We start from the raw sequence: 143,855 nt of genomic DNA, 5'->3' as shown, positions 1-143,855 counted from the left end.
TTTCTCCTGTTCAGCTTGATTGCTTTCCATTACTCTGTCTTCCAGGTCACTGATCCATTCTTATGCTTCCTCTAGCCTAACTTAATTTTAGTTATTGAGTTCTTCATCTCTAATTTTTAAAAAAATGTTTTCTATTTCTTTGTTCGGGATCTCACTGAAATCCTTCACTCTTTTCTCAAGTCCAGTGAGTATCTGTATGATCATTACTTAAAATTCTCTATCAGGCATATTACTTATCTCTGTTTTATTTAGCTCTCTTGCTGTGATTTTGTCTTGGTCTTTCATTTGGGACATAGTCCTCTGTCCCCTCATTTGTCTAACTCTGTGTCTGTTTCTGTGTATTAGGAAAGTCAGCTACATCTCCTGCTCTTGAAAGTGGTGGCCTTATAAAGAAGAGGTCCTGCAGTGCCTGAAGTGCAATGTCCCCTGTTCACTAGACCCTGGTGCTCCAGGCATGTCTCCTAGTTGTGTTATGTGCACCCTACCTTTGTGGCTGAGCCACATTTGCCTTCAGTCCAGTCACCTGCAGTGGTTCTCTTTGCCTGCTTTGGACAGGGTTTGGTCCCCATGTTGTTAATAGGCCAGTCTGGGTCTGCCTTGAGCATCTGTTGGGTCAGAACAGGCATTTGCCAGAGCTGGGTGGCATCAAACTGCAAGGCACTCTCCCTTTGTTGTCCCTGAGAAGCTTTCAAAGGTTTATCTATTTATTTGAGAGAGAGAGAGAGAGAGAGCAAGAGATCATGTGCTTGTGCCTGTGGGGGGCAGGCAGAGGGAGAGAGAACCTCAAGCAGACTCTGTTCTGAGTGCAAAGCCTGATGTGGGCCTCCGTCCCATGACCCTGAGATCATGACCTGAGCCAAAATCAACAGCTGGATGCCAAACTGACTGAGCCACCCAGGTGTCCCATCCCCTGAGAAGTTTTCATTGGTGAGTGGGGCCTGTAGTCAGACCAGATGTTCATGATCCAGTGTTGATAGGTGTGTATTTTTAGGAATTTGTCCATTTCCTCTAGGTTAACCAATTTGTTGATGTACAATTGTTCACAATATTCTCTTACAATAGTTTTTATGTCTGTAAAATCAGTTTAAGGTCTCCTCTTCCATTTCTGATTTTAGTTGAGTCTTTTCTCTTTTTTTCTTAGTTAATCCAGCTAAGTGTTTGTCAACTTTATCTTTTCAAAAACCACTTTTAATTTTGTTGATTTTTTTTCTATTGTTTTTTTTCTATTCTCTATTTTGTTTATCTCTGCTCTAATCTTATTATTTCCTTCCTATGCTAGCTTGGTTTTAGTTCGTTCTTCTTTTTCTAGTTCCTTGAGGTATGAAGTTAGGTTGTTGATTTGAGACCTTTCTTTTCTTTTCTTTTCTTTTCCTTTTAATATAAGCATTTACAGCTATAAGGATCCCCCTGCTTTCACTGAATCTCATAAGATTTGGTATGCTGTGTTTTCGTTTTCATTTGTCTTAAGGTATTTTCTAATTTCCCTTGTAATTTATTCTTTGGCCCATAGGTGATTTTATGGCCATGTTCTTTAATTTCCATGAATTTGTGGATTTTCATTTTCCTTCTGCTATTGATTTCTAGTGCCTTCCTTTGTTATTGGGAAAAGATACCGTCTATGACTTCAGTCATTTAAATTTGTTAAGACTTGTTTTGTGGCCTAAAATGTGGTATATCTTAGAGAATGTTTTGTATGCACTTGAGAAGAATATACATTCTGTCGTTGTTGGGTGTTCTGCATATATCTGTTAGGTCCAGTAGTTTGTAGTATCATTCAGGTCATGCATTTACTTATTGATCTTCTGTCTGGTTATTCTATTTCTTTCCTTTAAAAATTATACCATCTATTGAAAGTAATACATTCACATGGTTCAGAATTTTAAAAGTACATGAGGTCCTTCCATTTTTGTCTCCCACTCTCCAGTTCTCTTCTCCAGAGGCACCCAGTGTTATCAGTTTCTTGGCTCTTTTGGAAGCTTTGAAACAAAATACATATTTCTGGGGCTCTTCCTAGAGTTTTTGATATAGTAGATCTGGGTAGGGTTCTGAAAACTGTACTTTTAGTAAGCCTCCACACAAGGTGATTCTGTTGCTCCTGATTTGAGGATTACAGCTCTAATCATCTTTTACATAAATGAACATGTGGCTCAGGCATTTTATTGAAAAGGACTAAGGCACTGAGTGGGATAGGGTACTCAGGGTAGATAATTGAGGAACAAAAATTTTCAAAGAATGAAAGGCCATCAAAAAGAGCATTTTGCAGCTGGGCAGTGGTGTGGAGAAAAGGCTGGTCTGGAATTAGGAGTCCGGGGTTCTCGTCCCAGATTTGCCACCAGTTTTGGGGGATGTTGGACACTAGTCAGTGCCCTTCTCTGTCCTAGGTTTCCTACCCATGAAGTGAAGAGACTGGACAAGATAGTCTCCAGAGCCACCTTCCCTGCAGCTCTTAAATTAGGGGATTCCAAGCCTCTGCTTTCCCATAACCCATCCATGTGCTTGTCAGTGTTTCAGAATGTTTGCATCCATATTCATCATTCCCTCCCTCCCTCCTCAGATGCGTACTGAGCTTGAAGTGAGAGTTGTATTTTCTGCGAAGAGCATCTGGAAAGGGGATCCCAGGCAGAGGATTAGTGTGTTGCATGAATACATGGAGGCAAGAATAGCATGGCCTCTCTTTGTAGGGGAGGGGCTGTAACTGGCTCAGCATAAGTAGGATGGGGAGATTAGGGAATGTACCCTGGGCACCGATGGGAAGTTAGGGTCCAGGCATTAAGGGCCTTGTGAGCCAGTCTAAGGATTAGGGCTCTGCTCCAGAGGCAATGAGGAGGCATTGAAGATTTTCTATGGGAGAGTGATTCCCTCTAATTTAATCTTAGGAAGAATACTCTAGCAGAAATATGGAAGGTAAACTGGAGGAAGGCAATCCAAGCATAAGGGAGACCAGGTAGGAGGCAATGGCCTAAGTCTGACCAAGAAATCCTGACAACATAAATTTAAATGGTGAACTTGAGGGTCACCTGGGAGGCTCAGTCAGTCGAGTGTCCGACTTTGATTTCAGTTCAGGTCATGATCTTGGGGTCCTGGGGCTGAGTCCCATGTAGGCTCCATGCTCAGTGTGGAGCTCTCTTTCTGCCCCTCCCCCTACTCTTGTTCTCTTTCTCTAAAGTAAATGGATAAATCTTCATAAATAAATAACCAGTGAACTTGAAAGAGTAGATGGATTCAAGAGACAGTAAAAAGAAAGGATTGATGGGATCGGTAACTGATTGGTCAAGGTGAAAGAGATTTTAGTGATGCTCATCTTCTCTGAGTCTTTATGCCAGTGAAATCATCCTAACTATTAAAAAGCCTTTGTGCAAAAAAAAGATGTTGATTCCACTGTTATTTTTGATAGGAGATTAGAAGCATTCTGAGTTGCTTTTGAGGTGTGTTCCCCCTTATGCAGCCTGTGGGATTGACTTAGCTTGGAGGGGGAACAAAGCAAGGAGGCCCCCATTGCTGACTTCTAAGGGGGAAGAGAGCTTGAGGAAGATGGTACAGGGCCACCTAAGATCTTTGAGGGTCAGAAACATGCCACCCCAGGTCACATGAAATATAATAAAATGCACCTGCGCCCACACTTCAATATCCCTTAAATCTAACTACATGAGAGTCGCATTACACTTGCCTGTTTGACAAAGGTTACATTTTGCAGGCAAACATTTATTGTGATCGTGCTATTTTTAGTCTTTGGAGTCAATCTCTTTTGTTTGCTCGTTGGTCGCTTTGTAGCTTGCAAACATTTTGCTCAGCCTCAGCACTGTGTGAAGTGACCTGGGGTGTGCTGAGGCCAGGGGGTGGCAGTTTCGGGGAGCCCCACTGCATCCAGAGAAGGAACTTTCTACCCACGAGAGAGCTGCTCCACCAGAAGAGCTTCCTGTTCCTGGACATAATTTTATTTCAGGCCAACTAACATTCATTTAGCACCCGGTATATGCCGGGCACTGTCCCGCCATCGGACCTGCGGCAGGAAGGATTTCTGGCCTTAGTGGGAAACAGGAAAGCATGGTCTCTGGGGTCCCTCCGTGTTTAATGATTTCATGGCCATGAAGGCTCTGTCCAGAGGCCTGCCACTCGCAGTGTGATTCCTGGCCCAGCAGCACTGGCTGGGAACTTGTTAGAAATGGCGGATCTCAGGCTCCGCCCCCCCCACCCCCCAGCCCTAGGAATCAGAATTTGCATTCTCACAAGCTCCCAGGTGATTCACGTACACAGAACAGCTTGAGAAGTGCTGTCCTTGTGCCCTGACGGCCTCCATTGCTCTCACCAGCAGTGGCCTGCCCTGAGCTGACCACAGCTCTCAGCTTAAGGGCTTATTTCTGACGTAGGCTCATCATTAGCTGATGACCGCACATGCATCCCCAGCAAGCAACTCTGGGCCCCCGTGGGGCCGGCTAGAGGCTGTGGGTTGTACAGAAGCTCATGGGGTACTCTCAGGCAGGGGGACCACGGTCTGGGTGAGGAAGGGGCCTGCTGAGGACTCCCTGACACCCTCAGAGCACCCTCCTCTATCCGCAGAAGCCCATTCTGTCTTGCACCATGAGTCTCCTTGGCGGACCTGGGATTGGCATGCAGCAGCATGGGGCTTTCTTCAACGTGCAGGCCGAGGACGCTGCTGCTATGAGGGGTCTGTCTTTGGGGAGGGCAGAGCGGCGTCTGCAGGGACCCTGGGCAGGTTGTAATTTTGATTTTCTGTCCTGCCACCTGGGGGTTGGGATGCCACTCAGTCACTTACTCCCTAAGCATTCGCTAAGCACCCACTGTGTGCCAGGTACTTTGCCAACATCTGATTAATCCGTGCCCCAATATCTCCCAAGGAGTGGTTGGGAGCCGAGGCTCAGCCTTGTGAGGTGACTGGGCCAGGCTGCCGGGTGCGCTCCCCTTCAGGCGGGCCCTGAGAAAGCCAAGGGCGTGGGGCCCGGCGGCCGTGGGGTGGGCGGGGCAAGCAACCAGGGAGTTACTGGTCCCCCCAAAGACTGAAGCAGGTGAGCCAGCGCCCGCCCTCACGGGGTTTGCAGCCCTGGGAGTGTTGGACAAATGCCGACATGGCTCTGAGGCAGGGTGGAGGATCCCAGAAGGTGGGGCCCTAGCTGCTAGATGACCACAAAATGCCAAGGGCCTGGGGCCTCTCTCCCTGGAAGCCTGTGGGATGCTCGGCCAGGGTCTCCTCCCTGCAGGCCCTGCCTGGGGACTCACCACTGGTCCGCTTTCTCGTGGTTTCTTTTCCAGCTGTCTGGCTACTGATTTCTAATATCCTAGCTCATTTTTTTTTATTTGAATGAATATCTATTTTATTATTTGGACTTGTATTGCTCCCAATTATTTTTCCCTTTTCTTTATTTATTTTTTAAAGATTTTATTTATTTATTTGAGAGAGAGAATGGTAGAGAGAGAGCACGAGAGGGAAGAGGGTCAGAGGGAGAAGCAGACTCCCTGCTGAGCAGGGAGCCCGATGCGGGACTCGATCCCGGGACTCCAGGATCATGACCTGAGCCGAAGGCAGTCGCTTAACCAACTGAGCCACCCAGGCGCCCTATTTTTCCCTTTTAAATGGCCTCATTTTTACCTTCTGTCCTTTCCAACCTTTTAAGCCTTCTGGTTGAGCTCCTCTTTAATTATCTGTTTTTATTGTGGTATTTCCCTCCGATTTAAAAAATCGTATTTTTCTGACCCAATTTCTCAATTTCTGAGAAATTGAATTTATTGCTAAATGTTTGGAAAATATAGGAAAAGGGTATAAAGAAGAAAATTAAACTACCCCATTAAGCTCTCCTCTAGGGATAAGCACTGTGGCTTTCTTCTAGTCTCTTCAACTACTTTTTGTATTCACACACATTTACAGATACGTGCTGTAACCCTTTGTCCGCCACTTGTGTTGTAAATATTTGATGTTTGTTGAGAAAACATCTCTATGTCCTCGTAGCGAAAGGTGCCTTTACTTGCTCTAACCCCAGCAACACGAATGATCTACAGCAAACAGCGCAGGCGCCCGGTCCTCCACACCCGCACGCCGCGCCTCGGAAGACCAACCCAACGTCATGACTAGCTGTTCGACATACATCCCTCTAGAATTTCAAAATGCATTTTTATGTATGTTTTAAGCAAGAATTGTATTAGACACGTGGTTCTAACAGCGTGATGGGTGTCTTTCCACGTGAGCCCCGAGTGGGGTGGAGGTGGGGTTGTGAAGGCCCCACAGGTAAGGTGGGGTTCGTGGCCCTGAGCCGGGGAACCCCGGAAGGCTGCTCTTGTCCACGGATCACCGGAGAGGTTCCCAAAGGGAGCTCATGTATGTGGCTCAGCAGCCAGATGGGGATCAAAGCACCATTCATTTCATTACTGGCTGAGCAAATGCCTGAAACTGGAGAGGCCTGGGTTTGAAAATCGGCACACAACGTGCATCCTGGTGCTTCCATCTTAGAGCAGGTCCGTGTTCCTGCAATTAGTGAGCAGGAGGCCAGTTAGCCAACATTGCTCGGCAGCCACAGGCTGGAGGTGTGGGAGGTGGCTTCTCCAGTTTCCTGGTTCCCTCTCAGAAGAGGTGCTAGGTAGCCAGCTGTCAAGGCTGGAGCTCTGCCTGAGCAGGGGTTTTTCGGAGTCTCTTGGATTCCATTGTAATGATGATAGCAACTCACAGAGTTAGTCTGCGCCAGGCACAGCTCTGAGCCTGCTTCTTATATACTAACTCTTAATCCTCCCGAGAGCTCTGGAAAGCAAACATGACATGATAGTATTTTAGGATGATAATGTTTTCCAGAGAAGAAAACTGAGGAACAGAGTGGTTAAGTAACTCATCAACGGTCACACAGCTGGCTAGATGTAGAATCTGGATTTGAACGTGGTCAGTCTCAAACCTGTGTTCCTAACTGTGATGCTGTTCTAGTTCTAGTTCTAGTTCTGTGATGCTACCAGCCCACGAGGGTGAGCACAGAGGGCAGTCTAGGGAAGAGCATGCATGGCCGTGTCCATTTAACACAGTAACGTCACCCCTGCTAGACAGGGTCTGATCAAAGCCTAACAACTCCTCCTCCAGGCTTGGGGTGTGTGGAGAGGAAGTGGCAGAGCAATCTGCCCTGCATGGAAAACCACCCGCAGAGCTGACACATTCTTTTTAACCACCACAAATCATGTCGTCAAAAGGCTTAATCTATTCACGAACATTTAGATGCTCGCTCCCTCTCTAAACATAAACAAAGCTTAGTGAATAAATCCCACTCCTTCTACTGAGCTTTCATTTTCCCTGAGCTGCTTTTATGTCCTCCAGTAAAGTTGTGTAGTTTTTGTCACATAGGAATTTCACATTTCTTGTTAAGTTTATTCCTAGGTATTTTACAGCTGTTATTATTTTGAACTTAGGGTGTTTTAAAGCATATACATACATGTGTGTATATATATATATATATATATATATATAGTGCTTGTATATTTTTATATTGTCAAATCTGCCCTTTTCCTCAACACCTGCCAACTTTGATACTAGCCTAGAAAGGTCTTCTCCACTCCAAGATTATGGAGCCATTTGCTTAGATTTTCTTCTAAAATTTTCATGTTTTTACTTCGTATGATTAAAAGTGTTTTGTCTGCACTTAAGTTAACGTGGGGGTTTATTTAGCATCTGGTATGAGGACTCAACTTTATCTTCCAAATTGTTAGCCAGTTGAACGAATGTAATGTATTGAGTTACCCATCTTTTCCCCACTGATTCAACATTGTACCTTTATCACACATCAAATTCTTATATCTAGTGAATCTCCTCCTCAGTTTTGTGTTCTGTTCTATTGATCTGTTAGTTTATTCCTGGGCTGATACTACAAAATGCCTTTATTTCTTATTAGAAAAGCAATAAAGGCTTATTACAGAAAGATTAGAAAATACACAGACAGAAACAAAAAACACTCATGATTGTATCCCGGGATAACTACCATTTTACTATTGTGTCTATCATTCCAGATCATTTCATTTATATAAACATGTGTAAATATATATTCATATAGTAAAATTAGGACGATGCTGTATAGTTTTGAAAACTTTTTTCACTGTCTGATACTTCAAGAATGTTTCCTTGCTAATAAATACTTTTTTTTTTTTGAGAGAGAGAGTGTGCAAGCGGCAGGGAGGAACAGAGGGAGAGGGAGAGAAGAGAATCTCAAGCAGACTCTGTGCTGAGCGTGGAGCCTGATGTGGGGCTTGATCTCACCACCCTGAGATCATGACCTGAGCCGAAATCCAGAGTTGGACGCTTAACTGACTGAGCCACCCAGATGCCCCCTAATAAATACTCTTTTTAAAACATTTTTATTGAAAAGTATAACATGCATGCAGAAAAGTACACAAAACACACACATTTAACTCAGTGATTTATCACAAAGTGAACACCCATGTAACCACAACTCAAGCCGGGAAATACCATTTGTCAGGACCCCGGAAGCCCATCTTACATGATGTCATTTCCCTACTTCTTCCCACAAGGAGAGCTTCCTTGATTTTCTTTTTTTTTTTTTTTAAAGATTTTTTATTTATTTATTTGAGAGAGAGAGAATGAGAGATAGAGAGTATGAGAGGGAAGAGGGTCAGAGGGAGAAGCAGACTCCCTGCTGAGCAGGAAGCCCGATGTGGGACTCGATCCCGGGACTCCAGGACCATGACCTGAGCCGAAGGCAGTCGCTTAACCAACTGAGCCACCCAGGCACCCCGCTTCCTTGATTTTCTTTTGGAATTTTACCACCTGAGCTTTTATCCCTAAACAATATAATTAATTTATCCCTAAACAATATAATTAATCTCAAAATAATTAATTTTTGAACTCTGGAGAGATTGAATTACTCCCTGAGTTTTTTCTGCGACTGGCTTCTTTCACTCAGCATTATATTTACAACAACCTTCCATGTTGGTGTAGCAAAGGTTCTTTCACTTTAATGGCTGCCTTATTCGAGGACTACACCACAACTTATTTACAATTCTTTTTTTTTTTAAGATTTTATTTATTCATTTGACAGAGAGAGACAGAGACACGGTGAGAGAGGGAACACAAGCAGGGGGAGTGGGAGAGGGAGAAGCAGGCTTCCAGCAGAGCAGGGAGCCCGATGCAGGGCTCGATCCCAGGACCCCGGGATCATGACCTGAGCCAAAGGCAGACGCTCAACCCACTGAGCCACCCAGGCGCCCCTATTTATAATTCTACTTTCTATGCACATTTGGATTGTTTCCAGGCTTTTTAAAAAAGGTGTTTTATTTTTTAAAAATTATTTTATTTATTTTGAGAGGGGTGGGGAGAGGAGCAGAGGGAGAGAGAATCCTAACCAGACTCCACTCTGAGCACTGAGCCCGACATAGGGCTCCCTCTCACAACCTTGAGATCATGACCTGAACCAAAGTCAAGAGTTGGACGCTTAACAAACTGAGCCATCCAGGTGCCTCAAGATTTTTTATTTTTAAGTAATCTCTACACCCAACATGGGACTTGAACTCACAACCCTGAGGTCAAGAGTCACATGCCCTTCTGACTGAGCCAGCCAGGTGCCCCTCTCTGCTTCTACTAATTTGACTATTTTAGATTCCACAAATATGTCAGATCATGCAGTATTTCTCTTTCTATGTCTGGCTTATTTCACTTAGCATAATATCCTACAAATTCATTCATATTGTAGCAAATGGCAGATTTCCTTCTTTTTTGAGACTGAATAATATTGTAATATATTATATTCTAATATATCACATTTTCTTTATCCATTCATCTGTTGACAGATATTTAGATTGTCTTCATTCTTTGGCAATTGTGAATATTGCTTTAAGGAACGTGGAAGTGAAGTTACCTCCTTGAGATACTGATTTCATTTCTTTTGGATATGCCTCCAGAAGTGGGATTGCTGCATCATAGGTAGTGTTAGTTTTTTTTTTTGAGAAACTGCCATACTGTTTCCATAGTGGCTGCACCAATTTATATTCCACTAACAGTTTATAAGAGTTCCCTTTTCTCCGCATCCTTGCCAGCACATCTTTTGTCTTTTTGACTTCAGCCATTCTAACAGATATGAAGGGATATCTCATTGTGGTTTTGATTTGCGTTTCCCTGATGATGAGTAACATTGAGAAGCTGTATGTATACCAGTTGGCCAATTAGTTTGCTAGTATTTTATTAAAAAAAAAAAAAAAACTTAGGGGGCGCCCGGGTGGCTCAGTCTATAAGCGTCTGCCTTCGGCTCAGGTCATGATCCCAGGGTCCTGGGATCGAGCCCCACATCGGGCTCCCTGCTCCGAGGGAAGCCTGCTTCTCCCTCTCCCACTCCCCCTGCTTGTGTTCCCTCTCTTGCAGTGTCTCTCTCTGTCAAATAAAAAATAAAATCTTTCAAAAAATAAAAAATTTTAAAAACTTAGAATTTTGCATTTATAATCACGAGAAAGATTTATCTGTAATTTTTCTTTCTGGTAGTGTCCTTTTGGTATCAAGGTTATGTAGACTTCATAAAGTGGGTTATAAAAGTGTTCTTTTCTTTTTTTTTAAGATTTTTATTTATTATTTGTCAGAGAGAGAGAGAGAGCACAAGCAGGGGGAGCAGTAGAGGGAGAGGGAGAAGCAGGCTCCTCACTGAGCAAGGAGCCCGATGTGGGACTCGATCCCAGGACCCTGGGATCATGACCTGAGCCGAAGGCAGACGCTTAACGACTAAGCCACCCAGGCGTCCCCAAAAGTATTCTTTTCTTTTCTATTCTCTGAAAAAGTTTGTGTAAGATTAGAATTAGTTTTCCAATAAGTATTTGGAAGCATAGGAGATCAGATTCAATTCCTAGCTAGTTATAAGACTATTCAGATTTTCTATTTCTTATATCTCTTTTTGGTAAAATGCTTTTCTAGGAATTAGTTCAGTTTTGGATTTGTTGGCATGGTGTTCCATAGTTTCCTCTTACTATCTTCTTGAAGTCTGTTGATACTATAATGATATTCTCTTTCCAAATTCTGATACCGGTTATTTGCATTCTCTTTCTCTCTGGAACAAAGCTCATACATTTTATTATTTTTCCCAAAGAAAACAAAATTTGTCTTTTATTTTATTAGTTTTTGCTCTTTATCCTTTTTTCTCCTTTCTTTGAGTTTTATTTGCTGTTCTTTTCTAGCTTTTTAAGGAAAGATACTTAGATAATGGATTTATTTTCTTTTCTAGCACCTGCAATCAAAGCCATAAATTGCACTCTATTCATAGTTTTTGCTGCATCTCACAATTTTGATGCATATTTTTATTATCCTTCACTTCAAAAGATTTTTTTTTATTTTGCTTTGTGATTTCATCTTTGACTCCTGGGTTACTTAGAAGTATATTGCTTAATTTCTGCACATTTGTGCCTTTTCTAGCGACCTTGTGTAACTGATTTCTAGCTTAATTCCACTGCAGTCAGAACATATATGATCTCAGTACTTTGAAATATGTTAAGACTTGCTTTATGGCCCAGTTTGTCACTGATTTTAGTAAACCTTTAATTTGCACTTGTAAATAATACAGATTCTGTGGTCATTGGGTGCAGTGTCCTATATATGTCAGTTAAGTCAGGTTTGCTAATAATGTCCTAATCTTCTGAATTTTTATGGATTTTTAATCATTTTCAGTTACAGATGAGAGGCATCAGAGTATGCCACTCCAAAATATGCCACTCCAGCATAAGGATGATTTTGAGCTAAAGGCAATTGAGAAGAAGCAAACACAAGAAAAACTCTTCCCCCAGTCACTTCCACCAGGAAGGACAAAATGATTGGTAACCAACACAAACAACTCTAGAGTCTTCTCAGTCTGGAGATGGGGCCAGAGGAGTCTACATAACAAATCTTACTCCCCTATATGCTTACTTTCCCATAATTTGCTGTTCTAGAGCTCAAAGTCCCTTTCTTTTGTTTTGTCACTTCTGTATAATTTTTCGCTCTTTTGTAGAGATGCTTTGGGAGCCCACGTTCTAACCAGCCCTTTGAGTTATTCATTGTTAAGACCTATATGTATGTGTGATACAGGTGTTAACCAACTTCTGTCTGTTTTCCTCTTGTTTTTTTTTTTTAAAAATATTTTATTTGTTTATTTTTAGAGAGAGAGAGCACATGTGTGAGCGGAGGAGGAGGGACATGGGCAGAGGGGGAGAGAGAGAGAATCTTTTTTTTGAAAATTTTTTATTTATTTATTTGAATGAGTGAGAGAGAGAGAGAACAAGGGGAGTGGGGAGGGAGGGACTGAGGGAGACGGAGAAGCAGACTCCCCGCTGCGCAGGGAGCCGAATGCAGGGCTCAATCCTGGGACCCTGGGATCATGACCTGAGCCGAAAGTAGATGCTTAAATGACTGAGCCACCCAGGCGCCCTTGTTTCCTCTTGTTAATTTGTTGTTGCTGTTGTTGTTGTTTATTCAGTCTCATTTTCAGGGTCCCAACCAGTGAACCTAAGATGGGTAGAGGAAAAACTTTCTTCCTCTCCTATAGTTTTGGCAACTGTGAAGGGCCAGTAAAAGCCTGGGATGCCCCACTGGCTCTGGAACCTACAGATGAAATCCTGGAACACTGGATAAAAGCTGGCAAGAAGTTAAGAATTCGTTTGTCATGTCAACTTCCTGGATGTCTGTTTGTGGTGGCTGGTTGAGAGAAGAAGGTAAGAATTCCTCCTTGTCCTTCCCCCACCCAAAATTTAGATTAATAGGAGAAAATATTTGTGTGAGATAGTTCTTTGGGTTTGTGCTGTTTTTGCTATTTGTTATTGATCTGATTCTCTCCCAAGGGCAGACATAATTTTTCTTTGTCTTTGTCTTTTGTGTCATTTGTCATAGCGGGGAGAAGCATAAGATAAAACATAAATATAGGTCCTGTAAGCCCCTTGTTTGAGTTGGCCTCACAGGTTGGTGAGTTGACTTCTCCCCGGACTGATATCTATTTGGACAAACTTTGCTGTGGGTCACCAATAAAAAAAAACAAAAACAAAAACAAACAAACAAACAAACAAAAAACCCAGATGAAATTCTCTTTCTGTCTCACTTCATGTCTTGAGAGTTTGGCTTGGATCCCATGAAAGTGTATTTTCCTTGTTTTCTCTGCCTCCCCAGGCATGCAGATTGTTGGGGTCTGCATCCATAGGTGATGAGCTATCAGGCTGGGAATCTGAGACCCTTCCTCACCAACTGTGCCAGCAATCAGGGGAATCTGTCTGGGGTCCCAGCCCATAAGAAGCCTTTGTTGTCTTTAACCCTCGCTGCCTGGGCAGTGCTGGGAAAATCCCATCCTCACGTTGCCTCCCTGGTACTGCAGATTAGTGTGTCTGCATTTAAGGACATCTAACTTTTGTTGGACACTGGTGTTTCCATACTGCATGTGACAACAAAGTTCTTTGCTTTCTTTGACAATCTCTGGGAGTGACCCTTTCGGATCACGGGGGCTACATCGTCTGTACCTGCTCTGGGGACACTGCCTGCATCCATGGTAAAAATTTACTCTAGTCCTAGAAAGTTGTTTCTGGGTCTTCCCTTAAAAAGGTTTTCTGGGCACCTGGCTCAGTCAGCGGAGTGTGTGACTCCTGATCTTGGGATTGTGAGTTCGAGCCCCATGTTGGGTATAGAGATTACTTAAAAGTAAAATCTTAAAAAAAAAAAAAAAGGTTTTCTTGTTTGTGCTGTGTTTGGAATGAGTATGCCTTTGGGAGAGCCTATGTATTGATGTTCAGGCAATAGATCTTTTGATTTGAAAACATTTTTATACATAAATGGATTTTTAGAAAGCTCTCATTCAAAACAAATATCATATTGGTACCTATGGAAAGATCACATTATAAGGAGGACACATGACACAAAGCATTACCATTAGCCTAAGGGACTCCCTTAAATTAGAAGGTAAAAGACATTAAAAGTCAAAGACAGAGAGAGAATTTGGAAATCAGAAGAGGAAAGTGACCTGTCACATACAAGGGAGTCCCCCTGGGTTCTAGTACCCAAGATCATGTGGTATTGGTGAATATATATCAATGGAATAGAATAGAGAGCCCATAAACAGATCCACATAAATCTAGTCAACTGATCTTTGACAAAGGAATAAAGATGATGCAATGGAGGAAGATGTGCTGGAACAACTGGACATGTACATGCAAAAAAGTGAATCTAGACCCAGACTTTATGTCTTCCATAAAAATTAACTCAAATTGATCATGGACCTAAGTGTAAAACACAAAACTATATAAAATGACTCTGTGAAAGACAATGTCAAGAGAATGAGAAGACAAGCCACAGACTGGGAGACAGTATTTTTGAAAGCACATCTGATAAAAGACCATTGTCCAAAATATACAAAGAGCTCTTAAAACTCAGTGATAAGGAAACAAACAACCCGATTTAAAAATAGGTCCAAAACCTTAACAGGCACTTCAGCAAAGAAGATATACAGATAGAAAAAAAGCCCATGAAAAGATTCTCGTCATCAAGGAAATGTCTTACCTTGGTAAGATAACAATGAGGTACTGCTACACACATCTGTTAGAACGACCAAAATCCATAATAGCCACAACACCAAATGCTGTGGAGCAACAGGAATTCTCATTATTGCTGGTGAGAATGCAACATAGTGCACTCCCTTTGGAAGATAGCTGGCAATTTCTTACAAAAATAAAAATACTCTCATCGTATGACCCAGTAATTGTGCTCTTTGGTCTTGCCCCGAAAGAGTTGAAAACTTAGTCCTCAAAACTCTGAAGCAAGGATGTCTATAGCAGCTTTGTTCATAATTGCCAAAACCTGGAAGCAACCAAGATGTCCTTCACTGGGTGAACGGATAAATAAACTACGGTAGATCCAGATAATGGGATATTATTCAACACTAAAAAGGAATGAGCTATCCAGTCATGAGAAGACATGGAAGGAACTTAAATGTGTTTGGGGTTCAGGATACGCTCTCCCAAAAATATGGCACACCTTGGGATGTTGAATATTTTAAGCTGAAGGAGTTTGAGAAAATGGCAGAAACAAGAAAAGTCTCTGTGACCTCCACAGTCCCTTGCTCTTCTTCCTTGAAACACATCATAAAACAGTCATGTGAGAGGTGCCCTCCCTATACCTGGAGGGAAGGAGCATCCTTATCTCTGAAGACAAAGGGTGCCAAGAAGTATCCTAACAAACAGGACCTGCAGAGTTCCCCCAGTTTACTACAATTAGCTTATACTCCTAACCTAGCATACTTCACTGCCTACTTTTCGTCAAACCTAGCATAGGAACACACAAGTTTTCATCTCCTTGTGAAGGCTCATATGTCAGGTAACACTCACCTTAAATCAATTTGTTTACCTTTCTCCTGTTAACCTGTCTTTGTCAGTGCAATTGTCAGACCCAGTCAGGGACCCTAAAGGGGGTCAAGGAATAACTTTTTCTTCCCCTACAAATGAATATTACCAAGTGAAACAAGTCAATCTGAAAAGGCTATATTTTGTAGGATTCCAACTATGTGACATTTTGGAAAAGGAAAAACGATAGAGACAGTGAAAACAATCAATGGTTATCAGGGGTTTGGAGGGAGGGATAAATAATGAATGGCACAGAGGATTTTTAGGGCAGTGAAACTATTCTGTATGATACTGTAATGGGGGGTGCATGTCATCATACATTTATTTGTCCACACCCACAGAATGTACACCACCAAAGGGAACTCTAGTGTAAACCATGGACTTGGGTGATGATGATATGTCCATGTAGGCTCATCAGTTGTCACAAATGTACCCTCTGGTGGGGGGTGTGGATAATGGCAGAGGCTGTGCATGTGTGGGGACAGAGGTTACATGAGAAATTACCTGCCTTAATTTGGCTGTGAATCTAAAACTATTCTAAAAAAAAACTGTATTAAAAAAATTTTTTTTAAATGACTCAAAGCCTCCTCACCAACTGCAGGAGCTTTCTTATTTATCTCAAGACACTGCAGATACTAGAAAAAGCCATGACATTGGAAAAACAATTGTCCTACAGGTAAGAATACAAGGGAGGGGATTAAGTAGTAATGGTCCTAGATTTTTTTTTTAATTCTTTTTTTAAAAATATTTTATTTACTTATTCATGAGAGACAGAGGAGAGAGAGAGAGAGAAGCAGAGGGAGAAGCAGGCTCCCAAGGAGCAGAGAACCCGATGCGGGAATCAATCCCAGGACCCTGGGATCATGACCTGAACCAAAGGCAGACGCTTAACGACTGAGCCACCCAGGCGCCCGGTCCTAGATTTCTGATACTAGATAAATAGGCCTCCTGAATTCCTTCTGAGAGAAAACCTACATCCTTTCTCTGTCCCTTTGAGATGTAAATCTTACTATACCTTTGAAATATGAACATCCAAGGAGATAACCTGGCTCTGCAGCCCCCTGAGCTGGAAGGAAATAAACATGGGGAAAAAAGAAGCTTTTTTGGAAATAAACCGCCACTTGGTGTTTCCAAAAGGGCCCCTGGCCCAAAATGTAGTCCACACTCTCCATAATACTGCATGTCAGGGCAAATAAAAATCCTAAAATTCTCCACAGGTATTGGTAAAAAGTTTCAGCCCTCATTGAGCAGGTAACCTTAACTTGTTCCGTCTGCCAGAAACATAATTCCTATTAAAACCAAAATAAGACTAGGATGAGAATCAACTCATAAAAATTAGTGAAATTTATGTTTCTATAAATACCAAACTCATAGCAAAAATTTAGAATAAAAGCTGTAAGATCTCTATTTGCATTTGTATGCTTAGGTATTTATGTTGTAGACATGTGATATTATTCTAAGTCCAGATGATATTGCCCAAATTAATATGTAAGAAAGCTCTATTAATTGACTTTTTTTAAAGTTGTATTTATTTATTTTAGAGAGAGAGAGAGAGCACGCGTGAGAGTGGGGGGGTGGGGCAGAGGAAGAAAATCTTCACAAGAGCTCCTACACGGGACTGCATTTCAGAATCCACGAGATCATGACCTGAGTCTGAACCAAGAGTTGGAGGCTTAAGTGACTGCACTACCCCGGAGTCATCGAGTTTATTTTATTTATTTATTTTTTTTTTTAAAGATTTTATTTATTTGAGAGAGAGAGAGAATGAGAGATAGAGAGCACGAGAGGGAAGAGGGTCAGAGGGAGAAGCAGACTCCCCGCTGAGCTGGGAGCCCGATGTGGGACTCGATCCCGGGACTCCAGGATCATGACCTGAGGGGAAGGCAGTCGCTTAACCAACTGCGCCACCCAGGCGCCCTCTAGTCATCGAGTTTAAAAAGTAAATGCTTGGGGGCGCCCGGCTGGCTCAGTCGGTGGAGTGCGGGACTCTTGATCTCGGGATTGTGAGTTCAAGCCCCATGTGGGGTGTAGAGATTACTTAAAAATAAAAAAATCTTAAAAAAAGTAAGTGCCCGTATAAATTAAGTTTGTTTTTTTAAAATAAGATCTGATTTATTTACTTGACAGAGAGAGTGCGCACAAGCAGGGGGAGGGGAGGGAGGGAAGCAGGCTCCGGCTGAGCAGGGAGCCCGATGCCAGCTCGATCCCAGGACCCTGGGCCACCCAGGCACCCCTAAATTAAGTCTTTCTAACACTTTAAAAGAAAATAAAAACTAACCTCAATGTTTTTCAAGTTCACATGATGTGGGATAATCTTTGTTAAGTAAGGTTAGTTTACGATTATTTGTTAAATAAAAGTAAGTATGTCTTCAGAATTGGCAGCACTAGACAGAATGTAGATATACAATTTTATTCTGCCTGGGTTTACTAGTCAAATAAGCTTCTCCTAGATGTCTAAGATTATAAAATTATAAATTCAACCTAAGAACAAAAGATACAATAAAGATGAAGTGCTTGATGTATGTCAAACATGGCAGTAAAAATAAAAACGGGAGAAGGGAGAGACATATGTTTAACTTTTAGGCTTTTTGCTTCTGTGATTTTTTTTTTTTTTGGATACTTGCCTGATTTGTCAACAAAAACAAAAAAATCAGGATGACGGTTAGCTTTATTTAATGTCTCATGATGTTTTCATGAGCAATCTAAACGTCATTGTTAAGGCAAGCAAATTAAATAAATGTAAGTGGGAAAACGTTTATAAATGAACTTTTTTTAAAAAAAGTTTATTTCTTTAAAGCAATCTCTGCACCCAACGTGGGGCTCCGACTTACAACCCCGATATCAAGAATCGCATGCTCCTCCCACTGAGCCCCTGCGAATGAACTTTTTAACAATAATTATGTTTTATAATATATCTACTTAAAAATAGTTTCCAAAATCTTTTTGGTAACTTGAAACCTTTAAGTTATACTAAGTTTAGTTAAATGATAGATATTCAGTGACTATCTAGATCACTTCCAAAAAAGATAAAATACTGAAACATTAATTGCTAAACATAAATATAAGTTTATCTACTTTGGCTTCTCAATTTTTATAGAGCGGCAAAAGATACTTGGATCTGTTAATAAGCATGTCTTTCTTGCCACACTGAAAAATTATACTATGAAAAATTATGTAGAAATTATGAAATGGCATATTAATACATTTACTAATCTGAAGAATGCTGATATATGATAGTTCACAATTGCATGATCCCCAGTCTTCTCTGGAAATTAAGGTCAGTAAGACTTAAGAATTCTAATCAATATATGTAAATGAGTACAAGGATACTATGGGTAAAGGAGAAAACCCCGCATGCAGAGCATGCAAGGAAAGTGAGACAGGTTTTTAAGGAAAGATGTAAGGAATGACAGGGGCGAATTTTTTTCTTTTTTTTTTTTTAGATTTTCTTTTTTTTATTTTTTTAAAAGATTTTATTTATTTATTTGAGAGAGCGAGAATGAGAGAGAGAGAGAGTACATGAGAAGGGGGAGGGTCAGAGGGAGAAGCAGACTCCCTGCTGAGCAGGGAGCCCGATGCGGGACTCGATCCCGGGACTCCAGGTTCATGACCTGAGCCGAAGGCAGTCGCTTAACCAACTGAGCCACCCAGGCGCCCTAGATTTTATTTTAAAAGTCATCTCTGCACCCAACATGGGGCTCGAACTCACAACCCTGAGATCAAGAGTTACACGCTCCACCCACTGAGCCAGCCAGGCACCCCATGACGGGTACATTTTTGTTAAGGGAAAAGGAGAGTAATTTTGTCCTCGTTTAGAGGTTATTTAAGGTTGTTTCAGAATGAGAAAGAGGAAAATAAAGGGCAAAATCCTAAAGGGTATAGAAAGTTAAAAAAAGAGACAGAGAATATCTTACCTTGTGGTATCAAGCCAGCTAAAGTTGCATGGATTTATTATAAGGATATAAAGAAGCTTTAATATCAATAGAATACCAATGCAAAAGTAGAACTTGATTTTCTTTCTGTGTTAAAAAGATAAAGTTTCCTGGGACTATTGGTCTTTTTTTTTTTTTTGATTTTATTTATTTATTTGACAGAGAGAGACAGCGAGAGAGGGAACACAAGCAGGGGGAGTGGGAGAGGGAGAAGCAGGCTTCCTGCCGAGCAGGGAGCCCGATGCGGGGGGGCTCCATCCCAGGACCCTGGGATCATGACCTGAGCCGAAGGCCGCTTAACGACTGAGCCCACCCAGGAGCCCCTATTGGTTTGTTCTTAAGAGAAAATTGTAAAAGGTGTTTGTCTTTTAATCTACTGAGTAATATGGCTTGGAAGCAAAGACTGCTTTATCAAAATAATTTCCCACACTTCATGTTATCTCTATCAAGTCTTCGATTAGTTAAGAAAATGAAGTCTTCTCAATATTTTTTTTAAGATTTTATTTATTTATTTGACACACAGAGAGAGAGACAGTGAGAGAGGGAACACAAGCAGGGGGAGTGGGAGAGGGAGGAGCAGGCTTCCCGTCGAGCAGGGAGCCCGATGCGGGGCTCGATCCCAGGATCCTGGGATCATGACCTGAGCCGAAGGCAGCCACTTAACTGACTGAGCCACCCAGGCACCCCACAAAGTCTTCTCAATATTAACACAGCTAAGTTTTTTTTTGTTTTTCTTTTCCGCTCAGCTATGTTACTTCCTACATTTGTTTTTGAAATCTTTCATTGCTCAGTAATGAATAAGTAAGCATTGCTTCGTAGTGATCTGTAATCCTATTTACAGATCTTCCTCCATTTACGATGGGGTTATGTCCTGATCAATCTACTGTAAGTGGAAAATCATAAGCTGAACATGCATTTAATGCACCGAACCTACTGAACATCATAGCTTAGCCTCGCCTACCTTAAATGTGCTCAGAACACTTACATTAGCCTACAGCTAGGGAAGATCATCTAACACAAAGCCTCTTTTTATAATGAAGTGCAAATTCAATTTATTGAATACCGCACTGAAAGTGAAAAACAGAATGGCTGTGTGGATAGAGAATGGTTGTCAGTGTGTCTGTCAGTGTTCACACTCGTGACCGAGTGGCTGAGGGAAGCCGTGGCTTGCTGTCGCTGCCCAGCATCGTGAGAGATTACTGTGCCGCACGCATATTACTAGCCCTGGGAAAAGATAAAAATTCATGATTTGAAGTATAGTGTCTATGGAATACGTATTGCTCCTGCACCATTGTAAAGTTGAAAAAATCCTAAGTCAAACCATTTTTTAAGTAGGGACCCATCTGCAATCAAGTGCTTAAAACTTTGGGTGTTCTCCACAGCCTTTACAAAACCAAATTCTAAATAAAGTCTTTGACTTCAAACTAACTTTGAGTTTTGTTTTGTTTTTTTAATGAGGTCCTTGGGAAATCTCCAAGGATTTGTCCTCTCACCTGGTAAAAACAGAGATGTTAAGCCGATTTGGTTTATTTTATGTGTTAAATTACACAGGAAGCATGTCAAATAAAACGTGGCTTAACTTTCTTTAGGTTGTAATTTTATGGACATATGTTATTAATATAAGTGTTTTAGCAATTGCATGAAATTCCCAGAATTGTGTGAATGTTCTTATTATCCATGTACTCAGTCGTAATTTCAATTAAAATCTTGTATGCCACAGAAGTAACAAAGTTTCCTTGTCAATTGCATTACAGTGAACTCTCATCAGATATTTCACTGCGGTATTTTAAATCTTTTGTCATTCATCAGCAATTATTGTTTTACTCTGATACTTCCCTGAAATCTCTTATAATCAGATGCAATCCAAAAGTACTTAATCCTCAAAGAAGTTCATGGAGAAGCCGCTGACAAATACTCTGGAGTACAGTTTTCTGATAATTTGGAAAGCATACCACTTGACTGGGTAAGAATTTCCAGAACTCTAATAAGGAAATGGAAGACTAGATAAAACTGCTGACTCATGATCAGGTAGAACACCATTATCTACAAAGGCCAAATTATGGAAGCAGCCCAGTGTCCACTGATAGACAAGGAATGGATAAACAAGATGTTATTACAATATTACTCAGCCACAAAAAAGAATGAAATCTTGCCATTTGCAATGACATGGATGGAGCTAGAGAGTATAATGCTAAGCGAAATAAGTCATATGTGGAATTTAAGAAACAAAACAAATGAGCAAAGGGGGGAAAAGAGAGAGAGAGAGACAAACCAAGAAACAGACTCATAACCATGGAGAACGAACTGCTGGCGACCAGAGGGGTGGGGGGGGGAAAAGGTGATGGCGGATGAAGGAGGGCACTTGTCGTGATGAGCACCTGGTGATGGATGGAAGTGTTGAAATCACTATATTGTACACTTGAAACTAATGTAATGCTGTACGTTAACTAACTGGTATTAAAATAAAAACTTAAAAAAAGAAAGATCAGGCAGAACAAGAAGTAATTACATAGGACTAAATAAGCTGATGAAGATGATTATACATTTTTTATGGCCTTTTTGTTTAAATTTTTGCTGGCTCTTTAATGTTCTTATTTTCTGAATATAGGAAACACTTTTTCTCTTTGCTCATAAGCTATTTGCAACTTATGGTGATGCATAAATTATATCTTTGGAAACAGAAATAAGACATTAATTTTTCTCTCAACCTGAGAGCCTGGGATTACCAGTGGGCTGGTATGTGGGGGTGGGTCCTTGGGAGGTGATCAGGTCATGAGGGTGGAGGCCTCATGAATAAAAGTAGTGCCAGAGACCCCAGAGAGCTCCCTCACTCCTTCTCCCATGCGTGGACACAATGAGAAGACCTGCCTATGAACGAGGAAGGAGCTTCTCCCCCACATGCTGAACCTGCTGGCAGCTTGAGCTTGGACTTCCCAGCTTTCAGAAGTGTGAGAAATAAATTTCTGTTGTCTGTAAACCGCCTAGTCCATAGGGTTCTGTTACAGCAGTCTGAATGGACAAAGCCACCGCCTGATCCCTCCAGAATTCAGAAATTCTTTTTTTTTTAAGATTTTATTTATTCATTTGACAGAGAGACATAACGAGCGAGGGAACACAAGCAGGGGGAGCAGCAGAGGCAGAGGGAGAAGCAGACTCCCCGCCGAGCAGGGAGCCTGATGCGGGGCTCAATCCCAAGACCCTGGGATCCTGACCCAAGCTGAAGGCAGACACTTAACCAACTGAGCCACCCAGGCATCCCCAGAATTCAGAAATGCTTATTGAGCCTTGTAACCAATATACCGTGGCAACAATGGAGCTGCAGGGTTTCCAAGGCTGGGTCAGAAGCAGCTTTGCAGTTCCTGCCTTGTTCCATCTCAGCACTCTCTGTTGGAGCCCTGAGCTGCTGTGAGAGAAATCTGGCTACCCTGCTTGGGAAGACTGTGTGGAGGGACCCTGGGACTACAATTGAGAGGGAGAAGGGCCAAACGGAGCCGATATTTTCAGCTATTCTCCCCAAAGCACTAGGCATGAAAAGGAAGCCTTCTTGGACCTTCGGGCCCAGGCCAGCTGCCAGATGAAGACCATCCAGCAATGCTTGTCAACTCCATGTGGAAGCTGAAGAATCAGCCTTGCTCAAATTCCTGACCCCCAAAATTGTGAGATATTTAAAGGGCGGGTTTTTTAAATCTTTTTTTTTTAAATCGCTAAGCTTCAGGGTAGTTTGTTATGCGGCAATAGCTAGCAGGAACAATAGTAATACATGTTAAATAACTTCATTCTATTTATTTATCTGTTTTATTCCAGGTGCACAAAATTCAGAGTTTCTTCCTCATTGGTTTGTGCAAATTCTCTTTTATTTTATGATTTTTTTCTTCTATTCTTCTTTCCTTGTAGGAATTTAATATAGGTATTTAACATATGGTTTTCCAATCTACCACCTCTGTTTATTTCGATATATGTCTCTTCTTAAAAATATAGCATGTCCCATTTTTTGTACTTTTATTTTTGGACCTTTTATTTTTTGTTGTTTTTGTACTTTTGTACCTTTATTGTACTTTATTTTTTTTTTTAAAAGATTTTATTTTTCAGAGAGAGAGAGAGAGAGAGCACACACAAGCAGGGGGAGCAACAGCTGAAGGAGCCCTATGCAGAACTCGATCCCAGGACTCTGGGATCTTGACCTGAGCCAAAGGCAGACGCTTAACCAACTGAGCCACCCAGGCAGCCATTTTGTAGATACCTTTAAAGTTACAGAATTGGTATTGGGATGCCCGGGTTAAGCGTTTGCCTTCAGCTCAGGGCATGATCCCAGGGTCCTGGGATCGAGCCCCGCATCAGGCTCCCTGTTCAGTGGGAAGCCTGCTTCTCCCTCTCCCACTCCCCCTGCTTGTGTTCCCTCTCTCACTGCCTCTCTCTGTCAAATAAATAAACTTAAAAAAATAAAGTTACAGAATTGGTATTGTACTATCAATCATGTTCTGTTTTTTACTTCTTTTTTTGCACCAATTTGTAAGTTTCTGAGATCTCAAAGTATTGTTTCATGGAATCCAGGTTGCTTTTCCTGAGTGCTGCATAACATTCCACGGAAAACACACTCTGTCTTTTCCTCATCCATCCTGCTGGTATCGGAACCAGCAATTTGTTATGACACATGTTGTGTTGTTGTAAAGGTGACAAACTTTTGCAAGACAGTGTTTTGAGAGGTAAGGAGGGGGAGCGATTGCTGTGTTGTAGGGAGTTGTGTGTTCTTTATTTCACTAAGTACTGTGGTACAGCTCGCCAGACAGCTGCATTGCTTTAGAGTCATATCAGCAAGACCCAAGGGCCTTTCATTCCCCCCACCTTCTCCAGAACTTGATAACATCTCACTTCCTGATTTTAGTGCAGTGGTATCTGTTGTTTTGATTTGCATTGTTCTCATTACTGGTAAGATCAAATGCTTACCGGCCGCATGAGTCTCCCTTTCAGTGAGTTATCTGTCAAATCCTTTGCCCATTAAAAAAATTGGGTTTCTTGTAAAAAAAAAGAAAGAAAGAACGAAAGAAAGAAGAACGAAAGAAAGAAAGAAAGAAAGAAAGAAAGAAAGAAAGAAAGAAAGAAAGAAAGAAAGAAAGAAAGAAAGGAAGAAATAAAGAAAGAAAGAAAAAGAACTGGGTTTCTTGTCTTTTTCTTGCTGATCGGCAATTCTTGAATGTTCTAGCTATGACTTTGTTCTTGGTTGGCTTTGTACAGATTTCTCTCAGGCTGTCATAAGTCTGCTCCCTTGTCGATGGGGCGCTCTACTAAACTCAAATCTTTAAGTGGTCAAATCCATTGATATTTTTTTTTCTTTATGTAATTTAAAAACTTTGTTTAAAAGATCTTGCATCCCTCCCCATCCAGGGTAATAAAGCTGTTTTTCTGTTTTCCCCTGAGAGATTTTATTCCTGAGCCTGCCACCATACCATCTGAGACACAAGGCCACTTCCCAGCAAATTCTCCTGCATCTTCAACCTTTTCTCTGAAGGCTGCCTTCACCCTCACCTTCTTGCTCTGGAAGAATCCTGGCTTTCCCCGGGGAATCCTACTGAACTCAGGATCACGGGCTCGACTGTAGAGTGCTTTAGCGTAAGTTAGAAAAAGGCAGCCCCTCTGCGTGGCAGAGCCCCCAGGAACAGGGGTGGTGAGGGGAGTGTGGGCTGGGTCTCCTCCCCTGCTGGCCTTCTCCCTGCACACCCCCTGTAGGGCACACTCCTGGCTGAAGCGTGGTTTTATCCTTATGCTCATCATCTTCCACCTCATAACGCTGAACTCTTGGGGTGCCTGGCTGGCTCAGTTGGGAGAGCATGTGACTTCCTCTCGGGGTTATAAGTTCGAGCTCCACATTGGGTGTAGAGATTACTTAACAATAAAATCTTGACCCAAAAAAAGCTCAATTCTTAAGCACTGTCCTCTCTGCCCACCTCCTCCCATATTCCTGTTCCATCAATGCCCCAACCCTGTGGGAGCCTCCAATACACGGATGACCACTTTCTCAGGGTGACCCACCATTCCCTTTCTGGGCCCCTCCCTCCCAACTACCCTGTGATACAGTTTAGATCCAACCATCACATCATTATAACCATGCCCTTGTACCCCAACTTGTCTGGAAAAACTCTGCCCCAACTTACCACCCACCTTCCACTAACTCTGACGGCACATGAACTAACTGCTGAAAAGTGACGGTCATGCTGAATCATCTCACTTTTAATTAATGACCAAACATCTCCATGTCTTATTGACTGTTCCTTCTACAAGGAATGGTCCTCCACCAGAGGCTGAATGGGTCACTCCATTATTTAACTTAGGTCTTTGCTCAGATCACCTCTTTGGAAAGGCCCTTCTCATATGATCTAGAATTCCCCTCCCCCAGGACTATCTAGTTCCAGTGACATGGCTTTATTTTTCTTCATAGCATATATCATCTCCTAACATAATATTTAATTCTGCGCTTATTGTTTATTTTCTCCTTACCCCACTTGAATGGAAGCTCAGTAAAAGCCACTTGCCTATTCTGTTCCACGCTATATCCCTAACCTAAAACCCATAGGAGGCATTTAGTAAATATTTTTGAAATGAATGAATGATGGCTGGCTCCAGGATGGATGTCTCCAAAGTCTTAAAAACATTGATATATTATCTGACATATTTGATAGACTTGAGAGGAGTTTTGGAGTTCTGGTAGAGAATTTGGGTATGCATTAGTGATAGGCACATAGAAAAGCAAGCAAATTTAAAAATGAAGCAATTACTAATTCCAGGGGGGTTAAAACAACAAAAGGTTGTTTCCAGAAAAGAAATATGTTTATTTGGTCATAGTAAGGTAAGCGTGGAAAAATAATTTAACCCAAAACTGTGACATACCTATTTTGGCTCAATGGTGAGGAGGGACAGGGGTCTCTATGTCCATAGGGTGGGGGTAGGTGGCTGGGATTTGTATGTGTGCATGGTAGCTAATCCTAATCTTCTGTAGTGGGAAGTCAAATGATAAATTCCCAAACTGAAAAATCACAAAACAGTTGTTTATGCATCCTATTTACAAGAAGAAAGTGTAGGGGAGGGAAAAGCTTTCCTTGACCCTCTTAGAGTCTCTGGTTCGGTCTGAATATTAAGCTGGCAAAGACAGATTAAGAGGAGAAAAGCCTACACATTTTACCAAATTTTGACATGTACAAGGGAGCCTTCAGAAGACAATGAAGGCCCAAAATAGTGATCAGAGCATGAAGCTTTCATACCTTTTAGACAACGAAACAATGAATTTGTGAAGAATTAACAAAACAAAGGGGTAGTATATAATGAAGAGATAACTAGGAAGGGCGCCTGGGTGGCTCAGTCGGTTAAGCGGCTGCCTTCAGCTCAGGTCATGATCCCAGGGTCCTGGGATCGAGCCCCGCATCAGGCTTTCTGCTCAGCGGGGAGTCTGCTTCTCCCTCTCCCTCTGCTGCTGCCCGCCCCCCGCTTATGCTTGCTCTCAAATAAGTAAATAAAATCTTTAAAATTTTTTTAAAATGAAACAGAATAACAATTAAGTTCTGTTATAATCCAATTGTGCCTTAAGTAAATTGGTCCCCATCAAACTCAAATGGTTTTTGTTTTGTTTTGTTTTGTTTTAAGTGGGCTCCACGCTGGCGGTGGAGCCCAACACGGGGCTTGAACTCACAGCCCTGAGATCAAGACCTGAGCTGAGATTAAGAGTCAGATTCTTAATGAGTGAACTACCCAGGTGCTCCTCAAATGGTATTTTTCTATAGACCTATAGAAATTTTCTACTTAAACTTTCTGGGTAAAGTTATTAAAATATAATATTTCTCTAGTTATTATTGACAGTATATTAATATAGTATGCTTATATTCACTTAATTTTATTTTTTGACAATCTTGTTTTGGGGATTTCAGACAAAAAATAATACTGACTTTAAAATTATCTCAGTCTGGGCTTCCTGGCTGGCTCAGTCAGAGGAGCGTGTGACTCTTGATCTCAGGGTCATGAGTTCGAGGCCCACGTTGGACGTGGAGCTTACTTAAAAATAAAATCTTAAAAAAATAAAATAAAATAATCTCAGTTTATCCAAAGACTTGTGAATAGTTGGTAACAAAATATTGCCTGTGACAAAAGATAAATAATGTCATAAATAAATTAAGTGTATACACTAAATTTTTAAAATGAGTCAGTATTGGGGTGCCTGGGTGGCTCAGTTGTTAAGCATCTACCTTCGGCTCAGGTCATGATCCCAGGGTCCTGGGATCGAGCCCCGCATCGGGCTCCCTGCTCCGCGGGAAGCCTGCTTCTCCCTCTCCCACTCCCCCTGCTTGTGTTCCCTCTCTCACTGTGTCTTTCTCTGTCAAATAAATAAATAAAATCTTAAAAAAAAAGAGTCAGTATTTACCTATACAACATAAAAAGCAAAAGGAGAATTTTGCTTATACCTCAAAAGTGTGTATTTCTCTATATTCCAACTTTTATTACTCTTATTAAACTCTATCAACAAATAGGTATTTTCCCTAATATGTCCCTTAGGGTAGATTAAAACTTTTTTAAAAATAACTGGTGTTGTGTTCACAATGGTGCTGATCATGAAAATCATCTGGATCTATATACTCGAAATCAGTACAAATATATTTGGCCCTAAAAGGAAAGGAAAAAGGATTCACGGCCACAGCACTATCCCTACATGAGATCTAACTCAGCATTTTTTTTTTTAAGATTTCATTTATTTATTTGAGAGGGAGAGCACATGAGAGGGGAGAGGGTCAGAGGGAGAGGCAGATTCCCTGCCGAGCAGGGAGCCCGATGCGGGACTCGATCCCGGGACTCCAGGATCATTACCTGAGCCAAAGGCAGTCGCTTAACCAACTGAGCCACCCAGGCGCCCCTCTAACTCAGCATTTTTGTCTAATTTTAAAATAAACAGGTTCTTCCTAAACCCAAAATGTTATTAGCTGCTTATGAGTAAAAATTAATGTGTTACAGGTTTGACACTATAATTTTACCATTTAAAATTTAATTATGTTTTAAAATCACGATTTTTAAAGCTCTAAGATAATAATTCAATATAGTTTGCTACAACAATCTCTCTCATACATATGTATATTTATATGTGTGGGATATATATAGAGAGAAAGAGAATAAACTTACTTTGCATTTATTTCTTCCCATTTCCTGAACTATTAATTTTTTAAAATTTCTTTCATAAACCCACATTTATTTACAAAGATTAATATACTATATTTTTTATGTATGATTGTATACAAATATATGTGAATCAGGACTAAAAGAAACAACAAACAGACAAAGAACCCCAGTAGTTCAGAATGGGAGGTGTGGCAGTGGAGATAAATGTAAAGTTTGCTTCTTTTTTTTTTAAGGTTTTTTTCATTTATTTGTCAGAGAGACAACATGGGTGAGTGCACGGAGCAGGGGGAGCGGCAGGCAGAGGGAGAAGCAGGCTCCCCCCTGAGCAGGGAGCCCGATGCGGGGCTTGATCCTAGGACCCTGGGATCATGACCTGAGCTGAAGACAGACCCTTAACCAACTGAGCCACCCAGGTGTCCCTAAAGTTTGCTTTTATAAACAGTAGATAAATGGAGATGATCTCACAAGAATTCTTTATTTAAAAAAAAAAAGACTTTTACTTATCTATTTGAGAGAGCGAAAGAGGAGGAGCTTGGGGGAGGAGCAGAGGAAGAGGGAGAAGCAGGTTCCCCATTGAGTAAGGAGCCAGATGTGGGACCAATCCCAGGACCCCAGAATCATGACCCGAGTTGAAGGCAGAGGTTTAATCGACTGAGCCACCCAGACAACCTCACAAGAATTCTTTTTTTCTTTTAAGATTTTATTTATTTATTTGACAGAGAGAGACACAGCAGGAGAGGGAACACAAGCAGGGGGAGCGGGAGAGGGAGAAGCAGGCTTCCCGCGGAGCAGGGAGCCCGATGCGGGGCTCGATCCCAGGACCCTGGGATCATGACCTGAGCTGAAGGCAGACGCTTAACAACTGAGCCACCCAGGTGCCCCCCTCACAAGAATTCTTATGTAGGAACTTTGCACTTGTAACCAGCACTGAACCAGAGACAGACCCATCCAAGTTCTCGTACATGATGGTGGCCCACATTTTCCATCCATTTCTTTTCATGTTAGCAACTAAACACATCTGCCAAGTAAGAAGTATAAATTGTAACTTACTAGAGCACGATCACCTTTAATTTGAAAATGAATGTAAACAATTGGATCAAGCTATGCAAGTGTTTATACTATCACAGCTGAATCAGGAATTATTACCAATACCCATCACCAGATCGATAGATTCACCATATGGCTACCAAGGACAGCTATAATATTAAATTTCATACGCATGCACTAGTTATATGATCAGTACTGGGATTATATTTCATCTCAGGATAAAACAAACAAGCAATTATAGTTTTCATCAAGAGTTTTAATTAAGGCTTACTACTTTATAAAAGGAAAAGGGTAATAAATTTGAACACTGACAACAAAAGGCTTTTGAAAGAGCCCATCCCCCAGTGAGAACACCCTTGTTCATCGACAGTATCAGGGTCACAAACCTTACTGGCCAAATTATGAAGGGAGTCTGCATCACTCGGAATTAGGTAGAATTTGGGAATACAAAATAGGATTTAAAAAAATAAATGGGACACATTTTGCACAGAAACCTAACTCAGATGGCCAGATGCTTTTTCACTATACAGTCAACAAAAAGTTGAAAGTCCCCCCCCGCCCCCCGGCAGAGTTAGGATAAGCCCCTTTGATATTCTCTGCAGATATTTATCAAAGGTAACCATATTCATTGATCTATTGAACACACTCTTGCATGTGTTTTTGAACACACTAAAACGTTTTTGTTGGGATGGATTGATTATATTTGAGCATGACTGTATGCGAAAGAACCTTAAACTACCCCATGAGTGCCCCCATCTGAGAAACATAACATTCTTTAAAACAACACTACAAATATATTCCCTATGCATGTATTTGCCAAAACATGGAATAGATAAGCCACTTTAGATTTTATTTATTTATTTGTCAGAGACAGAGAGCACAAGCAAGGGGAGTAGAGGCAGAGGGAGAAGCAGGCTCCCTGTTCGGCAGGGAGCCTGATGTGGGACTCGATCCCAGGACCCTGGGATCATGACCTGAACTGAAGGCAGACGCTTAACCAACTGAGCCTCCCAGGCATCCTTAGAAAAGCCACTTTAAATAAATAAAATGATTACCTACAGGAGAGGAAGGAGGCAAGATGGGTAGAAGACGCGCTTCTCTGAACCTACCTCGTTTTTTTTTTTGTAGATTTGACTAGAATTATGTGAATGTTTGGCATAAGGGTAAAACAAACTTACATCAAAATGTATTGGCAATTTGTGTCTTCCCTTCTTTTTTCTTGATCACTCTGTCTCGAGGTGGATCAATTTTATTGATCTTTTCAGAGAACCAGCTTTTGGCCTCATTGATTTTCTCTAATGTTCTCTAATGTATTGATTTTTGCTCTTATCTTATTTCTTTCCCTCTACTTCCTTTGAGTTTAATTTGCCGTTCTTCTAGAAATTTCTTCTTTTTGAATACACATACTTGCACAGCTATAAATTTCCCTCTAAGAACGTGGCATGTGTGTGAAGACGTTGTTTTTAAATTACAAATCCAATTTCTTTGACAGATACAGGGATATTCCGATTGTCTATTTCTCCTTATTCCAGTTTTGGCAATTTGTGAGTTTTTTTCAGGGACTTTTCAAGGAATACCCGGGCTGTTCAACATGGCCCCTCCACTCAGCCCCGCTGGAACTAAACATCTCCGTGCCCTGAATGGATGTGGGCATGGTTTGGCTTACAGATCTTGGACAGCTGTCCGCTGTGTGCCCTGCAGATATGGACACTAGGTGTGCCCATACCTTTTGGGGAGTCACTTCTCCCAGGTCCTCTCAGCAGACAGGGCTAGGGACTATGTGTAAGTGTATGTCTATACACAAACATACCTATGTCTATTTCTTTTCTTTTTTTCTTTAAAGATTTTATTTATTTATTTGAGAGAGAAAGAGAGAACACAAGCAGGGACGGGGACAGAGGGGAAGGGAGAAGCAGACTCTCCGCGGAGCAGGGAGCCCCATGCTGGATCCTAGGACCTAGGGATCATGACCCCAATGGAAGGCAGACGCTTAACTGACTGAGCCACCCAGGTGCCCCAGGGCCTGCCTTTATGTACTTAGTTTTAATAATATAGTGAGTACTCATTTATCCATAGCCTAAAAGGAAAGCAAGAACTGTGACAGTATTTTATATCTAACCGTATGTCCCCGCCATACCTCTCTTCCAGACTTCTCCCAAGATGAGTATTATCTGTCTCACTATAGATCAATCATCTGACTGCTATAGATACTTGATTTGTATGACTTCACCAGATTTAATTCGTCTACGCCTCTATTGATGGGCATCTAGATTATTTCCAGGTTTTGTTTGCTTGCTTTACAATTTTTCTCTTTTTCTTGGAATTTGGAAGCTCCTTCAGGATGTGACAGTGTGTGAATCTTTTTTCACAAATTGTCCCAGCACGTGGAAGATTCTTTCAAGCTTGACCCCTTTTATCTTTTTCAGTGTACAGACCCTGTCATGATTATTTGGAAGTTTTTGATATTTTCAATAATGCTGCTATAAACATTTTTTATGTGTTTCTCTGGATGGGCGTGTGTCAGAGTTTCTCTAGAATATTTATCTAAGAGCAGACAGTATAATAACTCTTTTGTTTTCTAAAGTGGTTGCATCCATTTACATTCCCACCAGCAATGTTTAAGAGATATTAGAGATTCACATCTTTTCTAATGCTTGACGGTGTCAAACTTTCAAATTTTTGCCAATCAGATCTTTGTAAAATAGCCTCTTCTTTGTGGTCTTGAGTTGCATTTACCAGATCAGTTTTAAATATCTCTTCATAGATTTATTGATATATATGGTTCCCTTTCTATAAAATGCCTGTTCACATCTTTTACCTATTTTTCTATTGGACTGATTGTCCTTTTTATATTAATTAATGAAAGTTCTTTGTCCATTTTTGAGCTGAATTCTTTGTCAGGGTGTGAATTTTGTTTTCTTTAGGTTTTCCTTTGAGATAAAAAATCTTAACTTCAATGTAGCTGATTTGTTGATCATATTTTATTGTCAGTGTTTCTTGTAGCTTGCTTGAGAAATTTTTCTGTACTCCATGGTCCAAAGGGCAGACCTCCATGTTCTCTGTTCAGTTTTTTCCAGTTTTGTTTTGAAATCGCAATTCTTAAATGTTCTGGAATTGATTTTTGTGTATGATGTGAAGTAAGGATTTTTTTCTCTAATTTTTTCCTACATAGATAATAATTTTTCTCCTTTCTCACCGATCTGACACACTGTCATTTGTGTACTGTGCATTGATAGAAAACTATTTTAATTATAATAAGTTCGTATTAAACCCTGATATCTGGTAGGGAAAATCTTACTCTCACCTCTTTGTCTTTAGAAATGTCCTGCCTAGCTTCAGCTTTTTATTTTTCCATGTACATTTTGGAATAATCTTAACAAGTTTCATGGCAAACTCTATTGAAGTATTGATTGAACATGCATTGAATATACAGATCAGTCTGGGGGAAGATTGATATCTTTATAATAATACATTTTCCCACCCAGGAACATGATACATCTCTATATCTATTTAGGTCATCTTTTTTTTTTTAAGATTTTTTATTTATTTACTTGAGAGAGAGAATGAGATAGAGAGAGCATGAGAGGGGGGAGGGTCAGAGGGAGAAGCAGACTCCCCGCCGAGCAGGGAGCCCGACGCAGGACTCGATCCCGGGACTCCAGGATCATGACCTGAGCCGAAGGCAGTCGCTTAACCAACTGAGCCACCCAGGCGCCCCTAGGACATCTTTAATGTGTCTTAATTGAGATTTATTATTTTCCTTAGAGGTCTCGAATATCTTCTCTTGAATTACATTTTCTTTTTTTTTTTTAAGATTTTATTTATTACTTATCTTTTATTTTTTTTAAATTTTTTTGAATTACATTTTCTAGTAGTTTGCTGTTGGGGTATAAAAATGCAACTGACTTTTGTATATTAGTCTTATATCCTTCCATTTGGTTAAAATCTCTTCTTGTTTCTGATACTTACCTGTATATTCTTTTGGGTTTTCTGTGTTAATAGTATTATCTACAAATAATGAAAGCTTTGTTTTTTCTCAATCATTATGCCTCTAATTAATGTTTCTCAGATTGTTGTATTGGCTAAGATCTCATATACAGTGTTAAATGGAAGTGATGATAGTGGACATTCGTATCACATGTCTGAGTTTAAAGGGAATATTTTTAAAACATCCCCTTTAGAATCATGTTTGCTCTGGTTTTTCTGATTTAAGAAGTTCTTTCTGTTTCTAATTTACTAAGACTTTTTAAAAAATTCCACATGGGTGTTGAATTTTTGCAAATACTTTTTCTGTATCGAGTGTTTACGTGGATTTCTCTCTAATAATCTTTTAATATGGTAAATTACATTTGTAGATTTTCTAATCATCCTTTGATTCCTGGGACAAACCTACCTTGGTCATTGTGTATTGTCTTTTTTTATACACTTTGGATTTGGTCTGATAATATTTTGTTTAGAATTTTTGCATCTATATTTAGGTAATTGTCCTTTCTCATAATCTTTGTCTGGTTTTAGCTTCAAGATTATGTTGGCGCTGTAGAATGAGTGTACTAAATTGGTTTGGTCTGTTCCTTGAAGGTTTGGTAGATCTCTTTAAAGTTTACAGGCCCAGGGATGCCTGGCTGTCTCAGTCGGTGGAGCATGTGACTCTTGATCTTGAGGTCGTAAGTTTGAGCCCTATGTCAGACATCGAACTTACTTAAAAAAAATTGTGGGCCTAGTCTTTCCTTTGTGGAAAGATTTTCAGGCACTGATTAACTTCTTAAAATAGTTACAGGACCATTCAAGCTTTTTATTTCTTTTGGGTTAATTATGATTAGTTCTATTTTTCTAAAAATCTGAATATTTTGTCCAAGTTCTCAAAATTGTTAATTGTTGTCTCTTCTCTTCTTCCTCTGTACTTTATGTGTAATTATATCTCTATTTTCATTCATAGTATCTTTTTTTTAAAAGATTTTATTTATTTACTTATTTGACAGAGAGAGACACACACACAGCGAGAGAGGGAACACAAGCAGGGGGGAGCAGGGGAGGGAGAGGCAGGCTTCCCACGAAGCAGGGCCGGGGCTCGATCCCAGGACCCTGGGGATCATGGCCTGAGCTGAAGGCAAACGCTTAACGACTGAGCCACCCAGGCACCCCTTCATTCATAGTATCTTGTGTCTTATCTCTTTTCTCTTGACCAATGTTGCTAGAAGTTTGTCAATTTTATTTGTTCTTTTTCAGAGAAACAATGTTTACTTTTTGAACAACTCTTGAATCTTTGCTTTCTGTTTTTATCATCTTTGTCTCTCTAGTCCATTGTTCTTTTTCTAACTTCTTAAGGTGTTCATTTAGTTCAGTAAATTTTAAGGCCTTCCTCTCTTTAATATTTAAGTAATTTGAAGTGAAGATTTGCTGTGCCCTGCACAATCTGAGGTACATTTTCATGTTACTGTGTTTTAGTTATTTAAAAATGTCATGATGACCTCTTTTACCCATGAGTTATTTAGCAATATGTTTTATAGTTTCCAAATATGTAGGGACTTTTTACTTACCTTTCCGTAATTAATTTCTGTGAGATGGTAGAAAATATATATTGGTCTCCGCCCCCAGTTCCTGTCACAGAGCTCCTAAAACTTGTAATTTCTGAAGTGACAAGAACACTAGGAGCATCTCTTGCTCTAAGATTGGTCTTTGACCTCTGCTCCTGACAATGGGCTTCTGAAACCTTTGTGATTTCCTGGGTGAAAGGACTGTCTTATTCTATTGAGGTGACTCTGGCTGGATTCCTGAATGGGGGCTGGTCACCAGAAAGACCGCGCCATGACTAGAAGCTTGGAATTCTCATGTTTCATGTTCTCTTGGGAGGGGGAAGGGCTGAAAATAGAGCTAATGATCAATCATGACCAGGAGGTGAAGCCTCCATAAAAATCCAAAGTAGGAGGTTGGAGAACTTCCAGGTAGGAGAATGTGTGTGGGTGCTGGGAGAGGGGTGTCTACAGACAGGTAATGGAAGCTCCGTGTCCCCTTCTCTATATCTCGCCCTGTACATCTCTTCCATCTGTTGTTCATCTGTATCATTTATCATATCGTTTTATAATAAACTGTAAATGTAAGTAACTGTTTCCCTGAGTTCTGAGCCACTCTAGCCAATTAATTGAACCCACGGAGGTGGGGTGGTTGGAACCTCCAATCTATAGCAGGTTGCTCAGAAGCACAGGGGACAAGCTGGACATGCAGCTGACATTTGGAGTGCGTGGCATGGCAGGGGTGGGGGCCGTCTTGGGGGCAGAGCCATTAACCTGTGGGATGTGTTGCTGTCTCCAGGTAGACAGTGTCAGAACTGAGTTAAATTATAGGACGTTTGTCTCGTGTCACAGAGCATTGAATTGTTTGGTGTGGTATGGTAAAGATATAAAGGTATGGTGTGTCTTTACCTATGCATTGAAAAATATGTTGAGGTTTCTAGATCAGTTTTTGTTAGTATTTCATGTGTAATTGAGAAACAAGAATTGAATTGTACTCTTTCCCGGTTGGATGCAGAACTCTCTCTAGACTCATTAGATCGAATCTGTTCACTGTGTTGTTCAGACCTTTAATATCTTTGCTGAGTGTTTTTCTGCTTGACCCTCTCAATAGTCAAGAGAGATGTGATGAAATCTCCCACTCGGATGGAGGTACATTTAAGAATTTCTCTCTAGGATGGCTCAGTTGATTGGGTGCCCGACTCTTGGTTTTGGTGGGGGCCATGATCTCATGGGTGGTGAGATCTAGCTCTGCATCTGGCTCCCCCCTCAGTGGAGAGTCCGCTTGAAGAGTCTCTCCCTCTGCCCCTCCCCCCACTCACATAGGCGTGCTCTCTCTCTGAAACAAATCTTTAAAAAAAGAATTTCTCTTTATAGCTTCACCAGTGTTTGATTTATATATTTTATTAGGTGCATACACATTTTAAATTGCTATGACTTCTTGGAGAATTATGTCATTTATCTTAAAACAGTGACCTTCTTCACCTCTGATAATGCCCTTTGCCTTAAAGCCTATTTTATCTAATATTAATATGATTATTGCTGCCTTTTAGTTTGCATTTGCCTGATAAGCCTTTTCCCATCCTTTACCTTCAATGTTTGTGCATCCTTATGTTTTTAGGTCACATTTTATATAAATAGCATATAACTGCTAAGTTTTAAAAATCCAATATTTACCTCTTTATCTTTTAAAATTATTTTAATTATTAATATAATTGGATGTGGTCCTGACAACTTACTATTTTAATTTTTCTGTTTCTTTTTATTTTTTTGTTTTTTTTCAAAAATTGATGCCTACATCTCCCTCCCTAGTAAGACAAAAGCTCCATAATATTAATATTATAGGTATGTTTACCTTTTAGTTTCATCTTAAAATTTTTTTAAGACAAGCTTGATCAAGGGCACCTGGGTGGCTCAGTTGGTTAAGCATCCAACTCTTGGGCTCAGCTCAGATCTTTTTTTTTTTTTTAAAGTAATCTCTACACCCAATGTGGGGCTCTAACTTACAAGCCCAAGATCAAGAGTGACACGCTCTATTGACTGAGCCAGCCAGGTGCCCCTCAGCTCAGGTCTTGATCTCAGGGTCGTGAGTTCAAGCCATGCATTGGGCTCCATGCTGGGTGTGGAGCCTGCTTGAATAATAATAATAATAAAAAAAGACAGGCTTAATCACTTTCAGTTCTTATATCTCTTGCAGCATCCATTAGATTTGTCTCTGCTATTATTCGAATACTTTACGCAAAAGTATTTCTTTTTTTTAAGATTTTATTTATTTATTTGACAGAGATAGATAGTGACACAGGAACACCAAGCAGGGGGGAGTGGGAGAGGGAGAAGCAGAGGCTTCCTGCCAAGCAGGGAGTCTGACGTGGGACTCGATCTCAGGACCCTGGGATCCATGACCTGAGCTGAGGGCAGAGGTTTAATGACTGAGCCACCCATGCAAATGTATTTCTAGTGTGAATCTTGCTGTGGCAAATCTTCTCAGGCCTGGTATACCTCATGATATTTTTTTATCATGCCCTTCTATTTGAATGAAACTTTGGATGTAAAATTTTACGTTTCTAATCCTTTTCCTTCAATCGTTTGAAAAGAAGCCTCTTTTGCCATTTTGCGTCCAGTACTGATATTGAAAAGTTGATGTAAATCTGATCTCAGTTTCTGTGATAATATCTGTTCTTTTTCCTGTAAATTTTCAAGTTTCCCTCTATCTTTGACGTTCTTAAATCTCATTATGATTTCTCTAGGTGTGGTATTTCCTTATCTCTCTTCTGGGGCCCCCCGTGGCCCATTTCGATCTGAAATCCTTCTTCTTGGGTAATTCTAGTGAATTTGTCTTTATTATTTTTCAATTATTTAGTTTTTCCCCCTTTCCAGAGTTTCACCACCTATTTTTTCTGTTTAAACTATGTTTTTCTGTTTGCTATACTTTTTGCTGTGGGCAGAATAATATCCTCCCAAAGGCATCCACCCCTTAATCCCCAGAATCTGTGATTTGCGGTACATTACTTGGCAGAGGGGAGTTAAGGCTACAGATGGATTCAGGTGACTAATCACCTGACCTTGGAATAGGGAGATTATCCTGGATTATCCAGGTGGGGCCCAACATAATAAATGTGGGCCCCTAAGTGTGAAAGAAGGAAGCAGGAGAGTTGTGTTGGAGTGATGAGATGTGGACAGACTCAACCATGCTGACGTGCAAGATGGAGGAAGGGCCACAAGCCCAGGAACGTCGGGGGGCCTCTGGAGGCTGGAAAAGGCAAGACAACGGATTCTGTTCTAGAGTCTCCAGCGGAGAATGCAGCTCCGCCAGTGAGATCCATTTTTGGACTTTTAAAGTTCTGGAATTGTAAGCTAACGAATTTCTGTTGTTTTAAGACACTAAATTTGTGATGATGTGTGATAATAGCAATCGGAAACTAATACACTTAAAAAAAAAAACCAATACACTTAAACATGTTTTTCTTGTTTCCTTTTTCTTCTCTTAGGAAGCCATTTTTTAAATTTATTATATATTTTGTATTTTAAAAAAAATTTTTTAGGGAGAAGATCTTTTTTTTTAAGATTTTATTTATTTATTTTACAGACAGAGACACAGCGCGAGAGGGAACACAAGCAGGGGGAGTGGGAGAGGGAGAAGCAGGCTTCCCACGGAGCAGGGAGCCCAATGTGGGGCTCGATCCCAGGACCCTGGGACCATGACCTGAGGCCGAAGGCAGACGCTTAACAACTCAGCCACCCAGGTGCCCCTATTTTTTTATTTTTTTAAGTAAGCTCTACACGCAATGTGGGGCTTGAACTCATAACCCCGAGATCAAGAGTCTCACGCTCTACCAACTGGAGCCAGCCAGGCTCCCTCTTGTTTCTTTATTTACCATTTGTTGGCTTGATTGCATTTTATTTTTTCCAGTTTTTTTTTTTTTTTTTACAGATGGTTTGAAAGATCTATTTTCTATTTTTGTAATTCTGGTGGTTAGCCTTAACGTGTTCATCTTTTTGGCAGTGTTGTGTATGTGCTCAGTGTCAGAGTCCAATCACTGTACAAGTTTTGTTATAAAAATAGTCTCGCCCTTCCTCCCCCCTACCATATCCTCCTCACCAGCGGAAACCACTTTCACTCCTCTAGCTGATTCTTCACATATTTACTTCTTTATCTCTAAACCTGCTCCTTCTTGATTTTTCAGTTTTCGTCATCATCTGTTGACTTTCCACCGGAGAGGATGAAGAGGGAACAGTTCCATCAGCACACCGCGCCATCCCTCTTCCCAATCCTCCCGAGCTGGTAGGAGGTAGGAGAAGGAAAGAATAGACTTTGGGTGTTCACAAAGCTGTGGAAATGAATGAAGCGTAGCTCCAGGCAACAACAGGCATGAATCTCGACAGTCTAATGATGAGAGGAAAAGCACATCTCAGACGACCACACAGAATGACATTCTTTTTTTTTTTTTTTTGGTAAGATTCTAAACCAAGTAAAACAAAACCATCCATTGTTCAGGCACCCATGTATGTGATAAAACCATTTTTAAAAAGCAAAGAATGATAAACACAAATTTCAGGATGGTGGCTACCTCTCACTTGGGGGGTGCTGGGGGATGGGAAAAACAGGAGGCGGCAGAGAGTTGTTGGCTAGTTGGCTGGTGGGTTTATGGGAGTTCATTATGTAAACAGATGCACACTGCATACCATAAATGCAAGTCTAAGGGAATCAAATGAGAGAACATGCTTGAGCTACGCAATGATAGCATGTTCTCGGCTCTTGTAAAAGTGTTCGCAGCAGCACTGCGCTTCACGGCAACAATTCTGGAACATTTCATCAATTACATTGTTTTGTAAAGAATTTCCGCTCCTCCATTTTCCTGGTTTTCTCTGTCCGGGCTAATATTGGACCATTGGATCTCCTGGATGGATCCCCTATTTTCTATCTTCTGTCTCTTTGTCTCTTGCTTTATTTGCTGGGGAGATTTCTTCACCTTAATTTCCAACTCTCTACTTCAACTGTTACGTCTTAATTTCCGGAAGCTTATTTTTTATTCCCAAAATGTTCCTTTTCTATACTATCCTTCTTTTTTAGTTTCTAGTGGATTCGTTTTTCCTCTCTTAAGGATTTCTTTTTTTATCCTTGGTGTCGTGAAATACCACACTGTGTCTAGGTGTAGATCATTTTTTTTCCCCTTCCCTCTTGATTGGTCTATCTTTCTGCTCTAGGCTTCACATTTCAAGTGTGTCAATTCTGACTTTGAATTTGTTTTTTTTAATATCCAACTTAACTTTTTTCCAGAATCTCTAATTATTATTATTTTTGAATGCCAACTTCTCTTTTATCTATCTGAGGTTATTATATATAAGTAATCTAATGTCTTATTGTTTTCTTCTGCTTGTTGAGTTTGGGATCTCTGTTTCAAGGTGTTGTTAATTCTCAGTGTTTTTTTGACTCTTGGATGTGTGATTGTCTCTGTGTTCAAGTGCTCCTATTAGCTTCTCCAGAAGACTCTGGCAATGGGCTACAAAGAGCTGTTCCTCACTTCTTGCTTCCTGACAGAACCCCGATTGTTTTGGGGCAGTCATATACCCAACCAGCTCAAGTGACAGATCCTGATTGTACTTAAATCAATTCTAATTCCAGTGCCTCTTTTTTCCAGCCTCCCTGCAGCTTAGTCTGGCATGTACAAACTGCTAGCCAATGAGATATAAGTGGAAACCTAGTGAGAAATTTCTGGGAAATTTCTTTTACTTTATTGTAAAAGGAACATTTGTATGGAGGGAAAAGTCACGGTACTGCCTCTTTTTCTTTCTTCCTTCTTTTGACATAGCTGTAATGCCTGGAACACAGCAGCCATTAGGTGACCATGAGGCAGCCACACACTAAGGATGTTGAAGTGGAGAGTATGAAATCGATTTGTGGATAGCTTTAATTGGATCAGAGCTGCCAAACCTGAAACCACCTCTAGACATCCTGTGATGTGATTTAATGAAATGTCTTTTTTTGCTTGAGCCATTATTAGTTGTATTTGTTATTACTTGTTAAAGATTTCTGACAAATGTGGCCAGTGTGTGAACACTGTTAACTGTTTCCCACATCCTGAATCCGGGGATTATGGTGGAGGAATGGAAGATTCTACCGGGTGAGGTGAACAAGAAGCTTATGTCTTTGACCAAAGAAGCTCCTTGCTCCTAAGTGTTGATGGCCTGCCTGGGCACTGCCATTATTTTTCAGCTCAAGTGCTCCCCCTTACTACTGACTGCAGGCAGATGCTTCTCTTGTCCTCTTCTTGGCACAATAAGGGGAGGAAAACAGAGAGCCAGCGTCCTGTTCCTACGTTAAGGCCTCAAAAAACCACCTTCAAGTAGCCAGAGAGCTTGCTTTCTGCTTCCCGTATCTGCCATTTCTGAGCTTAGAGCCTCTCAGCTGCTCTTGGCTTCTATAAGCAGTTTTCTCTTGCATGTGGTTTCTGCTGTGGTTTCCTCCTTCAGTCTAGCCTCATTCTCCTTCTGACTTTTAAGAGTTCCTGAGCACTTCTGGTCTACTGAGAACACTTGTATTCCAGTGTCGCCATAGGATGCACACATACGCACACGAGCATGTACCTGTGTCTGCCTACCTCACCTTCGATCCGATAGCTGGGACATACGTTCACACACAAAAAAATCGCCGAGCTTTTAAATATCTAAACCCTCTTCTAAAGAGTCTATTTGAAGAAATAGTAGAATTGTAGTCAAGGTTTTCTATTCAAAGTTTTTCTTTTCAGCAGCATTGATAAAATTAAGGGGACTAATAGCTCAGAAAGTATTAGAATCTTTCCAGGAACATGACTTTCTTTCGGTTTGACTGGAAGCATCTACCTGCCTGAAGAGGAGGGGTGGGAAGGAGAAATATTAAGGCTTACTATAATTCATCATTTCTAAGACTTACATTTCTTTGAAATTGGGTGTGTCTTGTAATCAATGTTGGCTGACAGTAGCTGTTGGCTTGGCAACGGTCGGGACATGGTTGTCATTGTCGGCATATATGCAAACTTGGTCTGAAAACCTTCTATTAACACCTTCCTTAAGGCTTTTAAAAGGCTGGGGAGGGGCAGCATGAAAACTGGCAGGATGGATGCCAGCGGTTTGGAAGAAAATTCCGGAGGCAGAGGCAGATCTTTTACTTAGTCTCTGGGTTAAGAGATCCTGCGTAGACAACACTCTGGAAGCACAGACAACTCTGAGTTGAAAATGGATTCAGAAGAATCCTCTGCATCAGTCTCTTCTGCAAAGAAGTTTTAGATACTTCCAATTTATTTCACTGCTGTTTTCTTTTTTTACCGATGCACAGGGGTGATAATGTGATAAAAATGTATGTCTAAATAAGTCCAAAAAGAGCTTTTTGCATTAAGTATAAACCGAAATCTGAATTATAAGAAAGCATCACTCATAACTTAATTGGCAGCTTGTTTTTCTTTCTTGGGAGTACCTAAAATAACAGTGCATCTTACAACCGATGGCATTCATTTCAGTGAAATGCAAAATTACAGAAAGAATGAAGAGAGAAAGAAGGAATTAATATCTAGCTTCTGACATTCAGAATAGAATTATGCAGCACGACATTAGCCTTGCAAAACGGGTGTCCTGTCTTAAAAGAAGATCTTCTAAATTATTTCCTTCTGATCCTAGGTACCCCCCGCATCCCCCCTTTTCCTGCAGCATTTCAACAGCCGAGCTCAGAGAACTCAGCCTGTGGGGTCCTCCCTAAGTGGAGGAGAATAATCCTTCCAGCTCGGGAAGGCAGGCGGGGAGGCTTGCTACTCTACAACGGCAGGGACGGGAGGCAGAGCCCGGCGGAAGCCCGCCCGTGTAAAGGCCTGGGGAAAAGCAGGAAGATGAAAAGCGATGGAGGAGGGGGCGGAGGGAGGAGAGCACGTCAGGCAGAATGGGATGGGAGATAGAGAAGTCAGTAACTCCCTGACACCCGTGATGGGGGGGGGGCGGGGGCTTTGCCTCTCTTCCTGCTTGGAGCCCCTGGAAGCGGTGACCTCCCAGAAAGTCCGGTAACTAGTCCAGGCGCAGTTCCAGGGGGAGGGTCCCTGCAGGCTGGCTCACCGCAGGCCTCTGTACTGCCTCCACATGGAGATCCAGACGGAGCTGAGAGGGAGCTGTCACGTTGCTGGAGAGGACCACTGTGATGTGACATCACCAGGGACTCAGAGGCACCTGAGGAACCCCACGGCCAAGGAACCCCTGCCTTCCCTTCCAGCCCTGCCTCTGGGATCCCAGAAGCCATACTCCTTCCCCTGTTTCCCAGTCCTCCATCTCGGCAATAGTGGAAGACCGGCCATTTTTCTTAGAGAGGCTGAGCCTCACATAATAGGGATTATTGACTAGGACCAATATTTGGAAGGTAATTTTTTTTCCCCCCAGACTAGCCCAGAGAATAGGATATGGGGGAGACCAGAAAAAATGAAAGAGCTACATTTTTGTCTTCACCTCCCAGAGATAGTTGCATTTCAAGACCCTGCTACATTTATAAAAGTGAAAGCTGGAAACAATTTTGATGTACTGCAATAGGAGGATGGTTTAGCCGGTTATTATGCGTGCATCAAATATAACTTTAGCACAGTTATCAAAATGATCTTTATGGACGGTTTTAATTATCCAATAAGTGGCAATCAGGAAGTAAATGTGTATATACTGAGTGAAAGACCTCAGTTAGATATAAGAAACAGACTGGAGGAAATTCACTAAAATGTTAACAGTGGTTACTCTGAACAGAGAAGTATGGGTAATTTTAATTCCTTATACTTCTCTGTAGTTTCCAAATTTTCTACAATGAGTATGTAGAGCCAAAAAAAATAATAAGACATTTAGACACAAAATATTATATAGCAAATGTCACAAATGGGTTTCTGAAACCCCTCACTCTTCTCAAACATAACCTACCTGCAAGGGGATGTGGGCGACTTGGCTGAGGGAGCGATTGTGGGAAATGATCCCTTTTTCCCTGTTCCCTAACACCCAGCCCAAGTATGACAGTTTTGGGGGAAAAACTGACAGGATATTTCTACAACACTAGCCCTCAAAGCAGAAATAGAGCAGTGGTTTCTCCAAGATGTCCCCAAGCCCTACCACACACAACACTACCCATTTTTTTTTTTATGAAAACGTCAGTGACGAATCTCCCATTCACACTGGCCTCCGCGCTAGCAGCTCTCGGAGGACCCCTGAGTCTGGCATTCTAATCCCCAGCAGTAATGTACTTCTCCAGAGGCACCTAAGACAAATAAGGATGTAAATACAAATAAAATGTGACCAGACGAAGATAGCCTCTCTGATCAGGCAGAACAGTGTCCAGCAGTCAGAGCAGGGGAGCGTGGCCAGAGGCCCCTGAGGGGACACTCACCCAAATCATCCTGGCCTATCCTGCCTCTCTGCTCTGTCAGACAGTTTCCCTTACAGGCAGCATGACAACTTTGAACATGAGGACATTCATTTTCCAAAACTCAGCATCTTGCAAATAGCACCAAGGATAAAAAACACCTCACACCATGTCGGGAGTCCTCCAACACCACAGCTCCCCTGGGCAGACCTGTGCCCGGTGTGAGGGCTTCTAGTCTAGGGAAGAAGTAAATTTAATCCCTTCCTCAAAACAGGCAAGTTTCAGGGGCTCTGGGCAAATCAGTCACACCTGGGTGAGCAGCAGTGGACCATCAGTTGGAAAGAGGACACTCTTCAGCGTTCTGGAATGTGAGTCTGGCAATAAATGGAATCCCCTTAAGCATACCTTGCTTCAAAGGTTGGGGGACAGCTCCCATCACGCAGACTGTGCCTTAGCAATGGAGATTTCTGCTGGGCAGAGGGAGACCTGCCCGGGAGCCCAGCACCACCATGCCCTAAGCTTTGAAGTTCAAGTATCACCCCAGGGGCTCTCAAAGTCTGGAATAGATTGATAAACCTAGGAAAATAGGTAGAGGAGGAGAATTCAAGGTCAAATAGAGTAGAGTTACAAAGACGAACTTGCCTTATCGGTTATTGGAATAGCTCCTAGAACTACAAAAATAAAAATGGTGTGGTACTACACAGTTCAGTGGGTCAGAATAAGAAGACAAGAAATATTTGCAAGTAGAGAAAAAAAGAAAAGGAAAAAAAAGATGACATTTCAAGTAGGGATGTATTTAGTTCTGAATGTAATGACAAATTGGGGGTAAGGGGGATATCAGGAGCTGCTATAGATGGAGAAAAATTGGTTCATATTTAGTAACTATGAAGGCCGTGGCTCACATACATGCTTTCTAACACCCTCCTTGCTTTGGGCTTCTATTCCAGTTTCTTTATTTTGGGTCTTGATTTTTACATTTTTACTTCTGTTGATTTTTCTTTTAACATGGGTAAGTGCTTTTCTTTTTTTTTTTTTTTATCATTTTTCTTTTCTCTTATTTTTTCATCATGGTAAGTATATTCTTTAATCCCCAGCCCCTATTTCCCCCACCCTCACCCACCTCTCTTCTGGGAACCGTCAATTTGTTCGCTAGTTAAGAGTCTGTTTCTCAAAAAGAAGAAGATAACAGGAGAGGAAGAAAAGGGGAGTATGTCAGAGGGGGAGAGGAACCATGAGAGATGATGGACTCTGAAAAACAAACTGAGGGTTCTAGAGGGGAGGGGGTAGGGGATGGGTTAGCCTGGTGATGGGCATTGAGGAGGGCACGTTCTGCGTGGAGCACTGGGTGTTATGAACAAACAATGAATCATGGAACACTGCACCAAAAACTAATGATGTAATATATGGTGATTAACATAACAATAAAAAAATCAAGTAGAAAAAAAAAAAAGAGTCTGTTTCTCAGTTTGTCTCTTTTTCCCCTTTGTTGTTTTGTTTCTTAAATTACACATATGAGTGAAATCATATGGTATTTGTACTTCTCTGACTGACTTATTTCACTTAGCATTATACTCTCTAGCTCCCTCCACGTTGTTGCAAATGGCAAGATTTCATTCTCTTCTATGGCTGAGTAATATTCCCTTGTGTATATCCCCACATCTTCCTTATCCATCCATCAGTCGATGGACACTTGGGCTGCTTCCACAGTTTGACTTGTAGATAATGCTGTAATAAACATAAGGGTGCATGTACCCCTTTGAATTAGTATTTTTTGTATGTTTTGGTGAATACCTAGGAGCGCAATTCCTGGATCATAAGATAGTTCTATTTAAACTTTTTGAGTACCCTCCATAGTGTTCTCCAGAGTGGCTGCACCAATTTACATTCCCACCAACAGTGCACGAGGGTTCCGCGTCCTCTCCAACACCTGTTGTTTCTTGTGTTGTTGATTTTAGCCATTCTGACAGGTGTGAGGTGGTATCTCCTCGTGGTTTTGATTTGCCTTTCCCTGAGGATGAGTGATGTTGAGCATCTTTTCATCTGTCTGTTGACCATCTTATATGTCTTATTTGGAGAAATGTCTCTTCATGTCTTTTGCCCACCTTTAAATTAGGTTATTTGTTTTTTGAGTATTGAGGGTTTTTCCTTTTTTAAGATTTTATTTATTTATTTGATAGAGAGAGAGAGCACAAGCAGGCGAGAGGAGCAGAGGGAGAGGGAGAAGCAGGCTCCCCGCTGAGCAGGGAGCCCGACATGGGGCTCGATCCCAGGCCCCTGGGATCATGACCTGAGCTGAAGGCAGCCATTTAACCGGCTGAGCCACTCAGGCGCCCCAAGGAGTATTGAGTTTTATAAGTTCTTTATATATTTTGGATACAACCCTTTTAATAGGATATGTCATTTGCAAGTATCTTCCCCCATTCATTAGGTTGCCTTTTAGTTTTGTCGATTGTTTCCTTCACTGTGCAGAAACATTTTATTTTGCTGAAGTCCCTATAGTTTATTTATTTATTTTTAGATTTTGTTTTTAAGTAATCTCTACAACCCAGTGTGGGGCTTGAATTTACAACCCCGAGATTAAGAGTCCCGTCCTCCACTGACCGAGCCAGCTAAGTATCCCAGTTTGTCTTTGCTTTTGGTTTCCTTTGCCTCGGGAGACATATTTAGAAAGAACTTGCTATGGCTGATGTCAAAGAAGCTATTACATGTGCTCTCTTCTAGGATTTTTATGGTTTCAGGTCTCATGTTTAAGTCTTTAATGCATTTTGAGTTTTTGTGTATTGTGAAAGAAAGTGGGCCAGTTTCATTCTTCTGCATGTAGCCTGTCCAGTTTTCCCAACACCATTTGTTGAAGAGACTGTCTTTTCCCCATTGCATGTTCTTGCTTCCTTTGTCGAAGATTAAATTAACCATGTAATTGTGGGTTTACTTCTGGGTTATGTTCTAGTCCACTGATCTATGTGTCTATTTTTATGCCAGTACCATACAGTTTTGATGACTACAGCTCTGTAATATAACTTGGAGTCTGGAATTGTGATGCCCCAGCTTTGCTTTGCGTTTTCAAGGTTGCTTTGGCTATTGGGGTCTTTTGCAGTTCCATACAATTTTAGGATTGTTTGTTCTAGCTCGGTGAAAAATGCTTTTGGTATTTTGATAGGGATTGCATTAAATGTGTAGATTGCTTTGGGTCATATTGACATTTTAACAATATTTGTTCTTCCAGGGCACCTGGCTGGCTCAGTTGGTAGGGTATGCGACTCTTGATCTTGGGGTTGTGAGTTCAAGCCCCACACTGGGTCTTTTAAGATGACTTAAAAATAAAATCTTTAAAAAGTTTTTTGTTCTTCTAACCCATGAACACGGAATATCTTTCCATTTCTTGTGTCATCTTGAATTTCTTTCATCAGTGTTTTATAGTTTTTCAGAGTACAGGTCTTTCACATCTTTGGTTAAATTTATTCCTAGCTATTTTATTGTTTTTTGGTGCAATTGTAAATGGGATTTTCTTAGTTTTACTTTCTGCTGCTTCATTTTTCATGTATAGGAATAAACAGATTCCTGTTTATTGATTTTATATCTTGCAACTTTGCTGAATTCATTTATTAGTTCTATTAGTTGTTTGGTGGAGTCTTTAGGGTTTTCTATGTGTAATATCATGTCATCTGCAAATAGTGACAGTTTGACTTCTTTCTTACCCATTTGGATGCCTTTTATTTCTTTAAGTTGTCTGATTGCTGTGGTTAGGACTTCCAGTACAATATTGAATAAAAGTGGTGGGAATGGACACCCTTGTCTTATTCCTGACCTTAGGGGAAAAGCTCTCAGTTTTGTTTTGTTTTGTTTTTTAAAGATTTTATTTTTTTACTTATTTATTTGACACACAGAGAGAGCGAGAGAGAGAGAGAGCACAAGCAGGGGGAGCGGCAGGCAGAGGGGAGAAGCAGGCTTCCTGCATGAGCAGGGAGCCCGATGTGGGCTCGATCCCAGGACCCTGGGATCATGACCTGAGCTGAAGGCAGCGGTTTAACCAACTGAGCCACCCAGGCGCCCCAAGCTCTCAGTTTTTCATCACTGAGTATTTTGTTGGCTGTGGATTTCTCGTATATGGACTTTATTATTTTGAGATATATTCTCTCTTTGCAGAGGGTTTTTATTATGAATCGTTGTTGTACTGTGTCAAGTGCTTTTTATGCATCTATTTAAATGATCATAGGGTTCTTATCCTATCTCTTATTGATGTGACACATCACGTTGATTGTTTGGCAAATATTAAATCACCTCTGCATCCTGGGAATAAATCCCACTTGATCATGTAGACTGATTTTTTAAATATAATGTTGGATTCAGTTTGCTAATATTTTGTTGAGGATTTCAGCATCATATTCGTGAGAGATACTGGTCTATAGTTCTCTTTTTTTTGTAGTGTCTTTGTCTGGTTTTGGTGTCAGGGTAGAGCTGGCCTCATAAAATGAATTCGAAGCTTTCCTTCCTTTCCTTCCTATTGTATTTTTTTAAATAGTTTGAGAAGAATGGGTATTAACTCTTCTTTAAATGTTTGGTAGAACTGGGGTGCCTGGGTGGCTCAGTTGGTTAAGTGTCTGACTCCTGATTTAGGCTCAGGTCATAATCTCGTGGTCCAGCCCCATGGAGGGGCTCCACGCTCAGCGGAGATCTGCTTGAGGATTCTCTCCCTTCCTCTCCCTCTGCCCTTCTCCTTGCTCACATGGGTGTGTGCACGCTCTCTCTGAAATAATAAATAAATAGATAAGTAACTTTTATTTATTATTTTTTCGGGGGGTGTGCAGAGGAGAGGGAGAGAGTCTTAAGCAGACCCCACGCTCAGCCCGACAGGGGGCTCAATCCCACGACCCTGAGATCATGACCTGAGCTGAAACCAAGAGTCGGAGGCTCAACTGACTGAGCCACCCAGGCGCCCCATAAATAAATAAAATTTATCTTAAAAATAAATAAATGAATGTTCAGTAGAATTTGCCTGTGAAGCTACCTGGTCCTGGGCTTTTGTTGGTTGGGAGTTTTTTGGTTACTGATTCAGTTCATTGCTGGTGATTGGTGTGTTCAAATCTATTTCTTCCTGCTTTGGTTTTGATAGGTTTTATGTTTCTAAGAATTTATCCATTTCTTCTGAGTTGTCCAATTTGTTGACATATCATTTCATAATATTCTCTTTCAATTGTATTTCTGTGATATTGGTTATTTCTCCTCTTTCATTAGTAATTTTGTTTACTTGGTCCTCTCTCTCTCTCTCTCTTTTAATGTATCTTGCTAGAGATGTCTCAATTTTATTCTTTTTTCCTTTTTTAATTTAAATTCTAGTTAGTTAATATATAGTGTAATATTAGTTTCAGGAGTAGAATTTTTATTAATTTTTTCAAAGAACAAGCTTCTGGTTTCATCGATCTGTTCTATTGGTATTTTCTAGTTTCTATATCATTTGTTTCTGCTCTAATATTTATTATTTCCTTCCTTTGCTGGGTTTGGGTTTTTGTTTGTTGTTCTTTTTCTAGCTCCTTTAGGTGTAAGGTTGGCTTGTTTATCTGAGGTTTTTCTTGCTTCTTGAGGTTGGCCTGTGTTGCTATAAACTTCCCTCTTAGAACCACTTTTGGTTGCATCCCAAAGATTTTGGACTATTATGTTTTCATTTTCATTTGTCTTCATGTAGTTTTTTTATTTCTTCTTTGATTTCTTGGTTGACCCATTCATTGTTTAGTAGCATGTTATTTAACCTCCATGTGTTTAGGCTCTTTCTAGATTTTTGTGTTCTTGTGGTTGATTTCTAGTTTCATAACATTGTGGTCAGAAAAGATACATGGTATTACTTCAGTTTTTTTGAATTTGTTGAGACTTGTTTTGGTGCCTAATATGTGATCTATTCTGGAGAATGTTCCATGTGCACTTGAAAAGAATGTATATTCTGTGGTTTTAAGATGGAATTTTCTGAATACATTTGTTAAATCCATCTGTTCCAGTGTGTCATTCAAAGCCATTGTTTTCTTGTTGATTTTCTGTTTGGATGATTTGCTCATTGATGTAATTGGGTGGTAAAGTCCGCTACTGTTATTATATTACTATCAATCCGTTCCTTTATGTTTGTTATTAACTGTTTATGTGTTTGGGTGTTCCCATGTTGGGGTGCACTAATATTTACAATTGTTATATCTTCTTTTTTTTAAGATTTTATTTATTTATTCATGAGAGACAGAGAGAGGGAGAGAGAGAGAGAGAGAGAAGCAGAGGGAGAAGCAGGCTCCCAAGGAGCAGGGAGCCCGATGCGGGACTCGATCCCAGGACCCTGGGACCATGACCTGAGCCGAAGGCAGACGCTTAACCATCTGAGCCACCCAGGCGCCCACAATTGTTATATCTTCTTGTTGAATTGTCCCCTTCATTATTATATAGTGTTCTTCCTTGTTCTTGCTACAGTCTTTGTTTTAAAGTCTATTTTGTCCCATATCAGTATTGCTACCCTGGCTTTCTTTTCACATTCATTTGCATGATAAATGGTCTCCATCCCCTCACTTTAGATTTGCAGGTGTCTTTCAGTCTGAAATGAGTCCCTTGTAGCAGCATATAGATGGGCCTTGTGTGTGTGTATGTGTTTTATCCGTTCTGTCACCCTATGACATTGGATTGGAGCTTTTAGTCCATTTACATTCAAAGTAATTATTGATAGATATGTACTTATTGCCATTTTGTTACTTGTTTTGTGGTTGTTTCTATTGATTTTCTCTGGTCTTTTCTTCTCTTTTTGTCTTTCATTGTTTGTTGGCTTTCTTTAGTGATGTGCTTGGATTCCTTTCTCTTTATTCTTTGCATATCTATTACCGGTTTTTGATTTGTGGTTACCATTACGTTTGTATATAACATCTTCTGCATGTAGCAGTCTATATTAAGTTGATGGTCTCTTAGTTTAAACCGATTCTTTATTCCTCTTACTCCCACATTTTAGGTATATGGTGTCATGTTTTACATCCTTATATTTTATGAATCCCTTGAGTGGGTTTTACAGAAATACTTGTTTTTATTGCTTTTGTGATTTTTACTTTTCATACTCTCACTTATGGTCTCCCTTTCCACTCTAAGAGTCCCCTTTAATATTTCTTGCAGGGCTAGTTTAGTGGTCATGATCTCCTTTAGTTTTTGTTTGTCTGAGAAACGCCTTATCTCTCCTATTCCGAATGCTAGCCTTGCTGCATAGAGTTTTCTTGGCTGCAGATTTTTCCCTTTCAGCACTGTGAATATATCATGCCACTCCCTTCTGTCCTGTAAAGTTTCTGCTGAAAAATCCACTGATAGCCTTATGGGGTTTCCCTTGTTCATAACTTTTCTCTTACCTTGCTGTTTTTATTTTTATTATTTTTTTTAAAGACTTATTTATTTCAGAGAGAGAGAGAGAGAAAGCACGAGTAGGGAGAGGGCCAGAGGAAGAGAGAGAGAGAGAGAGAGAGAGAGAGAAGCAGACTCCCACCAAGCTCAGAGCCTGATGTGGGGCTCGATTCCATGACCTTGAGATCATGACCTGAGCTGAAATCCATAGTGGGATGCTTGACCAACTGAGCCACCCAGGCACCCCTTCTCTTGCTGCTTTTAAATATTTTTCTTTACCGCTACTTTTTGCCATTCTATTTGTTTATTTTTAAGGAAACTCTATGCCCAACGTGGGCTTGAACTCATGACCCCAAGATCAAGAGTCACATGCTCTACCAACTGAGTCAGCCAGGCACCCCACTTTTTTACCATTTTAATTACTATGTGTCTTGGCGTGGACCTCCTTTGGCTGAATTTTTGGGGGTGTCTCTGTGCCTCCTGGATCTGGATATCTGTTTCTTTCCCCAGATTAGGGAAGTTTTCAGCTATTATTTCTTCAAATGAATTTTTTGCCCCATCTCTCTCTTTGTTTTCTGAGATCCTTATAATGGGGATGTTATTACATTTGATGGAATCACTGAGTTCCCCAAGACTATTCTCAGTTTGTATAATTTTATTTCTTCTCCTTTCCTCAGCTTTGTTACTTTCCATTACTCTGTCTTCCAGGTCATTACTCCATTCTGCTTCATGTAGCCTGCTATTTATTCCATCAAGTGTATTTTTAATTTCATTTATTCTGTTCTTGATCTCTGATTGTTTCCCTTTTGTCTCTGTGTTAAGGGTCTCACTGATGTTCTCCATTCTTTTCTCAAGTCCGGTGAGTATCTTTATGATCATTACTTTATTTTTTAATTTTTTAAAAAAATATTTATCTTTTTAAGATTTATTTATTTAATTTAGAGAAAGAAGGAGAGAGAGAGAGCGTGTGCATAAGAGTGAGCAGGGGGAGGGGCAAAGGGAGAGGGAGATAGAATCCTCAAGCAGGCTCCCCACAGAGCACAGAGCTGGATGTGGGGCTCAAGACCAGGACCCTGAGATCATGACCTGAGTTAAAACCAAGAGCCTGCCGCCTAACTGACTGAGCCACCCAGGCACCCCATGATCATTACTTTAAATTCTCTCTCAGGCATATTACTTATATCTGTTTTACTTTGGTCTCATGCTGTGGTTTGTTCCTGTTCTTTCATTTGGGACATATTCCTCTGTCACCTCAATTTGTCTGATTTTCTGCATCTGTTTCTGTGTGTTAGGAAAGTACTTCTCTTGCTCTTATCAATAATAGCCTTATGACAAAGAGGTCCTGTGATGCCCGGCCGAGCAATGTCCCTTGTTCCCCAGGGCCTGGTCCTTCAGGGAGCATCTCCCATGTGTGTTGCGTGCGCTCTGCTGTGAGTCTTGGGCCTTTTATCCCTTCGGTCCAGTTGTCTGCAGAGGCTCTCTTTGCCTATTTGGATGGCGCGGTGTGCAGTTGTCTGCTTGCAAAACAAGACCTGCCCCCACTGCTGGAACCAAGGTCCTCTGTGTTCCTGTAAGCACCTCCAAATCTTTTGTAGAGCAAGACTAGGCACCAATAATTAAAAGTCAAAAGTTTAAAAAGGTAGGTATGGAAAGTACAAAGTATTATGAGTATTTGAGGGAGGGAGAAATCACATCTGCTTTTGGAGTTTGGGATAAGCGCCAGGGAAAGGGTGGCGTTCTAGATGAGGCTTGGAGGTTGAGTCAAATTTTAGGAGATGGAGATGTTGAAGGAATGGCATTCTCGGTGGAAGGAACAGAAAATATGAAGACAACAGAGGCAGAAAAGAACTAGGTATTGTGAGGCACAGGGAGTGGTCCTGTGTGGAAGATGTATTCATTCATTCACTTACTCCGAAATATTTATTGAGGACTTAATATGTACCAGATGCTTGCTGCTAGAGTTGACTCAGTGGCTCAAGTATATGATCAAAGACCTTAGTCCTCTGTAGATTTTCCATTGTCTGTATTCTGTGTATCAACAACATTCCTCTCTGGGGACACAATGGCTGAAACAGTCCCCAGTACCAAATCCTCGTATGACAACATGCAAGAAAACAGTCTCAGTGAATATTAAGGAGGAAACCTCAGGGGCCACTGCAGACTTCCCTCAGGTCCAAGGCTTTGTTTCCTTGCCCAGCTCCATTTACTGCCTGGTCTGTTCCTCACATTCTACCCTGCTACCTCCGATACCAATAAGTGGAGCTGGGCAAATTGATTATCCATATGGCAAAAAAAAGTAATAAACTGCATCTCTTCTGCCTCAGACCAGGATGAAAATTGGTATATTCTAGATCTAAATGCCAGAAGTAAAACTTAAAACCTTTTACAAAGCAATCTAGGAAATACCTTTCTAATTTTAGAGTAGGGAAAGATTCCTTAATCCAGATGCCAAAAAGAGTTGTAACTATAAAAGATAAGATTTATACATTGCATTTATTTTTTTTTAAAGATTTTATTATTTATTTGTCAGAGAGAGAGAGAGACAGAGTGCACAAGCAGGGGGGAGGGGCAGAGGGAGAAGCAGGCTCTCCACTGAGCAGGGAGCCTGGGGCAGGGCCCCATCCCAGGACCCTGGGATCATGACCTGAGCCGAAGGCAGCTGCTTAACCGACTGAGCCACCCAGGCGCCCCTGAGAGTCCGTTTCTCATATTCTCATCCACTATGAGCTTTATGAGTTTTTGAATCCTTTCTAAAAAATCTTATTTCCCTGATGTTTTAATTTGCATTTCTCTGATTACGACTGAGATGGAATATTATGATGTTTCCAGAGTTTAAAAAATTAACTAGTTTTTAATTGAAAAAGTAATTCATGTACATGATTTAAATATCAAACAACATAAAAACATACACTATGCAACATAAGTCTCCTTCCTGTCCTGGAGCCCCAGTCCACCCAAGGCAGCCACCGCGATCAGTTTCTTGTTTCTCCCTCCAGAAAGAGGTACATAAACAAGCACACACGCAAGAAAAAAAGATGCACGAATGTACATTTATATCCTTTTTTATATACAGCGAGAGCGTGTTTTTAGACAGAAATACAGATCCCCAGCTCTGCCTGCTGCTCAGACCCCATCTGGGGCGCTCTCCCCACCAGTCACCACACTCCGACTGGACTGGCCATCTCTGTGGCCCTCACTCTGAGCTCTTTCCTGCCTCGGGGTCTTTTTTTCTTGCACCCTGCTGCCTCAGCTCCAATGGCACCTCCAGAGAAGTCTCCCTGACCACGTGTTCTAAAGCAACCCCACTTCCCCCGATCTTTCACAGTCACGTCTCTTGGTGCACAGTTTCCTTTGCAGCATTTACCACTATCTGAAATGAGCTCATTTCTGGATACCCTATTTGTTCCTTGCGCCTCTCCTCTAGCAGAATGTTAAGCTTGGATCTGAGCCATTCCGTGTACCTCCATTTCTCCAGTGCCTACGACCAGATGTGGCATAAAGCAAGTCCTCGACTAATATTTGTTGAATGAGTGCTTCTTGGGCACACTGTACTGAATTTTGCTGTTTTTATTTCACAGTGAGTGAACTAGTTCGGTATCGTGTGCACACACATACGTATGGTGTGTGTGTGTGTGTGTGTGTGTGTGTGTATGTTCCATTCATTTTACTTCGTAAATAATTCATGATTCATTTAGCCTGTTCCCCCTGGATGGACAATTAGATCGTTTGTAGTATTTTGGTATTTCTTTTTTTTTTTTTAAAGATTTTATTTATTTCTTTGACAGAGAGAGACACAGTGAGAGAGGGAACACAAGCGGGGGGAGTGGGAGAGGGAGAAGCAGGCTTCCCGCAGAGCAGGGATCCCGATGTGGGGCTCGATCCCAGGACCCCGGGATCATGACCTGAGCCGAAGGCAGCCGCTTAACGACTGAGCCACCCAGGCACCCCTATAGTATTTTGGTATTTCAAAACAGGCTCACATATATGTTAATCCACACACATAGGAATATATTCCTGGAAATAGAATTGCTGGATAAAGTGGTATGTGTGTTTATGGGTTTTTATATTTTGTTGAGGTGTAATCAACACACACCATTATTCTGGTTTCGGGTGTACTGTGTAATGATTAGTGTATATTGGGAAAGGATCACCAAAGTTAAGTCTAGTTAACATCCCCCACCACCCATAGTTACAAAATTTTCTTTCTCGGGAAAGATCTGTGTTTGTGCTTTTAATAGATCAAGTGCCCTTTCAAAAAAGTCACACCAACTCACACATGTATTTCCCCCAGAGATGTCTGTGTCTGTTTATCCATGTTGTAACCAAACTTTATTACCAAATGTTCTGATTTTCCTCAAACTGGGTGAAAATATGGACACAAGCAAAAATCGGCTTTCACAGAAAATATAAATGGCTCATAAAACATGTTAAAAGATGCTCAACCGTACTCAATGGTTTTATCGCATAGCTGTCACGATGAATGAGGAGGAGCACCTTTTGCCATGTTTATAAGGCAATTATAAATGTAGAACTGTGCTCCCCCCACCTTGTTTTTATGCACATTGGTGCAGAACTCCTAATTACATGCACTTGCAATCCATGCCCCCCACCTTTTTTGTGTGTGTGTGGCCGAGACTTTAGGTTTTGTTTGGAAAAGCCATACCACTCTGAAATTATTAAGCTTTTTTTTTTTTTTGCATGTTTTTTTCTAGTATTTTTACAGTACTTTAGAATTTTCACCTTTAATCGATTGGGATTCAATGGTCCTACCACTTACTGATCTGTCCATCTCTCCCCTGCTGATTGGCAATGGCACTTTTATCATATACTGGTGTTCCATTTGTCTACCACACCCTCGTTATGGGAACATCAAGTCACATATGAATGTGTGAAGCTGCCTTCCTAGAGATTTTATTCTGGGGAAGCCTAGGAATCTTGAGGCATAATGCTGTGGTGAGGGAAAAGAAGTAAGCACCTTTGAGAGTAGCAAGAAGGAAGATCTTCCAAAACTAGAGCTCTCAGTGCAGGGCACTCCCCGGCCATCTATCTCAAGGGCATGGGACGGGTGGCAGGGCCTGAGGGTGTTAGAGCTTGGGAGGTGGCTCAAGGGGAAATTTACAACCCTATAAACTGAGATTACTAAACCAGATAGAATGAAAACAAAGGGTTTAGCGTTCAATTCAGCACATTTTTAAAGGAACAAAATAAATGTAAGGAAAGCAAAAGGAAGGAAATCATGCAGCTGAGAGGAGAGAAGAATAAATTCAAAAACAGAAAAACTATCAGCCAGAACTGATAAATCGGACTGGTTTTTGAAGAGAAAAAATTAAAAACTGTAAACAACAAACAAGAAAACGGTAACGCACACTCATGACAAAACCTGAACTGAAATACTAACAAATAATTCATGTCTATTTTGTCTGTTCTAGGTTGAGAGAAGTAAATTAGTCTCTCATTTCTATTGTATTTTTTTAACTTTTTATTGAAATTCCAGTTAGTTAACATACAGTGTAATATTAATTTCAGGTGTACAATATAGTGATTCAAAACTTCCATACAATACCTGGTGCTCATCAGAGGTGCACTCCTTAGTCCCCATAACCTGTTTCCTGCATCCCTCCACCCACTTCCCCTCTGGTAACCAGCAGTTCGGTTTTTGTAGTTAAGGGTCTGTTTCTTGGTTTCTCTCTCTCTCTCTCTCTTTCTCTCTCTTGTTTTTCCTTTGCTCATTTGTTTTGTTTCTTGAATTCCATATATGAGTGAAATCGTATGGTATTTGTCTTTCTCTGGCTGACTTATTTCACTTAGATTATACTCTCTAGCTCCATCCATGTCATTGCAAATGGCAGGATTTCATTCTTTCTTATGTCTGAATAATATTCCATTGTATATATACACCACCTATTCTTTATCCATTCATCAGTCGATGGACATTTGGGCTTTTTCCATAATTTGACTATTGTAAATAATGCTGCTATAAACATTGATGTGCATGTATCCCCTTGAATTAGTGTTTTTGTATTCTTTGGGTAAATACCCAGTAGTGTGATTGCTGGATCATAGGGTAGTTCTAGTTTTAACTTTTTGAGGAACCTCCATACTGTTTTCCAGAGTGGCTGCACCAGCTTGCATTCCCACCAGCAGTGTAAGAGGGTTCCCCTTTCTCCACATCCTCGCAAACACCTGTTGTTTCTTGTGTTGTTGATTTTAGCCATTCCGACAGGTGTTAAGGCGATATTGTGGTTTTGATTTGCATTTCCCTGGGGATGAGTGATGTTGAGCATCTTTTCATGTGTCTGTTGGCCATCTTGTATGTCTTATTTGGAAAAATATCTATTCATATCTTCTGCCCATTTTTTAATTGGCGTATTTGTTTTTTGGGTGTTGATTTGTGTAAAATTCTTTATATATTTTGGATACTAACATTGGGTATGTCATTGGCAAATATCTTCTCCCATTCAGTAGGTTGCCTTTTAGTTTTGTTGATTATTTCCTTGCTGTGCAGAAGCTTTTTATTTTGATGTGGTCCCCAATAGTTTATTGTTATTTTTTTCTTTAGGTTTTATTTTTAAGTAATCTCTACACCCAGCGTGGGGCTTGAACTTACAACCCCGAGATTAAGAGTCCCATCCTCTACTGACTGAGCCAGCTAGGCACCCCAGTTTGTCTTTGCTTTTGTTTCCTTTGCCTCAGGAGACATATTTAGAAAGAACTTGCTATGGCTGATGTCAAAGAAGCTATTGCACGTGCTCTCTTCTAGGATTTTTACAGTTTCAGGTCTCACGTTTAGGTCTTTAATCCATTTTGCGTTTATTTTTGGGTGTAGCATAAGAGAGTGGTCCAGTTTCATTCTTTTGCATGTAGCTATCCGGTTTTCCCAGCACCATTTGTTGAAGAGACTGTCTTTTTCCCATTGCATATTCTTTCCTGTTTTGTCAAAGATTAATTGACCATATAATTATGAGTTCATTTCTGGGTTTTCTATTCTGTTCTTTTGATCTCTGTGCCTATTTTTGTGTCAGTACCATACTGTTTTGATCACTACAGATTTGTAGTAGTCCAGAATTGTGATGCCCCAGCTTTGCTTTGCTTTTTCAATGTTGCTTTGGCTATTCGGGTTCTTTTGTGGTTCCATACACGTTTTAGGATTGTGTGTTCTAGCTCTGTGAAAAATGCTGTTCATATTATGATAAGGATTACCTTAAATATGTAGATTGCTTTGGGTAGTATAGACATTTTAACAATATTTGTTCTTCCAGTCCATGAGCATGGGCTGTCTTTCTAGTTCTTTGTGTCATTTTCAGTTTCTTTCATCAGTGTTTTACAGTTTTCAGAGTACAGGTCTTTTGCCTCTTAGGTTAGGTTTATTCCTAGGTATCTTATAATTTTTGGTGCAGTTGTAAATGGGATTGAGTCCTTAATTTCTGTTACTGCTGCTTCATTATTGGTATAGAAAAGCAGTAGATTTCTATATGTTGATTTGGGATCCTGCAACTTTCCTGAATTCATTGATCAATTCTAGCAGTTTTTTTGGTGGAGTCTTTGGAGTTTTCTATATATAGTGTCATGTCATCTGCAAATAGTGACAGTTTGACTTCTTCCCTGCTGATCTGGATGCCTTTTATTTCTTTTTTAAAATTTATTTATTTATTTTTAAAGATTTTACTTATTTATTTGTCAGAGAGAAAAAGAGATCACAAGCAGGAGGAGCGGAAGGGAGAGGGAGAAGCAGGCTCCCCACTGAGCAAGGACCCCCGCCCCCCCCCCCCCGCCCAACATGGGACTCAGTCCCAGGACCCTGGGATCATGACCTGAGCTGAAGGCAGATGCTTAACTGACTGAGCCACCTGGGTGTCCCTGGATGGCTTTTATTTCTTTTTGTTGTCTGATTGCTGTGGCTATGACGTCCAGTACTAGCTGAATAATAGTGGTGAGAGTGGACATCTCTGTCATGTTCCTGACCTTACAGGAAGAGTTCTCAGGTTTCCCCATTTAGGATGGTATTAGCTATATTTAATATATGGCCTTTATTATATTGAGGTATGTTTCCTCTAAACCTACTTTGTAGAGGGTTTTTTTAAATCATGAATGGCTGTTGTACTTTGTCAAATGCTTTTTCTGAATCTACTGAAATGATCATATGGGTTTTATCCTTTCCCTTGTTGATGTGATGTATCATGTGGATTGATTTGCGAATATTGAACCACCTGGCAACCCAGGAATAAATCCCACTTGATTGTAGTAAATGATTTTTTTTAACATATTGTGGGATTTGGTTTGCTGGTATTTTGTTGAAGATTTTTGTACCTATATTTGTGAGAGATATTGGCCTGTAGTTCTCTTTTTTGAGGTGTCTTTATTTGGTTTGGGTATCAGGGTAATGCTGGCCTCATAGAATGAATTTGGAAGTTTTCCTTCCTCTTGTATTTTTTTGGACTAGTTTGAGAAGAATAGATATTAACTCTTCTTTAAATGTTTGGTAGAATTCGCCTGTGAGGCCATCTGGTCCTGGATTTCTGTTTGTTGGGAGTTTTTTTGATTACTGAGTCAATTTCTTTGCTGGTTATCAGTCTGTTCAAATTTTCTATTCCTGTTTCATTTTTGGTAATTTATGTGTTTCTAGGAATTTACCCATTTCTTCTAGGTTGTCCAATTTGTTGGCATAGAGATTTCCATAATATTCTCTTATAATGGTTTATATTTCTGTGGTGTTGATTGCTATTTCTCCTCTCTCCCTTGTGATTATATTTGTTTGGGATCTTTCTTTTTTCTTTTTGATAAGTCTGGCTAGAGGTTTATCAATTTTATTAATTTTTTCAAAGAACGAGCTCCTGGTTTCATTGTACTTTCTATTTTTTTAGTCTCTATATCATTTATTTCTGCTCTCATCTTTATTATCTCCTTCCTTCTGCTGCTTTTAGGGTTTTTTGTTGTTCTTTTTCTAGATCCTTTAGGTGTAAGGTTATATTGTTTATTTGAGAGTTTTCTTGCTTCTTGAGGTTGGCCATATTGCTATAAACTTCCCTCTTAGAACTGCTTTTGCTGCATCCCAAAGGTTTTGGACCATTGTGTTTTCATTTTCATTTGTTTCCGTGTATTTTTAAAATTCCTTCTTTTATTTCCCGATTGACACATTCATTGTTTAGTAGCAGTAATTTAACCTCCATGTATTTGTGGTCTTCCCAGACTTTTTGTTGTTGTTGTTTTTAAAGATTTTATTTATTTATTTGAGAGAGAGAGAATGAGAGAGAGAGCATGAGATGGGGGAGGGTCAGAGGGAGAAGCAGACTCCCCACTGAGCAGGGAGCCTGACGCGGGACTCGATCCTGGGACTCCAGGATCATGACCTGAGCCGAAGGCAGTCACTTAACCAACTGAGCCACCCAGGCGCCCCAGACTTTTTCTTGTGATTGACTTCTACTTTCATAGTGCTGTGGTAAGAAAAGGTGCATGGTATGACTTCGATCTTCTTGAATCTGTTGAGGCCTGTTTTGTGGCCTAATACATGATCTGTTCTGGAGAATGGTACGTGTGCACTTGAAAAGAATGTGTATCCTGCTGTTTTAGGATGGAATATTCTGAATATATGTTAAATCCATCTAGTTCACTGTGTCCTTCAAAGCCCCTCTCTCCTTGTTGATTTTCTGTTTAGATAATCTGTCCATTGATGTAAATGGGGTGTTAAAGTCCCCTACTATTATTATATTATTATCAGTTAGTTCCTTTATGTTTGTTATTAATTGTTTTATGTGTCTGGGTGTTCCCATGTTGGGTGCATAAATAGTTACAATTGTTATACCTTCCTGTTCAATTGTCCTCTTTATTATCATTATAGAGTGTCCTTCCTTGTTCTTGCTACAGTCTTTGTTTTAAAGTCTCATTTGTCCCATATCAGTATTGCTACTCTGGCTGTCTTTTCACATCCACTTGCACGATAAATGTTCTCCATCCCCTCACTTTCAATCTGCAGGTGTCTTTCAGTCTGAAATGCGTCTCTTTTGGCAGCATATAGATGGGTCTTGTTTTTTATCCATTCTCTCACCTTATGTCTTTTGATTGGAGTGTTTAGTCCGTTTACGTCGAAAGTAATTATTGGTAGATATGTATTTATTGCCATTTTGTTACTTGTTTCCTGGTTATTTCTGGACATTTTCTCTGATCCTTTTTTTTTTGTCTTTCTCTCTTTCGCGGTTTGCTGATTTTCTTTAGTGATATATTTGGATTTCTTTGTTTTTATTCTTTGCATGTTTATTAGTGGTTTTACCACTAGGTTTGTATATAACCTCTTCTGCATGTAACAATCTATATTAAGTTGATGGTCGCTTAAGTTTGAACCCATTCTTCTCTCCTCCCCACACTTAGGTATATGTGATTGTGTTTTCTATCCTTTTTTTTGGTATGAGTTACTTGAATGATTTTTTACAGAAATATTTATTTTTACTGCTTTTGTGTTTCCTACATTTATACTGTCACTTTTGGTCTTCACTTTCCACTCAAAGAGTCCCTTTTAATATTTCTTGCAGGCCTGGTTTTGTGGTCCTCTTTAACTCTCCTTCTGTTCTGAATGATAGCCTTACTGGATTGCAATTCTTGGTTGCAGATTTTTCCCTTTCAGCACTTTGAATATATCATGCCACTCTTTTCCAGCCTGCAAAGTTTCTGTTGAAGCTATCTCTAGCTAGCCTTTTGGGTTTTCCCTTGAAAGTTAATGACTTCTTTTGTCTTGCTGCTTTTAGGATTTTTTTTCTTTATCACCATATTTTGCCATTTTATTTACAGTATGTCTTGGTGTTGGCCTGCTTTTGTTGATTTTGATGGGAGTTCTCTGTGCCTCCTGGATCTGGATGTCTGTTTCTTTCTCCAGATTAGGGAAGTTTTTGGCTATTATTTCTTCAAATAAATTTTCTGCCCCCTTTTTCTTCTACTTCTGGGACTCCTATAATACGAAAGTTATTACATTTGTTGGAGTCACAGAGTTCCCTAAGTCTATTCTTGTTTTGCATAATTCTCCTTTCTCTTTTTTCAGCTTCATTGCTTTGCGTTACTTTGTCTTCTAGGTCATTAATTTGTTTCTCTGCTTCTTCCAGCCTGCTGTTCATTGCATCAAGTATGTTTCTAATCTTGTTTATTGCATACTTCGTCTCTGATTGATTCTTTTTTAACTCTTTTATCTCAGTGGTGAGGGTCTCACTGATGTCTTCCATTCTTTTCTCAAGTCCAGTGAGCGTCCTTATGATTGTTGCTTTAAATTCTCCATCAGGCATGTTAGTTATATGCCTGATGTGAACCTATGTTTCACTTAGATCTCTGGCTCTGGCCTTATCTTGTTCTTTCATTTGGGATTAATTCATCTGTCTTTTCATTCTATTGTATTTCTAATACACATATATACAGACATGTACATTTTTGCTTTCTTTAGAGGGGGGGAGGGCAGAGGGAGAGGGAGAGAGAGAATCTTAAGCAGGCTCCACACCCAGTGCTGAGCCCAACGTGAGGCTGGATCTCACAACCCTGAGATCATGACCTAAGCTGAGATCAAGAGTCGGACGCTTAACAAACTGAGCCACCCAGGTTCCCTACAGACATGTACATTTTAAAATGGCATTTCTGCACTAAAAATGCCCAAGCCTGTGATATATTTAAACCTAAGGAGGGAGTTGCAGAGGGCAGAAAATGAAAGGAGATATTTCATAGAAGATACTCTAAAGGACTGGATCAGAAGTAGTTCTGTTTGGTGTTCAGGCAGTATGCTAACATACAAGGGAATGAGAAACATCCTCTCATTTCTGCATGAAGCAAGGTGGGGCTGCAAAGAACACAGGGCAGCCTCTCAAGAACTGTGCTACCCCATAGAGTGCAGAAGGAACAGACCTAACTGGAAAATGCAGCAGTGGTTGGTATGTCAGGGGAGGGGGAGGGAGGAAGTGTACCCAATGGTGGCTTGACATCAGAGGCAATGATAAAGTGCCTTCCAGATTCTTCACACACAGCAGGGGCCTCAGCAAGAGACATAGGATCAGGCATGCTGATCAGGAAGGGACGAGTGTGATGGATGCTATATGATCTTCTTGGAGGATGGGACTTCTAGAAATAATTAGGAGAATGTCATAGGCACAGTGTGGGACATGAGGGTAGAAATCAATAAAATATGAGTCTGTGATGTTATTTTGATCCATTTCAAGCCCCAAACTCATATCCTTAGGAAGTATGGATTACCATAATATTCAGAAAATAAACGCATTTAATTGTAAAAGAGTAAATAAAATAAAATGGCATTTCCCCTCTATTCACTATTTCCACTCCCATTCTAACTCTGTTCTCCTGCCACCCTCATCCTCTAGCACCCACTTTTATGTATTTAACTGTGTGTCCTTGGTTGGGAATGTATCACTGAATGACATACAGTGTTGTGGTCTGAATTGTGTCTCCACCAAAGTTCCCATGTAGAAGTTCTAACCCCTAGGACCTCAGAATGAAGTCATTAACAAGACAATTAAGTTAAAATGAGGTCTTTAGAATTGGCCCTAATCCAACATGACTGGTGTGCTTATAAGAAGAGGAAATGTGGACACAGACATGCACCTGCACAAAGAAAAGACTATGTGAGATTCAGGGAGAAAATGACCATCCACAAGCTAAGGAGAGAGGCCTTTGTAGGAGCCAACACTGCCAGGGCACCTCGATCTCGGGACATCTAGCTTCCAGAATTGTGAGGAAATAAATATCCACTGTCTAAGCTACCAGTGTATTGGACTTTGTTATGGCAGCCTAGTAAACTAAGACATCCAGTGTTGGTGTATACATGTGTTTGTTTTTTAATTTACATATATCATCTTAGATATAGACTCAAATCTGTTTCTTTTTTTTCCCCTTAGAGCAATTTCTAAAAATGTTTTCCTTTTGCTTATCATATTTTCTACAGTGCATGTGTACATTGGTTTTTTTTTTTTTATTGTGGTAAAATCTATTTAACGTAAAATTTCCCATCCTTGCCATTTTTTTAATGCACAGTTCTGTGTTGTTAAGTGAAGTCACATTCCTGTGATGTATCCTTCTCCAGAAGGTTTTCGTTTTCCCAAAATGAAGCTCCACACCCCTTAAACAACAATTCCCCATTCTTCCCGCCCCCCAGCCCCTGGCAACCACCATTCTATTTTCTGTTTCTGTGACTTTGAGTCCTCTAGGTATCTCATATAGGTGGAATCATATAATATTGTCCTTTTGTGTCTGGTTTATTTCACTTAGCATAATGTCTTCAAGGTTCATCCATGTTGTGGTATGTGTCAACATTTCCTTCCTTTTTTTTTTAAGAGAGAGGGACAGGATCCCAGGGTCCTGGGATCGAGCCCCGCACCGGGCTCCCTGCTCCATGGGAACCTGCTTCTCCCTCTCCCACTCCCCCTGCTTGTGTTCCCTCTCTCGCTGTCTCTCTCTCTGTCAAATAAATAAATAAAATCTTAAAAAAAGAGAGAGAGAGAGGGACAGGAAGAGAGCAGAGGGAGAGAGAGAATCTCAAGGAGACTCCAAGCCCAGCGCAGAGCCCGATGTGGGGCTCGATCTCACAACCCTGAGATCATGGCCTGAGCTGAAATCAAGAGTTGGACGCTTAACCAACTGAGCCACCTAGGTGCCCTGCATTTCCTTCCTTTATTAAGGCTGAATAATATTCTATTGTATGTATATGCCACATTTTTTTTGAATCCATTCATCTACTGATGGACATTTGGATTGTTTCCACCTTTTGGCTGTTGTGAATAATGCTGCTGTGAACATGGGTAGGTAAGTAAATGTTTCAGTCCCTGTTTTCAGTTCTTTTGGGTGTATACCCAGAGGTAGAATTGCTGGATCATATGGCAGTTCTATGTGTAATTTTTGGAGGACCTTCTATACTGCTTTCCACAGTGGCTGTACCATTTGACATTCCCACCAACAGTGCACAAAGGTTCCGATTTCTCTACATTCTCGCCAACATTTGTTATTTCTGTTTTTGTTTTTATATAAGAATAATTTCAATGGGTGTGAACTTGGATCTCATTGTGATCCCCTTTGATTCCTATTTCATCCTATAATGTTTTATTTTTGAATTACAATCATACTTTATTTGACATGTCAATATTAACTTCATTCCGTTTCCTTGTGGACTGTAATTTTTAGCACTATAAAATCCCATTTGATTATTATTATTTTCTTTAAATCTTTTTTTTTTTTTTAAGAGAGACACAGCGAGAGAGGGAACACAAGCAGGGGGAGCAGGAGAGGGAGAAGCAGGCTTCCCGCCGAGCAGGGAGCCCGATGTGGGGCTTGATCCTGGGACCCTGGGCTCATGACCCGAGCCGAAGGCAGACACTTAATGACTGAGCCACCCAGGCGCCCCAAAATCCCATTTTAAAAAACCTGAGTTTATGCATTTTGTGTTAAGTTCAGTCTTGTCTGTTACTACAAGTGTGACTCTGCCATTTTGGTTTGTATCTTCCTCCTCTTTGCCAAGTCCTTTTTTTTTTTTTTTTAATATTTTATCTGACAGAGAGAGACGCAGCGAGAGAGGGAACACAAGCAGGGGGAGTGGGAGAGGGAGAGGCAGGCTTCCCACGGAGCAGGGAGCCCAATGTGGGGCTCGATCCCAGGACCCTGGGATCATGACCTGAGCCGAAGGCAGACACCTAACGACTGAGCCACCCAGGCGCCCTTTGCCAAGTCCTTTTACATATATCTTTCTGGGTCGCTTTGTTTTAGAAAATTCTTATATATGATTGTATTAGATTGGGTTCTTCCAAAAAGCAGAGCCTGAGACCAAATCTCCCTTGCCACTGCTTTATTAGGGAGTGCAATCCCAGGAAAGCCAGAGGAAGGGAACATCGCTGAGGGGCAGGGAAGCAGGAAGGGCAAGTCTAAGGGTGCCCTATGCAGTGGGTCGCCACTTGGAAATAAGAGGGAGCGAGTGTCTGATCTCATGGGACCATCTTCTAAGAGGCCATCTGCCTTTTCAGCTATTTTTCATCACAGTCTGTACAGGGAGAGAAAGGAGAAAGAATTTACTTGGCAGCTTTCATCCCCCACATTCTCAAATGTTCCCTCCAAGGTGTTAACTCCCCTGCATTTGGGGTTGTGCGAGGTTGGTGCCCAGAGGGGGCATCAGTGCTTCAGCATCAACGTGGATGCCTCAGGGCAAAAGCAGGAGACACGCACTGGGGAGGGCTCAAGGCACCGCTGGGTTGTACCCACACGAAGTGAGCTGAAGCACGGAAGTTCTGTCATCCCAGCAACAGCTGTAACAGAACAAGCCGCTCTGTCACCCTTACAATCAGCTGCAGAGCCTGACTGCAGAGCAGTTTGCCCTGGAGCCACAGGAGATGAGAGTCTCCTTAAAAACTGCCCTACAGCTCCCCATGGCGTATCCTGAGGTTGGCTGTGGTCTACCCTGAGCCCATCATCTTCTTTCCATCAGGCTTTCCATTGCTGTTCATAAAAAGCTGGCCTATTCCACATGTCGCATAATTATCATTGCCCCCAAGACCCATCACAGGCTACAGACATTCCATCTCCCAGCTGAATGTCACCTCCCACCTGCACCTCACCCCATTTAACCACAGATGAAAACCTCAGGAATTTCGATGCCTCTCTGTGCCGAGGGTGACCACCACCCACTTTCCACAGCAAGTGTCCTTATTGCCATCAGACCGACAGGTAATTCAACTTCACAATCCTACGCTGAGAGTCTTCTTTTAAGGGCCACCCTGGGGACCAATTGTCTTCAGGGGCAAGTGTTGAGGTGTGGCCGCGAGGTGAGGCGTGGAGGCTTGCTTCTGTGTGAAGTAGGCAGGGTTGGTCATCACCGAGGGGCTGGGACAGGACGGGTCAAAGGCCCCAGAGGCGTGTGAGGACCAGAGGTTCTGATGTGGCGTGAAGAGATGTCTGCTACAAAGGCGCATCATAGATTTTCTTTCCCAACAAGGCTTGTCCTATTTGCATTTATTGATGTAATTTGATGGATAGCTTTGGCTCTCCTTCTGGCATCTTATTTTCTATTATGCGTGCTCTCTTCACTGCTTCCTTTGTTTTGCATCTTTTGCTCTGCGGTGTGTATGTGTGTTTTCTTCAGGTGATTTCACTGCATTTGTGGCAATTTGGCCCTCTCTTTCTTCCGGAACCAGCAGACTTTGTCAAGACAAGATGTGTCAGATATGCTAAGATGTGTTGTGAGGCATAAAACCTGAGACTACACACACAGGCACTTCTTGTTGGTGTTACTGTCGTCTGTTTCTGCTCTACAGAAATCCTGGTAAATTCAGTTTTGTCCCATGCACACCAAAAGGGGAAAAAAAAGGTTGGTGGGTTTACAATGACATGTGTGGCTTTTAGCGAGAACATTCCTGAGTAAACATCCATTTTGACTAGGGTTAATAAGGACCAATCCACTGCTTATGGTTTTACCTGTCTGGTGAGTAGGAGAATTTTCTACACACCAGGCTTCTGGTTCCTTATGTTCCACAGTTTGTTCCTTGTCCTCTCCCCACGCAGTCTCAGTGCCAGGTGCTGCAGCACACATTTCTACTGTGATGGGACGCCTTGTCCTGCACCTTTGAGCCCTCCCCTAGGTGAGTCAGCACAGAGGCTGGTAGGGCCCTCCTACACCAGGACAGCTTGCAAAAACGGAATGATAGTGGGAAAGACTACAGACCCCATAAATCTGTCATCCCACAAAGCCCAAACTAAATGTATCTCATGTCAACTGTTCTCTCATTCAGGTCCATTGCAATATCATCTGATGTGAGGCAACGGAAAATTCAGGCCAAAACAAAACAAAACAAAAGATATTGGTCTGAACTGACTATACCAAAAACTGCCCCACCCGTGAAAATTTTGTAAAAGCATATGCCCATATAAACATATTGTTTGGGGTCCTCAACCCTGTCCTCAAAAGGGGCCGTTGAACTGAGGGGCCCAAAGCTTAAGCTGTCTCCATGTTGTACCTCATGGTTTATAATTTAATATAGAAACATCAGTAACCTACAAATAGGTATAAGGAAGTCCAACAAAGTTCTGGTCTTTTCCCTGTGATGATTGGTGGCTCTTTAGGAAATAAATATCAAAACCTTTAAAAAAATGTTTTCTTGTTCTTTTGGCTTCCTGTGTTGCCGGCACCTGGTCTACCAGTTGTACTGATGCGGTGAAGTCATAGAGCCCAGTAAGCGAGGGATTACTCTTCCCAGAAAAGGCTTTACAGCAGTGCTGTCCCATAGAACTTTCTGCAATGATGGAAGTGTCCTGTGTCTGTGCTGTCCAAAATGGCAGCCATTAGCCCCATGTTGCTAGCTATGAAGCCCTTGAAATGTGGCTGGTGAGACGGCATAATTGAAGTTTACTTAGGTTTAATTAATTAAAACTAAAATTAAAATAGCCACATGTACCCAGTAGCTGCCACATAAGGCAGTGGAGATTTGAAGCCATTGGAGCAGGGAATTGACAGAAAGGGGAGGAAGTAGGGGGGCACACCAGCCACATGGTTGCAACCAGCCTGGGGTTTTTTGTTTGTTTTTCAAACCATTTTATTGAGGCATAATTGACATACAAATCACTGTACATATTTAATGTATACAACTTGATGAGTTTGGAGATAAGTACACACCCCAAAAACCATCACCAAAATCTATGCCATAAACATACCTATTGCCTCCCCAAAGTTTATTTATTACTATTATTATTTTATGTGTGTGATAAGAACACTTAACATGAGATTTGCCCTCTTAAGGGTGCTTGGGTAGCTCAGTTGGTTAATCGTGTGCCTTCGGCTCAGGTCACGATCCCAGGGTCCTGAGATCGAGTCCTGCATTGGGCTCCATGCTCAGCGAGGAATCTGCTTCTCCCTCTCCCTCTGCCCCTCTCCTTGCTTATGTGCTCTCTCTCTCTCTCAAATAAATAAATAAAATCTTTTAAAAAATTTTAAAAAAGATTTACCCTCTTAGTAAATTTTTAAGTATAGAAATCAATATTAACTATAGGCACTATACTGTACAGTAGATCTCTAGGTCTTTATTCATCTTGTATACCTGAAACTTTGTACCCTGTTGACTTCTACCTCCCCATTTCCCCCTCCCCCCAGCCCCTGACAACCACCATTCTATTCTCTGCTTCTGTGAGTTTGACTATTTTAGATTCCCCATGTAAATGAGATCATGCAGTATTTGTCTTCCCGTGTCTGGTTTCTTTCACTTTCAGGCTCATCCTTGTTGTTACAAATGGCAGGACTTCCTTCCTTTTTTTTTAAAGGCTGAATAATATTCCATTGTATGTATATACCACATTTCCTCCCCCATCTATCCATTGATGAACATTTACAGTGCTTCCATGTCTTGGCTATTGTGAACAACGCTGCAGGGAACATAGGAGGGCAGGCATCCCTTTTGAGATCCTGGTTTCAGTTCCTTTGGATGTATACCCAGAAGTGTGATTGCTGGATAATATGGTGGTTCTATTTTTAATTTCTTGAGAAAGTTCCATATCGTTTTCCACAGTGGCTGCACCAGTTTACATTCCTACCAACAGTGTACCAATGTTCCCTTTTCTCTACATCCTCACTAATACTTATCTTTTGTCTTTTTGATACTAGCCATCCTAACAGGTGTGAGATGATATCTCATTGTGGTATTGGTTTGCATTTCCCTGATTAGTGATGTTGAGCAGCTTTTCACGTACCTGTTGGCCATGTGTATGTCTTATTTGGAGAAATACCTATATAGTTCCTTTGCCCATTTTTAAATCAGATTATTTGTTTTTTTTGGGTTTTTTTTTTTTGCTATTAAGTTGTAGGAGTTCCTTATATCAACCAGGGGAATTTTGAAGAGAGAAAGCCCAAAGATAGTTCTGCTCAAAGCCCACTAGGGCTCTTGTCTTTCTCTCTCAGACTTTCTGGAACAGCCAGGTAGGCCAGACTGAGGAGGGAGGAGGGGAGGTAACTAAGCCATTTGACACAATGCCTAGGACCCATGAAAATGTTAATTTTAATTTTAATTTCTTTAAAAAATTAGAAGAAAAGAATTTTCAGGCTGAAGAAAATGTTTTAATATATAATATTAATGTATTCATCTTTATGTCAACCCACCCATAAAATATGATTTAAAAAAATTTTTTTAATCAAGGAAGGAACCCTTGAAAACAAAAGTGTGTAGGACCACCAAAGTCTTAATGTGTGTGTGGGGAGAGGGTGCTTCTTCTACCACTTACAGCGCATCTTGGACTCCCAGGTATCTAAATGGCCATCTCCCCTTTGAATGCTCCCCCAGAGGCCGCAGATGGGTCCGAGACAACCAAGGTTCTCCAACAATCCCAGGGTCAGAACAGACTCCTGCACCCAGGCTTGGAAAACGCCCCTCTACACTGTTACATACTTGGGCAAAGGGCAGTAGGGAGCTGGGGAGGGGTTCAAGAACCGTGTGGGAAAGGCAGAGAGGGGAAATGCTATGTTCTACAGTGAGTTTATGAATCGTTACCACCCCTCTGATACTGACCCCATAGAGGAGGAAGCATGGGTTCAGAGAGGTTGAGGCACTTGCTCATACTCACACAACTGGGATTTAAACCTTAATAAGTCCTTGATCTGACACCCAAGCCTAGGCACAGATCCCTGGAACCCCTTCCTCAGCCACTGTGGGACCTTGGGCAGAGCATAAAGAGCAGCTTCTGTGCGGACCACCCCGCCATCCCTGAAAGACTTCCCTTTTCTCCATTCCTGCTCCTTCCAGAGTGGATCCTGTAGGATCTCTGGGCCTCAATTTCCCCTTTGTGCGTGTGTGGGGGCGGGGGTCTCCCTCTAGTCACAAGAAAGGGAGGGAAAGGGGAGAACTTGGCTCCCCCCCGCCCACAATGAGGCCCCAACTGCGGGTCTTCCCGGAAGCCCACCTCCCCGCGCGCGCCGTCCCGCGGCAGGAATGGAGCTCGGCCCCTTTAAATCCCGTCCGGGCAGGCCCGGACCGCGCCCTTCCCGGATCCGCGCCTGGGAATCACTGCCCAGCGCGCGCCCCCCGCGCTCCCCCGCGCCCAGCCCGAGACCCCGCGCGCCGCCGACCAGCGCCAGGCCTGCGGGCGCAGCGGCCGTGCGCACCATGAGCCGCATCTACCACGACTGCGCCCTCCGGAACAAGGCGGTGCGGAGCGCGCGGCTGCCGGGGGCCTGGGACCCCGCCGCCCACCAGGGGTAGGCCCGCCGTGCTCTGCCCCCGCCTCTCCGGCCCCCGGGGCCGGCCCTCCGGCCCCGGCTTGGAACCCCGGCTCCGGGATTGGGGAGGGGACCGCGGTCCGGGTGCGGTTGGGAGGGAAGGCAGACCTGGCCACGGCTACCACCCCCCACCTCAACGCTCCCCTGCGCCCTGCAGCCGGAGCGCACCCCCTAAAACAGAGATGGGCTTAAATCTCCCCACTGCCCCCTCCCCACCCCGTACCCTTCCCGACGCCTACACGGAGCTCAAAAGCACCGATCTTTGTCTCAACCCCTCCCCAGCCGCGACTATGAACTCCAGCCACTTGCCTCGGCGCCCTGCCCGCAGGCCTTGGCACAGGCCGCCCCGCTTCCCGCCCCGGAAGGGAGGACGTCGTGCAGTGACCCCAACAGCGCGGGGCAGTTGGCTTGCCGTGGCCGTGGGAGGGCAGTGCCTGCCTGGAGGCGCGTGTGGGCTCGGGATGGGGGGGGGGTGGCTGTCGCAGGGACGTTATGAGAACAAATGGACCGTTCCATTTGGTTAGAAACGCAAGAATTTGGAGGTGAGGCGGTGGGTAGGGTAAGTAAAGTAGAGCGGGTTTCCATTTTCATCCCCGTCTTTTCTTGTCCCCACCCCTCTCTCATTTCTGTGGCTCTAAAAAGGGAAGCCTCCTGTTCTGCTTTTTATGAGAACCAGAAGCGGGAAGCGGGGATCTAGTTCCTCTCGGCGAGGGACCCGGCGATCTTGGGCTAGTCATAAAACTTCTAAGTTTGGGTTTTCCCACCTCTAAGTGGGTATGAATGAGGAGAAGAATAGAAAGTGTTTTAAAACAGGTGGAAAAAAAAAAAAAAAGGTGAAAAAGGAAGATACTTTATAGCACCTTAGACCCCTCCCTCAAGTTTGGCTAAATAAAAAAGTAAAATCCTTTATATTTAGTAAGCATATAATAGTTTACAAACACCTTCACTTACACGATTTATGCTGTCATCATCACAGAAGCAGAGTGAGGTGGCTGTTACTCTCCCATTTTGTAGATAAGAAGACTGAGGCTCTGCTTATAGTGAGCCCTTGTGGGAGGGGTCACAGCTTGGTCTTGCAGCCTGAGGCGGTTCCCCCTACCCTTTGTGCAGTGCCCCAGTCTTTGGGACCCTTGGAGGAATGGAGGAATGGAGGCCCCATGTGAGAAGCGCAAAGAAAATAGTACCAGGTCTGCTGGGCGGCCGGGAGGGGGGTGGGGGGCAGCCAGGTGACTAGCAGATGCTTGTGGGCCCCGCTTCTGTCCCAGTCCAGACTCTGGCCTGGGCCGTTGAACTTGTGGTTCTTCCCTGAGGACTGACCGAAGCAGGGGATCCCTTCTTTCTCTCACATCCCCAGGGGAAACGGCGTCCTGCTGGAGGGAGAACTGGTAGATGTGTCTCGCCACAGCATCTTGGATGCCCATGACAGGAAGGTGAGGATGCCTCCCCGGGGACACCCGCAGGGCACTGGCTTCCCGGTCCTCAGCCACCAAGCCATCTCCCTGTGCTTGGCTCTGCCAGTGCACAGACTTGGGGCACAGCTCATTCCTGGAGGGCCTGGTAGGGCAGGTGGGGGGTGGGTGGGGAGATAGCAGCCTAAAGGGGCCACTGGGTGGGAAGGGGTCAACCGGGACTGTGCTGGGTGGAGGACAGAGGGCAGGACCTGGGTTCTTGCTGACAAGACAGACCAGCCCTAACCCCAGTGGCGTGTTTACGGCTGGGATTGGGAGGGTGAGAGCAGAAGGGGTGAGGTGACTGGTTTGGGGCTGGGGCTGTGTGTGAGCTGGAAGGCACTGTGAAGAGGTCCTGTTGCTTTCTGTTAGAGTGCTGGGAGCCTTGCTGGATGCGCAGGAAGAATGGCTCTTTATTCTGGGAGGGCCAACAGCCCAGATTCCCGGCTTCTGGTCTGGTGGTTCCCACCGCCTGAGGGCCTGATGGACAAGGTCAGGGCAGGTTAGCGGCCTGGGCGGGTGTGACAGGGTCAGCAGCGACCTTCCCCTTTCTAGGTACCGGGTCTGTTCCTGGGAGGTCTCATGTCCTTGGAATTCTTTGGAATTGCATTATTTTAAATGTACTGGTGGAATTTGCTTTTAGAAGGAGCCTTGAAGTTCTCCCTTTGCAAAGTGGTGAATCTCTTGGCATGGGCTCGCTCGTCTTTGAATACCACTGTATGTGGCTGGGCACTTTGGGTTTCTGGGACCTCCTCGTTCATACAGGCGGGGACGTTGGGGTGGGAGGTGGGTTGCTGTGTGCAGGGCCTTTGTCCAGCCTACAGTCTGCGTTGTTGACCGTGCTGGGGGCTTCACCTCCCGTGTCCGCACGCCTTCTTCCCTTGAGCTCTCACGCCCCTGGGGTCATGCCGTCTGTCACCCCGCCGTCTCAGGTGTGCACAGACACACCTGCACTTCTTGCCCGTGTCGCTTTCCAGAGCACTCGTTCTGAATTTCCACCCCCTTTCATACAGCCCCGCCCTAGTGTGCCGACCACCTTAGCTCCTTGGTCTCTAAGGCCAAGCTCATCTCCTGGCCCCCAAGGCAGGCCAGAGGCCTGGTGCTATTCAGAGCCTGTTGCTGTTCTGCGGCCCAGGGGAGAGCCTCTGCTCGCCCACCCCCTCCTTAGTGTGCAGGTCAGCAGGGTAGACAACCAATCTAGAGCCCCCAGCCAGCCTGCCCAGCAGAGCTGGCACTAGTAACTCCAGCCTGATGTGGGGCTCTCTTAGCCTGGCCCAAACGTGCCTCCTCTGAGTTCCTCCTTCCTCGTGATAAGACAATAGACCTCCCAGCCGCTGGTCACAGCCCCGCAAACCCCCACTGTCTCTCCCTCCCCTCTCCCCCAGGCCGGCCCGTGCCTGGTCCTCTTGGCCTCCTCCCTTGACTGTCCCTTCCCTGGCCCCTCCCTTCCTCTTTCCACTGGCCTCACACGGGCCTCAGGAACTTCGCCTGTCCTCGTCAGTCTTGCACCTGCCCCTCCTTCCTTCTGGCTGCCCCCAGCGCCCGTCCTTGCCCGGCAGCCAGCTTGTTTTCCGAAAGGCATCTCTGAGGATCTCGCTGCTGCTGAGAAGCCTTTGGGGATTCCTTCTTGTCGACCCGATCAAGTCCAAACTCCAAAGTACCAGCTCAAGGCCCATCTCAAACTGATCCTACTTGCATTCTCAGCCTGGGCTCCCACGAGGCCTCTGCGTGCCCTGCGTTGCTCAGACACGCACATGGGACCTTGACCTTGATTTCGTACCTGTCCCAGGCTTTGAATAGTCTCCCTACACCCTTTTCCCCCCGCAGTCGTAGGTCTCTCCAGCCTTGGAGACCTTGCCTTTTCTGTTTCTCCTAGGAGGTGGATTCCTCTTCTTCAGTCTCTGGGAGCGTGTCGTCCACCTGCTTGGATTAGAGTAGCTGGCAAACAGCATGGACAGCTTGCTCCGTGTCTCCCGCTGTGCTTGCTCCTCTGTCCTCTCACTGAACCTTTACAGCACTCCTGAAAGTAGACAGCACGTTGTCCCCATGCCCCAGGGGAAACTGAGGCTAGGAGGTATTTGCCTCAGGTCCCACATGTGTTGGAAGAGGCACAATGGCCGCCCTCACTCAGAACCCTTACACAGCCCTTTCCGTGACACGTTGGCTTCTTTCACTCCTGCGTCACAGTATTTGGGGTCCTTGGTGCTTGGGTTATGGTTTTGTGTCTGTGTTTTCTGTCTCTGGCTGGGTGGAGACCGTAGGGTCAGGCCCGGGGCCTGCCGTCTCATGGCTGTCTCCGTGGTTCATTTTGTATGGCAGCTGCTGTACTAAGCACACGATTGGATGAATGAATGACTATTGGGCCGGGGGGGGGGGGGCGGGGGGGGCGGTGTCTGCCCAGTTTGAGTATCTTTTGGCGCTGAGGTGGGATTCAGGGTGGAGGGAGAGGGTGGGGGGCGGGCGGTTTGCAGTGGAGCCCTGTGGGAAGTGTGTGTGTTGGAGGGTGGGGGGAGTGAAGCACCCCCCCTTCACTCTCTCTCCGGCCCCAGGAGCGCTACTATGTGCTATACATCAGGCCCAGTCGCATCCATCGCCGGAAGTTCGACCCCAAGGGAAATGAAATCGAGCCCAACTTCAGCGCCACCAGGAAGGTGAACACGGGCTTCCTCATGTCATCCTACAGTAGGTATCCTCCATCCTCCCTCCCTCGGGGCCTCCTGACCCTGTGGCCTTTCTGTGTCTCTAGGGGTCTCCTGGCCCCTAGTGAGTGTCTTAGTTGTGGTTGGCCTTGAAGCCCATGTCTGGCCTGAGGGCCCCCTGGCTGGACTCCTTCCTGCCCCCCCCCCCCCCCGCATTCACTCAGAGGATCCCCAGTGCCCCACCTCAATCCCCAGGGCCTGGCTGGCCTTCCGCCTCCTGCAGTCTGGCAGAGTCGTCCATGTACCTGGCTCTGGGCTCTCACTGCCCTTGTGCAGAGCCTCCATTTTCCTGCCCAAATTCCCATGTGATTCTTAGGCCCTTGGTGACTTCATTCCTCTTTCCAGCAGGCCTGTTAGGAGGCTGTGATAGCCGGATTAAGGGCCTGTCGGTGAGGATGGAGGGACTGGACAGATTGGAGACAGAGGAGGGACAGTGGCCTCAGTGTTTGGAGACGGGGCGAGTGAGGGACGACCCTGGGGTTTGGGCTTGGCTGCAATTGTGGGGAGAAGAGTTCTGTCTGGGACGTGTGGTCGCACTTCCGGGGAGAGGTCAATGTCCACTGGGGCCTTGGGGACGCAGATCTGGAACCCAGGAATCAGGCTGGGCTGGAGGCACATGTTTAGGAGTCATGACACACTGCTGGTACTGAAGCTATAGAAGAGGATGGAGCCGCCCAAGAGGCCATCTTGGGGCAGAGCAACCACAGGAGAGCAGGGAGGGAAGAAGCCTGTAAGGGGCAGGAGAAGGGACCCCTGCAGAGGGATGAGGGAGAGGGGGAGCCTGTGTGTCTCCGAGGCTCAGTGAAGGAGGGGGGTGGAATATGAGAGAGAGGTAGCAGTGGGGTCAGGTGCTCTCTCGGGCCCAGGAAAGTGGGGACTGCGGAGCCCCCGGCGGGCTCACAATGAAGAGCTCCCGGTGACCCCGGTCAGGGTGGGAGGGGGGTGGGGGACGTCTGAAGTAGTGGGTGTCAAAGCCAGAATTCAGGAGGGCATTAAGGAAAGATCCGGTGTGGAGAAGGAGAGCCAGGTCCCCGAGAAGGGGGAGGGGGTGGGATCTGGAGCCCAGATGGAGAAACTGACTTGAGGTGGGAGGGGGGCCCGTGGTCCTTTGAGACAGAAACAGAAGAGAAGGAGGAGAGGTTTCATGTGCTTATCGGTAAATTGACAGGTGGTGGCAGGGGGTGAGTAGCCCCACCTCTGGCTTCTGCTATCTTGGGAAGTGGAGGTGAGGAGCTTTATCTGAGGGACGTTAAGCAGGGCAAGGGCTGAGCGGAAGGGGTCAGTTCAAAAGCCCTTGGTGGGAGTGAGGCATCTGGGGAACCCCGGAAAGCATCCCTGACAGAGCTTGGAGGTTTTACGCCCTGACGGAAGGGGGTGTGGGCTCCATGGGCTGGCTGGCTGCTCTCCAGCAGAGCCCTGCCCCCGGCTGCTGGTGTGGAGAGGACCACCTGCAGGACCGTTTTGGGTTGCTGAGCTGGGGGGTGGCTGTGCACACCTTCGTGAGGTCTCGGGGCCTTGTGAGCCCTCCTGGCCCTGCAAATCCTCACTTCTCAGTCTGGGACACCGCTGCCCACCCCCTGGTCCCCAACCCGGGATCTGCAGATTTGGGACATTTGGGGCAGGCAGGTGAGGCTATTGGAATCCTCCCTGAGCCCCGAGCTTTGCCAGGATGGGGATGAGCAGGCCAAGGGAGAGTATGGGGATCACCCCTGTTTGCTGCTCATTCCAGCAGACCCCAGCCCAGCCAGGAGACCCCGAGAGCCTGGAGAGAACCCTGGCTCGTCACTGGGGACTCCGTGGGAAGGCAGAATTCTGTGGAGGGTTGGGATCCTGCCTCCTAGGATCTGACTAGCTGTGTGACTAGCTGTGTGACCTTGGGCAACTCACCTGACCTCTCTAAGCCTTCGTTTTCTCCTGTGTCAAAAAGGAATAATTAAGGTAGTTACACGCACTGAGGGTGTCCCACACGCCAGACCCCGTGCTGAGCGCTTTACGTGTGTTACTTCACTTACACCTCACATCAGCCCCGTCAGGTAGGTACCGTTTTTATCCCCATCTGTCAGGCCCAGAGAGGTTAAGTCACTTGCCCGAGCTCACGTGGCTTGTGAACAGACCGGCACCAGGCAGCCTGGCTCCAGAGCCCACACCCGTAACTCCTCCGCTAGGAGTCCCTCGGTGAGTCCCCGGCACCGTGGGGTCGCAGAGCCCTACCTCCAGGTGGTTATGAATATGTGAAACACTCAGGCCTCACCTGGCTCCTGAAAGACCCCCCCCGCCCCCGCGTGCTTGCTGTTCCGGCACTAACGACCTTCTTGTGCTGTGTGCCTACAGAGGTGGAAGCAATGGGGGACACGGACAGACTCACGCCCGAGGCGCTGAAGGCACTGGTACAAAAGCCAGAGCTGCTTGCGCTGACGGAGAGCCTTACCCCCGCCCAGACAGTGGCGTTCTGGATGTCCGAGTCAGAGATGGAGGCGATGGAGCTGGAGCTGGGGGTCGGGGTACGGCTGAAAACCCGAGGCGATGGCCCCTTCCTGGGTGAGCATGTCCCCATGACCTGTAGAGGCTCCTGGCCTCCTGTTTGAGGCTCCTCTGTCCCTCCTGCTTAGAACTCATGGGAGCAGGCCAGGTCTGCTTAGCCCTGAGATTTAGTTCTAAGTCTCTGGACAAGTGCCCTGGGGCCAATAGCCTAGACACTCTGGATCCTGGGGTGCCACCCAATCCTCTGGTTCCTGTGGGTGATGTCTCCTATCTAGTGCCTTAGGGATCACACTCAGGGCCTCCCCGAGGGCACCCAGGTCTGGGAGAACAGTGGTTTAACCCAGGCCTCGGAGACCCCAGCAGAACAGGCCAGCCCCCACTATGTTTCCAAAATAGGGAGATGGCCCATTCAACTTCTTCCCTCCTTTCAGAGTCATTAGCCAAACTTGAGGCTGGAACAGTGACCAAGTGTAATTTTGCTGGTGATGGAAAGACAGGGGCATCCTGGACAGACAACATCATGGCCCAGAAGTCTACGATGGGAGCCACCGCGGAGACCCGAGAGCAGGGGGACGGGGCAGAGGACGAGGAGTGGGTAGGTCAAGAGAGATGACCGTGAGCCCGGCACTGGTACAGTTTACCCCTCGGCAGGAGTTTTGTCTGCACGGGCTGCGGCGGGTGTAGGACAAGAACGCAGCAGCATACATTTCACACCCCCAGCTTTGGTGGAATTCCATGGGATTCCTGAGTGGGTGTTAGCCTCGGGAAAATTCTTTTCAAGGAATGAAGGGTGACCACTTGAGACCTTTCCTTTTGGTGGGTCTGAACTGTGCCAATCTACAAGAAAGTCCCAAAGATTGATAAAAGCAAGGGATGGAAAGAATGGACTCTGGAGGGGAACCTGTGAAACCTGATGCTGTTAAATCTCCAAACATTTTCACTTCCAGTGAATACATTAGCCATGTTGTGGCAGCTGAGCTGAATGAGCATTTTTCCCCCTCCTTCGTTCTGGGCTCCCTGCCCAAAGTGGCTGGAAAATGGCTGGCTTGGTCCTCACTAGGTCGGGTATTTTTTTTTTTTTTTTTTTTTTTGCCAAGGATCAGCCCCCTCGTTGATCTTTAGTCTATCCACAGTCGATGTGTTTTTCTGAAGCGTATTTCACCCGAAGATTTGAATTGTTGTCAAAAGTCCCCAAATTGAACATTTAAAACCAAGTCACAGAAGTATGGGCTATTTATCTAGGTGATGCCAATAACGACATTCACCAGAGAAAGCAGGGCAGGAAGAGTGGAGGGTCTGGAGTCCCCTTTGTCTTAAAAAAAGTGAATCTCAGAATGAAAAACAATTAGAGCCACCAGGCCCGCTCCCTGGGCCCGCTCGAATGAGGTGAAGCCAAGAACGGTGGCTGAGGGCTCCCCTGGTACCTCTCAAGGGAACCCTTGTTTGTCTGATGACTTGTAGGAGACTTTTATGAAATGCACTCTGTTCACACCTCTTTACTTAACCCCTAGGACGACTGAGGTGAGTGGGAGTGAAGCGCCCCCTGGGCCCACCAGCACTGCTGAGAATCTCTTGCATCAACATCAACTCTGGAGTTCGAGGGAGCGGTCCGCCAAGCCTTCCCTGGTTTTTCCTACAGCTGCCACGGAATGCTCTTGGAATAAGCACTGCTAAAATCAAATCCGAGACCGTGACGTGAGCAGTGGTGCCCCATGCTGTGGCTCATGGAGGGGCCCTCCCTTGATGCGAGTCTAGATCTCCTAGACGTTTCCATGGTGGCCCTTGCCCTTAAATGGCAGCCTTGTTTCTGGAAGCAGTCAGTGGAACCGAACTTGGTCTTTGTGTAGACTTGGGGAATGTCCCTCATCTGCATGCAGAGTGGCTCAGGGGTCCCTTCCTCTGCCCTCGTATTTTCTCCTATACCTTCCACACCTGCTTCCCCCCCCCCCGCCCCCCGCCCAGTGCTCTGAGTTATAATAGTCTTTGCTCTCCTGTTCAAACCTCCGTGTCCCCTCTGTGCCCTTTTCCTCCCCTAGAGCTGCCAATTCTTTATTCCTCCTCTGGTTCTCTGCCACACTGGGGGGGTTGCTGTCTCCTGACCTCCCTGGCTGCTTTGCTGGGGATGCTGTTCTCAGGGAGGCCTAGAGTCTTCACAGGTGTGGCTGGCTGGTCCCCACCTTTCAGGCTCACTCTGCCAGGCCACATTTTGATAACACCTTTGCCGCTATTGTTCTGTATTTTGAGAACTTTTTCTGAGTGAGTAAATCTTCAGAAAAGGATTCCTCTGCATTGACCGGGTTATGTCAGGTATAAACGGTCTTCCAGCTGAGCAGTGATCCTGTAAGAAGGAAGCCATGTCTTTTTGATCATGAACATCGCCTTGCTGGGTAGTGCGCCTGCACTCAGATCCATGACGGGGTGTGGAGTTGAAAGCCACATGTCCTAAGAATGGGGCAGAGACTTGGTGGCATTTGGATCCTGCTGGCCTCAGGGACAAGACAGGGTGGTGGTGAACTAACAAGTATCGAGTCCCCTAATGTATCGAACATGGCACTAGATGCTTTCCATGATGATAATCATAGCCACTGACTGTTGAGTCCTTCCTGGTGCTAGTGTGCATATCCCCTGCTTTTCAAAGTTGTGTTATGACACTTGACGTTTATGAAAGACCTACCTTAGTACCTGTTTTTTCTAACGAAAAGAAATCTGCATTTTTATGAAAATAAGGCAAAAAAAAATAAAAATAGCATTCAGCATTTGTTTCGCAGGGAGCCATTATAGAGGCTGCGCACCCCAAGTAGTGAGAGTGACCCCACCAGTCTCCTCTCCTGGGAACATCTATGCTTTACTTCAGTTGATTTTGTGTATGTGTCAGCAAGATGTGCCCAGAAAAGCCTAAGAAAACGCTCAAAAATTTTTCCATATAAATGAATGGTGATTGCTTACTCACTGTCTCCCATTTCAGTTTACAAAAGGTTTCGTAGGAATGCTGTACTTTTTGGATAGTAGGGGAAACCTGTACTTGCTAAGCACTTGCAGTATCTTACTTCACTGTCACAACAGTCCCGTGAGGTATGTGTGATTATTATACCCAATTTTTTCCATATGATTCCGAAGCTCAGAGGCTCCATCTATAGTATATAGAGGAAAGAGGAATTTCAACCCAGGCAGTCAGATTTCAGACTCTGTATTCTTTACTGGGTTATTCTGCTTCCACGTGTACACTACAGGGAAGAAAAGGGGCTTCAGAGAGGTTAAGGCTACTTTCCCAGATTCACAGCTGATAAGTGGCACAGCCAGGATTTAAATCCGGGGCTGTCGAAAGCAAAGCCTATGTTCTTCCCCCGTCCTTTGCCTCCTTGGACACGGGGGCCAGAGGAGTCCTGGCTCTGTGAAGTGGGGTTATATTCCTAGACTTTAGGGAACTTGCCTAAACCTTTGACTGCTGGTCTGCCCAGGCTGAAATCAGTTCTATTGGTATTAGCAGTTGAGCAAGTAATATTATGCTTCCAGAATTTACTACTATGGTTCCAATTTTCATTTACCTTCTTGCATATTTGAGCCTGGGCTTGACAATATGGCTGTGAGGCTTGGGATTCACACTTCAGTGAGGCCACCTGAAGTCACAGGTCACTGGTCTGCTTGCGATCTCTTCTGTTCTTGTTGCCCTTTTCTTAGTTCAGACCCTTGTGACCTCTCACCTTGACTGTTATAATAGCTGCCTCCCTGGTGTCCTGTGTCTGAATGGGGCTGGCTGGGTGTTGAGCATGCTGGGGCCTCAACCATGGGGGTGGCCAGGGAAGTGGTTAAGCAGCAGGAGGTTGGGGGATATTGACTAGAATAGAGACACCCGGTGAGGGCATCCTGCTGCCCATAGCACTGTGGCCAAAGGGTATGGCAAGGTCATATAGGCAGGCCACCATTCCAAAAAAGGAGGTCCAGTGTGTCAGTGGGGGGAACCCTGGGCAGCAAGTGGGCTTAATGTCTTGGGTGGGTGGGGAAGAGATGAAGGGAGGGAGGGAGAGAGAGAGAGAGAGAGAGGAAGGAAGGATGGAAGGGAGGGAGGGAGAGATGGAGGGGGGAAGGAAGGAAGGAAGGAAAAGGCCTTTGTGGCTGGAGCTCAGAGAATGGGTGGAGGTAGAGGTCGTTTGAGATGATGCAGGGAATCAGGCATGACATTTTTAGCATGTTAAGTATTTTAGGACTTTATCCTTAACTTCCTGGAAGCCAGTGATTCTGGGGAGAGTGATACGATTTGATTTGTTTCTATCAAATCACTTGACTGCAGAGAAACTAAAGGCAACGAGCCCAGCTAGGAGACTGCTTTAATTGTCACAGTGAGAGGCTAGAGTAGTCTGGTGTATAGCGACAGGAGTGGAGATGGAAAGAAATCCAGGTAGATGGAGGAGGAAAGGGACTCCCCAGCAAGAAAAGAGCACCCGAAGAGCCATGGGGGTGGGGGAGGGGCCCGCTCCTGGAATATACAAATTGTGTACACGGTTGTTGTTATACCATACCTGCACATAAAATTTGATAAACCTTTTTCAATTAATGTTGTATAATCACTTTCCATATTGCTACACAGTCTTCATAACCATTGTTTTTTAAGATTGACTACCATTTAATAGCTCTATCATTGTCCAATTTTTGGATAATTAATTGATTCCTACTTAGAGATAATTTAATTAACATGTCACTAAGTGTTTTAGATTATATAGTTCCCTAAATCTCACCCATACAGCCTCCCTGCCCTGCCCCCCCCATGCACCCCCCATCCCCCACTCCCACCCCCCTACCGTATTTTTGTATTTTGAGGTTATTTCTTTAGGGACAGATTCCCAGGAGTCAGATTACTGGGAATCTAGGAGTTTTTTGTAAAAGTTTTTTTCCCCAAAAGTGTTGTTCTAAATTATGATTTTACCAGCACTGTAGGAGAGGACCATTTTCATGCTACCCTTGCCAGAATTGGGTGTAATAACATTTAAAAGGTGATATTTGATGGGCGCCTGGGTGGCTCAGTCGTTAAGCGTCTGCCTTTGGCTCAGGTCATGATCCCAGGTTCCTGGGATCGAGCCCCACATCGGGCTCCCTGCTCAGCAGGAAGACTGCTTCTCCCTCTCCCACTTCCCCTGCTTGTGTTCCCTCTCTTGCTGTGTCTCTCTCTGTCAGATAAATAAATAAAATCTTTAAAATAAAATAAAAAATGATATTTGATAAGGTAAAAACAATACTTTAAAGTTAATACTTTGTGATTAGCCTTTCCCCCCGATTAATAGTGAGCTTAAACATTTTTCCACGTTCATTACCTAGATATATTTCCTCTTTGCTTCCTCAGGTTCTTTGCCTATTTATATACTGAAGGTGGAGGTCTTTTCGGCTATTTAAATTTTAAACATAAGCATTTACCATATTTTAACAACTTTTCTGTTTTTAAAAAATTGATTTTCTTACAAACATAAAATCTTTATATAGATGTATCTGTTGACTTTTTGTGATTTTTATTGCTTCTAAGCTTATATTCTCCTTTCAGATGTTACTCAGTTTCAATTCTTCCATTTTGGTTTTTACCTGGTTTTACATTTAAGTCCTTAATCTACTCCGCCTTTAATTTGTGAAAGGGCAGGAAGTGAGATAACTAAATAGCTTATTTTCAAATTGCTAACCAGTTATCCCAACATATTTATTGGATTCCTTCCCACTCTCAAGTTATGATGGCTCCTACATCACATATTAAAGTTATTTTATACTTAAATTATTATTCTATTTCAATAAGTCTCCCTATAGTAATAATTTGAACTATCATAGTAGGTTTTAATAGTTGGTAGAGCTAAGTCCCCCTCATTATTCTTCTGTTTTAGAATTTTCTTTGCTATTTCTCCTCAACATTTGGAACATTTTGTCAAGTTTCAGTGCAAATTTATTGACTTTGGATTTTATTTTTTTTTTAAGTATGCTCCACACCCAGGGTGGAGCCCAACGCAGGGCTCGAACTCACGACCCTGAGATCAAGACCTGAGCTGAGATCAAGAGTCGGATGCTTAACACTTCGTTTTTTTTTTTTTTTTTTAAGGTTTTATTTATTTATTTGACAGAGAGACACAGCGAGAGAGGGAACACAAGCAGGGGAAGTGGGAGAGGGAGAAGCAGGCTTCCCGCAGAGCAGGGAGCCCGATGCGGGGCTCGATCCCAGGACCCTGGGATCATGACCTGAGCCGAAGGCAGACGCTTAACAACTGAGCCACCCAGGCGCCCCTACACTTCGTTTTTTTTTTTTAAGTTAAAAAAAATCTGGCACCAAGAGTAATACATATTTATTTTAGAAAATTCAAAAAATGAAAAACATCGAATTTCACTGCTGTTTGTCAAATCGCTTATGTACTAAATTATATGCCATGCGTTGTTCCAAGTGCTTACAAACAGTAACTAATTTTGTTTAACCGTCTAAGTAGAAAAAAACCTAGTTTTATAGTAAAGGAAACATACTATGCCTGTTTTACAGACAAAGGCACTTGCCCAAAATACCCAGGTGGTCAACAGAGCCAGGGTTTTAACCAGGGCAGTGTTGTTACAAGGGCCTTGTGCTGAACACTTTGTGATGCTGCCATTCCATCAGACATGATTATTATTCATATTTTGGTGTATCTACTTACAGTCTTTTACCAAGTGGGATATCCAGGTACATACCTTGTGTGATCTTTTCCCTTACAGATATGCCATGAACACTTACCTATACCATATACCTTTCACAGTATTATTTTTAATGACCATTTAATATTCCTCGTGTGCATGCGGAACAAGGCATTTAACAAATAACTCGTTTCGGAATAATTTGTTTCCCATTTTTCCCTGCAGTTAACACTGCTGAGACGTACTTTTTTTTTTTAGATTTTATTTATTTGTCAGAGAGTACAAGCAGGGAGAGGAGCAGGCAGGGAGAGAGGGAGAAGCAGGCTCCCGGCTGAGCAAGGAGACCAATATGGAACTCGATCCCAGGACCCTGGGATCATGACCCGAACCGAAGGTACAGGCTTAACCGACTGAGCCAGCCATGTTCCCTGAGATGTACATTCTTGAGGTTTTTCACACGTCCACAATTTTTTTATTATAAATTCTACCACGAAACGCTGGGCCTAACGTTCTCCATATTTTAAAGGCTTTTGATGTCCACGGTCAGTCCTCTGGACAGGTGATTCCAACGTGTAACTCTAGCTGCTATAAGGGACGTGGCTCCCCCTCACCCCCACTAAGTCATTAAAAGAAGAAACAAAATCTACCAATTTGGGATCGCCACATGGATATGCGTGGAAGAGTCCCTGATTCCACCCTTCACTACCGACCATGGAGAAACGGCCCTTTTGCACGAGCATGCATTTGTGTAATTCACCGCAGCACTGTATGTAACACGGCAAAACGAAAATGAACCAAACGCTCCCTAAGCGGACAGTGGCTAAATTAGCGGGCACGTCCACACCGCGAACCGTCCTGCAAGTGTGACGGGGAAGGCAGGACCGTACGTTTTCGCGCGAACGGCGGGACAGAGAGGTCCCCGCCGCCTGGTCGCCTGGGAGCGCGGCTGCTTTCGGGAGCCTCGGCTTCGGGATCTGTTTTTCCCACGTGCTCCGCCCTGGATTCTGCGGCAAGCGTTCCGTCTGGGCGAGCGGCGGAGGTCCGGGTTCGCGCCCTGGCCAGGCCCTGACTGGCAAGCCGATGCTTAGCCGAGGTGACGCCCCGGCCCGGCCCCGCGGTCATAACCGGCCCGACCCCCGCGAGCCCGCCGCCCACCCGGGAGCTTTCTCCTAGGGGTGCAGGGAAGCCGGACCCTTCGCGGTCGGGCCCTTGGGCGCGGGGGCACGTTTCCGCCGGCCTCGCCCCGCCGCGCACCGAGCGGAAGTGGCCGTGTTGTGACGGAAGGAGATGCTTTGTGGGAGCCGCCGGCGGTGGGAGGAACGTGGCCGGCAAGGATGATTCAAGCGATTCTGGTTTTCAACAACCACGGGAAGCCGCGGCTGGTCCGCTTCTACCAGCGTTTCGTGAGTGCGGCCCAGCTTCGTCACGTCCCTTCGGAGCGCCCGCGCTCCCCCTTCCCTCCCTCTGCCGCTCCGGCCGGCTGACCACCTCGGGCTCCTTGCACCGGGCGTGACCCTCACGCTCGTCACCCTCCTTGCGGGACCCGGGCGGCTGTCGGGCCGTCTGTCCCACCCCCGCGCTCCCTCACCTGGACCCCTGCATCTCTCTGCCATTTGGTGACACTTCCCCTTGGGTCTCAGGGCTCGCTGAATGACGGTGGGGTGTGCCCCATTGAACACGCGACTGATTGAAGTCCCTTTAATCTTGTCGGTCGTTAAGCGCCGTTGTAAGAGTAGGAAGACATATGCCCGCTTATGAAAGTTTTTGCTTTGGCTAGAGGGTCTGGAGAAGTGCTTTCTTGGGCTTATTTTGCTTCAGTGCTGGCCGAGACTGCCCAGGGACTGGATACCCTTCCTCCTGTAGAGTTGAAGAAAGTCAGTTTAAAAGTGGGAAGCGGTGAGAAATTATAAATGCTACCGCGTGAGGGCTCAATAAGTGATAATGTAAATCTGAGTTTTCCCAAAAACTCCCCTGGGAAAACACAAACATCGTTATTTGTCTCTCGCCCTCCAGCGTTGTATTTCTTCGTGGCAAGGTTTCAAAATGTGACGGACATAATTGGTGAAATGAAGAGGGTAAAGTGAGAAAACTCCTGTTCAGGCCTCAGCTCACCTTTTTTACCCTGTGTCTATTGACCCTGTGTTTTTCCTCTCTCTCTCTCTCTCTCTCTTTTTTTTTTTTTTGGTCAAATAGATATGAACAAAACAATTTTACCTTTTTCGTGGAATTTTTTAAGCTAGATTACGTTTTATTAAATATTTTGAGATAAAACTATTAACATTCGAGAGAACCATTCAGTTTGTATTTGCATTTGTGTGTGTGAATTTTTTTTTAGGTGCTATTGAGAAATAAATCACATACATATAGTTCACCTATTTAAAGTATACAGTTCAGTGGATTTTAGTACATTCACAAAGTTGTGGAACCATACCCATGGTCGATTTTAGGACATTTCCATTTCCCCCAAAAGAAGCCCCTACCCATTAGGAATCATTCCCTATTTTCCTCCTAACTCCCTCAGCCCTAGGCAACCACTAGTCTATTTTGTGTGTCCCTAAATTTTGCCTATTCTGGCCATTTCATGTAAATGGTATACAGTATGTGGTCTTTTATGACTGGCTTTTTCCACTTAATATGTTTTTAAGGTTAATCCAGCTTGTAGTATGTGTTAATTCTTCATTCCTCTTTATTGCCAAGTTAACATTCCGTTGTATGGATATACCATACTTTGATTGTCCATCAGTTGATGTTTCTACCTATGGCTCTAGTGGATAATGCTGCTGTGAACATTCATGTACAAGTTTTTATGTACACATACGTTTTCATTTCTCTAGGTTATAAACCTAGGAGTAGAATTGCTGGGTCATACGGTAACTTTATGGTGACCATTTTGAGGAATTGCCCAACTGTTTTCCTAAGTGGCTGCACTGTTTTACATTCCCATCAGTAATGTATAGGAGTTTCAGTTTTTCCACCTCCCTATCAATATTTGTTACTATCTTTTTGATTAGAAACACTTTAGTGGGTATAAAGTGGATTCTCATTATGGTTTTAATTTCTGTTCCCTAATGACTAGTGATGTTGAACATCTTTACAGGTCCTTATTGGCCATTTGTAAACCTTTGGAGAACATAGAATTTTTATAAGAACACATTAGCTTGTAAGTGAAAGTTACTTTGAAAACGGCAGAGAACTAAAAAATATGAGGGATTGTTAAAGTCATTGAGGCATGTAAGCAAGTGGTAGTTCACCTTTCTGTTGAAATTAGAAATTAGGGGCGTCTGGGTGGCTCAGGTCATGATCCCAGAGTCCTGGGATGGAGGCTTGCCTATGGCTGGCTCACTGCTCAGTGGGGAATCTGCTTCTCCCTCCGCCCCTCGCCCTGCTAGTTCGCTCTTTCTCAAATAAATAAAATCTTTTAAAAAGAAAGAAATTAGTTAGCTTCACTGTTTCATTACCACTTCCCCTATGACTGCTGCTGCCTGCCCCTAGGGTCAGATAAAAGGCTTTAGTTTGAAAGATGTTTTTATCAGGTTAAAAAGTGCTGATACTTCGCTTGTTTTGTATTTCCAAGTACACGGAGTTAATCCTTTACACATCCTCGCGTCAGTGAGCTTTGTGACTTTAAATGGAAACCAGGAAAATAGTAACTGATTGACTCAAACTTACAGTGACTAGTGAGTAGCAGGTTTTCTTTTTTATTTTTTTTATTAAGTTGTTTTTTTTTTTTTAAGGATTTATTTATTTATTTGACAGAGCGTGCACGGGACAGCATAAGCAGTGGGAGCGGCAGGCAGAGAGAGAAGCAGGCTACCCAAGGAGTAGGGAGCCAGCCAGAGGCAGGGCTCCATCCCTGGATTCTGGGATCATGACTTGAGCTGAAGGCAGATGTTTAACCAACCGAGCCACTCAGGCATCCCGTTAGCTGGTTTTCATTGATTGAGTAAATACTGAGAGCCACTGTTCATCCACGTTGAGTCAAAGTTATGAAAAATAATTTCTCCACAGTTACATTTTCCCTGTTTTTTTTTGTTTTTTTCTTTTATTTTTTCAAAAATTTATTTATTTATTTGACAGAGACACAGCAAGAGAGGGAACACAAGCAGGGGGAGTGGGAGAGGGAGAAGCAGGCTCCCCGCTGAGCAGGGAGCCCGATGTGGGGTCCCAGGACCCTGGGATCACAACCCGAGCCAAAGGCAGACAACTTAACGACTGAGATACCTAGGCACCCTCAGTCTTTCTTTTAAATAACTATTTCAAACTAAAATTCAATTTTTTTAAAGATTTTATTTATTTATCAGAGAGAGAGTGCGCACAATCGGGGAGCGGTAGGCAGAGGGAGAAGCAGGCTCCCCGCTGAGTAAGGAGCCTGTTGTAAGACTCCATCCCAGGACCCTGGGATCATGACCTGAGCTGAAGGCAGACGCTTAACCGACTGAGCCACCCAGGCGTCCCAAATTCAATGCTTTAGAAAGAAGGGGTTAACATTACTTGAATCTATTTTCTGACTCTTAGGGCAAGTCCAATCTGAAGGTTTTCATAAGCTTTGCTACTCAAAGTATGATCCCCAGACCAGCAGCATTGGTATCACCTGGAAGTTTGTTAGCAATGCAGTCTCAGGATGTACCCCAAACCTACTAAATCAGAACCTGTATTTTAATAACATTCCCAGGTGATTCATTGCACATTGAGATGTGAGAGCTTTTAATTACTTTTGTCTTAATGATCAGTTTCTTCCTTCCATCATCCTTTTTTTTTTTTTTAAGATTTATTTATTTATTTGAGAGAGGGCAGGGGGAGGGGCAGAGAGAGAGCATCTCAAGCAGACTCCCGGCTGAGTGCACAGCCCATGGCAGGGCTCAATCCCACAGCCCCGAGATCATAACCTGAGCTGAAAGCAAGAGTCGGAGGCTTAACTGACTGAGCCACCCAGGTGCCCTCCATCATCCTTTTATTTTTTTTAACCATACTTATGAACTTCCTCTGTATAAAGAGTGTGAATTTATAACTCACAATGTGAGTTATCAAGAGGTATCATTACAGTTGAGCTTTCTTGTGTATGTGAAAAAAAAAGTATAACCATTCAAAATTCTAATCTGTAAATAGAACTTTTTCTGACAGTAATACTTTGTTGGTGAGTAACACCCCATCTTATATGTAATGCCATATTACCAGTACAGAAGATGGAAAATTCAGTTTTTGAAAACATGATTACACAATTAAATTTTGACCTCCTTGAAGGGTTAGGCCTATTGACATTTGTTATTTACCTTGGCATAGATATTTTCTAGGTGAAGGCAAAATATTCCAGGACTGGCCTTCTAGTTATCTTTGACCTTTTATGAGAGTTTATCAGTTCTCCTTTCCTTGTTTTTTGTTTTTTGTTTTAAGATTTTATTGATTTAGAGGCTCCTGGATGGCTCAGTTGGTTAAGTGTCTGCCTTTGGCTCCGGTCATGATCCCTGGAACCTGGGATCGAGTCCCACATCAGGCTTCCTGCTCAGTGGGGAGTCTGATTCTCCCTCTGCCCCTCCCCCCAACTTGTTTTCTCTCTCTCTCTCTTTCTCAAATAAAATAAATAAAATCTTTTTTTTAAGATTTTATTTATTTGAGAGAGAGTGTGCGAGCAGGGGGAGGGGCTTAGGGAGAGAGAGAATCTCAAGCAGAGCCCCCTGTGGGGCTCAATCTCATGACCCCGAGATCATGACCTGAGCTAAAACCAAGAGTCAGACGCCAAACCAACTGAGTCACCCAGGCTCCCCGCTCCTTTCCTTGGTTATTAACTATAAGGCTTACCTATCAAGACAGTAATGGTTAGTGACTCAATGTCCAGGTAAATACACCCTAGCTTAATTCCTGTAACTGAGTCTTTTTTTTTTTTAAGATTTTATTTATTTATTTGAGAGAGAGAGAGAGAGAGAGAGAATGAGAGAGAGCGAATACAAGATGGGGGAGGGTCAGAGGGAGAAGCAGACTCCCTGCTGAGCAGGGAGCCTGATGTGGGACTCCATCCTGGGACTCCAGGATCATGACCTGAGCCAAAGGCAGTTGCTTAACCAACTGAGCCACCTAGGCGCCCCGTGTAACTGAGTCTTTCCCATTTTCCATAGATTCCCCTTTTATTTTTCCTTTATTCATCACTTCTTTTTTTCTGGAAACTGGTACCAAATGTTCAGATTGTTCCTTGTTTAGAAGCACTTCTCTCCCTGTTCATCCCCATCCATGGAATGTAGTTTTTCAGACTGCCTCCCCCCGTACTGATTCACTTTTATTTCTTTTATTCCATTAGCCAGAAGAAATTCAACAGCAGATTGTTCGAGAGACCTTCCATCTAGTTCTCAAGCGAGATGACAACATCTGTAACTTCTTGGAGGGTGGAAGGTAAATCATGGGCTTCCGTTTTCTCCCTGTGTATCCACTGTTGGGTGCCCTTCATCACTGTTGCCTCTTCAGGTAGTACTCAAGTGTCAGGTGGGTACCTGAGCTGCTCACGAAGAGACCCAATTCTGTTTTGGAAGCTGTTGAATGGTTGTGCTTCCGATACTGCTCATTTCGATGTTTGGTTCCTGGGAGGACGGCAGAAGAAAAGGTGAGGTAAAGTGGTTTTAGGCACCTCTTCCAAACTTGGTTGCTGTTCCCCTGGTAGACATGGCCTGTTGTTTGGCCTGTGCTCACCTGTCTGTTGTACCTGTTCTCATTCTTTGGCATAGGGTTTCTCTTTGAAATGTTTAATTAAGATACAGCCATTTAAACGTTTCCCATCTTCCACAGTTTGATTGGTGGCCCTGAGTACAAACTGATTTATCGGCACTATGCTACTCTCTACTTTGTGTTTTGTGTGGATTCATCAGAGAGTGAACTTGGAATCTTGGACCTCATCCAGGTATGTGTAGTCAGCTAATGATGGCAGCCACTAAAGAGAATTTGCACTGGATTTTTGAGTAACCATCCTGTAGATCTTTTTGTTAGTCTTTTTATTGATACTGGTAAGAGTTGCCAGATGTCCACCATATGGTGCTATTAAGAAAGCTCCTAGCAACCCGTAAAAACTCCTAGAGCTTTTGGACTCATTGGTTTCTACCCAGCCCTCTCACTGCCCTTGGTTTTCATGTACAATTCTGATACCAATTCCGATGTATGTGCTTCCCCCTCACCACCACCTAGCAGTTAACTCAGTTCTCTCTGGGCAATGACCAGGTGTTCCACAAATTTAACTCAATTCTGACACTATCTACCTGAAGATAGACACCAGTCACAAGTCCAGATTGGTGTCACTTGTGCTTCCGACTGACTGGCTATGGATCAGAAGTTCCCATGACTTCCTCCTTGGGTTTAATTTGCTAGAGTGGCTCACAGAACTCTGTAGAAGAACATGGTACTTACTAGATTACCATCTTACTATAGAAGGATATAACTCAGGAACAGTCAGACGGAAGAGATTTACAGGGCAAGGAATGGAGAAATGGGGAAAGGGCTTCCATGCCTTTCCAGTCAGGCCACTCTCCAAAGTCCACCATCCTGGAAGCTCTCCAGACACTGACCTGTTGGGTTTTTCTGGAGATCAGGGGTGGGACTGTAAGTTCCAGTCCTCTAAGTGCATGGTTGGTTTGCCTGGCAAAAAGCCCCCATCTTCGGTGCCTTCTAAAAGTCACCTTATTAACATAAACAGGATACCTTTATCTTTTAGGAAATTCCAAATTCCTTTATCACTTAGGAACTCTGTGCCAGAAACAGGGATGAGTACCAAATATTTTCTTATTATAAATTACAGTATCATACCATGTTTTGAAAATTTTTTAAACTATTAAGCCAAATGACATTTAAGAATTCATACTTTTTATTTTTACTTGTAATTCTAGCCTAAGACAAAGATACTCGATGTTTTGGTTAATCTATGCAATCCTAACATAGGTAAACAAAATTTTTTTTAGGATTTTTGAAAATTAGAAATGGCTTATAGATTCTTTTATTTTTTTATTATTATTTATCCATTTGAGAGAGAGAGTGAGTGAGAGAGAGAGAACACAAGCCGGGGCTGAGGGTGGGGTAGGCAGAGGGAGAAGCAGGCTCCCCACTGAGTAGGGAACCCGACACGGGGCGCCATTTCAGGACTCTGGCCCCATGACCTGAGCCGAAGGCAGACGCTTAACTTACTGAGCCACCTAGGTGTCCCGTGGCTTATAGATTCTTTTTATTGTCTTTATGGAAACTGAGATGTGTAGGGCCCCTAGCTTGGGAACCATTAATTTAGTATAATTCTATCATTTTAGATTTTTTTTAAAAGTAATTTCTGCTTCCAACATGGGGCTCAAACTCAGAACCCCGACAGCAAGAGTTGCATGCTCTACCAACTGAGCCAGCCATGGCCCCTAATTCCATCATTTTATATGTGAAATTTTAGGTAGGCTTCCTTTAAGTGAGTTGAATAAGTTTCTTAAGTAGAAAGCACTGAAATAGAAGCTTGCATTAAAACCTAATCAACAATTATAGAAAACTCTCTAGCTACAGAAATATAAATTTTACATTCAGAAAATGATTTAAGATGATTAAAAACTCATACATTATATTCGCGTATTGTACATAACAGTATATAAATTATCTGAAAAGATGATCTCTTAAGTTTTTTTTTTTTAAAGATTTTATTTATTTATTTGACAGAGAGAGACACAGCAAGAGAGGGAACACAAGCAGGGGGAGTGGGAGAGGGAGAAGCAGGCTTCCCGTGGAGCAGGGAGCCTGGTGCGGCGCTCGATCCCAGGACCCTGAGATCATGACCGGAGCCAAAGGCAGACGCTTAATGACTGAGCCACCCAGGCGCCCCTCTGTAAGATGATTTAAAAAGCTTTCTTAAAACACTTGAGTCAGATTGGACATTGAGAGTCAATGTGGCATAATAGAAAGAGTTTAAGATCTAAAATCAGAAAACCTGCATTTGAGTCATGGATCTACCATCTGAATAGATGTATAGGTTATAGGATTCAGTTGTGACAATGTATTTTATAGTATTGTAAACTATAGAATGCTATAAAAATGTGCATATAATAAGTGTATTAGAAGAAAAAGGAAATAGTGATAATATAGTTTAAAAATTGGGATGCGGTTATTGGAGGAAATGCACTTCACATATCTATATTGTCAAAATAAAAAGAAATTAACCCTACAATGTAATGGGTATTTATTAAATAATGGGCATTGGATTTGGGAAGATAGATAAATAGAAGATGAAAATAATAGGAACTAAGGGGTTTGATCTTTGAAAAGACAATGAAATCAATGAATAGTTGGCCTAATATATTGAGGATAAAAGTCAGAAAACATCAACATGTTTTTAGAGGATGATACACATAATTGTATTACTAATGTATTTGAAATAGCTGACTTCAGAACATAAATACCCAGATTAGACCAACAACAAGGCACTTAATCCAGTATTAGGGTGAAATAAGAAAGGATTAAAAAAACCTGACTCCTTAATAGATTCAGTAGAATTTTTAAGTGTTGAAGTACAATAAAACCTCTGTATTGCGTAAGGTATTTCTTAAACTGAGAATTAAAAAAATCATATTACTTAAGTGTATTTTACAGTGTAAATTGGTAGTAATCCAAAAGCCTCTCAAAAAAAAAATCTTACTCAAATATTGCATATTAGTTTTGGTACAGAATTACTAAAGCAGATCTTAGCCAATAATCACTTGTAGCAAGTCAGGAGACCTGGCTCGTGTTTCTATCTGTCCTGTTAATAAGCAGTGTGGCCTTAAATCATTTACTCTTTTTTGGCTCAAGGGTTCTTGTTTTATGTTTTGGCTCTTCAGTGTGTGTGTGTTTCAGTTTGTAAGTGTGCAAGTTGTTCTTTTCTAGCTCTGAAAGTACTCTCTCAAGAATAGCGCATTCTAGAAGAATTATTCATTGTGTATAAATTGTCTTTATCCCAAGGATGCAAGTCAGTTTAATAAGGGGAAAGTTCTTAGAATCTATTACAGCAGTAAGGAAGATAGTGGAGACTGATAGAATTGCATCAGAGAGAAATGATTATCCAAATTATATTCCCGAAATGCTCTTGAATTGGAATAGGAAGCATTTTTGTTTGATTATTTAGTGCATATTTATTTATCGTAAACTATTTTTGAAGAAATAATACATGTACATGGTTCAAAATTCAAAAGGCAAACCAAGAATATATAGTGAAAAGTATTTTTCTCCCTCTTTTCTCCAGTACCTAGTTTATTTTTCTAGGAGTAGCACATTTTAGTTTTATTTATTTATCTTTTCAAGATTTTATTTATTTTTATAGAAACCCTTTTATTTATTTTTTAAGATTTTATTTATTTATTTTGAAAGAGAGTATGTGAGCAGGGGGAGGGGCAGAGGGGGAGAAAGAGAAAGAGAAAGAGAAAATCCCAAGCAGACTCTCCACTGAGCGCAGAGCCCATGGGGTGGTGGGGCTCAGTCTCACAATCCTGAGATCATGACCTGAGCTGAAACCAAGAGTTGGCCACTTAACCAACTGAGCCGTCCAGGCGCCACTTTATTTTTTTTTCTTAGGTAAACTCTACACGCAATGTAGGGCTCAAACTTACCCCCAAATCAAGAGTCACACACTCTACTGACTGAGCCCAGGAAATTTTAGTTTTAAAACCAAGGGCCAGGGGCGCCTGGGTGGCTCAGTCATTAAGAGTCTGCCTTCAGGTCAGGTCATGGTCCCATGGTCCTGGCATCAAGCCCTGCATCGGGCTCCCTGCTCGGTGGGAAGCCTGCTTCTCCCTCTCCCACTCCCCCTGCTTGTGTTCCCTCTCTGGCTGTGTCTCTCTGTGTCAAATAAATAAATAAAATCTTTAAAAAAAATAAATAAAAATAAAACCAAGAGCCAGCATTGTCTCAGGAGAGAAATCTACAGGCATTCATGAAAACAAGGCTGTCCCTTATTATTTACTCTAATTTGAATAAACATTTGTAATGAGTGATAAAAAAAGAAAGGAACAAGTTACATGGTAAAGGAAGAGAGAATTAAGTTTCACTGTAGGATGGCCTGATTATATACCTAGAAAACCTGGAAAAAAACAGCAAAAATTACAATAATAAATAAGTAATGAATGATACGAGCAAAACAGCAAAATATGAGATAAATCCATCAAAATTGAATTTTTCATTTCTGTGAAAATAGAAAAACCATAATTAAGAAAGCCTCAATACGGCGCCTGGATGGCTCAGATGGTCAAGCGTCTGCCTTCGGCTCAGGTCATGATCCCAGGGTCCTGGGATCGAGTCCCGCATCGGGCTCCCTCCTCCTTGGGAGCCTGCTTCTCCCTCTGTCTCTCTCTCTCTCTCTCTGTCTCTGTCTCTCATGAATAAATAAATCTTTAGAAAAAAAAAAGCCTCAGGAGTGACAAAGGATATCGAGTGTTTGGAAATTAGTATGGAATACTTGACATTAATTCCAATAATTATGAAATCTTAAAGGAAAAACATAAAGGAATATTTGAAATAAATGGAGCTACAGGCGCTCTCCTTTTTGGGAAAAGTCAAGCCAAGATAATAGTAATCAACAAATTGAATGGGAAACCAGTTATAAATCCATCAGGAAATCTTATAGAACTTGTTGAAGGGAAAATTCATCAGGAAAAATGAATGGCTAAGAAATGCAAAAGTATGTTTTGAGGGAAAGAGTTAATGGGGGATAGGCTTTACTAGGCTTGTGGATGAAATTATTACCTAGGAAATCCAAAACAGTCACTGGGAAACCATTAGAGCTAATAATAGAGTTCAGTACTGGGACAAGTTTAACAAGCTTGAAAGTCAGTAACTTTCCCTTAGCGCTAATAAGTTAGGAAATATAATATTTAAAGGGGCCCACTCACAAAAGCAAAAAGGTCCATAAGGTATCAAGGAATAAATGTAAAAAATATGCAAGATAGATATGAAGAAAACTTTCAAACTCTACTGAAAATATGAAAAAGGCAAAATAATAACATACACCCTTTGCCTGTTGAGAAAACTCATTACAGTGTCCATACTTTCAGATTATAAATTTACTGAAAACCCAATCAGAATCCCTATAAGATTGTTTTTAAAATTATATTCAGGGGTGCCTGGGTGGCTCACTCGGTTAAGCGTCTGCTTTCGGCTCAGGTCATGATCCCAGGGTCCTGGGATCCAGCCCTGCATCGGGCTCCCTGCTCAGTGGGGAGCCTGCTTCTCCCTCTGCCTCTACCCCTCCACCCCGCTCATGCTTTCTCTCTCGCTCTCTATCTCTCTGCGCTCTCTCAAATAAATAAATAAAAATCTTTTTTTTTTTAAAGATTTTATTTATTTATTTGACAGACAGCGAGAGAGGGAACACAAGTAGGGGGAGTGAGAGAGGAAGAAGCAGGCTTCCTGCAGAGCAGGGAGCCCGATGCGGGGCTCGATCCCAGGACCCTGGGATCACGACCTGAGCCGAAGGCAGACGCTTAATGACTGAGCCACCCAAGCACCCCTAAATAAAAATCTTTAAAAAAAAATTATATTTATTGTGAAACATGTATACACAAAAAAAATCTAAACATGTCAATACAGTTTCAAGAATGCCAGTAAAATGAAGCTATCACCCAGATTAAGAAACAGTACATTACTAGTTCCGTAAAGCTCATATATACTGTTCCTTACTCCTATCTGCTCATTCATTGCAACCCTCTTCAGACTTTTGTGTTGGTCTTCCCTTTGCTTCTCTTTATGTTTTTACCATGTGATGTATATTCCCTAACTGGTATTTATCTTAGTTTGGAAAATCTGAGTGGCAAGCACAAAAATTAGTTGTGCAAGGAAAGGATAACTTGCCACTTTTAGATGAAGGCTCCCAACAGAAGATGAGCTGAACAGAGTGGCTGTGTCATGGTCTGGCTTCAGCGTCCCTGAGAGTATACCTGAGCTCCTTCTGAGGACATCTGAAGGCAAGGTCATGTGAGTGCATCCAGAGAAACAGCTCACCATAGGTGGGGCATCAGGCTCTGGCTGTCTAGCAGAAACATGTCAGGAGGAATGGAGTGCTCATTTTCTTTCTCAGCTTGTCCTGACCATACCCCTGGTTTTCAAGAGTGAGGCAAAGCGCGTTTCAGTGGGAGTAAAACGAGTGTCCTCAGCTAATCCAGGCAGCAGACCAGTAGAAGAGATATTAGATTGCTTCCATTTTCCTTTTTTTTTTTTTTTTTTAAGTAACACAAATAAAACTACTCTATGTCTTTATGCAGACTCTTGGGCCTATTCACACCCTACTGAAAACAGAATTCCCGAGTGAAAGAGATGAATATTGCTGATTATAGTGCACGTAGCTAGGTAGATATTCAGGAAAGCTATATTAACGTACAGTGGCTCCAGGACTGTTTGAGGTCATGTTTCTTCCTAGCTCCAACATTGAGATATGTCATTTTTAATCTCTACTCAGAGGTAGAGTGGTGCCTCACAAATGTCTGAATTTTTACTTTTATTAATTGTGCCTCCTTTTTCCATGTGTAGGTTTACATTGTTCTTTTCAGATATACCTTTTATAATATAATTGAACCACTTGTCCGGTAAAGTCTAGATCCTTGTTTATAGTTCTATATTTCATCTATTCTATGATGCACATTTCCCCCACTTTAGTAACTCCTACATCAGGATGTATATTACAGTAGATGAAATCTTACAATTATAATTGATAGCATTTACTTCTTAGCACAATAAGTGTTTTATAATCAATGGAAAAGTAATTCTCTATATTTTTTAGTTTATTTTAAAACTAACTTTTTTCTAAACTATTATATTAAGTTGTAAATAATCCATTTTACTTCCCCTTATTAAAGAAACTGTAATGTATAAGGTTTAGAGTACAATCCAAACTCCCTGTCAGTCTACAAGGCCTGTCATGATCTGGCTCCTTTGTCTTTCTCTGTTTGAGCTCATCATATTCTCACTGTCCTCCAGGATACTCTAGCCATTCCCACCTTCTTTCTGTTCCTCAGACACGAGGACATTTTTGCTTCAGGGCCTTTGCGCCTGTTCAGTGCACTAGAGTGCCTTTGCTCAAGTTCTTTTCCTCTTTAGCTCTTCAGATGACTGGCTTCTTTATCATTCATGACTCGGCTCAAACGATGATCCTCTGAGACTTTCATGAAGGCCTGTCTGAAGTAACCTCCCATCCCATCATCCTGCTCATTTCCTTCAGAGCACTTAGGACAATAGAAAAGATCTTGTTTATATGCCTTGTTCTTCCCACACCCGGAACAAAAGCCTGGCAAGAGCATGACTTGTTGACCGAGGCAGCCCCCGGGTAGAATGTCTAGCATGCGGAAACCACTCACTAAATATTGGTTGAATAAACATAATACATAGTGAGGTTTAGTTTTTACTAATCATTCTGTTCCACTGAGTTGTGTTTCTCTTTATGCATGAGTTTCACACTGTCTTATTTAGTGTTGTTAATGTAGGTTCATATACTCAGTAAGACCAATTACTCCCCTTGGGTGCAGTTCTTTTTCAGTATATTCTCTGATATTTATAACCATTTGTTCAGCTGTATACATTCTTGAATAATTTGTAATGGTCCCAAAAGTCTCTGTTGGATATATACTTAGAAATGAATTAAAAACAGCATTTCCTTCCATTTATTCATTTCTTCTTTCAGATCTTACGTTAAAGTTTTATTGTTTTTTTCAAAGAGGGTCCTAATACCTTATGGTTTATTTTGAAATTTTAAGATATTAAGCTTTTATTCATCATTATATTTGCAAATATTTCTTATAATTACACAACCTTCCCTTTAATTCTCAGTTTAATTTACAAGTTCACTATTCACTGAAACTCTCTACTTTATGCTTATCTCTTCAGTAGTCGTTTGTCTTCTTATCACTGTTGTTTCCAATTAAATAATATATGTATTATTAAGCTTTTAGCACAAAGATTTATTTAAATCTTTTTAACACAAGATTTATTTCAATGTATGTTGAGATATGGAGCTGAGTTACTTTTTCTCCATATCATTATCCAGTTTCTCCAATTATTCAGCCTCCCGTAGTTTTGCTACCCCTAGTTTAAACTTAAATTTCTATATAAATTTAGGCCTATTTCTGGAATTTCAAGGATATTGTTTTGGGTTTTTAAAATTACACAAGTAGAAAAAAATATTTAAAAAGTCATATAAATAGTACATGAATATATTTTTTTTTTAAGATTTTATTTATTTATTTGAGAGAGAGAGAGCACATGAGAGGAGGGAGGGCCAGAGGGAGAAGCAGACTCCCTGCTGAGCAGGGAGCCCGATGCGGGACTCGATCCTGGAACTCCAGGATCATGACCTGAGCCGAAGGCAGTCGCCTGACCAACTGAGCCACCCAGGTGCCCTGAATATATTCTTTTTAAGTTTATTAAGTGAAATGGAGAAGTCCTTCCCTTAGCATTCATTCTCTTCTCTCTCATACACCACTCTCCTTTCTAGAGGTGGCCACTATTAAGTCTTAATGCACGAATATACACACATACACACGTACATCATATGCATTTACTTTTTTTTTCTTTTAAGATTTTATTTATTTATTTGATAGAGGGAGAGCACAAGCAGGGAGAGCAGCAGGCAGAGGGAGAGGGAGAAGCAGGTTCCCTGCTGAGGAAGGAGCCTGACGTGGGACTCGATCCCAGGACCCTGGGATTATGACCTGAGCCGAAGGCAGCCGCTTAACCAACTGAGCCACCCAGGCGCCCTGTATGCATTTACTTTTTAAAATAAAAAGTAGTCACACCATATACATAGTTCTGTGACTTGCTTTTTTATCACTTAATGATAAGTCTTGGAGCTTTTTCCATTTCATATATTCTTTTTAGTGAAGAATGATTTTATAATAATATAAATGATATGCTGTAATCTTTTATTCAGTACCCAGCTTCTCAGTGTTTCCAACAGCACTGCAGTGCTCCCCTGCACATGGTCTGTATGCTCGTGTAGTCATTTCTTTAGGATAGATTCCTAACATTGGAATTGCTGCTTTGATTAAAGGATGTGTGCTTTTTAAATTGATAGGTATTGCCAGATTGTCTCCCCAAAAAGGCCTGTTTCCCCATAACTTCACCAACTTTCAATATTAAGAATATTTCCAAATGTTTGCCAATCTGATGGGTGAAAACAGAAATTCATTGTTGTCCCTCGATTTCTTGAATATTGCTTAAGTTGCATGGCTCTCAGTGTTTACTGGTCATTTATATTTGAAAATATCTGACCATAGCATTTGTCCACTTTTCTCATGGCCATTTGTTTTATTCATTTGTAAGGGTTGCATTTTTTCTTAACTATATGGATATCAGTCCTTTTTCTGTTATATTTATTGCAAATATTTTCTCCTAGTCCATTTGTCTTTTAACTTTAGGTAGTTACATCTGTTGATATTTTTCCTGATAGCTCCAAGCTATAAAAATGTTGTCCAGGGCGCCTGGGTGGCTCAGACGGTTAAGAGTCTGCCTTCGGCTCCGGTCATGATCCCAGGGTGCTGGGATCGAGTCCCGCATTGGGCTCCGTGCTCCTTGGGAGCCTGTTTCTCCCTCTGCCTCTCTCTCTCTCTCGCTCTCTCTCTCTGTGTCTCTCATGAATAAATAAATAAAATCTTAAAAAAAATGTCCAGTATTACAGTTCCTTTATTTTTTTTTTGAGAAAGCCATTTTTCAAAATTTCCTCATACATATGTGTGTGTGTATATATATATATTTTAGGCTCGGTAAACTGTATTGATTGATGACGCATAAAGATAACCCTTATTTATTCTCGTTATTCTTCAGCTTTTTTTTACATTTAAAAAAATTCCCAGTATAATTAACATACAGTGTTATATTAGCTTCTGGTGTACAATATAGTGATTCAACAATTCTGTACATTACTCAGTGTTTGTCACTCTAAGTGTACTCTTAATCCCCATCACCTGTTTCGCCCATCCCCCCTCCCACCTCTCCTCAGGTAACAACCAGTTTATTCTTTGTATTTAAGAGTCTGGTTTTTTTGTTTGTTTCTTTTTTGGTTTGTCCATTTGTTCAGTTTCTTGAATTCCACATGAATGAAATCATACGGTATTTGTCCTTCTCCAACTGACTTGTTTCACTTAGCATAATACTCTGTATATCTATCCATGTTGTTGGAAATGGTAAGATTTCATTCGTTTTTATGGCTGAGTAATATTCTGTGTGTGTGTGTGTGTGTGTGTGTGTGTGTGCATGTGCATGCACGCGCTCACACCACATCTTTATCCATTCATCTATCTATGGATACCTCGGTTGCTTCCATACTGTGGCTATTGTAAATAATGCTGCAATAAACATATGGTGCATATACCTTTTTGAATTAGTATTTTCATATTCTTTGGGTAAGTACCCAGGAGTGGAATTACTGGATCATATGGTAATTCTATTCTTAATTTTTTGAGGAACTTTCATACTGTTTTCTATAGTGGCTGTACCAGTTTGCATTCCCACCAACAGTACACAAGGATTCCTTTCTCCACATCCTTGCCAACACTTGTTTTTTGTGTTTTTGACTCTAGCCATTCTGACAGGTGTGAGGTGATATCTCCTTGTGGTTTTGATTTGCATTTCCCTGATGAGTGATGTTGAGCATCTTTTCGTATGCCTGTCGGCCATCTGTATATCTTCTTTGGAGAAATATCTGTTCGTGTCTTCTGCCCTTTTTTAACTGGATTATTATTATTATTATTATTATTATTATTATTATTTGGTGTTGAGTTGTTTAAGTTCTTTATGTATTTTGGATACTAACTTCTTATTGGATATGTCATTTGCAAATAACTTCTCCCATCCTGTAGGTTGTCTTTTTACTTTGTTGATTGTTTCTTTTGCTGTGCAGAAGCTTTTTTGAGCAATTTTTTTATTTTTAATTTTTTAATTTTTTATTGCTATGTTAATCACCATACATTACATCATTAGTTCTTGATGTAGTGTTCCATGATTCATTGTTTGTGCATAACACCCAGTGCTCCACGCAGAAGGTGCCCTCCTTAATACCCATCACCAGGCTAACCCATCCCCCCACCCCCCTCCCCTCTAGAACCCTCAGTTTGTTTTTCAGAGTCCATCGTCTCTCATGGTTCGTCTCCCCCTCCGACTTACTCCCCTTCATTCTTCCCCTCCTGCTATCTTCTTCTTTTTCTTTTTTCTTAACATATGTTGCATTATTTGTTTCAGAAGTACAGATCTGTGATTCAACAGTCTTGCACAATTCACAGCGCTCACCATAGCACATACCCTCCCCAATGTCTATCACCCAGCCACCCCATCCCTCCCACCCCCCACCACTCAGCAAACCTCAGTTTGTTTCCTGAGATTAAGAATTCCTCATATCAGTGAGGTCATATGATACATGTCTTTCTCTGATTGACTTACTTCACTCAGCATAACACCCTCCAGTTCCATCCACGTCGTTGTGCAGAAGCTTTTTATTGTAAAGTCTTCCCAGTAGTTTATTTTCGCTTTTGCTTCACTTACCTCAGTCAGGGAACCTGTCTAGAAAAATGTTACTATGGTAAGTGTCAGAGAGATTACTGCCTGTGCTCTCTTCTAGGATTTTTATGGTTTACAGTCTGACATTTAGGTCTTTAATGCATTTCGAGTTTATTTTTGTATGTAAGAAAGTGGTCCAGTTTCACTCTTTTGCATGGAGCTGTCTAGTTTTCCCAACAGTATTTGTTGAAGAGACGGTTTTTTTCCCATTGCATATTCTTGCCTCCTTTGTCCGAGATTAATTGACCATATAATCGTGAGTGGGCTTATTTCTGGGCTGTCTAGTCTGTTCCATTGATCTATGTGTCTGTTTTTGTGCCAGTACCATACTGTTTTGATTACTATAGCTTTGTACTGTATTTTTTTTTTTTTTTTTTTTTTTTTGGTTTGTACTGTATCTTAAAGTCTGGGATTGTGAGACTTCCTGTTTTGTTCTTTTTCAAGATTGCTTTGGCTATTTGAGTTTTTTTGTAGTTCCATACAAATTTTAGAATTGTTTGTGTTCTAGTTCTGTGAAAATGCTGTTGGTGTTTTGACGGGGATTGCATTAAATGTATGGATTGCTTTGGGTGGTATGGCCATTTTAACAGTATTTGTTCTCCTGAGAAAACCATTTTTATCACCATCACCACCCAGTTTATCTGTGCTGGATATGTAGCAAATGGCCAGATTGTCTAAAGAACACCTGCATAACATTTCCTTCATGTTTCAAGAGATGAAAATACCTGCAAAAAGTTAAGTACCAAAGTACACAAGATGACACAGATAATCCATGTATGAAATTTTATCCCACCTGCAGCTTTTGTATATTTGAAAAGTAGAATTCATGAAATAAAAAATTTGTCCTGTAAAGTTTAATGGAAGGAGATTTAGCCTGATTACAACACTAACACCAGTGTCAAACTGATTTGATTTTTGTTTATTTTTGTTTAAGGTTTTATTTATTTGTCAGAGGGAGAGAGAGAGAAAGCACAAGCAGGGGGAGTGGCAGGCAAAGGGAGAAGCAGGCTTTCTGCTGAGCAAGGAGCCCAATGGGGGACTTGATCCCAGGGCCCTGAGATTATGACCTGAGCCAAAGGTAGACGCTCATTGGACTGAGCCACCCAAGTGTCCCTGATTTGATTTTTCTAAAAAAAATGATCCCCCCAGCTTTATTGAGATATAATTGATGTATATAGTATTGCATAAGTTTAAAGTGTACAGTCCTATTGATTTGATGTACTTATGTATTGCAAGATGATTACCACTGAGCATTGGCTAACGCCTCTTATTACATCACATGATTAACCATTTCTGTTTTTGTAGTGAGAATCATATTTTTTCAATAAATTACAGTGTGATACCCACACAAGTTGGAATGCTAGCCCTCTGGTGAACAAGGACCTGATCAGAACAAGAAGTCTTTATTAAAGTCCCAAACTTTATAAGTGTGATCTTTTTCAAACTGAATCCATTCCTTGCATTATGTGTGGGTTTATGATCTTGCCATTTCATACTGAGCATCTAGATTTCCAGACCCTTGGACTGCACTAGGTCCACTTATACATAGGTTTTTTTTTCAGTAAATACAGTACAATACTGTATGTGTATTTTCCTTATGACCTTCTTAATAACATTTTTTTCTTTAGCTTACTTTATCGTAATAATACAGTGTATAATACATATAACATGCAATATTTATGTTGATTGATTATCTTATTGGTAAGGCTTCCAGCTACTAGTAGTAGGCTATTAGTAGTTAAGTTTTGGGGGAGTCAAGTTATAGACGGATTTTTTGATTGTGTGGGAAGTGGGGGAGGATCAGCACTCCTAATCCCCATGTTCTAGAGTCATCTGTACTTCCTGTTGCTTAGTCTTGGAACTTCCTTCATCAGCTGAACTATATCCATCTTCGTCTTCACTTGTAATATCACTTAATTTTCTAAATTTGACGTTTCGGTTCTTGTTTTCAAAATTCAGTTTAATTCCATATTTAAGCAGGCTGGGATTTGTCCCCCTCTTTCTTGCCTTGCTGAAACGCCTTCCTTTTTTCTCTTGTTCAGCAGGTTTTACTGGATTCACAACTGCGAGGTTGTAATAGCTAGATAAGACTATTCTCATCTCTGCCAAAGTATTCATTTGGGCTAACATCTGAGCCATAGCTGTCTGAGGCATCAGAGTAGTCCCCCTTTATGCACAGCTTCACTTTCCCTGGCTTCAGTTACCCGGATCAGCCACGACCCAGAAGCGTGTCCTGCTTTATCAGAGGGTCGGTAGTAGCCTAATGCTACATCACAGTGCGTTAGCCGCTCACCTCTCTTCATCTCACCATGCAGGCATGTTATCTTCTTTTGTCATCATAAGAAGGGTGAGTACAGAACAGTAAGATATTGAGAGAGAGAGAGAGAGACCACATTTATTTGACTTTTATTATAATATATTATAATTTTTTTTTTAAGATTTTATTTTTTTGACAGAGGGAGACACACAGAGAGAGGGAACACAAGCAGGGGGAGTGAGAGAGGGAGAAGCAGGCTTCCTGCCGAGTAGGGAGCCCAATGTGGGGCTCGATCCCAGGACCCTGGGATCATGACCTGAGCTGAAGGCAGACGCTTAACGACTGAGCCACCCAGGTGCCCCTAATTGTTGTATTTTTATTATTGTTGATCTCTTAGTGGGCCTCATAAACTAAACCATCCTAAGTATGTGCATATAGGATATAGTCTGTACATGGTTGGGTAATACCCGTGGTTTTAGCACCCACAGGGGCCTTGGGGTGCACCCCTACGGACAAGGGGAGCTCGCTGCACTGCCCACAGGGCCGCAGCAGTGAGAACAGAGCCTCCTGTAGCTGAGGCTATTTCTTCTTTTTGTTTTGTTTTCTTTTTTTTTTTAAGATTTTATTTACTTATTTGACAGAGAGAGTGAGAGAGCACAGTAGAGGGAGAGGGAGAAGCAGCCTCCCTGCTTGGACCTGGGACCCTGGGATCATGACCTGAGCCGAAGGCAGATGCCTAACCATCTGAGCCACCCAGGTGCCCCTTGTCTTTGTTTTCAACAATTTCCTCTTCTTGCTGTTCTTGTAATTCCCAGTATGTGCCTTTTCCAGCCCCCTAGCTAAAGCTTTTTGTGCACCCATTGCTATTTCTGCCTCTGAAGAGAGGTAGCCTAGGAGTGTGGCTTAAACTTCTGTTAACTCTTCTTGGTTTGTCCATTGTCTTCTTTATATCTTGACGTCTCTCATCTGTACTGCTCCTGCTTCTACCCCTATGCCCGTTGGTGTTGAGCGGGGACTAGATTTTATCCACAGTGCTTCCCCTGCTTCTGGATCATGGTGTCTTCCTCTCTCTGCTTCTAGATTATGACTTCTGGATCTGTTCCTGGATCGAGACATTTCCACTCCCCGCTAATACCGTGATGATGCCTTTAGTGAGACTTAGGTCTTGAGTGACTTCTGCCTCTTGAGGACTTACTTTCTTGCATTTGTGTCTGTCCTCACCATTTTCAGATGAATTTAATCTCGCCTTTACTTTATAAGAATGTTCTTTGTCAATATGTTCCTCAAATTTGTATTTCTTAGAGGATTTATTTTTAGATTCGTGTCTTATTATTCTGCTATCTGCGTCTGTAGCTTCTTCAGTTTCTTCATGCATTAGCATACTCTTTGCTTCTGCTCTGGCTCCTGCATTTTATTCCTGCATTATCTGACTTTCATGTTCTTTTGATCTTGATCATGATCTTTTTTTTTTAAGATTTTATTTATTTGAGAGAGAGAGAATGCGAGATAGAAAGCACGAGAGGGAAGAGGGTCAGAGGGAGAAGCAGACTCCCCGCTGAGCAGGGAGCCCGATGTGGGACTCGATCCTGGGACTCCAGGATCATGACCTGAGCTGAAGGCAGTCGCTTAACCAACTGAGCCACCCAGGCGCCCAATCTTGATCGTGATCTTGAATGATGATATCTTGAGGCTCTAGAAGAAACAGATACATCTGACTGCTCTTTTTCGATCTTTATCTGGGGATATCTTCTCTGGAGCTATTACATCTCCTTCTGTATTACTGGTCTGTTTGAGAACCCAATTGTTATGGAGTAAATTGGGTCCCCTCAAATTTATATGTTGAGGCCCTAACCCCCAGTGTGACTATATTTAGAGATGGGTGCTTTTAAGGATGTTTTATTATGGTTAAATGAGGTCATAAGCTTGGGGCTCTGATCCCATACAACTCATGTTGTTGTAAGACAGGAAGAGATACTAAGATTTCTCTCTTTCCATGCGCACAAACCAAGGAAAGTCCCATCAAAGACACAGCGAGAAGGTGGCTGTCTGTGAGCTAGGAGGAGAGCCCTCATCAGGAACCAGTCCTACCAGACCTTGATCTGGGATCACTAGCCTCCAACACTGAGAAAATAAATTTCTGTTGTTTAAGCCACACAGCCTGTGGTATTTTGTTATGGCAGCCCAAGATGATTACTACACTAATCTTAATTTCATTAACCCTCTTTAATAAAAACAGCCCTTGGCACACTGAGAAATATGGTCTCCCTTTCCTCACATACGCTCTGGGCATCTTACTCCAGAGTCCTGGTTGCTGGGGCAGCGCTTTTAACAATACCAGCCACCCAGAAGCTTCCCACAGACTGACTAAGAGACCTGAGTGGCACAAAGGGGATCTGCCGTTGCTTTTTTAGTTTGTTTTTTGCACTTAGCTCCATAATACCTCTAAGATATTTTATGTCTGTATTGGGATAGGCAACTATAGTTTTTCCCCTGAAGGTTAGCCATTTGTCCCAGCACTGTCAACTAGTACAGCTTTTCCCCACCAATACAAAATACCACCTTTGTCAAAAATTGTATTTTCTTTGCATGAGAGGCCCCACGTACGATGAAGTGCCCCCAGACCTTGTAGGACAGGGATGAGGAGGGGCACGTGCTGTGTGGAGGGAGAGGAAGAGGGTTTGGTGGCGCCGACCACTGGAGGCTACGTGAATGTGGCGCTGGGCATGGAGGCAGCCTGGTGACAGTAGGCTCCAGTGACTCTTTCACAGACTGTTATGGCTTTCGTGGTTTTTTGGTCTTCCTAGATTACGTCTAAAAATATTATACACAAAATCAACTTTTTAATTTTCTCAAGCTTCAAAACCCAGAGTGCCCATGATGTGTCCCCGTGCTTCACTGGAGTGGCTTTTCAGCATAGTTTGTCTGAAATTCCTGGACTACGGAATTCAAGACGATGGTAGATTTTATCAAGATTTGCTTTTGAATTTGGTCTGTTGAGGTTCACAATAAGTGGAAATAATTTCAGAGAATTCATTTTTGTTCAGAATTGCATAGAATTCTAGAGCCAGCATTGTTCAGCATTAAGGCAAAAGCCCACCTTTGCTTTTTATGGAAGGTATTGCTTTAAGAGATCACTATGATGCATTTTAATCTACCTCTGTCTTAATTTATGGCAGGTTTCGTATGCATTTTAACCTTTTAACAAATTTCCAAAACTGGATTGTGCCTTTGACAACAATTAAAATGATTTACCACATCTGGGAGGGGGAGAGGAATGTATTTTCTTATACACATGTATATGTTTCAGTATTTTATTTATTTATTTGTTAAAGATTTTACTTATTTGAGAGATAGAGAGCATGAGCAGGGGGAGGGGCAGAGGCAGAGGGAGAAGAAGGCTCCCTGCTGAGCAGGGACATCCCAGGACCCCGGGACCATGACCCAAACTGAGGACAGACGCTCAACTGACTGAGCCGCACAGGCGCCCTGTTTCAGTATTTTATTTCCTGTCCCATTGATCGATACTTCTTTTTCTTAGTATTTTACTGTTTTAATGACCAAGGCTTTGCAATGAATTTTGATGCCTAGTCATTCCTTATTATGATTGTTTTTCTAAACATTCTTGGCGGAGTATTTTCACGGTTTATTTTCTGTTAAGAACTTTGACTTTGTTAGTTTTTTGTTTTTTTTTTAAGTCCTGTTGGGAACTTCCACACTTCTAAGTTCATTTTTTTCCTTTAAAACTAGAGGCACACACACACGCGCGCGCGCACCCACACGCACGCACTCAGAACAGGAGAGGAAACAATAGCAAGGAACTTTTTGAAAGGAGGAAAGAATATGGTAATTGACTTGGCAAGGCCAAGGGAGCCATGTCCGGGGGCCAGCAGCAGAGAAGGCTGACAGCCACGCTGCTTCACTGCACGTAAGCCTCACGAGGCTCAGAGCTGGCAGCACGGCCCCTGGGTGTGGTGTGGAGTTGGGCAAGGAAAGCTGCCTGAGCACCAGTTAGATCCCTAAGTCCTTTCCCCAGGCCTGGGTCTCTGGTTTGGGGGACACCGGACATGGTCGATGGCACACAGCGAGGGGATCAGTGAACGTGTGCCTTGTGAATGTTGCGTACTGACTTCCTAGCCCTTTGCCAACACTCTGCTCCCAAATTTCGGATAGCTAGTCTTTTCATTTTCAGGCTGGGGATTGTAAAATTTCTCCGGGAAATTTGAGCAATCTGAGGGGAAGGAATAAAAAAGCCTAAAGGGATGAAGGGGAGGATCCCCAGCAAATAGCTAGGGTTGCAGAGCTTCCAGTCAGCCTTTGATTCGTATGACTGAAAAAACAAGGCCAATCAGTAAACTGAGGAAAGCCTCTAACATGGAAGGTGAAGACTGAAATGAACAAACCGGAAAGAGCAATGTAGAGGAAATAGGGACCATAAAAGAAAGGACAGCAGTAAAACAAACCCCTGTCTTTAAGCCACAGGGAAGTAAAACAAAACAAAAAAACGGTCTGCTAAATAAAAAAGAAAGATGAAACAAAATGTTCTCTTAGAAATTAAAGACCTGAGAGAAAACTGGAAGGGGAAGGATAAGAAAATGAGGAGGTCTGGTACCTCAGCAGAAGCTGCTCCGGAAAGACAGACTAGGGACAGGGCAAGGGGGGCATTCTCAACTAAAGCATTTGGCAAAATTTTCCCAAACCGAAGGACTTGAGTTGCTAGATTGTAAGGGCTCACCAAGTGCTCAGGGATTGAAAAGAAGCCCCTATTCAAGTATGTTATCCTTCTAGAAAAAGCCACTGATAAAAATGTAAAGAGTTATGTGTCCATAACTCTTCCATATGAAATTATGATATTTTCTTGGCATACATATGTATATACATATGTATATGCATTTCTGTTGGGTACGTGCCTACGAGTAGAATTGCTGAAACAGTAAAATAACAACGAATAATAAATAAATAATATAAATAATATCAAAGAGTTTTCCAGAGTAGCTAGAAATATGATTTCCATTTCTATTAGTTTATAGCCAGTCAGAAGCTGAAAACAACTCAAATGTCCCATCTGTAGGAGAATGCATAAATATTTCTATGAAATACTATCCGGTAGTGAATATGAACAAGCTTTTATGACATGCAGCAGCGTGGAGGAATTCACCAGCACTGTTAAATGAAAGAAGTCAGACAAAAGGAATACACGTTGTATGATGCCACCTATGTAAATTCCCAGGCAGAACTCAACTGTGATGATAGAACTCAGGATGGTGGCTGCCTTTGGAGAGGGTGTTTTGGCTGAAGGGGCATGAGGGAGCTAGGAGCATTCCACTGCGGTATTTGGATGGTGGTTGATCATGTGATGTGTTCATTCTGAAAATTCATTAAGCTGTACTATCATTTGTATGCTTTTCTGTTTAAATGTTATATTAAGTTAAAAACTTCAAATTGTGAGTATCTTACGTGATTCATGGAAAGGTGTTCTGAAGTTAATGTTAAGTGGAATTAGCAGGACAAAACTGTGATGACACCATACTAGTAAAAATTTTTTGTACGTGTATACATGGAGGCTCGTGGAAAGGACTGCAAGTAGTTGGTATTTCAGTTTGTTATTTTTCTGTGTAAATTAGCACCTTGTAAAGGGGGGAAGACAATCCCATGTGTCTGCTGCTGGTTGTATTGCTATTACTAAAAACAAGATTGTCCTGTCCTAAACTGTGCCCTCGAAGTTGGGACAGGTAGGGTGATTGCCTGAAGCTGGTAGTTTTTTGGTTTGTTTTGAGATTTATCATAAGGTAAGTAGTATCGTGGCTGCCCCTCTTTACTTTCAAATGTGACATTTATGAAGATGTGAATATGTTCCTATTTCTTGATCTGTTTTTCCTTGTTTCCTAGGTTTTTGTGGAGACCCTGGATAAGTGTTTTGAAAATGTTTGTGAATTGGATTTGATCTTCCATATGGATAAGGTACCTTCTCTCCCTAACCAGGGTTACTAGAAAACAAAAAGCCTAGGATATTTCTATCCACCTCTACACCTTTATGTTCTTTCTTGTGGCTTCTTACTCTGGGGGTAGTCCCAGACTTGTTTCATTTAATAACTTAAGTTTAATAGTTTTGCTAAGATCTGTTACCAGTTTTAACACAACATGAGATTACTGGACCTATGTCATGGTTCATCTCTTTACAGGCAGACTTCTTGGTAGAGAGCAGTGGTGTCGCTATAATGGTTGGCTGCCACACCAATGGCGAGAGAAATTGTTTGATGTTGATTGTAAAATGAGTTCGCTTGGCATAATCCAGTGACAGTGAAGCTTTGGAAGAATCATGACACAGGGTCTTTGACCTAGCTAGTTACTCCCAAAGAGTAACACAGTGACTCAGACATTTATAACAGAGTTTGAGGTCAGGTGATATTCTGTAGGGAAGCAGACCATCAGGCAGAATTGAATGGTACAAAGTACATGTTCTCAGATTTGTGCTCCTAGCATCACTTTGACATGGCCTCTGTCCTCATGTGCCAAGTTAAAGGTAGGAGATAGCCAACAAGGGGATAGGAACTGTCGCATGTATTTTATCCAGCTGGGCTCATGCTGTATCCAGTGCTGTTCACCTTAGGTGTGCTTGCTCCCGGTTTTCTTCAGCTGATTGTTGTCACCATGCTCCATGGCCCTTGGAGAGAGCGAATGATTTTTTAGGAGATAACGACTCATTGCTAAGCCATGATCCTTTATTACTCTATTTTCATCCCAACGAGGTAGTTGTTTTTAGATCCGTCATTGCTAGCATTGCCCTCTAGAGGACTTTCTTGTCATTTTCCAATAGGATCTTTGGTCTCTGTTAACTCTCCTGAGATTCTCAGATGACACTCTCTGGGCGAATGCAGTGAGTGCGTTCTTAAGGTTGGATGTTGGAATGAGTGAAGTTTTCTCTCTCAACACCTAGCTTGGCATTAAGACTCCTTGAGCATCCTGGTACAAGAGAATCACAGAAGCCCATTTTTGCCAGAGATACTTGCCTTGGGGCTCCCTGATAGGCTCAAGGGATCCAGAGCTCATTGGTGCTTTTGAAGTGGTCACTCTCCCTTTTCATATGAAAGAATCTTAGAAGCTTCAGAGACCTCTTTGCCTCCTCTTTGCAAGCATTTAGAGTTGCTTTAAACATGTCAGTTGTTCAAGGCGCTATCTTGTAGTTTCCTTTAAGGAGAGCCATAGGTCAAACCCAGTGTCCGTCCCTGCTAGCGGTGGTGGCTTTAAAAAGGAAGTAAAAAGCCATCAAAATGTTGTTCTTTCTCCTGTGTCTTATCTTTAAATAGGTTCCATAAAGTAGTTTGCTGCTGCTGCAGATTCCTTTTATACTTTATAAAACTATTTTTAGTTGCTAATGTGACATCAGGAAATTACCGTCCATATTTCCCGAGATCTTTGGAAAGTGATGATGCAAGGAGCCAGGACCTCACCCTGCTCACCTTTACACTGTCTGAAGGTGTCTTTCAGCAGGTGACTTTTTTTAATTCCATCTCAGGCCTGTCTTTGCCCTCACGTAGAGCAGTTGCTAATTCAGGCATATCTTCTACTGATAGGTAGGCAGAGGGCCAGTCAGAAGACAATAGGAATGTCACCTTGAACTCCATCCTTCTGGATTGAAGAAACCTCTCTACCCTAAGTCTCTTCACCTCCTCTCTCTCCCTTTCTTTCTGGCCTAAAGGAGAGTGTGTTTCGTCCCATGTGTGGATCCAGATCCTCTTCCCGTCTCTCCTTGCCAGACACCACGGTGCCTCTGAGCTGTCTGTATCTGTTCCTGCTGCTGTGGCTGCAGTCTCTCACAGAACCCAGCTCTTCCCTTGCTTCTCTCGTTCTTTTACCTGGCATCTCATCTCCACTCTGGCATTTAAGGTGAACATCTTGAATGCATGAGTGATTTGCATCCAGTCTTGCATTTCTGCGTTATCTGTTCCTTTTTTGGAGCCCTGTCTCCTGGTTTTCACTCTCATCCAAAAGGCACTGGTACTTTCCTAATCCTGTTTGCCAGTATCACCTTCTGGAGGGTTTCTGCAGCATTCGATGTTACTGATCCTTCCAAGAGGTACTGCCTTCTTAGTCCTTTCTCCACCTTTGCTTCTGTTACGTAGAGCCTTCCTGGCTCTTCTCTTACTCTCTTCCCACCTCCGTCACTAACTTCTGTTGTCAGTCATCTCTTACCTCACTCTTCTCACACTCCTGTTTCTAGCCTAGATCTCATCCTGTTCTCCTACTTAAATTGCCCGCCGGGTAATTCCCAGACTTGGCATTTCTAGTCCGGTATGGCCTGAGTCCCTTCCCTCTATTTCCCACTGCTGCACGACATTTCCTCCTCCTTTCATTCCAGCATCTCACTTCTTCCAGCCACTTCTTACCCAGAGCTGGATGCGGCATGTGTCTCCTGAAAACCAGGTCCTCCTCCAGCCTCTCTTTTCCATTGGTGCTGCCACCATCCTCTGGCAAGTACATTCAGAACATCAAAACTTTGCCCCCCCTTCTTTGCCACCAGTAGCCAGTCGGTCACTAAAACCTGCTGCTTCTCTCCATAGACTTCTTCTATCCCTTCTCACATTCTCCAGTTATTAACATTTGGTACACTTGCTTTTACGTCTCTCTACATATATAGTTTTCTTCTCGACCCATCCAAGTTAGTTGTAGACGACATGACGTTTCATCCCTAAATACTTTAGTAGACATCTCCGAGAACAAGGTCATTGTCTTATATAATACGTTGTGCATGATTCTGTAATTAACACAGTAATTTAACCACAGCATAATCAACATATTTGAATTATAACACTAAAAAATACTGTTATTCAATATACAGTTCATATTTAAATTTCCTGCCTTGCCCCAGTAACGTCCTTTGTATTTTTAATGCCGATTCCACTATGGGTCAAGCACTGTCTTTACTTATGGTGCCTCTCGATTTCAGTTGTGTCTGTCAGGTTTTCTAACCTTACTTCTTTTTCCCTCTTGTTGATCCTGCACATGGGAATTTTATACACACACACACACACACACACACACACACACACACACACACACACACACACACACACACACACACACACTATTTTTTTCCCCCTAAAGCACCCATTAGACTAGCTGCTCCTTTGAGCACAGACCAATTTTGGTCCCTGTTATCAAGCCTTGACCCCCTGGCCAGGTCTTCAAGGCTGTCTACAGTTGTCCCTAGTCTATCTTGCCCTTGCTTACCATTACTTCTTACCAGATACCTCTGCTGCAGCCAGACTGGACCAGTCTTAGTCATGTTGTAATTCCTGCTTAGAGCCTCTGCCTGAATTGCCTTTCACATCTTTTTGTAACTGAATCCAGCCTGTCATTCAGGCTCAGCTCGAATCCTACCACCCTAAAGCTTGTCCTCATCACCCTGGCCTGTGATGAACTCTGTGGACCATATATAGTGCTATTTCTGGCCATATGTACCTAAGTTTATATAGGTTTGTATGTTTTCCTGACTTGATTAGACCACCCTTATCTTTGTGTTTGCCCTGTCTCCCTCACTGAATCCAGCATGGTACCTGAGTGAGGTAGTCTTCACCTGAGTGTTCCAAAGATGCCCAGGTCACTAGAGTCATCAGGTCGTTCATGCTCTAAGCTGCTGCGGGCTGGGTAAAGTCTGATTTCAGAGTCTTTGGGGTAGTCTTCAGTCCATACTGTGCCATTTGGAGCTTACCTTGCCTGGGGCATCTGGTTCCCTTTTGCTTTGGGAAATCCCCAAATAGCTCAGTGTCATGACTAAGTTGGGTGTTGATGTTAATTAATTATGATGAATTGAGTTTTGCTCAAAGAAAACCATGTGGGTAGCATAACATTTTGTTCTACCAGTGGCTTATCAGCAAAGCTGGATTTGGCACTCAGTTGGGCTTTCAGGATCTGGTCATCAGAGTCACGATTCAGTGGCTGTGTCAAGGGAATTTATCCAGCCTTTTTTGTGGACTTTAGTATGCAATAGGCTATCTCAGGAGAGCTGAAACATATGCTTTTGGGTGGGTCTGAGGCCAAGAAACCTCACAGTATGGAATTTAAAAATCTCTTGCTAAGTATAGACTGCTGAAATGGGAAAATGCTGAGGGTTCAAAATTGTAATGAACTGGTGAGCCCAAGGTGAAAGGATCATAAACGTAATAAAGGACGGTGCTTATTTAAAATGTCCCTTATGGGAATAGAGTTTGTGATAACAGAGCTCATTAAGGCCCACCACACCCTAATGACGTTAAGGCCCTCTGCCACACCCTAGTGGCATTGAAGCAGGTATTCTGATTGCTGGTCTCCAAGAATAGAAGAAAGAGTGAGGGACACATACTTAGTATGTTTTTAGTGATGAAGAAGTTGCTGTTTTGGCATAGAAGAATAAGACATTCTGTTTGAGTTTTAGTGCTCGAGAAAGTGTTAGTTGGTGTGCTGACCATCCCTGGCTATCTGTGTCTTTCTGGCTATGCCTAAGAGAGAGGAGGGGAACCTAGGCCAACCTTTGGCCCCATTGTATCCTGAGCCCTTCTCTGCTGATGCTTGATGGATAAGAATTTTGTGGCAGAATATTTTTCAGAGGCCAGTATCTTATCCTTTCAGAACAACTAACGGAGACTAGCAATGATGATTCCTTAAATTGCTAACATCACTATACTTTGTTTAAAAAGAAAGAAAAGCTGAGACTGCTCCAAACCACTCTTAATGTCTGCTACACTACTTCACTTTCCTTACTTGAACTTTGCACTGACTCATTGTCTGCCACTTGAAATTGCAGAGAGCCTGTTTACTTTGTTTAATCATTCCTTATTCATGGTTAAGGGCATTAGGATGATAGTGTACACAAGACAGCAAAATCTGACCTTTAGAGCTCTCTGTTTGTTATCCTCCCTTTTCAATAAAACCCAGTGTTTGTCAAGATTTTAGTCAATACTAAAACTTAATCCTAATGATATTACTTGAATATGTTGCAGATAAAACACATTATATATTACTTTGTTGATTTGTAGGTGCCCTAAAAGGCTGGAATTGAGATCAGTTCTGTTCTTGCTGTAATCCTTTATGATGCAAGAGAGGGTTGGCCTGTTCTGAGGCAAAACCCAGAATTTCTTGATCCCTAGTTGAGAACCCTTTGTCAGGCGTGATGTTTGCATCAATCTAGGTAGACGAGGTAATATATAACTCCAGAATTCCAGTAGCTTATATAGCAACAGGGTTTATTTCTCACTCATGCTGTGTGGCCGTTGTGGTGTTCACTATAGTCACTTGGGTGTTCCAGCTGATGAAATCCTTCTCAACGTGTACTTCCAGCTGGACACTTGTGCCCTGGCTCTTAAAGTGCCATGCTGTACCCACTGTACTCACATTTCATCGGTCCAGGCAAGTCATCTGCCCACACCTAAGTGGCTTAGGGAAGTGCCTTCCTGCCATGTGCCCAGGACTGGGGGAAACCTGCAATAGCTTTGAGTGTTACTAATAACTACCACACTTTTTTCATTTATTTTCTTAGAGGAAAAGCTGACATTTGCTTCAGGATCAGTTTACAGGCAGGAACCTCGAAGTTTTGGTATCCAAAAGATACAGGAATGCTCGTGAAAGAGGGAAGCATGGTTGACTCTTAGAAAAAGGCATCTCATGTAACAGCTTTTCAGTTTCTCTACCAGAATTTATGACATTCCTATCCTGTACCTCTCACATGAATTTAAGGTGATTTAGGAAATTAAAATTCCTTAACAGAATAAATTGCTTCCTTATCTGGGAGACAGATACCTCTTTCCTTATAAAGGCTTTCCTCAAATCATCTATTGTTACCTTGGCTCTCTGGCCTAAAGTACTAATGTCTGTTGAGAATGTTTTTTTGTCTTTTTTCCCCCCTCTGTTTATCAGATGAATAACAAACATTTATTAATGAGAAGGACCCTGTGCTAGATATGGAGATACAAAGATGGAAAAGACAAATGCCCTACCCTCAAGAAGCTGATAGTCCCAACTAGAAGGTTGAATCCCATAGAGGTGTTCCTTGGTCTTGGAGTAAGCAACATTTTTGAAAAAGATGCCAGAAGTTGAGTGTAATTTCTCGGTAGGCATGGTGTTATATGAGGGGGCTCTTGTCTTGCACTACTTTTTATAGAAGTGAGCACAAGCACTGCATTTAGTTACATATATATAGTACATCTGCGTATTGTACTTTGTAAAAGTAAAGTGTATATGAATTTTTGATATAGAATAATATAGTACCTAATTGTGAGTTCTTTGATTTAATGATAATGTGATCAGTGATAGAGAAAGGAAAGCAGAACTCTGAAGAGATGGCTGTTTCTGAGGCTAGGCTCTGAAATGGGAGTGGCCAGGGTAGATGGCGGCCCCCCTGTGCTCTGGCTGGGCATCTGGGGTCCTAGACATGGGACATGTTAGGCAGCCTACTGAGCACAGCGGCCTTGGCTGGGTCATAACAACACGGGGTACCACAGGTGTGGTGGCCCAAAGTCAGATAGCTGGGGAAAAACCCGAGCATTGTGCGCTAGAAGATCAGCGCTGCCAGAGAGGAGCAGTGAAAGCTGAATAAATTCCTGAGTAGAGCACTCATCGAGGGGAGGAGTAGTCATGAAAAGGGAAATTAATATTGATTGGGCAGCTGCCTGGTGCCAGGCATTGCGCTAGGAACTTTATGCCCAGTCATCTTTTATAAAGGAGGTGGTAATACCCCTGTGTAACAGATCAGCAAGCCGATGCTCAGGCTGAAATGCCCAGAACGTTAAAAACCCACATTCTTTGCATTAAAGCTCAGAAATCTCAGAATTTGAGAGTTTTAAAGCATGAATATTATGATAGATATGTAGACATTTACAGAATTGTTTTTAATTCTGTAAAAAAAAAAAAATTGTTTTTAATTCCAAAACCAGAATTCTAGGAGACAAAGCAGTAGGAAGCGACGGTATGGCGAAGGGTGGGGAGGAGCGTGTGAACATTCGGGGAGACTTGGAACCACCCATAAACGCAGCTCCATCTACACAGAGTCAGCCAATGCAGACATTATCGGCATTTCGGGTAGTGCAGTTTTTCACTGAATTGCTGACCCCCTCGACTAAACGCCAGCAGGGCCCCTGCCTGATACACATGCAGATACCCTCTGGGGTGGGAGCACAGTGTGAAGGAGTGAAGGGTGAGCAGACCTGAGACCTTCGTCCTCTGTGGTGCTGCGTCCAGTGGGCATTTTCCAGGGATCTTTTCACCGAGCCATTTGCACACTTCCTCCTCCTTAAAGCATTCTTTGTTCCTCGTTCCCATCGTACATGTTCACCTGGTCTTTTCTCTACCTTTCTGGCCATTCCATCTGGCCTTTTAGTCTTCTTTCGTAGTTTAGTCCCTCTTCTCTTCTTTTAGCTGCTGTCTTCTTAGGAAATCTCATACAGTCATCTGTCTGCTGGTGACTTCTAAATTACCCACTGAACTCACTTCAGTTCAGACTCACTTACATCCAAAACCGAATCTCTAGCCCCCTGCATCTCCAGACTGACGATTCTGACTCACCCTTCAAGGAAGTTAGTGTTCGAAAAACCTTTCTGACATTCCTCTCCCTGCCCATAGACGGAAATAAGTACACTTGCCTTGTTCCCCCCAGCACCCCTCAACTACTTTTGCCATTGCCTTTAACATAATGTGTTGTTTTTGCTCATTGACCTGATTAAGAGCACGGAACCCCCGAGCCCGCATGCCTGGGCTTGAGTCCTGATTCTGCCACATAGGAATTGTAGGACTTGTGCCTTAGGAACTTACATGTGGACAGGGAATCATGAGAGCACCTAGCTCTTGTTTGTTTGCCCCTCACCCACTTCATACCATTATTAAGGTGGGGATCAGCCTGTCTCGTTCACCACTGTGAATCTGGTTAACACGATACTTAGTACATTCTAGTTACTCAATTGTTGAATTCACTTATCCATCCACTATTCTAGGTGCTTGGGAAAGTTAGTAAAACATTCCTGTCTTCACAAACCTTATATCTGGTAGGGGAAGATAAAATGTACACCAGGTGGTGATAAGTGCAGGGAAGAAAATAGAGCAGGTAAGGGTTGAGTATATCAGGTGGCTGGGGAAGGCATCTCTGATAAGGTGGCCTGTGAGCAAAGTAGAAAGTTAAAGTGAGCAGGATGTGGCTTTCTGGACAGGAACATTCTAGGTAGATAGAATAGCAGGTACAAGGACCCGGAGGCCGATATGGCTGGATGGAAGTGAGAAAGGTGAGAGGTACGGCTGACCCTTGAACAACACGGTTTTGACTGTGTGGGCCCGCTTACATGCGAGTTTTGTTTTTTTAATAAGTACAACCTCGTACTGTAAATGTATTTTTTCTTCCTTACAATTTTCTTAATGTTTTCTTTTCTCTAGCTTACTTTATTGTAAGAATACACCATAGAATACAAATAACACACAAAATCTGTGTAACTTGACTGTTTATATTATCAGTAAGGCTTCCAGTTAACAGTAGGCTATTAGGAGTTGAGTTTTGGGGAAGTCAAAAGTTCCATGCAGATTTTTGGCTGTGTGTGCATTGGGGGTGGTCAGTGCCCCTAACTCCCAAGTCATTCAGGGGTGCTCTGTAATAGGAGTTGAGGTGTAGGGGTGGGGAAGAGGATCGGGTAAGTCACTGTAAGTCATTGTTACAGAAGAAAGTGGTAAGAGTTACTGCCTCTGGGGAGAGGAGCTAGGTAAGTGTAGGGACTAACTTCTGAGAAATGTTGTACCATGTACATATATTGCCTGTTTATTGCTTGGGGTCTTAAGGCCAACTTCATTGAAGAGTCCAGGTAGTACTCTCTCTACAAGCTTTATTGCCTAGCACAGCAAACAGTTAAAATCGCTCTCTGCTGCTCTAAGGCAAAGTCTGAGCTTGAAGCCAGATAAATGGGTAGATGGTCTGCAAACCAGCCCCTTCACCCTAGCCTAGGATCTATGATTTATGCCCAGAGCACAAGTGGGGAGGGCCAAGGGAGTGTGTGCCAAGAAAGGCTAATGGCGGAGAGTGTGCCTTAGGATACGTTTATGAGTCTGAAGGCAGATGGATCTACAGGCTTGGTGAAAACAGTACACTACATTTAATTCTCAGTCATTGTGAAATCTTTGTGGCCTTATCTGTTTATGGCCTCAAGAATTAAGGTTCACATTCTGTAGAGAACAAATTATTGAACCCATTTGTGGTGTCAGCTCGGTCTGTACCATGGTACCATAAGATATTTTCAGCAGCTGTGGCAGAGGCCTGCCTGGGCCCACTCCTGCTGGTTTAACTGCTGAGAGTACTGACGAAAAGTCATCCAGTCAAAGCCAGGAGCTGAGTACTTCCCTGTTTTTTGTTTGTTTGTTTGTTTGTTTGTTTTAAACTTATTTCAAAGTGACACTTTTATTTTTTTATTTTTTTAAGATTTTATTTATTTGACAGACAGAGACACAGCGAGAGTGGGAACACAAGCAGGGGGAGTGGGAGAGGGAGAAGCAGGCTTCCCGCAGAGCAGGGAGCCCGATGCGGGGCTTGATCCCAGGACCCCGGGACCATGACCGGAGCGGAAGGCAGACGCCCCTACTTCCCTGTTTTTTTTTTTTTTTTTGCCCAGTCACTACATAAATGCGGCCCTTTAGATTTTCAGAATCTACATACCTGAATTTGCCCTGCAGGTATCATGTTTAATGATGTTGGTTATGGAAACCTCAGGAAAGGAATGGAAGGCTCTCTGCTGACTGGGCCCAACCTCTTGGGCTTTAAGACTGCTGCTCCTTTCTCTCCCTACAGAGTGAGAGAACTGGGTGTGTGCCCCATATCTCAGTTCCTGGGCACCCTGCTGGCTTTCTCTTTGTGCATTCACCCTTGAGCACACATGTGCTTTGATCTAGATGGGGGAATGACATCTACATTTCTTTCTTTCTTTCTTTTTTTAAGATTTTAAAAATGTATTTTACTTTAGAGTGAGAGGGCGAGAGTGCCTGTGCGCAAGTGGGGGCAAGGGGCAGAGGGACAGGAGAGAATCCCACGCAGACTCCGTGCTGAGCACCAAGCCTGATGCGGGGCTTGATCCCACGACTTTGAGAACAGGACTCGAGCCAAAACCAACAGTCCGACACCCAACCGACTGAGCTACCCAGGCGCCCCACAACATCTACGTTTCATTCTGATCAAGCTAAAGGCTATGTTTCCCAGAGTGTGCAATACCCCTCCGTCTGGATGACCTGCCACCATACCAGACCACTCATATTCTCGATCCACCACCTTTCCTGCCTACCTTTCACTCACTAACCTCTCCACCCAGTATCTTCTCCTCAACTTCCCCAGCCTGTCGGCAACATCCTCTTTCTTTAAGGTATGCAGTCTCAGGGATGCCTGCCTTTACCTTCTAGTTCTAAGTGATCACCAGGTGGTCTTGATTCTTCTTTCAGTATTTTCTCCAGGTTCACTTCTGCCTTTTCTTCTCTTTTTTCTTTTTTTTCTTCACATGACCTAAATCCAGGTAACTAACATGTAGCTCTAGCACCTATATCCAGTCTTTCCCCCAGCCTCCCTCACTGGTCTGACCTTCCATAGAAAACATTTCTACCATTTTCCCTTCATTCGACATTCTTCCCTTTTGCTTCCAAGGATCTCTGGATTGTGGAGCCTCATGGCCCTTAGGATCTCTCTGCTTGGGGACCCAGACCCCTCAGGCCCATGAGACGTGTCTTCCATACATACCATGCCAATTCACACCTTTTTGCCTGTGCCCACGCCAGTCCCCCTTCACTCCCAGCACCCTCACGTCCCCCTGTCAAGCTTTCCAGGCTTCAAGACCCAGCCCATGTTTTACATTTGATGAACTCTTCTCTGAATTCCAGCGTTCTGGTTCTCCAACTTATTTGTCTTGCCCTTGCTCTAAAGTTTTTAGTCCTAATTGTTTCCAGTATATGGAATAGTGTCAGTTTGTAATGCTATGTTGGTTTTCTGAGCAGCACAGGGACTCAAATATAGTTGATTGGTTGACATGTAATAAATGTCCTAATTCTGTATCTGTGTATCTGTTTGTTTGTTTTTAATTTTCCAAAGTACTTTTCAGATATAATGTCTGATCAGCACAGTTACAGGCCTCTTCTGTAAACATATTTTTATTAGTTTTTGACTTTGAAGGTTTCTGACCTGTGCATGCTTCCTAGTTTCAGGGTAGGACTCTCAGCTTTGCGTTGCTCCCTTGGGAGATGGATAACCTTTGGATTGGTGCAGAAGAGCACTGTGTTCCTTGAGGGGATTCTTCCTCAAGTGGCCTTCTAGACTTCTGACTTGACTGGATTCTAACTGTGTGACAATCAACCCTCTTGAAGACCTGCTTGTGCCCCACTGTCTTCACTTGTACAACAGGGATGGTACCATACTTCATCGATTTTTAGACTCCCATTTTTGGTAATATTTTTGATTTTAACATCTCAAGTCAAGATTTGTCTTACATCACTGGAATCTCATAGTTAAATTGGCAACATTTTTCTCTTCTAGCGGTACATAAAGTAATGGTGTGTTTTACAATCAGTGGGGTGCAGTAACTTGGCTTTGGTGAAGTATGGTAACAGCTGCCGCTGTATTGTAAAATACTGGAGATAGGTAGGAAATGAAGGCGGATGAAACAGTAGACAGGTAAGGAAAAGTCCTGCTGGGACATCTTTAAAATTTTACTTCACAGAGCACTCCAACTCATAAGAGGCATTCTTTTTTTTTATCTTAAGAGATTTTATTTATTTATTTGACAGAGAGAGACACAATGAGAGAGGGAACACGAGCAGGGGGAGGGGGGGGAGGGAGAAGCCGGCTTCCCGTGGAGCAGGGAGCCCGATGTGGGGCTTGATCCCAGGACCCTGGGATCATGACCGGAGCCGAAGGCTGACGCTTCACGACCGAGCCACCCAGGCGCCCCCATAGTAGTCATCCTTTGGGAAAAAGTAAAAAATTAGGAAAGAAGGAATAATATGCAATGAGCATGCTTTGCCGCAGTCACCTGTACATACTCAGTGTCAAACATGAAGCCAGCGAGTGAGGAATCCTTTTATTAAAGAATTATTAGCAGAGCATGGAGAATAGTTAATGAGTTGCAGGGCAATCTGCCATCCTCTCTGCCCAGATGCCTTTTCCTCCATTTATCAGTTCGAGACCCGCCCTCCTCTGAATTCCCATAGCATTGTGTGCCTGGGTCATAGTACTATCACAGCCTTCCTTTTATTACAGTTCATTTTGTACATGTTTTATCTTCCTTAATTTGATTCTAAGCCTTTGAGGACAGGGTTCGCATCTTATCTTCCTTTCCTCCTTCCAGCTCTTACCATTCTGTGATGTTAAGCATATTTGAAAACAGATATTGTTACAGGTAACATCCTTTCGGTGAAAATGAGTGAATGCCTCAAACCTTAACACATCATCTTGTGTGTAGGGAGTACAGTGGGCTCACATGTACACGTTTAGCTTATACCGATTCAACTTTCACCCTTTGGAAAAAAGATGAGGATAACAATTCCAAATACAGAATGATTCCATCCACAATTCTACTCAGTTCGTGTGTGCCTGCAGTGAGTGTGAATCCGGCTCTTCTTTGTCTCTGCTCTTTAACACCTATCATGTGCCTGTCATAAGCATCACCTGGGGCTCGGAGTGATTTTAGTGCTTAAAGTTACAGTAGAGTTTTTCAGTCTGTGGCCCCTAACCAAGCCGGCCACTTCAGCAGTGCCGTTGGTGGAGGAAGACTACAGGCGATGTAAGGGATGTGCGGCTACACGTGTTTCCGTCTCTTCTGGTGGCTGTTACAACTTAAACTGATGTAAGATGAGATTTCACTAGATTCATTCCTGTGTTATTGAAAGAATATGTGATCATATGAATGTGAAAAAGAAGGAAAATAAATCAAGGGTGAGGGATTGAGGTTTGTGGAGTTATATGACAAGACATCTGGAAAAAAAAACGGTGCACATGTCCTGTCTCCATCTGAAGATTAGGAGATCATAAATGTAGTTCAGGAGACACTCATAACAAGGAAAAGAGAAAAACAGAACTTTACGAAGCAGGTTATTTCTTTGCCTGCTTTCTTTAACGGCTGCTTGGGACCAGACAGCCCTGTGGCTACGTCCCTGCGGGGCATCTCAGAGTCAGAGTGCATTCACTAACGGATATTAACAATGAGCAGCGAAGAAAAAGCTAAATTGTGTTCACTGTATTCTGTTTGAGAAGTCATAAGAATGTGAAGTATACTTTTTTTTATCATTCTATACCCAGGTAGTTTATTTTCCACCTAGTAATTCAGCATCAACAATTTTGTTATATAATGTTTCTCTACAGCATAATTTCTTTGGCAGTGCAGATACTTTAGAGTAACAAAATAATAACTAATCCCAGTGCCTCTCTGCTGTCCCTTGTGTCATTGCTGTCGTTTATCTCACTTATACATAAGCATGAATTATACATACAAGCATGCACGTAAAAACACTTGTTGCTTCTTTTTTTTTTTGCCTTGCTTGCCATTTATCTTTTTATTCTAGCCAGGTGCATCAATCTCCAAATTCCAGATTTGGAGGTTTGTTTTCTCACCCTTCAAAACAATATAAAACCTGGAGCTCCTAGTCTTGTGTTAATCATTCTGAATCAGTTTTTCTGGGTTATCACCTGATCTTTTCAATATGTAAAATCAAGTTATGTATTTTTTCTATTAATCTTTGAATATATTTTCTCTCTCCTATTGTTCCATTTCTTTTTCTGGCATACCAGTTATGCACATGTTGTATCGCTCTCTTTTTTAAAATTTTTTTACTTTTTGACCCCCTTGACACATTTCTCCCACCCCCTTCACTATCATCCCCTTTCTCCCTGCCTCTGACAACCATCATCTGTTCTCTATATTTATGAGCTTGGTTGTTTTTTTTGTTTGTTTTTTTGTTTTTTTGTTTTTTTTGTTTTTTGAGATACCATATATAAGAGGGGCACCTGGGTGGCTCAGTCGGTTGAGCATCCGACTCTTGGTTTCCGCTCAGGTCATGATTTCAAGGTTGTGAGACTGAGCCCTGTGTGGGGCTACACACTGAGCATGGAGTCTGCTTGGGATTCTTTCCCTCTCCCTTTCCCTCCCCCTCTGCCTCTTCCCCCCCACCCCCCGCCACAGGTGCATGTGCGCTCTATCTCTCTCTCTCTAAAATAAATCAAGTAAATCTTTTAAAAAAAGGTTCCATATGTAACAGAAATCATACAGTATTTGTCTTTCTCTTTCGGACTTATTTCATTTAGTATAATGCCCTCAAGGTCCATCCATGTTGTCATAAATGGCAAAATTTCCCTTTTTGTGGCTGAATAATATTCCATTGTGTGTATATATATTCCACAATCTCTTTATCCATTCATACATTGATGGACACAGATTTTTTTCCATGTCTTGGCTCTTGTAAGTAATGCTACAGTGAACATGAGGGTACATGTATCTTTTCAATTTCATGTTTTCATTTTCTTCAGATAAATATCCAGAAGTGGAATTACTGGATCATAGGATAATTCTATTTTTAATTTTTTGAGGAACCTCCATACTGTTCTCCATAGTGGCTGCATCAGTTTACATTCCCACCAACAGTGCATGACGATTCCCTCTTCTCCACATCCTTGCCAACACTTGTTATTTCTTGTCTTTCTGATATTAGCCATTCTGACTGATGTGAGGTGATTTCCTTGTGGTTTTGATTGGAATTTCTCTGAGGATTAGGGATTTTGAGCATCTTTCCATGTCTGTATTGGCAATCTGTATGTCTTCTTTGGAAAAATGTCTGTGCGTATCTTCTACATTTTTTGAAGGTTTCCATTAAAATAGTTTAAAATGGCGAGTTAATGTTTGACCCTTTCACGCTCTGTTCTGACTCTAGCTAGAGAATCAGCTTCCCAGTGGAACTAGGTGTGCCTGGTATACTTCTCAGTGTGGTCCTTGTTGTTCACTGCAGCTACATCTACGTGGACACTCAGCCGACTGTTGCTGAGTTTAATTGCCATGGTTCATTTGCAGACAAGTGAGATGAGAGGCAATCCACGGAGATGAGGACGGGCAGTCCTCAGCATGTTTCAAAACTGATACAACATTGGACTTTGGAATGAAAGTAGGGACAAGAGAGAAGCCTTAGGTATCAGGTGTCTGAAACGCCTTTTTATGTCCTCTTCCCCCTTTCATTTCTCTCTAAAGTAGATAATATGGGAACTAGAGGCTGACTCTGGGCCAAGATGACTCTCAGATGACTTTCTTTTCCCCTTAGCAGTACTGAGCGCATGCTTTGGCCTGTTGAGAGCCACTGCCCTCCGGTATGGACAAGGAGGTGATGCAGACCCCATCCTACTGAGAATTTCTTCCTTCCTTACTCTCCAGAGGTCTTTCCTAGGAATTAATGAAACCAGCCAAGCCAAGAAGAGGTCAAAAAAGTTATCAGCACTTAGCTTTTTTTTTTTTTTTTAAAGTAATCTCTACACCCAGCGTGGGGCTCGGACTCACAACCCCGAGCTCAAGAGCCACATGTTCTTCTAACGGAGCAGCCAGGCACCCCAGCACTTAGCTTTTGATATAGTAGAGTATGTATCTTATCAGTGATTCTTTCTTAAAACTTAAGTATTAAAATGTTGGTATCCTACTGTTCCAGTACAAGCCCTGGGACTGTGCTCTTTTGTATTTGATTAGTGTTTTACTGTCTTCTGTGTGAGAACACAGTTGTTTTTAGAAAGATAGGAAAGTAGGGATTGGTAGTGGGGATGGAGCCCTTGCCTTTTGTGGTACTATAGGCTTTTGTCCTCCCATGCAAGAATCTGGGGTGGGATTGATCTAGTCTAGAGGCTTCTGTGGATGAGATTAAGCCTGGAGTGTGGTGTGCCTTCATGTGCCACTGGTGTCTCAAAAGATCTTACCGACCCCCTCTGCCTGAGGCATCCTGCTAGATAGGTTCCTGCCATCCCAATATAGAACTGGATTTAAAAAAAAAAAAAATAGAACTGGATTTTACTAAAGAAGCAGTATTATTCGTGGTATTTAGATGTAGATGCGGGGCTGCTCAGTGATACTACATTCTAGGTAAGCATTACGGATTTAAGTGCGCTTTTGTGAGCTGCTAGCATGAGAAACTTATTGTATCTATAGAAAAATTCATTGTAAGTTCAATACTTAAGTTTATGGAACATGGCCAGTTTAAGACGTGAAGACTGTGTTTTGACTAGAGGAAAAAGTAATGTCTTGTTTGTTATCTTTAGGCTCCAGATCAGTTTGCTTTTAGTGATGGTCTCTGTTGACCTGGGACTGGATTCAGAACTTTTTTGACTTCAGTGAGAGACATAACCAAGGATAGAACTCTGGCAGATCCTGGAATCCTCTATCCTTGGATAGGGTTGCTGAAACCAACTTGTCTCCATCCCCAGCTGTGTGCCTAAGGAGCATCTCTGTCCTTGAAGTGACACTTTTGTGTTCCCTCTTAGATTCTTGATCCTGACATGAAACTAGCAAGTTTATTTTAACCCACTTTTATCTGTAGAGGTTAACTCTGTGTCCTGGACAGTAGAGCTTGTTTCTCAGTTCCAGAATGGGAAGTCAGGCCAACTCAAAAAGCCTGTGCCTCCTCAAAATCAGGACTTTTGAACTAGATGAGCTTCTTTCATCCATTCAGCCAGCATTTATGAAGGCTCTGCTGTTACCAAGCACAGTGTTTAGTACTGGAGACCCAGAGATGAAGATGACATAGAATCTACCCTCAAGAGGTACCTGGGTGGTGTGTTCGGTTGAGCATCCGACTCTTGGTTTTGGCTGAGGACATGATCTCAGGGTTGTGGGATTGAGCCCCGTGTTGGGCTCTGTGTTCAGTCGCATTCAGCTTGTCCCTCTCTCTCTGCTCCTTCCCCTGCTTGTGCACTCTCTCTCTCAAATTAATAAATAAAATCTTAAAAACAAACAAACAAACAAATCTACCCTCAAGGAAAATCATGGTCGAGGGAAAGAGGCACGCAAGTAAAAAATATGACAGTGCACTAAATTAAGTACCTCAGTAAAAATGCACAGGCTCCAGTACTATCACCGAGAAGAGGGTGATTGTCTTAGCTGAGAGAGCCCTTAGCCTTTCTTGAGTTTACTTGGCCCAAGCTGTGGGTATTCCACACCTCAAATCCTGGAAGAATGTCTCTGATTTTTACAGAACTGCTTAACAGGATCAGCAGAAAGAATGGTAGAAGGTAGTGAAGGTTAGGATTAGAAATCTCAGCAGAGTCAGCGGCAGTACAAGCCCTTGTTCCAGTTTGGAGAAGGGCTTTCTTTGCTTCAGGGAGTCCCAGCAGGTTCGGTAGTCATTAAACTCTCCTCTGATGCCTCCTGGTGTCATTTTCCCCTTTCTGTGCATCTTTGCAGTAGAACTGCTAGTCAAGCCTTTTTTGGCCCAGAACCTCTGAGCCAGAGTTTTCTTTAGAACAGGAGAGTCACACTTGCTAGGATTGCCAGAACCGTACCTAAGCACTGTTGAATCCTCAGCATGCACCAGATTTGTTCTTCCTATTTCATCTCGTCATGAACCGGGTCACAGACAAACTTCCTGGCGGAGCCCTACAAGCCACAAACTTGTAGGTCCCCATCCTGAAGGACACTCATTATTGCCTCTAGGGAATGAGATGGGGAAGGTCTCAGACAGTTAACTTATATTGATAGGAAAGAACAGTGAGGCCAAATCGATGCCCACAGGATCCAGTTCCAGAAGTAGGTATCTTCAGGGGTGGGAGGACAATGTGACAACTTCTTAGAAAAGAAGAACGAAGGAAGACCATTGTCCACGTATGTTGGGAGGACAGTACAGAGGCTTGATAGCCGGTTAGATTGCCTTTAGAGGAATAGACATTTTTTTAAACATTTTATTTATTTATTAGAGCAAGCACAAGCGGGGGGAGGGGCAGAGGGAGAAGAAGAAGCAGGCTCCCCGCTGAGCAGGGAGCCAGCCACAGAACTTGATCCCAGAACTCCGGGATCATGACCTGAGCCGAAGGCAGATGCTTAACTGACTGAGCCTCCCAGGCGCCCAGAGGAATAGATATTTTGATTCTAGCAATTACAACTGACACTTGAACAATGCAGGGTTAGGATCACCAACCCCCAGCACAAATCCGTGTATAACTTTTGACTGTCCTCCAGAACTTAACTACTAATAGCCTTCTGTTGAGGGCGCCTGGGTGGCTCAGTTGGTTAAGCGACTGCCTTCGGCTCAGGTCATGATCCTGGAGTCCCGGGATCGAGTCCCGCATCGGGCTCCCCGCTCAGCAGGGAGTCTGCTTCTCCCTCTGACCCTCTTCCCTCTCATGCTCTCTATCTCTCATTGGCTCTCAAATAAATAAATAAAATCTTTAAAAAAAAAGAATAGCCTTCTGTTGACCAGAAGCCTCACCAATAACATAAGCAGTTGATTAAAACATATTTTATATGTTCTATGTATTCTTACCATAAAATAAGCCAGAGAAGAGAAAGTGTTATTAAGAAAATCATAAGGAAAAGAAAATACATTGACAGTACTGGAGTGTATTTATAAAAAAAAAAAAAAAAATCTGTGTATAAGTGGATCCACAAAGTTCAAACCGTGTTCAGGGGTCAACTGTATTTTACTTTTTGATTGTTTTGAGGGATTTTAAGAGAAAAAATTTAAATAGGACCAAATTATAAACACCAGCTTTTATTCATTAAAGTGTGGCCATAAATTTATGTTTCTTTGATCTTGTAAAATATGAGTTTCCACCCAGCATTTTACCTGTTAAGATCTCAGATTCATTACCGAAAGTATCTTTTCTTTTGCCTTCCTTTCACATCAGGTTGGCCTGTTGGTTTATTGGAGCCATCTCAATCTTATGTTCAGTTGAAGATCCTTCTGGTTGTGATTATTTCTAGGTCAGAATACCACTGGATTTGCCAAGAACTAAGAAATCAGTAGTGCTTTTGTTTAAATTCTCTTAACAGGTACTTCTGAATGAGTTTTGGTATTGTCATTGTTTTAGACGGTTGTCGAAATAGCAGAGAGCTATGAGTTATTATTACTTGATAATTCCTGTTTGTTCGGTGCACTTGATGTTAGGCTGGGTTTAGGGTTCCTGAGGACCTTTAGGTCTTTGCTGTCTTCTATTCTTGTGGTTTTTATTTGCCACCTACATGACTCAGATTTTAGATTTCCTTTTCCCCTGCCTCCTCTTTGTTGGTTTGGTACTTTTAACTCTCAGTGTTCTCTGAGGTACTCACCTACATTTCTGCCGGCGTCCTCAAGGTCAGTCCGTCTGTCAACTCTGGTCATTCAACAGGGCCATTCTTTGTGATCTGACTGTATCTGGTTTCTTGGGTACATGAGTTTGGTATTGATTCTTCTTTTTTTATTCAAGAATAATTAACAATACAGTGCTACGTTAGTTTCAGGTGTACAATAAAGTGGTTCAGCAGTTCTGTACATTACTCAGTGTTCACCATGGTAAGTGTGCTCTTAATCTTCTTTGTCTGGTTCACCCCTCCCCCCAACCCATCCCCTCTAGCGACCCCTCTGTCCCCTGTTTTTAAGAGACTGTTTTTTTGTCTGTCTCTTTTTTCCTTGTTCGGTTGTTTAGTTTCTTAAATTCCACATACGATTGAAGTCATATGGTATTTGTCTTTCTCTTTTTGACTTCTTTCATTTAGCATAATATCCTCTAGGTCTATCATCTGTATTCTTGCAAGTGGCCAGATCTCATTCATTTTTATTGCTGAGTCATATTCATGTGTGTGTGTGTGTGTGTGTGTGTGTGTGTGTGTGTTTGTGTAGTATTGATTCTTGGCAGCCTTCTCTACACACCCATGCTGAGCAACCCCCAGCTTTCTCATGTCCCCTCTGTCTGCACTCAAAGAAATGTTATTCCTTTCACGGTCACTTCGTGTTCATTGGAAGGGGTCTTCACTGACTTGTCAGATTAACCTGGGCAGCTGGGAAGCTGACCTTTAGTTCCTCATCCTTTGCTCATTTATAGCACATGAGTCACTGTGCTGACCAAAGATCAGCTGTGATATATGTAGACCTGTTGGTGCCAGTCAAACGGGTATTGTAATTACCTGACTTAATAATATACAGATAAATGAGCAAAGAGAATTGTTCTTTGAAAACTAAGGTGAACACTTTGGAAAGGCTAGTTACATAAAAAAGTAAATGAAGTCGAATCAGGTTCTGGCAGAAACTGTAGAAGACTAGAGGTGGAGGCACCTAAAAATCTAGGAGTCCGTACTTAGTGCTCCACAGGGGGCTGAGTTCTCCCTGTGCTTAAAGAAACTGATGCATATGGGTGACTTTGATGTAGGAAAAGTGGGCATAGAATTCTGGTCAGCAGGAAAAATCTCATTGGCCCCAAGGTACAAGTTTGGTGGCTCTCAAAGTGTTGTTTATAGCAAGTGACTGGGGGCTTGGATGGGGAGGGGGGAATCACAGTAAAAGTCATGGTAACTGTATCTTTATCACATGAGTTCTTTTAAATGATACACATTATCATTTAGGTAGCTCTTAGGTACCGAGAGTGGGAGCATCGGGGTTCTTGTTCTCCCTCCTTCCTTCCCCGCCCTTGTCTTCCTAATTTCCGCTAGTTGTAGCTTTTCGACATTGTAAGGCACACAGCATTGGCCTCTCGTCGCCATGCCCCCCAACCCCCAGCCGTGGCCCTGCCTGTAAGCAGACCCTGTGCTCAGGGTCGACCTCTCTGCCCTCACCTCTTGGCTGGCAGAGGTGTTTCCGTTTGTAGATTTCTCCGGAAAGACTCATGGGGAACAGTGTTTCTGGATCAGCAGCCCCCTGGGTACAGCTCTTGGGTTTCGCTGCCTCTCTTTGGCAATTGTGTAGGTACTGCATCTTTTTCTGCTAGCACTGAATTTTACTGGGGGAATTTTCAAGAGTTTGCCCCTCTTTTACGTGATTTGATCCTTTTGCCTGGTTGCAGAAATCTTACCCTCAGGCTCTGTCTTGGCACTGACTGTTCTGGGCCAGTTTTTCCTGGGATATACAGTGTGTCCTTTAAGTATGTGGATATTTTTGTTTCAGAAACATCTCGAAGTAGATCTTCATGGAATGTTTATGAGCAACTCTGCCTGTTTGTTTGCTTCAATTACAGTTCTCCTTTATGCGCATGCTGCTGGCCTTGGCTGCCTTCTGTAACTCCTGTTCACTCTCAATTCTATTGAGAACGCCTTTCCCGTTTCATTGTATGTGGTTTTTTCCATGTCCCTCCGTTTTGTTCCTTACCATGCTTTCCACAGTGTCTCTTCTCCCTTTTGTTCTTTTCTGTTCTACCCTCATTTCGGTTCATTTTTTCCTTCCCCTTCTTCCCTGAGCTGTGCTAGTTGATGTCTTCTCTTCTCCCTGTCATCTCCCTACCCCTTCTTGTGAGCGCTTGCTCTTCTGCTCTGAGCTCTTTTTTTTTTTTTTTTTTTTTTTTTTTTGGTCAGAGAGAGAGCGAGAGAGAGGGAGCACAAGCAGGGGGAGCGGCAGGCAGAGGGAGAAGCAGACTCCCCGCTGAGCAGGGAGCCCAATGCGGGACCCGATCCCAGGACCCTGGGATCCTGACTTGAGCTGAAGGCAGACGCTTAACCGACTGAGCCACCCAGGTGTCCCTCTGCTCTGAGCTCTTGCTTCATGGTTTTCTTTTTTCACTTTTGCAAAAGATTTTATTGCTGTTCATCTGCTCTGTAGCAGCGTTTTCCAGTGTGTAGTCTTAGTCTGCCTTTTGGTTTTCCAGTTTCTTCCCTAATTTTTTTTTTTGTTGTTGTATCTCTGTATATATCCTGTGCAGATTTCTTATAACTCCTCTTTAAATAGGTGAGTTTTTCAGGGACTAGCTCTTGCAGGATGCCTGTATAGAAGAGGTACCGAGTCTGCGTTCCATGCTCGCTGCAGCCATTCTCATGATTTAAGGTTCTGGGTGAGTTCATTTACCCTTTCTCTCTCTCCAGCCAGCAGAGATAGGCATCTGTGAGCTTTTCCACGATGCAGATGCTGCCACAGAGTTTAACTCTGTGAGGCAAATATAGCTGGTTTGTGTGGTTTCCTAGCTCCAGGTCCATGGACGTTTCTGCCTCTCAAAACCAGGAATCTGTTTGGTCCCAGAGAGCGTGTCCTTTACCTACAGGAAGTCTGTCTGGACATCTCTTTCTCTCCAGCTCCTGTGTCTCCTCTCCATAGGATCCGTTCTTCTTTTCTTTCTCTAAAGGAAAGGAACCTTGTTTGAGCTCCCTGCCTTTGACAGCTTTTCTAGCTGTTTTAGAGTCTGGGATTTTGGTTGTCTTCCAGTTTTGTTGAAAATGGAGTTTGCATTTTTATTTATTTCTCCTTTTTGCACTTGGAATACATCTTGAATAGCATTTTAAAATTATGATTTCATGATGCAGTGTTCAAATCAGAAATCTTAACTGACATTTTCTGTTAACCAGTGGCTGGTCCCCATGATATTCTGTATTAGGTTTTCTGCTACACCTTCTCCATCCAGCCTCCACCACCACACTGCCTTCCACCTTTCTAAGCACCTAAAGCCCCAGGAATATGCTACTCAGACTTACAAAAAGCCTTTTCATTCAGTCAGTATGCCTCCTCCTCACTGGGCAGTATGCTAGGCCTTGGGGATAGAGCATGGAAGAATTCATACAAGATCTCTGACATACCAAAGGCAAGTCTCAAAATGATTCTGTTTGGACTAGGGGTAAGGGGTGGACAGGGCAGAAGACACAGTTTGGGATTTTGAGGCATCATGGGGGAAAGGGTGCAGAACATGAGCTCCGGAGTCAGACAGACCCAGCCCCATTACTCTGTCCTCCTTCTGATACGTGTGACAGCGGAATAGCTGATTGACGTTTCCATATTTCACTTCCTCATAGATAAAGTGAAGGTCATATTACCTACCTCACATGGATCGTAAAATTAAAATAAGTTACATATGAAGTGCTCATCGTGTAGTAGATGCTCAACAAGTACTACTTCCCCATGAAGAAGGGGCTCATTAAACAAAAGGAATAAAATACTAGGAGTACTGGTAAATTTTATGTTACGTAAAATTTTCCATCTTCATTTTGAAGTGTACAGTTGAGTAGTGTTAAGCACATTCACGTGGTTGTGTGACCCTTCTCCAGAATTCTTCATCTTGCCCAACTGAAACTCTGTTCCCATTAAACAAGTCCCCATCCCCTCCCACCTCAGCCCAGCAACTACCGTTCTACTTTATGCCTTTGGTTTTGACTAACTAGGTACCTCACATAAGGAGGTCATGCCGGATCTGTCCTTCTGTCTCTGGCTTATTTCACTTAGTGTAATGTCTTCAGGGTTCGTCCATGCTGTAGCAGGTGTTCGAGTTTTCTCCTTTTTTAAGACCGAATAATATTCCTTTGTATGCGTATGTCACATTCATCCTTTCATCCATCGATGGACACTTGGGTTGCTCCTGCCTTTTGGTTATTCTGTGGATAATGCTGCTGTGATGATACATGTACAAGTATCTTTTGGAAACTTTTGTTTTAATTCCTCTGAGTAGATGCCCAGTGGCAGAATTGTTTGATTATATGGCTATTCTATTTTTTAAAAAATTTTTGAGAAACAACCATCCTGTGTTCAGAGGCTGATTTCTTGATGGGGAAGTATAAACGGTATAGTTCCCCAACAAATAATTTTAAGATCAGTCTTGTTTAACATTTTGTTAATTATCTAGATACGAGCGTTTTGCCATCAAATCTCCATTTGCATTTAAGTAAAGAAATAAATCCTATTGTATAAAATTTAAGAATGCCGCCTGAGTGTGTCTTTGTGGACAGAAAAGTGATTTGTAAAGCTCAATGTAGGCAAATATACTTTGTGTTTACCCATAGGCTTTTTTAAGATTTTATTTATCTATTTAGAGAGAGAGCACGCAGTGGGGAGGGGCAGAGGGAGAGAGAGAATCTCAAGCAGACTCCCTGCTGAGCAGCTGAGCACGGAGCCCGACGAGGGTCTGGATCTCACCACCCTGAGATCATGACATGAGCCGAAATCAAGAGTCAGAGGTTAGCCGACTGAGCCACCCAGGCGCTCCAGAACATACGCTTTTATTACACTTCCTCCCTGAGGCCAGAAGATGTACCCTGGTTATATCAGTTAGTGCATTCCCTCCACTTAACTATGGGCAAAATACGGAGAACTGATGTGCCAGAGAGCTTCATGTGTCAAAAATGCACACGCACAAGCACACAGACACACGGACACATCATTTGTCTTGACTCTTTGTTGCCTACAGAGTAAATTGACCCTCAAAGCCTCCATGGTCCAGTCTAGACGCTAGATCAGTATGTCTCAACTGGGGGCGATTTCGCCAGGAGACATTTGACCATGTCTGGAAGCATTTTTGGTTGTCACAGCTGGAGGGGTGCTACTGGAATCTGGTGAGCAGAGCCCAGGGGTGCTTCCGAACATGCTACAATGCACAGGACAGCCCCCCTCCCCAATAGAAAATTATCCAGCTCCTAATGGCAGTAGTGCCCAGACCTTAGGCCCAAACTACCTTGTCAGCATTGTCTCTAGCCTCTTCGTAAATCTGCCATTCCAGCCAGATCCTGGTGCTCCTCATACCCAACACCAGCCGAATTGCTTCCTCCAGTGCCTTTCACCTCGTGTCCTTCTCCGATGTGAGAGCCCAGCTCAGTCCTCCCACCGTCTCCGTGAACCTCTCTGGTCTCTCTAAGCCACTGCCCTCTTCCTCCTCAGACTGCTAATTGGGCACTTAATTAACAATAGAAGGTGGTACCTGTGATCTTCCCAGCATGACTGAAAGCACCTTGAAGGCCATGTTGATATGATTTGATTTGAAAGAGGAAGCCCCACTCCCCCTTAAGGACCCCAGCAGGCACCTCTTACCTGACCCTCTGGGGGTTTCCATGGCAGCCCTCCCGCTACCGTGGGCCACAGCAATTGAGTCAGCACCATGGCTCAGTGGGCACAGCAGTTGAGCACACCGAGAGTCACCTTTGTTGGGGAGTCCTGGCTAGATGGACCCCGAGCTCAGGTGTGAGCCTGGTACCCAGGCGAGTATTCATGCTGAGCCTGGTTTCTTACCGGAGCTCTAAGAAAGGGATGGGGACAAGTACAAAGAAAGGTGCCCATTTTGCCGCCAGCAGAGCCCAGGCAGAAGGGTCTATCTTAGGAAGCCTGGGAGACATCCCACTGGGCAGGGCTTGCTCGGCCACAGCTGGATGGACGGAATGCATCCGTGATGATCGTGATGATGGTACTGGTAATGACAGCCATCCTGATGCATTCAGAACCTGTTGTGGGGCAGACGCCAGGCCAGGTGTTTGATACAGGTTATCGCACTCAGTCCTCACCATGGTTCTGGAAGGAAGCTGGAGGACTGAAAGGATAATTTGCCCAAGATCACCCAGCTAACAGAGAGCAGAGCCAAAATTTTAAACAAGGTCCGTCTGACTTCAGAGCCTGTGCTCTCAGCCACCACCTCCCTGCCTTGAGTGTGGCCAGGCAGTTCCGCAGGTAAGAATGAGCTATCACTGCTCATGGAAGAGATTCATGCTAGGGAATGCCAGGGCGTGGGGGCCATCCGTGTGGGCTCGCTTGAGAGGTGGATGACCCAGGCGCTCAAGTGTCTGTTGGGAATCAGGAGCTGGTGTGTCAGGTCCGACTGCTGGGCTGGTGCCGGAAAGGCCCAGGAGGTCTGCGTTCGGGCCACACCCCAGCTACCACAGGGTGCTCTAACCCTTCTTATTTTTGCTTCCCCTCTAGGTGCACTACATCCTTCAGGAGGTGGTGATGGGTGGGATGGTGTTGGAAACCAACATGAATGAAATCGTGGCTCAGATTGAAGCTCAAAACAGGCTGGAGAAATCCGAGGTGAGTGCACTGCTGTGCTCTTGCCCCGGCTGGTTCCAAGAGCCTGGGGCAGAAGGAGGAATGGACACATGTGTTGGTTTGTGTTGCTGGGAAACCTTAGGGATGTTTATGTTCCTCTTTCTTCCTTGAGTCCTTCAAAACCAATTGACTTGAAGGCCAGTGCTGAAAATTAAACTTGTAAGAATTAAGGTTAAAAGTGTGAATGGAAAAGTCAGATGGCACAGGAAGACAAACAGCTCCGGGCTTGGGGGATTATGGCCCATGTTTGTGGTTTGTCATTCCTCCTTTCAAAGCTACACGTTCCCTGGAGGGAGACAGAATGCCCTTCTCTGGTCCCAGCGTGGTTTCCCAGTGCTATGGCAGTCTGATCTCCCAGCGGCCATGTCTCATGGTGTCTTTCAGAACCTCGGAGTTGCCAGTTGCCGTATTTCCAGTTAGCCTTCTACTCAGCTGCAGTAGGGTATGGGCTGGGTTTGCAAGTAACATACCCCAGCCCACCCCCACATAGTGCTCACAGTCAGGGCACTTGGCTGGCTCAGTCGGTGGAGTGTGTGACTCCTGATCTTGGGGTTGTGAGTTCAAGCCCCACGTTGGGCATAGAAATTACTTAAAAAAAAAATAAAATAAATGCTCACAGTTATTTCTGTCCTACCCCTCTGAGGTCTGTCACCTCCATCAGCCTTCCTGGAGAGTTGAGGCTACAGGTATACACCGTCACACGTGGCGGAAATAGCAGAATAAATTACCTCTTTAATGAGCTGAGCATCTTCAAGAGCTTCATTGCTTCTTGTAACAGAACTTGATCTTGCAAAACCAGGAATTCCTCTCTCTGTGAGGTCTGGCGGTCCTGCTGAAGCAGCTTTTCCAGACCACAGCTAGAGTGGCACGACAGTTCTTTGAGGGAGGCAGGCCGCGAAGCTTCCAGGAATAGTAAGTGAGTCAGAGGCAAGGGGTTTGGAAAGCAGAAGAATGGAGACGTGCTGGGCGAGAGTGGAACTGGAGTCGGTCTCCTGAAAGCATTGGTAAGGAGGAAATGGTTCTGAGAGTCTTGTCGGCTTCTCCCCTTCTCTGCACACTGCGGGTGAGCCAGAGGAGCACCGACTGTGGCCGCCTTCCTCTGTGTTTGTTACCAGCCCTTCCGTGGCCGTGGGTACATCAGACCCATGTCCTTCCTCCCATCTTGCTGCCACGTGACATTTCCAAAGCCAGCTCTTTCCCATCTCACGGTGTTCGTTGGCAAGCAGTTGCCCTAAGCTCTGACTTTCCTTTTCCTTATAAGAGTTTCCCTGTGATTGCACTTGTCTCTAAGAGTCAGCCTCTTCAGGAAAGGGTTTTGTTTGGAGCCTGAAAAGGGCCCCCAATACTTTGACTCGGTTGAACCATCTCAGGTTATTGCAGCAAAGCACCTGCAGGTGTGCCAGGCACTATTATGTGCTGCGGCTACAACACTGCATAAGCCACAACCCCTTTGGGAGCACAGAGTGCAGGTCCCTACCCCATGGCTCCCGTCAACCTCAAGATCGTCGTGTTGGCTACCTTTGAGGAATACGGACGAAAAAGCAAAACACGCATTGTGTGTGTTCAGCGTGGACGCTTTCCAGGTCTCCGTCACTTGTGTTTCTAAGCATTAGAGAGATGACACTGAGCATGTGTCTCATGCCCCTTCCCCTTTCTCCTCAGGGTGGCCTTTCAGCAGCCCCTGCCCGGGCCGTGTCTGCTGTGAAAAACATCAATCTGCCGGAGATTCCTCGGAACATCAACATTGGTGATCTCAACATCAAAGTCCCTAACCTGTCCCAGTTTGTCTGAGGGCCCATGGCTACTGAACTGCAGTCCTTGAAGCAAGCCAAGCCGGTCCTGCCACAGAGCCCACTCTGAGCCTTAGAAGGGTCAGGCCCCGGGCCCTGCCCCCTGCTGCCGTGGAGTTGGGGGTGGGGAGGCGTCCCAGGTTCACGGCTAGCGTGGGCTTGGTTCTCACATATGCCGCCTGCCGGCTTCTGATACATGTGGCCACTGCAGATGTTGGGGGGGGGGTCCCCGGCTTCCTCCGTGGGGGTCCACGTGCCCGAGCCACTCGTACCTTTACTTCCCGCATGTAGCCACTCCCAGGGACTGGGCACTGTCTGGGGACCCACCTGCTTCCTAGAACCCACCACTAGGACATTCTCTGCCTAGAGTCTTCATCCTTAGCACCGCCATGCTTCTGAGGTCCTATAGCATTCACTCTTGCTGACGAGGTGCCATAGCTAGAACAGGGCTGACCCTTCAGATTAGGGTATGTGGTGAATGGCAAACAAGGGCAGAGTTTGATGAGAACCAGAATTGCCTCCTGCCTCTACTAGGGTTGTCATGCCCAGAGTCCTTTCGTCTAGGCAAGTTTTCTGGTTCCCACCACCTACGGAATATGTTTCCCTCACTGCCACAGTCCTAGCTCTGTTTGCACGGGACTTGATCCAGATCATGACCCTGATACATGCTGGTAGGGAGAGCACCCTCTTCCCCACGGCTGTTTCTCCAGCTCAGCCACAAGGTCCCTCATCAAAGGGGAGAAGCCCTGCATCTGTGGAAGGCAAAGCTGACAACATGTGGACTATCTCAGAATTATGACTCTTTCCAGGTTTAAATACATTCTTCTCATGAGGAGCAGATGGGTCAGTTGCTGTGTTATAAATGATGAATTTTCTCCATACAGGAAAGCCACTGCTGTCTACACCCGCTTGTGGAGCAGGAGAGCCTGAGCTGGGATCACTTGTTCTAGAACTGGCACTGGGAAGGTTGGGGACACGGGAAGCGGGCTGGCCAAGACCGGTGGCAGCGCGTCTTCTCCCTAGTGTGGGAGGAGTCCTTCCCTGAGCTCTGCTTATGGGCCCACGCTGTTCCCCACCAGGTGACTGGCTTTGGAAAGCTGTGAATTTTTACATGTGATGAGAATCTTTCTTTCTGTGGTTAACTTAGAGCTCAGACTTTCTGTGGTTAACTTAGGCGCCTTAGAGTAGTGCCTCTTCCTGCACTGCCTCGGGGGCCAGGTCTCAGGACCTTAGGGAGCTCACTGCATCATCACGGCAAAGTCTCCCAGCTTGAGGGTTTCTCGTGCTTGCTGGCCGGGGGCCCAGACTATTCGCCCAAGCGTGCTCCTGCTGCAGAGCCTGGCTGAGATGGCACCCACGGGACTGCCGTGCTTCTGTGCTTGGTGCTCAGTGCTCCCCGCTGCCTCTTGTCCTCACCTCTTCCAGGCCCTCCCTGACAGCGCCGGAGGCGAGTGTGCTGATCAGAAGGTAGGCCCTCTTCCGCTGGAAGAGAGACGTGGAGGTCACTCTCTCTGATGGCACCGCGGATAGCATCCTTTGAAGGGTTGAATTTTTTTTTAACGGACATTTCAGGGCATTCACATCCCTCTCGCACATTTGCTAAATGTGGACTAAGAAAGAGGGAAGAAGACTGATGTTTACTTTGCCCGGACTGGAAGGCAGTGTGAGCAGGATCCTTCCACAGCCCTTATAACAGACATGATTGTCTTCATTTTGCAGGTGAAGAAAGTAAGACTCAGAGAGGTTGAGTAACCTGCTTTTGGTTACACAGGGCTAAGAATTGAGACTCTGCTTGCCTAAATCCAAAGTCCATTTGCTTTCACTGCTCAATCGCTTCTCCCAATTTTATCCTCTTTGTTATAGATAAGGAAACCGAGTCCGAGGGAGGTTAGTAGCTTCTTACAAACCCTGATAAAACCGAGCTGGTTTGCTCACGAGACCAGTGATGGTGTCGGAGAGGGCGAGAGCCGGAGGCCCCCTGTGCTGGACTGATGAGGGGACAGCAGCCCAGAGTGTTAGGTGTCGTGTTGAGAGTCACAAAGCTAGAGCCTAGTCACTTTTCTTGAGTTTATTTCTTTGTTTTGTGGTTTCGTGTATTACTTCAGGACAGCTGGGTGCCCTGCATTGTCCGGGACAACCTTCCAGTGTTCTTAGCTGCCAGAGACTGTTGCTTTCTGCTCTGTTGCCACAAACCACTGACTGGTCCCGTAGACCCCCAGCAAGTCAGCATCCCAATCACATCCCTCAAACTGCCTCTAATAGTGGCCTAAAACTTCAGCCTGCTTTGCTTTTTTTTTTTTTTTTTTAAGATTTTATTTCTTTATTCATGAGAGACAGAGAGAGAGAGAGAGGCAGAGGGAGAAGCAGGCTCCCAAGGAGCAGGGAGCCCGATGCGGGACTTGATCCCAGGACCCTGGGACCATGACCTGAGCCGAAGGCAGACGCTCAACGACTGAGCCACCCAGGCGCCCCCAGCCTGCTTTTTTATTTGGAAAACTCCCATCTCTTTGGACAAACCACAATAATTGTTCATTAACTACTTGAGGTTGCCTACAAATCCAGCTAGATCTCTTGTCTGCTACCAGCAAAACCATAAACTTTTCTTTTTTAACTGAAAGGAAATTGTATGCCTTTTTTGAAGAAGGATACAGATTCTGCTGCTTGAGAGATGTCAGTTATGAAAATAGGGACTGGGCCTACATTTGGGAGTCCCTGGCTCTGGACGGTTTACACTGAGGGTTTCCTGAAATGGGACAGAATATTGGGTTTCCTGTCCTCACTGCCCCTAATTAAAATCTGAAATTCTTCTGTTAGGCTGTTTCTAAGTGCCTGGTGCATGTCAGGCTCAGCTTCCTGATCTTGTCTCTGCTGAGGACCTTTGAGTGCCCACACTGAGTGACTGGCAGTCTGAATTTTTAGTGACTGGAGTTGGTGACTGCGTTATGTGGAATATTTAAAGGACAAGAGCCCATTTCCCACCGCTAGCAGCCCCCATCATGCCCTCTGGCCGTACTCTAAACAGCCTTAGTTCAAGCTGCTGTAACAAAAAGACCTTAGACTGGGTGGTTGAACAAACATTCCTCACAGTTCTGCAGTCTGATCAAGATCAGGATGCCAGCAGATTTGATGTCTAGTGAGAACCTGCTTCCTGTTTTTGTAGACTGCCGTCTTCTTGCTACGTCGTCACGTGGCTGAGACAGTTCTGGGTTCTTCATCCCCTTATAAGGGCGCCAGTCCCATTATGGGACTCCACCCCCATGACCTCATCCAAATCTAATGACCTACCAAAGGCCCCCCTCCAAATACCATCACATTGGGGATTATACTTCAATATCAGAATCTGGGGGACACAGACGTTCACCCATACAGGGCACCTAATTCCTTACCTTTCCTCTTGGCCTGGTCATAGCCCTGTGCTTGTTACATTGAGGACTAAGTTGGGATATCTTGAGTCTTCTCAAGTCCCTGTTATTCAGGCCTCTGCCATTTACAGAGCCAGCCCTTCCCTCCCCACACCCACCTCCATGGAGCCACCCTAGCAAAGTGCTCTCTGGCCCCAGCTCCACCAGAAAGCCAGGGGAGCATGCCAGCTAAATCCTGGCTTGTGGATCAGCCTTCCGGCTCCTCCAAGATTGATTTATTTACTTTAGAGAGAGAGAGCACAAGCAGGGGGAGGGCTGGGGGGTGGGAAGAGAGAGAGAAGCAAACTCCCTGCCCAGTGGGGAGCCCAACTCGAGGCTTGAGATCACGACCCAAGCCGAAACCAAGAGTCTGACCCTCAACTGATTGATCCACCCAGGCACCCGTGGACCGGTCTCAGAGGGGGTTTCCTCGGTATAGCCATTTGTCTGTGGCTCTCCAAATAGGCTGCATCAGTGGTGCCTGAAGATAAAGCTGGGAGTGAATGTGATAGCCAGGATGGAGGGCCACTTAAGTATGAGAGCGACCCAGAGGTGTTGTCAGCTCCCAGCGAGCACCCTGCTCTTTGGCTTCCCACGCCTTCTGCCCTGCCTCCCGGGTTGCCTGTCACTGTGCGCATGGTTAGTCAAGTGCCCACGCACAACCCGTGTGCCACCTGGCCCAAGCTCACAGGCTGCCAAGCGGCTGTCCCCCTGCTCGAGACTTTGCCCTCTGAGGAGCACAGAAAGACTCCCATCTGCTGTGTTCTGTCCGCAGTCGGCAGATATGCAGACAGGCCCCCTTTAAGGAAATAGTTCATGGAAATGATTAATCTTTTCCAAAAGACTGCACATTCTTTCCTATTTCAGTGAATCAGTGTTTTAAAAAGGAAATA

General features: G+C 43.1%; 2 protein-coding genes and 1 pseudogene across 9 annotated transcripts; 2 read left to right on the top strand and 1 right to left on the bottom strand.

The window, feature by feature from the left end:
- Positions 1–71,630: 71,630 nt before the first annotated feature.
- ARPIN (actin related protein 2/3 complex inhibitor) lies at positions 71,631–80,167 on the top strand. Of its 3 annotated transcripts, XM_027569233.2 has the most exons (7): positions 71,734–71,841; positions 72,145–72,404; positions 73,217–73,292; positions 75,860–75,992; positions 78,341–78,547; positions 78,922–79,085; positions 80,002–80,167. In XM_027569233.2, exons 2-7 carry the CDS (start codon positions 72,355–72,357, stop codon positions 80,008–80,010), a joined length of 639 nt encoding a protein of 212 aa, XP_027425034.2. In that variant the 5' UTR covers positions 71,734–71,841; positions 72,145–72,354; the 3' UTR covers positions 80,011–80,167. The 3 variants fall into 3 exon arrangements, with proteins under 3 accessions (XP_027425035.2, XP_027425034.2, XP_035583784.1); XM_027569234.2 differs by lacking the exon at positions 72,145–72,404 and having other exon boundaries at positions 71,631–71,841; XM_035727891.1 differs by lacking the exon at positions 71,734–71,841 and having other exon boundaries at positions 72,394–72,421.
- Positions 80,168–86,364: 6,197 nt separating this feature from the next.
- On the top strand, positions 86,365–140,396 carry LOC113908793 (AP-3 complex subunit sigma-2). 6 transcript variants are annotated; one of them, XM_027569236.1, is made up of 8 exons: positions 86,401–86,520; positions 87,131–87,192; positions 91,407–91,498; positions 91,571–91,706; positions 91,889–92,000; positions 111,762–111,833; positions 137,646–137,753; positions 139,434–139,570. In XM_027569236.1, exons 3-8 carry the CDS (start codon positions 91,465–91,467, stop codon positions 139,560–139,562), a joined length of 591 nt encoding a protein of 196 aa, XP_027425037.1. In that variant the 5' UTR covers positions 86,401–86,520; positions 87,131–87,192; positions 91,407–91,464; the 3' UTR covers positions 139,563–139,570. The 6 variants fall into 6 exon arrangements, with proteins under 6 accessions (XP_027425039.1, XP_027425042.1, XP_027425036.1 ...); XM_027569235.2 differs by lacking the exon at positions 87,131–87,192 and having other exon boundaries at positions 86,384–86,520; positions 139,434–140,396; XM_027569239.1 differs by lacking the exon at positions 91,571–91,706 and having other exon boundaries at positions 86,407–86,520.
- On the bottom strand, positions 106,351–108,165 carry LOC113908663 (annotated as a pseudogene).
- Positions 140,397–143,855: the final 3,459 nt, after the last annotated feature.

Source organism: Zalophus californianus, chromosome 6 (genome assembly GCF_009762305.2).
Source record: "Zalophus californianus isolate mZalCal1 chromosome 6, mZalCal1.pri.v2, whole genome shotgun sequence".
Taxonomy (NCBI): domain Eukaryota; kingdom Metazoa; phylum Chordata; class Mammalia; order Carnivora; family Otariidae; genus Zalophus; species Zalophus californianus.
Note: the sequence above shows the minus strand (reverse complement) of the source record. Positions and strands in the feature narration are given on the sequence as shown.

Coding starts and splice junctions, on each gene's coding strand:
- ARPIN (XM_027569234.2), top strand. CDS start 71,750: ATGAGCCGCATCTACCACGACTGCGCCCTCCGGAACAAGGCGGTGCGG. Junction 73,293..75,859: donor TGGATGCCCATGACAGGAAG/GTGAGGATGCCT, acceptor CTCCGGCCCCAG/GAGCGCTACTATGTGCTATA. Junction 75,993..78,340: donor CTTCCTCATGTCATCCTACA/GTAGGTATCCTC, acceptor GTGTGCCTACAG/AGGTGGAAGCAATGGGGGAC.
- LOC113908793 (XM_027569235.2), top strand. CDS start 91,465: ATGACAACATCTGTAACTTCTTGGAGGGTGGAAG. Junction 91,499..91,570: donor AACTTCTTGGAGGGTGGAAG/GTAAATCATGGG, acceptor TTGCCTCTTCAG/GTAGTACTCAAGTGTCAGGT. Junction 111,834..137,645: donor TGATCTTCCATATGGATAAG/GTACCTTCTCTC, acceptor CTTCCCCTCTAG/GTGCACTACATCCTTCAGGA.